At 43.3% G+C, this 144,179-nt stretch overlaps 3 protein-coding genes across 7 annotated transcripts; 2 read left to right on the top strand and 1 right to left on the bottom strand.

Moving 5' to 3' along the window:
- Positions 1-19,143: 19,143 nt before the first annotated feature.
- On the top strand, positions 19,144-20,632 carry LOC113197835 (N-acetyllactosaminide alpha-1,3-galactosyltransferase-like 1). The gene is made up of 3 exons (XM_026410336.1): positions 19,144-19,160; positions 19,271-19,408; positions 19,966-20,632. Exons 1-3 carry the CDS (start codon positions 19,144-19,146, stop codon positions 20,630-20,632), a joined length of 822 nt encoding a protein of 273 aa, XP_026266121.1.
- Positions 20,633-51,457: 30,825 nt separating this feature from the next.
- Stom (stomatin) lies at positions 51,458-81,033 on the top strand. Of its 2 annotated transcripts, XM_026410355.2 has the most exons (8): positions 51,458-51,593; positions 64,602-64,705; positions 65,858-65,930; positions 66,838-66,920; positions 71,248-71,451; positions 72,339-72,473; positions 78,512-78,727; positions 80,742-81,033. In XM_026410355.2, the coding sequence occupies exons 1-7, from the start codon at positions 51,533-51,535 to the stop codon at positions 78,704-78,706; spliced, it is 855 nt and encodes a 284-aa protein (XP_026266140.1). In that variant the 5' UTR covers positions 51,458-51,532; the 3' UTR covers positions 78,707-78,727; positions 80,742-81,033. The 2 variants fall into 2 exon arrangements, with proteins under 2 accessions (XP_026266140.1, XP_026266139.1); XM_026410354.2 differs by lacking the exon at positions 80,742-81,033 and having other exon boundaries at positions 78,512-80,660.
- Positions 81,034-86,460: 5,427 nt separating this feature from the next.
- Positions 86,461-139,817, bottom strand: Gsn (gelsolin). 4 transcript variants are annotated; one of them, XM_026410352.2, is made up of 18 exons: positions 139,741-139,817; positions 128,190-128,262; positions 110,753-110,957; positions 110,011-110,165; positions 103,094-103,255; positions 100,706-100,855; positions 99,578-99,667; positions 99,112-99,244; positions 97,822-97,910; positions 97,461-97,676; positions 95,889-96,022; positions 92,765-92,855; positions 91,175-91,345; positions 90,437-90,611; positions 89,538-89,662; positions 89,306-89,383; positions 87,697-87,757; positions 86,461-86,893 (listed from the first exon to the last, which is right to left on the bottom strand). In XM_026410352.2, the coding sequence occupies exons 3-18, from the start codon at positions 110,946-110,948 to the stop codon at positions 86,724-86,726; spliced, it is 2,196 nt and encodes a 731-aa protein (XP_026266137.2). In that variant the 5' UTR covers positions 110,949-110,957; positions 128,190-128,262; positions 139,741-139,817; the 3' UTR covers positions 86,461-86,723. The 4 variants fall into 4 exon arrangements, with proteins under 4 accessions (XP_026266137.2, XP_026266135.2, XP_026266134.2 ...); XM_026410350.2 differs by lacking the exons at positions 128,190-128,262; positions 139,741-139,817 and adding an exon at positions 124,531-124,610; XM_026410349.2 differs by lacking the exons at positions 128,190-128,262; positions 139,741-139,817 and adding an exon at positions 112,417-112,598.
- Positions 139,818-144,179: the final 4,362 nt, after the last annotated feature.

Here is a 144,179-nt window from a genome sequence, read left to right as displayed (position 1 = left end):
CCAATGATGTTCTTCATAGAAATAGAAAAAGCAGTCATAAAATTCATTTGGAAAAATAAGAGGCCCAGAATAGCCAAAGCAATCCTTAGCAAGGAAAGTGAAGCAGAAGGCATCACAATACAAGACCTTAAATTTTACTACAGAGCTATAGTAACAAAAACGGCATGGTATTGGCACAAAAATAGATATGAAGACCAATGGAACAGAATAGAAGTCACAGAGACATACCCATATAAACACAGTTATCCCATGTGGTCTTGATTACTACGTCTTCAAATCTAAAATTATGTCAAAATTAAAATAACTTTTAAAATGTAAACAAAGATTGAATAGAAAATTAACAGGTTATGAGCAGTTTAGAGAATATAATGGCTTTAAACAAGTGAGAAGATGCGCAATAATAGTAATAATAGGATAAATCAATACACTGATGTCAAAAGCTCATTATACAACCTCTATAGAAAGCAGTGTAATGATATTTACTTAAATTTTAAATGAGTTTAAGTTTTCCTTTAAATATATATTTTTAATTGTAGGTGGACACAATACCTTTATTTTATTTTTATGTGGTGCTGAGGATCAAACCCAGTGCCTCATGTATGCCAGGCAAACGCTCTACCACTGAGCCACAACCCCAGCCCTAAATGAGTTTAAGTTATGGCCCAGAAATTTCATTTGGAATTTATCTTGCAACATAAATACGAGGAACTTGTCCTTCACTATTTGTTCAACGAGTGCTTATAAAGAATGTTCAAGCACTTCACTGTGGAATTTCTTATAAGAGCAAAAATAGTAAACAATCTAAATGTCTAACAATATGGAAAACTTCTTAAATAAATGATACATTCATGTAACTAAAAACAGTTCACCAACAGAAAAAGAATGAGCTACATTTGTCTGAAGTATAATGGAATGATCTTCAAAATATTTTGTTGAGTGAGAAATTGAAAGTACTAAGAATATATTTAGTATGCTGTCATTTGCATTAAAAGGGAACTATATAAAAATATACATGTCTCTATTGGCACAGAATAATTATAGAATAAATCCCAAGAAATTGTGAAGAGTGGTCAATACTGGGGATGGGGCGACAAGAGGAGTCAGATGATGGGGTAGAAGATGACTCAATGTACACTATAACACTCTTTTTTTTCTTTTAGAATCTTTTATTGTGTATACACACACGCACATCTTTTTAAATAACAAATTTATTTATTTATTTATTTTTTATTGGTTGTTCAAAACATTACAAAGCTCTTGATATATCATATTTCATACATTAGATTCAAGTGGATTATGAACTCCCATTTTTACCCCAAATACAGATTGCAGAATCACATCGGTTACACATCCACATTTTTACATAATGCCATATTAGTAACTGTTGTATTCTGCTACCTTTCCTATCCTCTACTATCCCCCCTCCCCTTCCCTCCCATCTTCTCTCTCTACCCCATCTACTGTAATTCATTTCTATCCTTGTTTATTTTCCCATTTCCCTCACAACCTCTTATATGTAATTTTGTATAACAATCAGGGTCTCCTTCCATTTCCATGCAATTTCCCTTTTCTCTCCCTTTCCCTCCCACCTCATGTCTCTGTTTAATGTTAATCTTTTCTTCCTGCTCTTCCTCCCTGCTCTGTTCTTAGTTGCTCTCATTATATCAAAGAAGACATTTGGCATTTGTTTTTTGGGGATTGGCTAGCTTCACTTAGCATAATCTGCTCTAATGCCATCCATTTCCCTGCAAATTCCATGATTTTGTCATTTTTTAGTGTTGAGTAATACTCCATTGTGTACAAATGCCACATTTTTTTTATCCATTCATCTATTGAAGGGCATCTGGGTTGGTTCCACAGTCTAGCTATTGTGAATTGTGCTGCTATGAACATCGATGTGGCAATATCCCTGTAGTATGCTCTTTTAAGGTCTTCAGGGAATAGTCCGAGAAGGGCAATAGCTGGGTCAAATGGTGGTTCCATTCCCAGCTTTCCCAGGAATCTCCATACTGCTTTCCAAATTGGCTGCACCAATTTGCAGTCCCACCAAATATTTATTTAGTTGTAGATGAACACACAGTATCTTTATTTATTTTTATGTGGTGCTGAGGATCAAACCCAGTGCTTCACACATGCGAGGCAAGCACTTAACCACTGAACTACAGCCCAGCCCAACAAATTTAATTTTAAACGGGAAGGGAGAACAATGGTGCATATTAGGTTAAGCATGACTACGTCAGAATAGTGTGATTAAAAGTGATCATTTTTCCTTTGTGTTTTTATGTACTTGTATTTTATAACAGGAAAATGTATTATTTCTATAATCATAAAATAAATAATTTTAAAACACTCAAAGAAAAGATTTGGTCTGCCTAGAATAACTAGACAACATCTAAATGAGGATAAAAAAGAAAGACTGCTGCACTTTATCCCTGTCAAACACACACATATACACATAACACACCATTTGAATAAAGATCAGTCACAAAGCTAAGGAAGTACAACAAAGGTAACTAAAGGTAGAACATTTTAAAATCCTTTTAAGTTTTCAAATGAGACAAAGTTCTATTGTTTTGTAGCAATGATAGCGACTTGCCACCAGATGACTCATTATGACAGTGCCTTTCTAACACTTTCATCATCAAAAGAATCTGGTGACATCACCAGTAATAGAAGGCTCAAACAGTAGGAGAGTGGTATTGAATTCAATTTTCTGTTCTTCTATACACTTAAAAATATAATGCCTGGGAAACAATCTATCCTAGTACTTCTCTTTAGATCATCAAGACTGAAGGTAAAGTAGCTCTTAGGAAGTAACTATGTAAAATTTGGGGTAATTATGGCAAAATCATAGGTAGCGCTCATCCCCAAATCTTGGCCTTAAAAGCACACGGTATAGAATAATATGTAACTCATCAACATCACTGGACTTAAAAAAAAGTAACTGAGGTCATAATGACAGAAAATAATCTGGCTAGATGGGCCACAGTCTTGATATAGTGTTTCAAATGATCTTTAGTGTCATTGCTGAGACACTAAAGTTATACCCAAATGAAGCCTGCCCAATGTGATATTAGCTATAGAAATATAAAGCACATTTGTTACTTTAAGTATTCTGGAGCTATACTGAAAAATGGTAAGAAGAAACAGATTAAATTGCTTTTAATATTTTACTCACTATATCCAAAATTTTATTTCAGCAAGTAGTCAATATAAAAACTTATGAGGCATCTTAAATTCTTTTTCTCCTACTAAATCTTCTTATAAGGATATACCAGCCATATCTGACTAATGGCCATTGTATTATAAAGTACAGATTTAAAACATCTGCTCATTAAATGTGTTCAAAAATTAAATAGCAGAAGCCTCTATTTTACTCCAATACAAAATATGAAGGCAAAACCTACTGTTGGCGGATGCCTACCAAAAACCATCTTATGCTTGTGGACATCTAATACCTCCAGTATAAACAAGCTCAATGCAATGGCTGGAGCCAAAGATTCCACTTTAGAGCTTAATACCTTTAATTTAGACTTTTAATTACTGTTTACAAGGATATACCTGGGTGAGAGCTCAAATATTTTTAGGTTACTACTCTTATAGTCTTTGAATAAATTATTGGTCTTTTTATCTTTATTAAGAAAACATATAAAATCAACATTGGGACAGTGTAGATCCCAGGGCATGTCTATCAGGCGACAATGGCCAGCGTCTCATTAAGGGGTTCTTCTTCCTGCCCAGGATAATCCAAGCTACCATAAAATTTACAATCTCAAATAATTTGTAAATAACAAAGCACAAATACTCAGAAATATATTTACAGAAAGCAAAGCCCCTGACAGATCTAGTCCATATGGATTCTGGAACTAGGCAAAGGAAAAATGGCTATGGTGGTTTATTTAAGGGGTACATCAAAGGCAGGGATAAGGTTTCAAGGGAGGACTCTTGCTCCTGTTGTCTTGCAGTCAGCAGGTTGATTGACGTCTTGGAAGATCTCAGGTGCAGTGTGGACCACAGTAGAGTGGGATAGAGATTCTCATTGTCCCTGGGCAATTGGCCAGAGGAAATGTCCACTGGTCATTCCCAGACACCAGATGTGTCTATCCATGAGGCTTTCATGCACAGTGACCCACATGCAATCATGGACGGCTTCTGACATGTGTCTTCAAAATTACCTTTTTATTCTCAAAAAAGCATAAGTGAAATAGGAGGGTTTTATTGAACGTCCTTTATGCAATCAGGGTGAACTTTGATAAAGGAATGCAAAGGAAGTTCCATACACTTCATCCAAAAATCAACAGTTGACATCCTAAAAAATTTTTCAGGCACTTCAAGGAGAAGAGGTGGTTTCCCTTACTTAAGTATGCTTTCTTCCTGAGGCTGAGTTATCTAGAATCAGACACTGAGATTGGTGACCAAATTTCCATACATTAATATGTTAGAAGAGGGTGAAGAAGCAGTTTTACTTTCCTAAAAAAATTTTCTCTTCCTTTTCTAGAAAAGAATTAATTCTAAAATAAAAATACTGCTATTGATTTTATTTGCTTTATTGTTGACATGGATTGAGCATAATTTCAGGTAAATATAAAATATTGATGAATCTTTATCTTTAATGATTGATAGAACTGATCTAAAATAATGAGCTTTAGTCAAAAAATAAATTAATCAGAATTATCTCTTATTTGAGGAAACAATGCATTAATTATTTTCATATTTTTAACTCTGAATACATATTTATTGACCCCCTTCTTGGTGCTAGGACCTATTCTAGGTGGTGGAAAACAGCAATGACCCAAAGTAACTTCTCTTACGGAGCTTTACACTCTATGTGGAGAAGGAAAATAAGCAAAGAAGTATATAATATAATGTCATGGATATTATATTTTATATAATAATTCTAGGCAGAAAGAAATAAGGCAAGGAAAGAGGATAGTTTCAGACTGCTGTTTGGGGAAATTTTAAACTTAAAAGTTCTATCCAATGTGAACAGAACTAAAAGCAACTTGCTATAGAAACCTGGCTATACCAGAGAAAAAATTTGTTAACCTACTAAAATTCTCTCATAGAAAAATTCAAATTCAAATTCTGACCTCCTCCATGTTGTCCTTTTATGATCTTTTTCATAAGTAATGCAATATTACTGAATGCTGTTTTGAATCATAGCTATATTGTAAGAGCTATATAAGAGCTAATGACTTTTTAAATAAACCCTATTTCTTTGATATTATATTCTACACATTATTTACCCTCCAAGGGTATTGTACCTTAATGAAAACAGGCTGCTGGCCAGTTATATAATATTAATGTCACCTTTTTGAAGATAATAAAGGGCTTAGTAAAATAGAAATAACAGATCATCAGTTTATTGCAGGCCTGGATTTGTCATGTACTCCATAACTGTAGCATTATGCTTAACATTTAAAAAGTGTTTAGCTTGTTATGGCTAACAAAAGAGTGGGTGGATGAAATTGAAATCTAGATATTGTAATGTTATTCCAATAATAATAGGCATTTGTTTAAATTTAAAACTAATTTTTTTTGTTTATCTAAAGAATAAAGAATCACTTACAGAAGATGTATATCTGCTGGTAAGAATCTGTCCTATAAATACTCTACCAACTATTGAGGGCAAATTGGTTGCAATTAGATGGGTTCTAATAGTGATGGTGGAGAAAACAGAAAACTAGATTGAATTCCATAGAAGCAACCACTGATAAATTTCTTGGATAGCAGTTCAGAAATAGTCTATGCTCATGAGCATACCTGTATCTAAGAGTTTATATAAACTTGTGTATGTAAACACCTCCAAATTTTGCTCACTTAACACACTCCACTTACACTAGACAAGTTTTTGACATTTTCTGTAGTTCAGATGTCTCTATCCAGTAAGTACAACATTTTTCTTTAGATTATGATAGTCTCCCTTTAATCAACTGTGTTTTCTACCATTGATCATGGTGTAAGAACCCAAAAATAGTGAAACCAACCTTCAAAAGAATAAACTTTTAAAAAGTCCTATATTTGCCACTGTATATTTTTAATGTTTGCACTTTGAAAGATCAGCTTCCTGAGGAATCCCATAACAAAATATTTTTAGCTGAAGACACCTATGAAAATATAAAGAAAAGCATTCTTTAAGGTTTTTTCCTAAATTTATTTCAAAATAATGACAGATTCATAAGCAGTTTCAGAGACCATGTATACCTTTCATCCAGTTTCCCCCAATGTTACATCTCAAATCATCAAAATCAGGAAATTAACATTGAAGCAGGTGCATATATAGCTATATAATCTTATCATATGTGTAGATTCATGTAACTACCATGTCGATCAAGATACAAAAGCATCCCATTACCACAAAATGTCCCATTTGAACTCATGTATAACTCTCTCCTCCAGACCCTCCTTACCCTCTGGTATTACAACTAATTTATTTTCAAATGCTGAAATTTGGCACTTGGAGAGCATTTTATAAATGAGGTCATATAGTGTATGACTTATTGAGATGAGCTTTTTTCACTCAGCATAAGGCTGAAATTCGAAGCAGGTTGTTGTGTTTAACAATGCTTCCCTCTTTTTCATTGTTGGGTGAGATTCTACAAATAAATGCATCAAAGTTTGTTTCACCAGGGACATTTTGGTTGACAGTTACTTTCTTGGAGCACTATGCCACTTCCTTTTGGCCTCCATGGTTTCTGGTGAAACATCCACCCACAAGAGCATTGTAGAGATGGAGGCCACAGTATCTGGCTGGAGCAGAATAATCAGTCTCTAAAAGTTTTCTGTCCTGCTAGTTGCCCTTTTCCTGTTTTTTTATTCCAATCCAATTATTTCAACACATAGCAGAGTACCTACCACATAGTAAGCTACTAAAGATTAAAATGAATTAATTAAATCTATATTTCTATCTTTCTATCTATTATATCTATCTACTCTGTTCATTTTAAAAATATGTCTCCACCCACTCATCCCCACCCCCAAGAACCATGCTCCTCCTCATCTTTCTAAGTTTGGTCATGACTTCTAACACATTCCTCTTTCTTGGACTAGCCCTTATCCTTCCAGGCCCACTTTACCTACACCTTCTCTAAAGGGTTTTCCTTAACCTCAAATTCATGTTGGATGCCCCACTCATCCACCAGACTCTGCTTTTCATGTTGGATGCCCCACTCATCCTCCAGACTCTGATGCATCAACCAAACTCTGCTTTTCTCTATTAGCACTTTCTCCTCTGGCCCATAAGTATCTATCAGTACTCTTTCCTGCTCTTCTGTATGCTTCCTGTGCATAGTTGTGGGACCAGCACCAGAGTGTGCCTGTCATATTATAGAAACTCAACAAATATTTATTGAGAGAAAGGATTACTCAATTTGACTTTTCTCTTTGTACCTAGGAATGATCAAATAGAAGAACCTCAGCTCTCAAAATGGTTTAATTCTAAGTAAGAACAAAAAATTCTGCTCACAAAATTGTAACTCAATTTGAAGAAGGGGATTTTTTTCTATCAACAAATTGTACATAATGGAGGTACCATTAGGATTTTCTGCTTTTAAAGCTTTTTGCATATAAATATAGGGTCCATTTACCAAGAATCAAGCAGTTGAGAGTAGTAATGAGAAAGTTGTCATACTCTACCTTGTTTAACATTCCTGGTATTATTAGAGGAAAGAAATGTCTTTTAAAATAGCATGAAAATGCCATTAGTGGCTACTCTTGATTTTGGTATTAACACTCAAGGAAGAACCTTATTCTTTTTAATGGTTATTTAATATTCCATTTTATGGTCATATATCAATTTATTTCCCCAATTCCCTGTTAACTTTGTACTGTTTGCAATTTGGGGGCTATTGTAAGTAATATTCCAATAAATACCCTTGTATATTTATTATATCATTGTGTAAATTTATCTGTAGGATAAATTCCTAGGGTGTGTCATCAGTCAAAAGGATATAGATTGTAAAGTTGATTCAGGTTGCTCAACTACTCTTTAATAATTGTACCATTCATTTTCTAATCAGCAGTGGATAAATTTTATTAATATTTTATTTATTTTGTTATATTTATTCTTGGTACTAGACTAGTAATATCAAATATTTTATTATTAGCAAAACAGTTAAAAGATATTTCAATTTTATTCTCATTTCTCAAACTGAGTTTGAGCATCTTTTATAATTTATTTGTATCACCTCTTCTGTGAATTTTTTTCAAACTTATGTTTTTAACAGACTGCAGGTACACAAAATTAGATAAGCAACAATCCTTGGTTCATGGCATTTATTGTCATTGGCTCAAAAGAAGCCCATATACCATTTATTTGTTTGCTGTCATGCTTACTTATTTATTTGTTTATTTATTTATTTATTATTTAGGCAGTGCTGGGGATTGAACCCAGAACTTCCTGCATGCTAGGCAAGTGCTCTACCACTGACCCATATCCCTAGTCCCATCTTGCTTATTTATTTAATTTTTTGGCAGGGGGATACCAGGGATTGAACTCAGGGGCACTCAAACACTGAGCCATGTCTCCAGCCCTATTTTGTATTTTATTTAGAGACAGAGTCTCACTGAGTTGCTTAGTGCCTCACTTTTGCTGGGGTAGGCTTTGAACTCGTGATCCTCCTGCCTTAGCCTCCCAAGCTGCTGGGATTATAGGTGTGTGCTACCATGGAGGGCTTGCTTATTTATTTTTAATGAAAAAAATTACAGCCCTTAGTAACTTCAACATCTGCCTTTGTGCCTTTTCCTATCTTCCTCACTTGACCCTCTAAAATAGCTACTTTCCTGAAATTGGTTCATCATTCATGTGTATCTGTTTGTATGGAACCCAGAGTTCTCACATGCTAGGCAAGCACGCTACCACTGAGATACATCCCAGCCCTTTATTTTTTTAATTTTATTTTAAGAGAGGGTCTCATTAAGTTGCTCAGGCTGGCCTTGAACTTCTGATCCTCCTGTCTCAGCCTCCAGAGTTGTTAGAGTTAGAGGCAGTATCACCATGCCCAGCTTCTTTTTAAAAATATATATTTATATCCTTTATATGTGTTCTGGGAGAAAAGTCCATTTTAAAATTTTGGTTGTTTATAACTATTAAGAGGTTATCATGCTTCATGTAGTTTCCAGGGACTTATTTTTTTCCCCTTTATTCATCTGGAAATTATCACTAACATTCATGTTGATGGCTGTATAATAATTTACTGTGCAACTATCAATTTATCAATTTATTTATTTGCTGTCCTATTAATGGGCACTTGAATAATTTCTAGGTTTTTAATATTAAGATCAGTGTTGCTATAAATGTTTTTTTTTTTTTTTTTACCCCTCCTTTCCTCTTATATGTCATTTTGTATAACCCTGAGGATCGCCTTCCATTTCCATGCGATTCCCCTTCTCGTTTCCTTTCCCTCCCACCTCTCAACCCTGTTAATGAAAATCTTCGTCTCAAGCTCTTCGTCCCTACCCTGTCCTTGTTTCCTCCCCTTATATCAGAGGAGTCATTTGGTATTTGTTTTTTAAAGATTGACTAGCTTCACTTAGCATAATCTGCTCTAATGCCATCCATTTCCCTCCAAATTCTATGATTTTGTCATTTTTAAATGCAGAGTAATACTCCATTGTGTATAAATGCCACATTTTTTTAATCCATTCATCTATTGAAGGGCATCTAGGCTGATTCCACAATCTTGCTATCCTGAATTGAGCTGCTATGAACATCGATGTAGCAGTGTCCCTGTAGCATGCTCTTGTTAGGGCTTTAGGGAATAGACCGAGAAGGGGAATAGCTGGGTCAAATGGTGGTTCCATTCCCAGCTTTCCGAGAAATCTCCATACTGCTTTCCAAATTGGCTGCACCAATTTGCAGTCCCACCAGCAATGAACAAGAGTGCCCTTTTCCCCGCATCCTCTCCAGCACTTATTGTTGTTTGACTTCCTAATGGCTGCCAATCTTACTGGAGTGAGATGGTATCTTAGGGTAGTTTTGATTTGCATTTCTCTGACTGCTAGCGATGGTGAGCATTTTTTCATGTACTTATTGATTGATTGTATGTCCTCTTCTGAGAAGTGTCTGTTCAGGTCCTTTGCCCATTTATTGATTGGGTTACTTGTTGTCTTATTGTCTAATTTTTTGAGTTCTTTATATATTCTGGTTATTAGGGCTCTATCTGAAGTGTGTGGAGTAAAGATTTGTTCCCAGGATGTAGGCTCCCTGTTTATCTCTCTTATTGTTTCTTTTGCTGAGAAAAAACTTTTTAGTTTGAGTAAGTCCCATTTGTTGATTCTAGTTGTTAACTCTTGCGCTATGGGTGTCCTATTGAGGAATTTGGAGCCTGCTCCCACAGTATGTAGATCATAACCAACTTTTTCTTCTATCAGATGCCGTGTCTCTGATTTAATATCAAGCTCCTTGATCCATTTTGAGTTAACTTTTGTGCAAGGCGAGAGATAGGGATTCAGATTCATTTTGATGCAAATGGATTTCCAGTTTTCCCAGCACCATTTGTTGAAGATGCTATCCTTCCTCCATTGCATGCTTTTAGCCCCTTTATCAAATATAAGATAGTTGTAGTTTTGTGGATTGGTTACTGTGTCCTCTATTCTGTACCATGCTATAAATGTTTATATACATTTCTTCTTGAGTTGAAGTGTAATCTCTGAATGTGAATGTTGAACCTACGAGTGAGTGCCAATATTATTTTCCAAAGTGGGTGTACCAACTTAAATTCATCCACCAGCAATAAACAAGAGAGCCTGTGGGTTTGCATGCTCTCAGATACCCAGTATTGCCAACAGAATGAACATAAACTTTTTCTTTGTGGCCTTCTGCATTTCTCTGATCAATAAAGCAATGGAATATGTCTTTATGTGCTTCATCTTCAGTGAATGTGTTCATATATTTTCACCTGTTTCTGTCAAATTATTTGCATTCCGTTTGTTTATTTATAAAATGTTTTTGATACTAATTCTCTGTCAGTGATGTGCATCACAAGTGCTTTCCCTCAATTACATATAGATAAAACTGCTGCCTGACAACTATCTCTGGCCTCATCTTTACTACTGTCTCCCTCACTCGCTCCACTGCAGCACTCTGTCCTCTCTGCTATCCCTCACATAAGTGAAGCCTGCTCTCTTCCCAGGACTTTGCTTCTTTTGTTCCTTTAAATGGCCAAATGGCTCATTCTTGCACTTCTTTCAAGACTCCTCCCAAATTTTACTTCATCAGTGAAGGCTTCTCAACCACCCTGTATAAAATGACACACCCCAATAGTAACAAAAACAGCATGGTACTGGTACCAAAACAGGCGGGTGGACCAATGGTACAGAATAGAGGACACAGAGACTAATCCACAAAGTTACAAATATCTTATATTTGATAAAGGGGCTAAAAGTATGCAATGGAGGAAGGATAGCATCTTCAACAAATGGTGCTGGGAAAACTGGAAATCCATATGCAACAAAATGAAACTGAATCCCCTTCTCTCGCCATGCACAAAAGTTAACTCAAAATGGATCAAGGAGCTTGATATCAAATCAGAGACTCTGCATCTGATAGAAGAAAAAGTTGGCTCTGATCTACATATTGTGGGGTCGGGCTCCAAATTCCTTAATAGGACGCCCATAGCACAAGAGTTAATAACAAGAATCAACAAATGGGACTTACTTAAACTAAAAAAGTTTTTTCTCAGCAAGAGAAATAATAAGAGAGGTAAATAGGGAGCCTACATCATGGGAACAAATTTTTACTCCTCACACTTCAGATAGAGCCCTAATATCCAGAGTATACAAAGAACTCAAAAAAAATAAACAATAAGATAACAAATAACCCAATCAACAAATGGGCCAAGGACCTGAACAGACACTTCTCAGAGGAGGACATGCAATCAATCAACAAGTAATGAAAAAATGCTCACCATCTCTAGCAGTCAGAGAAATGCAAATCAAAACCACCCTAAGATACCATCTTACTCCAGTAAGATTGGCAGCCATTATGAAGTCAAACAACAACAAGTGCTGGCGAGGATGTGGGGAAAAAGGTACACTTGTACATTGCTGTGGGACTGCAAATTGGTTCGGCCAATTTGGAAAGCAGTATGGAGATTCCTGGGAAAGCTGGGAATGGAACCACCATTTGACCCAGCTATTGCCCTTCTCAGACTATTCCCTGAAGACCTTAAAAGAGCATACTATAGGGATACTGCTTGCTACATCAATGTTTATAGCAGCACAATTCACAATAGCTAGACGGTGGAACCAACCCAGATGCCCTTCAATAGATGAATGGATAAAAAAATGTGGCATTTATACACAATGGAGTATTACTCAGCACTAAAAAATGACAAAATCATGGAATTTGCAGGGAAATGGATGGCACTAGAGCAGTTTATGCTAAGTGAAGCTAGCCAATCCCTAAAAAAACAAATGCCAAATGTCATCTTTGATATAAGGAGAGCAACTAAGAACAGAATAGGGAGTAAGAGCATGAGAAGAAGATCACCATTAAACAGGGTCGAGAGGGGGGAGGGAAAGAGAGAGAAGGGAAATTGCATGGTAAAGGAAGAAGACCCTCATTGTTATACAAAATTACATATAAGAGGAAGTGAGGGGAAAGGGGAAAAAACAAGAGACAGAAATGAATTACAGTAGATGGGGTAGAGAGAGAAGATGGGAGGAGAGGGGAGGGAAGGGAAGGGGGGATAGTAGAGGATAGGAAGGGCAGCAGAATACAACAGACACTAGTATGGCAGTATGTAAAAATGTGGATGTGTAATCTGCAATATGTATACAGGGTAAAAATGGGAGTTCATAATCTGCTTGAATCAAATGTATGAAATATGATATGTCAAGAGCTTTGTAATGTTTTGAACAACTATTAATAAAAAAATAAATAAATAAATAAAACCAAGAATCGATAAGTAGAAAAAAAAATGACACACCCTCCGAGCTTTCTTCTTTCCATTGTATTTATGGACATAGCCTGGCATACCATGTATTTGCTTATTCATTTATTATCTGTCTCTCTTCACTAGAATGTACCTAGACATAGTAGAGGCTCAATATTTGTAGAATAAAGAAATGTATGAAACCTTCTGTCTAGTTGCAGTGACTAACTTCCTAAAACTGTAATAATGGTGAAGTCAGTGTTCTTTAATTGGAAGGCTTGGATTTTTTAAAATTAAGTATCACATTGGCTGTTATTTGAAGATATGTACTCAGAAAAGAAATGACTTCTTTAATGTGTGAGGTATCAGGGAAGACACACATTGTCAGATCTTTTAAAAAGAAAAAAAAAACCATAAGCTTTAACTAAAATGAAAGACAGATGTCTCAGAATAGCCAAGGAAAGGTAATAGAATTTTATGTTAACAAATATCAGAACATACTTTAACACCAATTTAAGTAAATCAACAAGAAATAGGTCAGAGGAATAGTGAACCTGGGATTAGACCACAGTGTACGTGAAAGTATAACAAAGATAGTGTTTTAAAAATCAGTGAGAAAAGGACGAATCATTAATGCTGGCACTACTGGCAATCCAAATGGAGAAAAAAGTGGACCCCATCAAACACCATCTTATTCCTGGTGAATTTATTTAAAGTTAATCAATTTTATTTACTTTATTAATAAAATCAATTTGCTTATTTTAAGATGAATGAAAAAATAAAAGAATAAAAATCTTGTTAGAAAATCTATAAGACACTAGGTACAGAGGCACATACCAGTAATCCCAGCAATTTGGGAGGCTAAGGCAGAAGGATCTCTAGTTCAAGGCCAGCCTTAACATCTTACTAAGACTCTGTCTCAAAGTAAAAAATAAAGGGCTGCGAATGTGTCCCTGGGTTCAATCTCTGAAACCAGAAAGAAAAAACAAAAGTCTACAAGACAACACACAAATCTAGTCAAGAAAGAGATCTTAACTAATGCTGGAAGACTAGTAGCTCTTTAAAAAGAAATGTCTGACCATACAAAAGTTTTTAAATTGTATTTGGGTAAAAAAAAAAAAATCTCAGTGGCTCAGGAGTCTGAGGCAGGAGGATTGCAAGTTCAAAGCCAGCCTCAGCAAAAGCAAGGTGCAAAGTAACTCAGTGAGATCCTGTCTCTAAATAAAATACAAAATAGGACTGGGGATGTAGCTCAGTGCCCCTGAGTTCAATCCCCAGTACCAAAAAAAAAAAAAAAAAAAAAAAAAAAAAAAAAAAAAAAACCTTCAAAATTAAGTAGATAAGAAAACCACTGGGGGAAAATTATTTGTAATACAAATGACAGTGTAATTATCTAAATATAAGAAACTCTTTTACTAAATCACTGAGAAAAAAGAGAGAAACATGAAACAGTACAGCAAATTGAGATGGCCAATAAGCTTATGAAAAAATGCTCAAATTCACTAGAAATCAGAAAAATGTAAAATGCAAGAATGAGCTATTATTTATACTTATCAAAGCAAAAATTTTAAAATCTAGAACCTAAACATGTAGGAAAAATACTGTTGGAAATGTGAAAAATTACAGTCTTTAAGAAGTAATTGGAATGGTTGGAGATGTAGCTCAGTGGTAAAATGTTTGCCTAGAATGTGAGGGGCCTTGGGTTGAATCCATAGTACCACAAAAATAAAACAAAATAAAGAGTAACTGGTGAGAACTATTTCAGAATACTTGGAGGGATTTCCAAAAGGTGGTACTGAGTGAAGAAAGCTAGATGCAGAAAAGTATGCATTATCTCTACCGTAAAATAAACAAAATTTAAAAGCCTGGATGGATATATGTATCTCTGTATATGTATATATTATACACATGTTATTTGTAAAATTACATAAGTATGAAGAAAGAAATTGAAAGGCACAAACTAGGCTACTAATATGACAATCCAGCCAGAAAGACAGGAAATGGAGAAACTGTACTAATGGAACAAGAGTAAATGTGGGTAACATACACCCTGAAAATGTTCTAGCACTATTCTATCAGTTTATAGTATATTTCTACTGTATCACTTCTGTTTCTCCTTTTAGATTTCAGTTTCCTGTCCCTAAATATAGGTCAATATAATGTTGACTTACAAGAGGAATTGCTACTATTTCTGTTCAAATATACTTTTTGAAAAAATTATACTCTCCCACACTATTATCATGTATCATATATTTTTTTAAAAATTTTTTCTTCATTTATTGCTTTCAATGTGTTGCTGAGTCCACCCCAGGGACAGATTTTTTTTTTAAATGTGGTGCTAGGAATTAGAACTCAGGGTTTTATGCATGCGAGGTAAAAAACTCTACCAACAGAACTATATCCATCCCCAGCCCATGTATCTATCATATCTTATCAAACTTTACTGATACCGTCTAGCATTGAAATTTCAAATTCATTTAAATACTTATTTTCTACTAGTAATGTGTCTGCTATCTTAGGATATATATATATATATATATATATATATATATATATATATATATATCATCCCTCCTTACTGCTATGCCTTTTCTTTATCACAGCTATGATACTCCATAATACTAGAAACTTTTAACATTTTATTTGTATACCTTCTTTCTGGAAATTTTCATTGCAAATATTATACTTTGTGGTTAGGTTACCTTTTGCCCTGGTGAACATCATCTGCTTAGGCCTTATTCAGTGCATTAAAACTGCCTCAGATACTAAATCTGTCAGGGTATAAGAGAAACTGAGATACAGAAACTTTAATGATGGGATTGTAGAGATTTTTAGAGACCCCAAAGGGACATAAGAAGCATCCAAAGGCTTGCAACAGCAGGAAGCTGTGACCACTCCCAGCTCTAAATGGGCAAGAGCAGAATGATGTTGACAGAGACTGGAGTTTGCTAGAACCATGAAAGAAGAGCATCCAAGTAGAAGCTGAAGGCAGAAGGACACAGCCACTTTCTAAGTCTCAACAAACCTGGAGGGAGAGAAAGAAATCAGATAGCCCTCTAACCTTATACTCGTGCTTCTCATTATCAGAACCCACTCCAGTGGGTTTAAACCCTATTTAAAGAGACTGTGGGTAACAAATCTGCACCCAGAGCATACAGCCAGGCAGAGAAGCAGTAAAAATGGATAAGGAGAAGGTAAATGGAGAATAACTAGCATAATCCAGGCCTTCTGCCACTCAGCAGAATTTCTCCACTTTCATTTGGATGAAGAAGCTTATGTCTCCCAAATAAGAGAAACACAAAGTCCTATCAGTACTCTATCATCAGGAGGTGATGACAATTCAGTCACATTCCTATCTGAATTTAAATTGTAACATTAGCCACCTCTAGTACTCTTCATACATGGTAATAGGGAAAAGGGAGAAAATAAAGAACATAATTACTGCTTCTGTAGCTGTTCAGGAGATTGACAATAAAAGGAGGTAGATGATAATCAGTTTCATGGTTTCCTTAACCATGCTAATATCTTTGATGGCCACAGTTCTGATATGCTGACCCAAACCTCCATTCCTGAAGATTAGGATCCCCTAGTGATCACACCTTATCAAGATGCCATAACTTCCCTTTATTAATACTCCTTTATTACTGGAAATGGGAGTACTAAGGGGCACCCCAGATAATTCTTTGGGTTCTATATGCATCCCTCCTTGCCATCACTATGTAAAAAGCAACTCAGTATCTCCTTGGGGATGAGAATCGGTTGCCACAGCCAGCACAGTAATGCTATGGCTGCCTATTGGCTCAATATCATGAGAAACCTCAAATGACTGTTATTAGCTTTATGGAACCATGACTTTATTCCCTAAAGGAGCTCTTCCTCCCCTGAGAACTAAGAACTCTGAACCCACAGAACACAAAGTCATAACAATGGTAACCAAACATTCCATAAGTGAGTTATTAGGTGTAACCATGAGCAAGAGCATTCCCAAATCCACCCTACTTTATGGACTACATATTGTAGCTTTGGAAGAAAAAGTATTTCATATCAGTTGTTGATTCAAAGTGTGGATGGCATCTTACAGACATTAAGTACTTCGACCTTTCAGAGAATTATCTCTCAACTAATACTGAAACGGAGATTTCTACTGATCATTCTACTTTTTACCAGGCCAGCTGCTTCTAAAAAGGAATGCACGTAAAAGACCAGAGAACATTATGGAAGTGAGCCAACTGCCACACTTTTCTTACCATAAAACATGGGTGAGGCAACTGTGTAATACCATGAAAATGAATAAGATATTCTGCAAGTCAATGAAGCTGGCAGATTTGTAGACAAAGCAAATCCATACCAGAAAATAAAAGTATTTTCCCAGAGAAAAAGGTGATATCCCCTTTGTGATGCCGTCTAATGTAGTCAAACAGCTATCAGATGGCTGGGTAGTTCCCCTGGGAAACAGAATCATTCTGTGGGCTCTGAGTCAGCCCTTGCTGTGGCAGATTGGGTGCTCAGCACTGGTTATAGCACAACCTTAGTAAGATGTCCATGTTATTGAGCCCATGTGTAATCTCCATTCCTGTAGCTGAGGCCAGTTTGTATAGAGGCTCATTGAACCAGCAATGAGGACATCTAGGGAAGATGCTGACAGGTTCAAAGAATAGTCGTCTTGTCACCAGACTACTGAGAGTCCTTTTTTGTACAGGATGCCCTCTGGCCAGCATTTACCTCCCAGGTGAAGGGCTTCATATCTAAATTACAAATATAATGACTCATGTTTCTTCTCCTACTTCCTCTTCTGTTTTGTCTTTAATTAAACAATTTATTAGCCCAGATTATTAATTGCCTCCTACTTTCAGAGATATTTTTTTTCATTCTGGCAGCAAACCTTAAATCTTATTTACACAATATTTAGAAAAAAGGAATAATCTTCAAAGTGTTTTAATCCTTTCAAATAGATATTTTTAATTTTTTTTCAAATTTATATTTTTATAAATTAGCATACTAATTTATAACTGCCATCATTTTGACAAGGATACAGCTGGATGGTTTTAGATAAAATTTTAGATTGTTGTTTAAGGAGAAATGTGTGCCTATAAGCTGTAAGTATAGAGGATTTTTTAAATTATTATATAAACTGGGCATGGTGTAACAGGAGGCAGCTGAGGCAGGAGGATCACAGATTCAAGGCCAACCTGGACTGAGTAAGACCCTGTCTCAAATTAAAAAATGAAAAAGACTGGAGTGGTGGGGTTGTAGCTCAGTGGCACAATGCATAAAAATAAAGGTATTTTGTACATTTACAACTAAAATTTAAAAAAAAAAAGACTGGAAATATAGCTCAGAATTATAGCACCCCTGGGCCCAATCCTAGTATTGCATATATATAAATATATAAATTAAAGAATCTCTAAAATAGTAAGAGAGGGAACTTTGAAGGATTTGTTATTACATATTATAATAACCATTATTAATAACTAGTAAGGGTTGCCAAACCTACCCTGTCTAGATCTATATTAGTAATTAAAGCTTGCATTCCCCAATATAAAAATGACTTTGTATTCAATTCCTTCCAAAATATATGTCTTAATTTGCTTTAATAGTTTAATACCCTCCTCCATTCAAATTATTTATTAGTACTGCTGTTTCTTCCATCATTTTGATATCATTAGAAGTAAACCTTGGGGTTGGGGATATAGCTCAGTTGGTAGAGTGCTTGCCTAGCATGCACAAGGCCCTGGGTTCAATCCCCAGCACCATTAAAAAAAAAAAAAAAAGTAAACCTCATGTTTTTCTCCCTTTTTGGACTAACCTCATTTTCTTCCAGGTTGCATATATGGGTCTAAAACATTAGGGAAAAGTTGAAAAGGGAGTATTCTAGATCTCCCAAGAAAAGAAGAGAGGAAAAAAAGAAAAAGGACAATGAAGAAAAAAACAAGAATACATAAGGAGGCATTGGTACTATTTACTTGAGGAAATAATCACAGAAATGTTCAGACACTGGACTTCCTAAAATTAAGATGTAGTTAGAGCTTGAAGAAAATAACCCTTGAGCTCAAAAGGCAGTATGGGAGAACAACCAAAGCACAGACTCTGAAGCTAGACTGGCTGGATCTCAAATACTGACCTTGACATTTATTAGCTGTTTGGTACTAAGCAAATTATTCAATTAATCTGTACCCATGTTTCCTCATATGAAAAATAACAATAATAAAAGCATTTAATAATAATAACAGGACATTGAAAGGATTCACTGTTATATAAGCACTTAAACATGGTGCGTGGCATTCAGTAAGTACTCCATAACTTCTAGCTATTACCACTTGGACAACTTCTACTCTCATTAAAAAAAAAAAAAAAAAAAGTGACGTTGCTTGATTTGTTTCTTCTCTGTTTCACAGAAAACGTTCTGATGTTATAACAATAACTGACTGGCATGCTCCAATCATATGGCAAGAAACTTACAATAGACAGGTCCTGGAAAAATATTACAAAAGGCTGAACATTACCATAGGCTTGGCTACACTTGCTACTAGAAAGTAGGTGATACTAATATTTGTCCTTTTTATTTTGGAAAAATATGGATGAACATGCATGGTCTTTCTATATGCAAAGAACTACTTATGATTAACCCTGATCATTATTTCTGGCTGTCTAACTGTATAGTGGTTATTTTCTCAAGCCTAATTGAGTCCTTAATGCTACTTCTAAATCTTTTCATTAATATCCATTTAACTCTCTTTCTTCACAATAAACTTATGGCTCTTCTCATGTTCCCATTCTTTTTTTAAAAAAGTAATTAATTTATTTCTTCTAATTTGTTATATATGACAGCAGAATGCATTTCAATTCATAGTATACATATAGAACATAATTTTTCATGTCTCTTATTATACACAAAGTAGAGCCACACCATTCGTGTCTTCACACATGTACTTGAGGTCTTTTTCACTAACAAATATAGTTGAAGTTGTAGACCCAGCCTCTCTTTACCCTTACCTTTGTTACCATCCTTGATGCAAACGTTAGCATGCTAAGTGACATATATTCTCCTGATGAATTGTAGCAAAACAATCCCTTTTTTCATGTTTCATAGATTTACAAATCTATACCTGGAACAGTTCCTAGAATCTGCTAATAAGCACTTTATGGTTGGCTACAATGTTATCTTCTACATCTTCACTGATAACACCAAAAGAATACCTCTAGTGGAGTTAGGTACTTTCAGAACGTATAAAATATTGCCTCTAATTGAAGAAGGATCATTGGCAGACAGTGACTTCATATACATGAAGACTTTGAGTGTGAATCTCATAGACAGCATCCAGCATGAAGTCAACTTTTTCTTCGTTATGACTATAAACCAGATCTTTAAGAGTGATTTTGGAGTAGAATCTCTGGGCAAATCAGTAGCTCAACTCCATGCATGGTGGTATTTTAAAAATACTAGAGAGTATCCTTATGAGAGAAGAAATAAATCAACAGCTTTCATTCCCTTCGGACAAGGAGATTTCTATTACCATCGTGCTATTTTTGGTGGAACACCACGTATGATTTTAAACTTCATTAGACAATATCTAAAAGGATTTGTGCAAGACACCACAAAAGAACTTAACTGCATGTATGAAAGCTACCTAAACAAATATTTTTTTGTCAATAAACCCACTAAACTGTTATCACCAGAATACAATTGGGATCCAAAATTTAAAACTCCTTCACAAATAAAACATGTTAAAATAGTATGGCAGTCAGAAATGACTTGATAGTTACATTAGGCTTCTGAATTAATAAAGGAATCACAACAATTCCTCAACTATATAACTTGTGAAATTTTTGAGTTTTTCAGAAACTCAGAAAAATGTACAAACTTCAAAAATAAATTACTTTTCTCCTTCCAATTTTGCATTGTTTAATTCTCCCTGGGCTGGATAAAGAATAAATAGAAGATATTTTCTTGTGAAATTATTACTTATATAATGTTATTATATGTGTATTACAAATAATGTGGAAATACCTTTGGAGGTATACAGTGATTTTTATGAAGAAACATAGGCCCTAGTTCAGGAGGAAATATGTATATTTATACATATACAACATCAAAATAAATGTGTAAGGAAAAAATTAATATTCAAAAACTTGTACATCAGATATTTACGATATTTTTCAGCATTGTGATATACATTGCTTGTGATTAATAACCTCAATCAGTATTCAGTCAGTCTAACATCTGACTGAATTTAGGCAAATTAAAGATATTTTTCTAGGATGGACTTGGTGGCAAACACCTATAATCCTAGCTACTCCAGAGGCTAAGGTCGGAAGATTGCAAGTTTAAGACCAGCCTGGACAACTTAGCAAGATTCTGTCTCAAAATAAAAAAATAAAATAAAAAGAATGGGGGCTGTAGCCCAGAGTTAGAGCACCCCTGGATCCAATCCCCTGTACCAGAAAAAGGAAAGAGCAAACAAAAACCGATATCCTTCCAAATAAATATCTTACTTTTATTGTTATAAAGAGAGATCTTGAGTTCATATTTCTTAATGCTACAGGAGTGTTATTGTTTAAGTAGACATTTACTGAACTCTAAGGTAAAAGTACTCTTCTGAGTGCAGTTAGGGATAGATAGGAAAATGTTTAAAAAAAATTTGTCCTCTGGGCGATAAGACTATTTATTAGTGTTTCTTTTGCAAGTTTAAAAGTGCTAAAAAAAATCACAGGAAGCTATAGATAGAATAGTGACTCAGGAAAGGAAGTGATTACTCTGTAAGAACATATAGTCATCACAATTATGTCATAAATAATTTCATAAGTTTAGTGAGACATAGGAGAGTTAGAAAAACTAGAAGCTGTAAAACCAAAGTAAGTCATTATTTTTGTCCCTTTTATGGGAGAAAAACTGAAGCTTAGTAAGTATCCTTTAAATAATAAGTATTATTAGCTATAAAACATTAAAATTGTAAAGAATATTGATGACGACTGTGGCAGGCAGATCTAAGAGGACCCCAAATGAGCCAGTTCTGGCATTCATCTTCTTGCATAATATGGCTGTCCTGCTCCTTACCTTTGAGAATGAGCTGAACATAGTGAATTGCGTCCACCCAATAAATTAAGAGATGTCTCTTTCATGACTGGGTTGGGTAAGATTGTGACTTCCATCTTACTAGCAGACTTTCTTGCTGCCCTGGAGGTAGTTAGTTTCCATGTTGAAAAGGCCCTCATATCAAGGAACTGAGGACAACCTCCAGCTGACAGCCAGAAAAAAACTGAGGTCCTCAGTCTAACAACCCTCAAAAAATTGACTACTACTAACAACCACATAAGTGAGCTTGAAAGCAAATCTTTTCCCAGTCAAGTCTTCAGATGAGACTTCATTGCCATCTAACACTTTGATTTCTGCCTTGTGAGAGAAGATCCAGTTAAGCCTTGTCCAGGTTCCTAACCTACACAGTGACCCATGCCCAATGTTTCTTAACCCTCCTCAGCCCAGGTGGATGCTTCACTTTCTGAGGGGCAACAGCAGAAACTGAGGAAAAAGCCATCAGCACCAGGTGACCTGGAGAGCAGGCCATGGGAAACACTCTCTGCTGTATAGGCCCAGCATCCTCTTCCTACCACCTAGCAGTACTGAAGAGCCCAGGAAAGCCCCTTCCACCCCTCAAGCAACACCAGCAGAAAACAAGCAGTCCAGAGGGCAGGCTCAGAGAAGCACTCGATGCCCCAAGGCCCAGAATGCTCCCACACCCCACCTAGCAGGAACAGGCCTGAAAACTGAAAGTAGGACCAGGAGGATCAAGCAGGAGTCTCAGCAGTACCAGGTGAACAGAGCAAACCAGAATCTCTCTGTATTGGTTCTGAAACTGTATTTCCATTGGAAACACACCCCAAAAAGTAAGCCAGGAACTAACTACTGTTTTAGTCAGTGTTCTGCAATAAAACAGACAACACAAAGGAAAAAATGTATATAAACACACATACACATATGTGTGTACACAGTTCTTCTTTATTCAATCTACTAATTAAAATGCTAATTTTCTCCAGAAACACCTTCACAGACATACCCCAAAATGATGTTTTAGCAGCTATCTGGGCATCTTTTAACCCACTCAAGTTGACACACAGAATTAACCATCACAATTTCATTTATATGACATTTGGGAAAGGCAAAACTGTAGAGAATAGACAGATCAGTGATTGCCAGGGGTTTGAGGAAGGGATAAATAAGTGAAGCACAAGGGATTTGGGGGGATAGTGAAATTATTCTGTGTGATGCTCTAATGATGGATCCATGTCATTGTGCATGTGTTCATAGCACTGAATAGACCTTCATGCACGTAATTTTCTTTGAAATCATATAAGTGGTCAGAAGATCCCAGGAACACTGATAAAAGAATCTAACTGTATTACAAATGTAGGAAATAACCTCACTGAACAGGTTGAATAGAAAACATGTTAACCTAACTTTGAAACTTTGGAAATAAGTGGAAACCATAAGTCTAAAGACAAAAGAACTACACATAAAAACTGGAGTCTAGTTGGTAAAATTGTTTTTCATGGGGGTATGGATCAATAATTCTCAGGTCATACCACACAGACATACCAAAATTGAACAATTAAGCAAATGGATGGTAGATGGTGGGAGCAAGATGTTTCCCTGTTAAAATGTAAAGTTACGGACAAGCAAGAGGAGCCCAGAATGATGTCCATGATTTCCATGAAAATTGAAGACATCATATGAACTCATGTTTAGCTTAATATAGATATGAATGCATCTTGTAGAAATACTCATAAATATGTGTTTGTACAGAAATTAGTAGAAACACACATATTTCCTTGTTATGTTAGCTGAGAGGGACTTAGAAACAATGACACTGCAGTAGCAACAAGTAGATGTCACACCTACATCTTGGTTTCTAATACTTTAATAAAAAGAATCAGGGGTTCCTTGGAGAAATGGCTGATTCCAGAGAACTCGTAGGGACTATACAAGATGAGCCTGAAATATGTTCTAGTGCCAGAAACTAAGAAAGAACAAAAAGAACACAATGATGGGAGCTGGGATGTGGCTCAAAAGTAGAACACTTACCTAGCATATGTGAGGCTCTGGGTTCAATCTCCAGGAAAGGAAAAAGAGAAAGAAGGAAGGAAAAAGAAAAGAAAAGGGAAAGAAAGGAATCACAATGATGGAAACATGTTCAAGGGACACAGAAGTCAATTGAAAGAGCTCCCAATTTGAACAATAAAATAATTTGAACAATAAAATAAATAATATAGTATTGGATTCTAACCCAAAGTCTTAAACAAATATACATGAGTCCATACATATCCGAAAAAAGTGAATAATTACAAAAGAATTCTGAGTAATTTATTCAGATAATCTGTCTTCAAGGAGATGGAGAATAGCTCCCCCAAATCAAGTCCAAAATCAATTAATTATGGGCTATCCATAGTGACTTCCTTCCAAAGATAAAAACAATAGAGAAGTGGAGAAAAAGAAAAGTAATTTTGCAGTGGAGAAATTTGATAAAAATCTAACTTGGCCAAATTATCAAGGTAAGTGTCAATAGTGATAAACCATGTTGATAGCGGATATCCTTCTTATGCTGTAATGATAATGGTACTGTTAGAGTTTAATTATGTCTCAAAAATATGTATTCAAGTCCTAAGCCTCAGTCTTATAATTGTGTCCTTATTTGGAAATAGGGTCTTTGCAGGTATTGTTAGTTAAGACAAGGTCATTAGGGTGGGCCTTAATCCAATATGGTTTATATCCTCAAAAGATGAGGCCAATTTTGACACAGACACACAAAGAAGATGGCCATATGAATACAGAGACAGAGATCAGAGTGATGTGTCTACAAGCCAAGGATTACTGACCATCACCAGAAGCTAGGGAGAGGTAATGAAACAGATTCTTCCTCTCAGACTTCCAAAGGAACTGATCCTGTTTACACCTTGATTTTGGACTTTCCAGAACTGTGAAGAACGATAAGTTCTTGTTGTTTCAAGTCACCCAGGTTGTAGTACTTTGTTGTGTATCACAGGCAACTTACCTCTGTGGTCTTCCTCCCCAAAAACCCACAATGTTGGTCTAATTGTGATGAGCTCATCAGACAAGTCCAATTAAGGGACATCTGCAGACAAGTAAAATTGTGCAGTAATTGATATTCCTAAAAACTGTCAAGGAAAGTTTGAGAAATTGTCACAGCTAAGAGGAGCCTAAAGAAACTAAATGTAATGTGATATACCAGAACAGAAAAGACATTACATAAAAGCTAAGGAAATGTAATTAAGTAGAGGCATTAGCTAATAATGTGTCAATGTTGGTTCAATTTGTGACAAACATACCATACATTCCCTGTACCATTTTTACAACTATTTTGCAAATCTACAACTATTTGAAAGCAAAAGTTTAAGATTTTTTTTTTTAAATTTAGTAGCTCATGGGCCCGGCCATGTGAAAAATGCACAGGCCCTAATTTGCCATTCTCTAGGTTAAGCAATAAGATACAATGGTTATCAACTGGGAACATAACAGAGTGAACAAGACAATGTAGAATTAATTCCCAGACCAGGATCCAAGAAGATGTAAGCTAAGGGAATGATTCTGTACATCCTTACATTTTTATCTTGTGGTCCTCCCCAAATCTCATTAAATGGCAGGAAAAAAATTAAGTATCTAAAAGAACAGAGGAAACATTAGATAAGTAAGGCCACCAAAATTTGGAAAATTTGCACTAGGCAACATGATGTAAGGCTGAGGACAATTACAAAGCTGGGGAAAGTGTTGGCTTTAAATTTGCATAAGAGATCTATGAAGAATTCCCCAGACAGGAGGGCCCAGAAATAAGGTGAGCCTGGCACTTGAGATGACTGTTCTCCTGGGTCATTTCCTACTCAAGAAAAGCCCATGAAGGGAATGAGTGGTGCTTTTGAAAATCTTGAGCAAGGTTCAGGGAACAAATAATGGAATCCTGGACTCTCTGATTATTGATATTGTATGTTAGGGTTTAGATCTAACTTTTTATTTTGTTTTCCCCCATTTTTATTTCTTCTGTTTCTTTTTTCTTGTTTTCCTGTGGATAAGTTGAACATATGTTTGAATTCCACTTTGATTTACTGAGCATTTTTTTAAATATGTTTCTCACAGGTTGTGTTTTAAAGAGGCTATTCTTGGTACTACAGTGTACTAACCCTTTATTATATTAAGGAACTTAATTTTTTCTTTTTTCATTCTTTCTGTTTGTTTCTTTGTTTTTCAGTGCTGGTGGTTGAACCCAGGAAATTACGCATGCTAAGCATGTGCTCTACCATCAAGCTAAATCCTCGGCCTGAATTTTTTTTTTACTCTAGCTTACTGAAAATTTTTATCATGAATATTTGATAAAGTTCATCAATTTTTTTGTGCCCATAGAGATGATCAAGTAATTTTCTCCACTATTTGTTAGAGTTAATTATGCTAGTTGATTTTCTAATCCAAATTAATCTTTCAATTCTGAAATAAATTCAAATTAGCCAAGTTCTATTGGAAAAGTATAATAAGAATTTTTAATGATACCATGTTCTGGGAGGATGCAGATAATATCTCTCTACTGCTAGTAAAGCTGTACAGCCACTTTGAAAAATATTTTTGGCAGTTTCTTTTAAAAACTAAAATGTACCACGAGTACCTCTATCCCCGAGAAATCTATGTCCATACCAAAACCATATGTCAATGTTCATGGCAGCTTTACTGGTAATAGCTGGAAACTGGAAACAACCGAAATGTACTTCAATGAGTGAATGGTTAAACTGTGGTATACCTACATCATGGAACACCACTCAGCAATAAAAAGGAACAAACTGCCAAGCACGGTGGTGTGTGCCTATAATCCCAGCAGCTCAGAAGGCTGAGTCAGGAGGTTCACAAGTTCAAGTCCAGCCTCAGCATTTTAGTGAGGCTCTAAGCTACTTAATGTGACTCTGTCTTAAAAAAATAAAAAATAAAAAGGGCTGGGATGTCACTCTGGTAAAATACCCCTATGTTAAATCCGTGGTACCAAAAAGAAAAGAAGGAACACATTACTGATGTAACAACTCAGATGGAACATAAAAGCATTACACTGAGTGGGGAAAAAAAGATGATTTCAAAAGTTACATGTGTGTGATTTCATCCATATAACATTTTTAACATTATAACAAAATTATAGAGATGGAGAACTAATTAATTGTTGCCAGATTTTAGGATGGTGGAATGAGGGGGAATGAATGACTGTGAAGATATTCTTGTGTTCAGAAACACGGGCATATCTTTGTGGTGATGGAATAGTTCTGTATCTTGGTTGTAGTATTGATTACAGGAGTTTGTTCACATGATAAAATGGCATGGTACTAAACACACACTATGTACCATTGCCTCTCTCTTGGTTTTGATAATGTACTATAGTTATACAAGTTACAACTTTGGGGAGGAACTGGGTGAAGGCTAGCTGTAACTCTCTGAACTATCTTTGTAAATTCTTGTAAATATATAATTATTTCAAAATAAAAAGTTAAAAAACATGGAACCTCAGTAACGTCTTGCATGCCTGGCATTTTAAAAATTGCATTCCAACCTATTTCCTTCCTATCCCTTTCTCTAATTATTTTCTTTCAAAAAATTTTTTTAGTTTTTTAGGTGGGCACAATATCTTTATTTTATTTTATGTGGTGCTGAGAATCGAACCCAGTGCCTCACGCATGCTAGGCGAGCACACTACCACTTGAGCCCCTTCTCTAATTATTTTCATCATAGCTCTTATCCCCATTTAAAGTACTAAATATTTATTATTTATTTATTTTTCCCTCACTAGAATGTAAGCTATGGGGGCAAGGAGGGCAGGACCAAGGTTGTGGGCTGTCTGGGGGCATAAGTATCCAGGGGTATCTTAACCAAACAGAAAGCCTTCTGGCTTCATTATTCTTTTTCCAAGATTGTCCTGGTTCTTCTTGATCTTTTCATTTCTATATCCTAGAAGGTATTCATATTCAATCAAATTTATCAAACAAGCAAATGAATGAATGAATGAATAAACGAACAAATGACAATTTTGGAAACAGTCCTGATTCTTAATTCATCTGCCTCTTTCAATCCTCTAACTAGGACACAAGAAGTACATAAGAATTGACACTAGATGGCACAACATAACAAAGAAAGTAACCCTAATCAACTCATGAATGAAATTGCTTCCGGAGAAGCCAGTTAACTGTGCCTTTGTTGTAACAGCTCAGTTTTCACTGATTAATGCCCCACATGCCCGGCTAGATATTATTCTGCTCTTCTAAGTATTTCCATTATCCCGTGTGCCAGTACAGGATACCAAGTTCTTCTTTCTCCCTCTTCCCCGTTTTCCCCATCCCTTGCAACCCTCCCAACCTATAGTCAACTGAACTCACCAGTATACTAAAGCCCTCAAGTTCCAGAGCTGTAGGTGATCAATGTTGAGAAAGAATCTATCCCCTCTGGGTTACAATCTGTTAGAGTGGGTTACAGATAAGTGAATCACCATATGATCATCTCGATAGATGCAGAAAAAGCATTCGACAAAGTACAGCATCCCTTTATGTTCAAAACATTAGAAAAACTAGGGATAACAGGAACTTACCTCGACATTGTAAAAGCTATCTATGCCAAGCCTCAGGCTAGCATCATTCTCAATGGAGAAAAATTGAAGGCATTCCCCCTAAAATCTGGAACAAGACAGGGATGCCCTCTATCACCACTTCTTTTGTATTTTACTTCTAATCTTCTCTCTCCCTGGAAACTCAGATTGAATACATTGGGGAATGGATTTAAATGGCAGCTACCACGCAGTAATGAAAATTACCACTCCCTTGCACCACTAAAAGTTCTTACTGGTCATTGGTATCCAAGGTTTCTTAGTGCTTATGTCAATAAGCTCCTGTCACTAATCTTCCCACCCATATTACTTTAGTGTGACCAACTTGTCCCAGTTTGCTAGGGACTTTCCCAGTTTCAGTACAGGAACTCTCATATCCCAAGAAACTCCTTACTCTGGAACAAACCAAAACAGCTGGTAGCTTTAAATTAGCTCCAGATCTGTCTGAATCTAACTCACTCAAACCAGGATTGTGCCACCCAGATATAAAATTCTTTGATCATATATATTAATTCTTGTCCTCTTCTCCCACACCACATGTAGTCACTTACCAAGTCCTTTAATCTCACCTCCTATGTGTCACTTAAATTCATTTTCTCCTCTAGATTCTCACTGCCCTACTTAGTTCAGGCCTCATCATGTTACCTCAGGATTACTAAGGAATCTTAAACAATGATCCCACACCCAGAGTTGCTCATCTCTGATTCTCCCTTCTTATTGTTACAGATTATCTTTCATACAAACTGGATTATACTATAACCCTACAAAAAATCATCAACTACATTCCTTGAGCCCCTAGAATATTGTTCATAATTTAGCATGATACATAAATCTCATTGCAGTATAGCCCTACCCAATCCTTCCAATTTTATCTCTCACCTCTCCACTCCTTATATGGAGTGCTACTTCCCCCCAAATGCTACTTCCTGCTCATACTGAACAAATTGCTGCTCCCAGAACCCACCATGCCTACAGACCTTTGCTTCTGTAGTTGTCATTTTCTAGAATGCCTTCTATCTGGTAACTTCTACTCATAGAAATATCTACTTAGGAAGGGAATTTTGCCTACAGTAGAGGGTGCTTTGTATATAAAGGGAAAGGAAGAAAAAGAAAAGGAAAAAAAAAGAAAAGTCCTCTCAATTCCACCCTTAGCTGGAAGGATGCACATGTACCCTTCTTCCTTCTTACCATCATATAAGTCCCAAAAAGCTGCTACCTAACAAAATGTGCTATGCTATGTACAACCACATATGAAGAGAAAGCAGACAGTTACATCTAGTGTGACCAACTTGTCTCAGTTTACTAGGGACAAGTAATATTATGAAATCCTTGTTTTCCAATAGCATGCCAGTCCTGAGCCTCTTTAGACATTGTAGGTACAAATGCACCACATTCAGGTGAATAGCTCTGACTTGTTTATACCCAGTAACTTCCATGGTTGCTACTTCTGGATAGTGCCTGGAACAGAAGGTGACTCTGGAGTAGGACAGGGCAGTGGTAAGAGCCACACTCTCACTACAGTCTATCCAATTATGCCCAAATTGTCAGTGATTAAGAACGCTGCATGGCTCCTCTGCAAGCCTCTACAGGAAAATTAAAGAATAAATATCTAGGGTTTTGAAAGAGAACCATGGCCTTCTTATGCTGGTAATTATTCTTCTTTAGAGAAGGAACTCATAGCTTACCACTATGCCCTGGCAGGAACTGAATGTTTAACGTGGAATTCAAAACCATTATATGACCTATACTGCCCATTATGAACAAGAGTTATCTGGGCAAGGCATTAAAAACAGTGCCAAGGCTGGGCATTTGCAGCAGCAATCTATCATCAAATGGAAATTGTATATATAAATTCAGGGTCAAGAAAGTTCAGAAGACACAGTAGAACATGAACAAGTAGGTAGCTCAGGCCCCCACAACCTACTCCTGCTGCCTTGTGGTCCCTTCCACCCCACATTTATGGTTTCATATGACCTGCTGAAGAAGGAAAAAAAAAAACATGGGCCTAATTCACAAAAGTGTGTCCACACTCTGCTGACACCAGCATACTCACTCAGGGATGCCACTGAAGGAGAACAGTGAAGGAAAATCCTCTCAGAGGGCAGAACTTCTGGCAGTTCATCTTGCAGTCTCCTTATCCAGGAGAGAGAAGTGACCTATGATATAGGCGTATACTCATTCAAAGACAATAATACTCTAGTAAATCAGGAACTTGAAGAAACAAGCCTAAAAGACTGATAACAAGGAAGTCTAAAGTAGAGATACATACATGATCTTTCAGAAATTAGCATAAAATATGAACACTGGCCAATAAGCAGCAACCACAGAGGAGGTCTCAATAATAGGGGTGAGCAAGACAGCTGGTCTTGTGGCTGTCCGTCATCATCCTTCCTTATACTATGTTTAAGAGGCCTGTGTACAAAGTATCTATAGTGGAAGAGATGGAAACGGACTCAGAAACACAGACTTTTCTGCATTTGAGCTAACCTGGCTATTGGCACTGTTGAGTGCCCAAATTACCAAGAGCAGAATCTAAACTGCCAGTACCCAATACAGCACCATTTCTCAAGGGGATAAGTCAACAATATGTTGATAGATTCATTACAGTGTACTTTTCCATCATGGAAGGGAAAGCCATCTGTACTGAATAGATGCCTATTCTGTTTATGGATATGCCTTGCTGCTCATTGTGTTTCTGCCGATACCACCACATGATCCCTCACTCACTGTCATAATATTCTACTCAACACAGCTTCTGACCAAGGAATCATTTCACAAGTGTGACTATGTTTTACAAATTATAGATTTCACTATTCTTTTTTTTTTTTAAAGAGAGTTTTTAATATTTATTTTTTTAGTTCTCGGCGGACACAACATCTTTGTTGGTATGTGGTGCTTGAGGATCGAACCCGGGTTGCACGCATGCCAGACAAGCGCGCTACCGCTTGAGCCACATCCCCAGCCCTTCACTATTCTTTTTAAAAAAATATTTTTTAGTTGAAGGTGGACACACAATATCTTTATTTCATTTTTATTTGGTGCTGAGGATCGAACCAGTGCCTCACACATGCTAAGCGAGCGCTCTACCACTCAGCCACAACCCCAGCCCCAGAAATCACTATTCTTACACACACCCCATCACCCTGAAAGCTGGCCTGATCCAATAATGGGGTGGCCTACTGAAGACTTGGAGCATTAGCCAAGAGACATTTTGTAAGGTTGAGATTCTATCTTAAAAGAACAATATATGTGGCCTAGGGTAAAAAGAAGAAAAGAGCTTGCCTAGCAAGTGTAAGGCCCTAGGTTTGATCCCCAGCACTGGGAAAAAAATACCCACATATGTGTTGAACTATCAAACAATATACGGTGCCATTTCTCCCATAGCCAGAATACATGGGTCCATGGTCTGGGAATGGAAGAGAAAGTAGCTTCTCTCACTGTTACACTTATTCACAAAATTTCTGTTTCTCATAACTTCACAACTTAAATTCTGTTGGTTTAGAAGTCTTAATTTCCAAAGGAGGAATGATTTCTTTGAATTTCTAACAGCTCCATGGCCATTTTGGACTCCTTATGCAACTGAACCAAGGAGCAAAGAATGACTGATACTGACTAATCACTAAAGAAAAATTGGATTGCTGCTACACAGTGACGCCAAGGGATGGAATATTATGTGGAACATTAATGACAATAAGAGATCATGTGGTAGTACTGGCAGAAACACAATGAGCAGGCAAGGCAAATCCATACCCAGAGTAAGCATCTATTCAGTACAAAGTATCTTGGGATGCTTTGGAGACCTCTTGATATTCTCACTGCTGATATTAAAATATGATGGAAAACTATAATTAAACAGAAAAAGACAGGACCACTGATGAGACAGATTAAAGGACTAATACCTAAATATAATTTTATTCATTGCTTAGTGTATATGTGTAAATGTGTATATTTATGTATTTTTGTTTACATTAACTTTACTTCTTTCCCACTGTAATTTTAAGAACTCATGGCAGTGGTTAACTTTATAATTTCATCTTTGGGACTTCAAGTGAATTGAGGAGTAATTAATATAACCTGGAGATTCATGTAATGACACTGGAATTTTCTTTTGGTGGGGGGAAGCGTGGGAGTGTATATTCTACAAAAGATAGTATATTCTTGAGGAAATTTGTTATTACTGCATGGGAAGTTCAAATATATGTAGAAGGTTGCATGAGGCTATTGAGTAGGCAAAGTAATTCACCGTCCCAGTTATTATGCCACTGTCTCTTGGCCCAAACTCACACTCTCAATATTTTTCTTGTGCTACTAGGGCCAGGAATATGAGAACAGAATTTCTACCTTGCTATTTGGCCTCTGAAAAGTTTTTCAAGGCAGTAGGGGAGGATATATTCCTTTCCTGACAAGTGGCTACCAACTATAATACCCAGCTTTTGTGTAGTGGGTGGGGTACCCCTAGGATTGGCATCATATAGCTAAGCAAAGATGCAGCCACATTTGGCAGTGGCCCCTCCTCAGAGGCTGAAGCTGCTTCTTCAGGTTTCCTCTTTTTTGGCAAAATTACTTTTTAGCCCTTCCAGCTCTAGGAGTGGTAATTTCCTCCTATAGATACTGTCTCTGTTGGTTTAGCATCATCATCATTGCGATGTTGTTTTTTTTTTTTGGGGGGGGTCAGTTCCCCAAAATGGCTTACCCAATTTCTTTTTTTTAAATTAGTTGCTCAAGAGAATTCAATGATCTTGACATATTATACATTTGATTCAAATGGGGTATGAATTCTCATTTTAGCACATGTACAGATTGCAGGATCACATTGGTTATACAGCCACGTATATACATACAGCAATACTAGTGTCTGTTGTATTCTGCTGCCCTCCCTATACCCCCCTCCCCTCCCCTCCCCTCCCATTACCATCAATCTCTCCACTAAAACACCAAATGTGATCTTTGTTGTTCTGAATGTTTCCTAATTGATACAGTCACACTACTAAGTTAAAAAAAAAAACAAAACTAATCACTTGGGTCCTAGTAACTGTAAAACCAAAGAAATTTGAAATAATAAGAAAAAGGTAACAAAAATCAATCATGACCTTCTGACTTTTTACAGAAACAAGCACTTATACTTGTTTTTGTTATGCATATATTAATTAATGACTTCTACTTTGTCTTCCTCCCCTTGGTGGTTATTTAATTAACAATTTAAGTCATAGGTCACCAGGCCACAGAAAGTCATATCTGGTCCTGATGGAGAGGAATGTGCATTACCGGTCCTGATCCTGAGCTGGTTATAACGATTGATGGGATTTTGAGTCTCTCTTCTTGTTTGTATGAGCATATTAAATATGGGTAGAAGGACAAAGTTGAACACTAAAGAGAAAAAGGGGCAGACCACAAGGGTTGTGAGTCCATTTGTGCTCAGATTCATCGCTTGCCCTTCCCCTTCTCTGCTGACTGCAATTCCCAGGCTCTTAGCTGGTGTTTATGGCTAGCTGTCTATCTCACCCTTTTATCTCAGGCACTTCTCTGGCAGTGATTGCATCTTCTCAGTGGCCCCAGCTCCTACCACACAGGTCAGTAGAGGCCCTAGCCTCCAACAAATGACCCACCCCCAGCTCTGGGACTTGGTGACTTGGCCTTCTAACTTGAGGCTTTTCAGGCTTCTAACTATGTTTTTTCCATTGCTACTAGTCTCTGTCACTTTTGCAGTTAGGTGTTCAGTTCCTCCATCACCTGGTAACCACTTTCTGCATTAAATTTTCTCCATTAAAAAGTAAAAAACAGGGGCTGGAGTTGTGGCTCAGTGGTATAGTACTCGCCTAGCATGTGCGAGGCCCTGGGTTCGATCCTCAGAACCACATAAAAATAAATAAATAAAATAAAGATATTGTGTCAACTACAACTAAAATTTTTTTAAAAAAGTAAAAAACAGGGCTGGGGATGTGGCTCAAGCGGTAGCGCGCTCGCCTGGCATGTGTGCGGCCCGGGTTCGATCCTCAGCACCACATACCAACAAAGATGTTGTGTCCGCCGAGAACTAAGAAAAAATAAATAAATGTTAAAATTCTCTCTCTCTCTCTCTCTCTCTCTCTGTCCCCCTCTCTCTCTCACTCTCTCTTTAAAAAAAAAAAAAAGTAAAAAACAAAAAATTTTAAATTTCCCAGGTATGGTGGCATACACCTGTAATCCCAGCAGATCTGGAAGCTGAGGCAGGAGGATCATGAGTTCAAAGCCAGTCTCAGCAAAATTGAGGTGCTAAGTATCTCAATGAGACTCTGTCTCTTAATAAAATACAAAATAGGGCTGGGGATGTGGCTCAGTGGTCGAGTGCCCCTGAGTTCCACCCCTGGTAACAACCCCCCCCAAAAAAAAAGAAAAAGAAAAAAATTTTAATTTAAAACAAGAAAACATTGAATAAAGTTTTCTGTATTATAAATGCTACATATGATTGCTATTTTCCTCATTGTCTCTAATAAAAGAGATTATAACTAATCCACTCTAGATACACCATAATACTAAGTCAATATTCTGCAACTCTCCCACATCTGGGAATTTTTATACAAATATACCTACACACCTAAAAATGAGGTTTGTATGAGGTTATTTGTGGCAGTATTGTTTGTAAAGAAAAAAAAAATGAGAAGCAAACCCAAGTCACTTGCTATAGGGAACTGGTTAAATAAATACTGATATACCCATAGGGCCATAAAAAAGAATAAGGAAACTCCCGACATACTAATACATATTATTCAATAAGGAAAGCAGAGTACAGAACAGTATAATCAGTATAATTAATGTAATTTTTGTGTAAGAAGGGTGAGAATAAGAATATGTTTGCATTTGCATAAAGAAATAACAAAAACACAAAGAAGAGACCAATAAACATATTTACAATAGGGGACAGAATAAGGGGGTAAAGAGGCAGTTAGGGACAACAACAAGAATTCTCAATACCTATTCTTTCACATTTTTCTGGTTCAAAAACCACACACATATACTCCCTATTAAGAAACTAATGAGCCAGGCCTATGGTGGTGCATACCTGTAAGCCCAGCCACTTGTAACACCAAGGCAGGATGTTCCCAAGTTCAAAGTCAGCCTGGATAACTTAGCAAGATCCTGTCTCAAAAATAAAAATAAAAAGAGCCAGATGTATAGCTCAGTAGTAGAGTATCCCTGGGTTCAATTCCCAGTAGAGAGAGAGGAAGAAAGAAAATAGAAATAGTTTATTAAAATATATAAAGAAGAAGAAGAAAACAACCTAAATCACTAAATGATAAAAACAACCAATATAAAAAGCCTTTGTAAAACTGTTGGAAAATGAAAGGTGAAAGAGAAGGGAGGGAGAAAGGAAAAGCCAATATACAGAGGACGACAGCCCTCATTCCTGTAGCCCGTCAAGATTCCACAGCAGATACTTGAATTCCTCTCCTATACCCATTCAAGTTTTGATGACCTTTGGTTAACTCAAGCCTGTTGAGGTTCTTGCTTGTCAAAATGATCCAAACTTTTATTCCTGAGGTGTCCAAACCTGCTTTCCTTTTTGTTAACTTTAACAACTGGGTGTGGTAGTATGAGGAAGACCCCTAAACTCCTTGCAAGTCCCACTTCATCATAGAAACCCTGGTTTACCTTCGTAAATCAGGGCCCGTCACATCAAACAGTTCTTAGCTGTAAACTGAGTTTCTGACTGATCTCAATGCTTCATAGACTACAACAATAGTACAAAACAAAAGCATTCAGTGATTCTATGGATTATATAGATGGCACAATTATGACAAACAGAAATGACAAATACAGACACAGATTAAATATCAGCTTTGTTGATTAGAAAGTGTTTACCCCAAAGCTTCTAGGTAAAGATGGCAGATTAAACATAACAATTCAATTTCACTCCTTCTGAAACCCCACTAAAATATAATAAAGGGATTATTAAAAGCCCATAAGCCTGTAAATACAGATAGAAAATGAGACAATAGGAACAAATTTTGGAAGCTGAACTACAGAAAAAAGGCTTAGGATATAGTAACGAAAGCCAAGAATTAAACTGACATATGCCATAGAATCTTCCAAAGACTCAAGAAGTATTAGAAGTGAGGTGAAGAAGGGTATCAAATAAGAACTGGTAGAATTAAAGTTTTAAATACATTCCCCATTCCTTGCATGTGGGCTGACTTGCTTCTAAACAACAGAAAATGAAAAGATAAAATAGTAAGTAGAAAACCTTGAGAGACCACCTTAAACAAGTGATCAAGATTAACAGCACGTTATAGCCATGTAGATATCAAGTTCCCTGCTATGATACAATAGAAAGGGAAGTTCACCTCTGTGGTATTCTCCCCCAAAACTTATATTCCCAATTTAATAAAAGAAAATTTAAATATCAAACAAACCTAAACTAGGAACATCCTTCAAAATATCTGACCAGAACTGTTCAAAACTACAAGATCAGGAAAGACCAAAAAGCTATCACAGATTGGAGATAAGGAGACATGATAATTAAAGGCAATGTGAGATTCAAAACAAAAAAAGGATCAGTAGGAAAGTGGTGAGATCCAAATGAGGTCTGTGGTTTAGTTAATAGCAAGGTACTCATATTAATTCTTAGTTTTTATAAGTGTACCATCATTGTATGAGATATGCACATTAGGAGAGGCTTAATGAGGGGTATTAGGAACTCTCTTTCCATTTTTAAGACCTTCTTATAAATCTAAAATTGTTTTAAAAATGCAAATTTTAAAAATGCACATCTCTCATTCTTAATAAAAGATGACTTCCCTGGCATGCTATGTGGTCTGTGGGTTGTGCACCTTTGATGCCAAAGATAAGACTGTGCTTCGGGCCATGGAAAAATTTGAACAGTAGAAGTACTTTGGTAAGGGAAAATACAAGTGAATTAGTTTGACAAATCCCTTCTCTCTGAGAGCAAAATAAAATAGACACTGGATATCAAATACTGAGAATATAAAATGTCCTTTTTTTGTTTTGTTTCTTTTTAGGTTTCAGGTGGTTCCAGTGTAGTCTCCAGTAATAATCACTACTTAGTATACTATTCAACACTGTTATACAAGGCAGCTGGGAAACTTTGTAATATTAAACAATTCATATCACTCTTAAATCTGTATGTGTATATCTAGATGCAATATACATAAAGCAAATTATTGGTATTTTGCACTGACAGATGAACATTGCTTCTAAAATTGTGATTCTTTTACTTTTATATAATCTTTAGCATTATTTAATTAAATTTTAAATGATAAATTAAAAGTTCCAGTTTTAAACATTTTATTTAAATTTTTATATTCCTTAATTATAACTTGTTCCTGCATTTTAACTTTAATAAATATTTAAAATGTTTTAAAAGAAAAATAAGTGAGGTCTAAAATGATCTAGGAAGAGTCTAATTTAGCCTTATTGTCAAAATGTATGTAAAGTCTCACTGTGATATTTTGCTAAAATTATGAAAAATTAGTTTTTTAAAAAATTTATTAGCTTTTAAAGCCTTTACTACTCATCTAAATATCATTTACCCAGACCTTTTAAATAAAATTAAACTCAAATGTCTGATAATTTCACAGACTTTCAGCCATATAAAAACCACAGTTCGGCATAAAATTTTCAATTTTGTTGTGAAGGTCTATATGGCAAGGCAGAAGAAAAGAGATTTTATTTAGTAGTTTGATCTATTGCTTTTTAAAATTTTTTTAGTTGGTAGTTGGACTCAATACCTTTATTTATTTTTATATGGTGCAGAGGATCTAATCCAGGGCCTCACATGTACTAGGCAAACACTCTACCCATGAGCCACAAGCCTAGCCCTGGTCTATAGCTTTTAAATATTATATAGGTAGTGTGTCATTAGTTTAGATATGAGTTGCTTATGTATTAAGCAATGCAGGAAGGTCTGGAGGGGACACGATTAGGTTATGAGAGCTTAACCTCATCAGTGGATTAATCCATTTGATAGACTAATAATTTGAATAGATTACTGGGTGGGGTGTAGCTGGAGGAGGTGGGTCACTAAGGGTTAAATTTCTTTCCTGGATCCTCCTCTCTCCGCTTCCCAGCTTCCATGAGCTGGGCATCTTTCCTCTCCCACACCCTTCTACCTCACCTGAGGCCCAGAGTAATGGGGTGAGCCAACTACAAACTGAATTTCTTAAACCAGGAGTCAAAATAAACTTTTCCTCCTTTAAGTTGTTCTTGTCAGGTATTTTAGTCACAGCAATGGAAATCTGATTAGTACAGGTGTGGACCTCCATTTGCATTTTTCTTGTGCCACATGAAACTGTATTGAAAGGCTATTTGAATCAACAAGTACAAGTAAAATAAGCAATTTTTTAAAGACTTTTTTTAGTTGTTGATGGACAACAATACCTTTGTTTTATTTATTTATGTGGTACTGAGGATCAAACCCAGTGCCCCACACATGTGAGACAAGCGTTCTACCACTGAGCCACAACCCCAGCCCATAAGCAGTTTTTTAATAAGCAATTCTTAACTTTAAAAAATCTCAAAAATTAAAAAAGATTATGATCATAATATATTAAAATGGTCAGCTATGAAAACATTTGCATGGGACACTGTAAATACTGTATAGTTACTTAACCAAAAATTATGCTAAGAAGATAGAGGAAACAGAGAAAATGACAGATAAAAGAAGAATCCTCAACTATAAGAAAGTTTGTCCTCTGTGAAGTCTAAAAATGTGGGTCTCTGGTCCCCAGAATAGAAGGGTTCTAATGTAATACATCTGCCAAAAGAGAGACGGACAGACCCTCTATAATGCTAAGTCAGGACTCAGAATTGGCTGCTGCTGCTGAGGACTGAATCCCCAGCAATGGTCATAACCAGACCAGAAGTGCATTTGCTGAAACCAGTGCTACAACCTTTGTCACTGACACATAGCTGCTTTGTTTACTGCCTACCAAGCAAGCACTGGGCTGCCTAGAAACAGTAGAGAATTAGCATCTTCAGAGAGAGACAACTTGAATGTCTCTTTGGCTGTGGGGAATTTCATGAAAGCAAGAGGGATTAGAAGAAAGGAATCAAGGGAGGGAACTTTATTCTGTTTGAATCTTTACCAATAAGAAACATTCATATATTGCTCCTATAACTAGAAATAAATTTTATAAAAACTACAAGTGAGGTGATATGTTAATTAGCTTTATTTAATCATTGGACAATGTCTACTTAAATCAAAATACTACATTGTATATGATAAATATATACAATTTTTGTTAATTATACCTTAATAAAGCTAGGGGGAAATAAAACTTTAATGATAGAACTTCCCAAGATTTGATTATCATACTTATCCTGCTGTCTATTTGATAACCATGCCCATTTCTGTCATAGGGTTTTGCCACCCCCACTGAGATTAGGACTCAAGTTCAAACATAATCTTTCTCATTGGCTTCTCAGTCTAGAAATGGTAGCCAGTAAGAAAAAAAAAATAGCACTTTCTAAAGATTCATATACTTCTTTCCTTAATCTGATCCTTTTGCCAAAGGTAAATAGTCTTTTGGACCATATCAGAGGACATATGAGGGTTGTATAGGAAAATTGCATGATAGATCTAACCTAGCAATCCTATTCCCTAACATTTTCTTATTCTTCCCATTACATTAGGCCAAATTCTTTCTAGCCTTTTAGACATTAGCCAGCTCAGTACACTGTTAGAACTATCACTGGCTACCCAAACAAGTTCATGGACTGCCAAACCTCTGGCACATGTGATCTAGTCAATAAATTCAGCTTAAACTAAAATCATACCGCCATTTTCATAGTCAGGCATTTTCAAATAACCATTCCCCATAGTTTCGTAATATAAATTAGAAAATTCTAATAATTTTGTGGATATAACATATAACCTTCCCTATTTTGATCCTACATTTTGCCTTCCCAAATAAGTTAAATATACATCCTAGCTACCAATAAGCAATAATGAGAAAAAGGGCAAAAGTTATGGTTTAGGTCTTACATGTTCCCCAAAGCCCCAGATGCTAAAGGTTTGTTGCCAGCCTGTGGCACTATTGAGAAATGGTGGAATCTTTAGGAGATAGTACCTTGTGGAAGGAAGTTAGGTTATAGGGTCGGGGGTCATGCCCTTGAAGGAGATATTGGAACCTGACTCTCTCTCCCTCCTCTCCTCCTCCCCCTCCCCTCCCCGTCAACGACCTCCTCCTCCTCCTCCTCCTCCTCCTCCTCCTCCTCCTCCTCCTCCTCCTCCTCCTCCTTCTTCTTCTTCTCTCTCTCTCTCTCTCTCTCTCTCTCTCTCTCTCACTGCCACCAGGGGAAGTTTCCTCTCCAGATGCTCATGATGTAACACCTTGCCATAGGCTCAAAGCAACATGGCCAATGAAACCTTTGAAACTATGAAAATAAACCTTTCCTTCTTTAAGATGATCATCTCAGTCATTTTGTCACAACAACAGAGATGACTAGCACAGGCATCTTAGTTTCTCTCTCTCTCTCTCTCTCTCTCTCTCTCTCTCTCTCTCTCTCTCTCTCTCTCTCTCTCTCTTGTTGTTTTTGTTTGGCACCAGGGATTAAACCCAGGGGCACTTAACCACCAAGCCACATCCCCAGTCCTTTTTATATTTTATTTACAGACAGGTTCTCTCTGAGATGCTTAGAGCCTCACTAAGTTTCTGCAGCTGGCTTTGAACTCTCGATCTTCCTGCCTCAGCCTTCTGAGCTGCTGGGATTACAGGTGTTTGCCACTGCACCTGACCTTAATTTTCTCTCACTGAGCCATAATTTCCTCAGGCAAGAATAATACAATAGGAAAATATTCTGGACCAAACCAGCATTTTTCAAACCAGAGGCAATTTCATCCCTCAACTCACCTGGTGAGACATTAGACCATATCTAGAGACACTTGATTGTCATGATTCAGGAATGGAATGCTACTGTCCTCTGGCAGGTGGGGATCTAAGATGTGGCTGAATATCTTACAATGCTGAGAGAAACTCCCCATTTAAAAAAAAATCCAGTCCAAAATATTACTAGTATCATAGTCAAGAATTCTGTTTCAGATTAATCTAGATGCTTGAGATTTTCTAAATTCTAATTTCTCCCATATATCTCTTCTATTTGTCAAGACCCCATACTTCACTAATCTGTCTTAACCTAAAATTTCTATAAAATAGTGCTACAAAGCCTATGCTATTAACTACTACTCTAAATTTCCCCCCCATGTGACTTTGACTAATTATTTGACCATGCAGAGGTTTTTAGGAAATTATAAAGTAGTTAATGTGATTTGTAGCACAAAGTATACATTTAAGTTATAGTGGCTATTATTTTATATTAGCTAATGTGTCACTCATTTACCTCTTCTATAAAAAGAAATTAGTCAATATGAAAAAAGTAAAACATGAATGTAACTTATAAAGGAACTTGTCAAGTCCTAAAGGAATTCAATACTATAAAACATAAGTAACAAAAATATAACAATCAAATTCTACATTATTCTGCTTGCATTGCTTAATAGCCAATATTAAAATGATGACTGCTGACTTCTCGGAACAAGTTTTAAAAAATAAAGATACAGTATATAAACAATCAGCACTCTTTAAAATTCCCAATTATATTGTAAGAAAACCTAGTCACTCCAAAGCCATTATGTCTGAAAGCCCAAGAAAAAAGAGTTTAAGGATAACAGGATATTTTATGCTCAGTTAGTCACAGATGATACACCAGAATTGATTTGCTTAAATAATCTTTTCTTCACATATTAATTCACAAACTACATGAGTCAACACCATATTAAATGTAAAACTATTTATTCTGAATCTTTTGTTTATTTAATTCCCTCCTGCATTTTGTTTCCTTATGGTATATATGTTTACAAGAAGCTTTTTGTCTGGCAGGATCATCAGTGTCAAATTCTAAATCTGTTTTTTCAAAATCAATTTAAAATTATGTAAAAAGGATGCCTGAGGTGAATTCATTCAAGAATGAAACATTGAAATCTGGGGTGGCTTACTGAAATCATATTTTTTAAAAATTAGTTTTACTGCGCATAGCAGTTTTAAGTTCACAGAAAAAATGAGTGGAAAATACTGGGAATTCCCATTTATCCCCTTCTTTCCCCCACTGCCTCCCCATTAACATATCCTATACTTGTTACACTCAATGACCTACTCTGACATATTATTATCACCGAAAGTCTGTACTTTACATTAGGGTTCACTTTTGCAGGTGGGTACCAGGGATTGAACTAAGAGGCACTCGACCACTGAGCCACATTACCAGCCCTATTTTGCATTTTATTTAAAGATAGGGTTTCACTGAGTAACTTCCACCTCACTTTTGCTGAGGCTGGCTTTAAACTCACGATCCTCCTGTCTCAGCCTCCAGAGCCTCTGGGATTTCAGGCATGCGCCACCGGGCCCAGCCTAGGGTTCACTTTTGATGATAGACATTCTTTGGGTTTTGATAAACATATAATGAATAGCACATTATAGTACCATCATTATAGTACCATACAGAGTATTTTCACTACTGTCCAAATCCTTTTGTGCTCTTCTTTTTTCATCCCTCCCTCTCCCTACAACTCCTCACAACCACTGATCTTTTTACTATCTTTATAGTTTTGTCTTTTCCAGAATGTTATATAGTTGGAATAACACAGCATATAGCCTTTTCATATTGGCTTAATAATATGCATTTAAAGTTCTTCTATGTCTTTTCATAGCTTGATAGTTCATTTTTTTCTGTCACTGAAAAATATTCCATTGGATGTACCAAAGTTTTTCTATTTACCTTTCTATTTGAAAGACTATTTGGTTACATCCAAGTTCTAGCAATTATGAATAAACCTGCTACAAATATCCATGTATAGGTTTTTGTGCAAACATAACTTTTCAAGTCAGTTGAGTAAATACTAAGAAGCATGATTACTGAATCATACAGTGAAAGTTTGTTTAGTTTTGTAAGAAATCATCCAACTGGCTATTGCAGACTGTACCATTTGCACTCTTACCAGCAATGAATGAGAGTGTCCCTATGTTCCACACGTCTCATTAGCATTTGGTGTTGTCAGTGTTTTGGATTTTGACCTTCTAATAGGTGTACAGAGACATCTCATTGTTGTTTTAATTTGTAAATCCCTAATGACATATAATGTTGAAAATCTTCAGATGCTTATTGGCCAACTGTTTGTCTTTTTTAGTAAAGTATCTGTTCAGATATTTTAGCCATTTTTTTTTTTTTTTTAAAGAGAGAGAGAGGCAGAGAGAGAGGGAGGGAGAAACTTTAACATTTATTTTTCAGTTATTGGCGGACACAACATCTTTGTTGGTATGTGGTGCTGAGGATCGAACCCGGGCCGCACGCATGCCAGGCGAGCGCGCTACCGCTTGAGCCACATCCCCAGCCCTATTTTAGCCATTTTTAAATCAGTTGTTTGTTTTCTTATCCCTAAGTTTTAAGAGTTCTTTGAATATTTTGGATAATAGTCCTTTATCAGATATGTCTTTCACAAATATTTGTTCCAGCATGTGTTCTGTTTTTCTCTTCTTTTGATGTTGTCTTTTACGGTGAGTTTTTAATTTAATGAAGTACAGCTCATCAATTTTTTTTTAAGAATTATACCTTTGGTGTTAGAATACAAAATTCAACACAAACCCAAGTTCTCCTATGTTATCATCTAGCATTTTTCATATAGGTCTATGATCCATTTTTAGCATTTTTCATATAGGTCTATGATCCATTTTGAGTTAATTTTGTTGCAGTAAATGTAAAGTCTGTATCTAGATTCACTTTTTTTGCATGTGAATACCAGTTGTTCAGCATGTTTTAATGAAAACCCTGCCTTTTCTTCATCATATTGCCTTTGCTTTTTTTTTTTTTTTTTTTTTTTTTTTTAATCAAAGATCAGTTCACCATATTTGTGTGGGTCTATATCTGGGCTCTACAATCTGTTCCACTGATCTGTCTTTTCTCCTGCAAATATCACACTGTATCTTTATGACAAATCTTGAAGTTGAATAGTTGTCAGACTTGCAACTTTGTTCTTCTCCTTCAATATTATTTCTTATACTGGGTCTTTTGAGTCTTCATATAAACTTAAGAATAAGTTGGTTGGTATCCAGAAAATTATTTGCTGGCATTTTGATTAGGATGGCATTAAATGTATAGATAAAGTTGGGAAGAACTGATATCTTGACAACGTCTTCCCATTCTTGAACATGGAATATCCTTCATTTATTTAGTTTTTAGTTAGTTTGTTTCATCAGAGTCTTGTAATTTTCCTCATAAAGGTCTTATATATTTTTGTTAGCATTATGTTTAAATATTTAGTTTTTGCAGTGTTAATGTAAATTACATTTTGTTTTTAACTTCAGTCTCTACTTGTTTATTGCTGGCATGTAGGAAAACAATTCACTTTTATATATTAACCTACTTCTGCCACTTTGCTATTGCTCATTAGTCCCGACAAGACTTCTGTTGGTTTCTTTCAGATTTTCTACATACAAAATCATGTCATCTGCAGACAGAGTTTTACTTTCTTCCTTCTTATGTGTATCCCTTTGACTTCTTATTATATTAGCTAAGACATCTAACATGATGTTGAAAAGAGGTGGTGAGAAGTAAAATCTTTGCCTTGCTCCTCATAGGAAACCTTCAATTTCTCACCATTAAGTATGATGGTAAGCTGTAGGATTTATATGCATATTCTTTTCCTTTTTTTTTTTGTACCAGGGATTGAACCTAGGAGTGCTTAATCATTGAGCCACATTTCCAGCCATATATATATATATATATATATATATATATATATATATATATATATGTATGTATTTAGAGACAGGGTCTTGCTGAATTGCTCAGGGCCTCCCTAAACTGCTGAGGATGGCTTTGAACTCATGATTCTCCTGTCTCCCAAGCTGCTGGGATTACAGGCCTGCGCCACCATGTCCAGGCTATATGCATATTCTTAATTGAGATGAAGAAATTCCCTATCTCCCTAGTTTGCTGAGAGTTTTTAATCATGAACCAGTGTTGGATTTTTTTCAAATGATTTTCTTTGTCTATTGATATGATCATGTGATTTTTTTCTTTAGCGTGTTTAAGTGGTGGATTACATTAGTTGATTTTCTTTTTCTTCTTTCATATTTATTTATTTTGTAGTGCTAGAATTGAACCCAGGTCTTTGTGCAGAATAGGCAAACATTCTACTACTGAGCTTCATTCCCATCCCACATTAATTTTCAAATATTGTTATCAATCTTGCAAATGTGGACTAAATCATACTTGGTCATGATGTATAATTGTTTTTATATACTGTTGGATTAAATTTGTTAATATTTTGTTGAGGAGTTTTGCATCTATATTCATGAAAGATAATGGTCTTTAGTTTTCTTTTCTTGTAATGTCTTTGTTTTATTTGCTTTTAGAATAATGCTGGCCTCATAGAATGATTTAGGAAGCATTTCTTCTGCTTCTGTCTTATAGACGAGATCATAGAGAATTGTTACAATTTCTTTCTTAAATATTTGGCATAATTTGCCAGAAAATGCATTTGGGCCCAGTGCTTTCTGTTTTACGTTATTATTTATTCAATTTCTTTACTAGCCATAGGCCTATTCAGAATAGCTGTAACACGATGTTTTGATAAGTCCAATATGTTCATTCCATGTTCTTGTTAAGATCTTTCAGCAGCTTCATAATTACCTTCTAAATTTGGCATATGCCTTTTAATCTATTATCCCTCACCACCACTCCTGACATGTAACTATTTACATTTCCCTCAAAATATCAAGCTCTAGCAAAGCCTTATGCATTTACAAGCTTTGCTGTATTTCTAAAACATCGTTTCCTAACTCAAATTTATCTACTAATTCTGCTTTCCTTAGAAACTTTTCCTGACAGCTTTAGGCAGTTAAGTTGTCCCATCCAACTTATAGAAGAGAAAACCAAAAACTAATCTTTAAAACTGCAAAGAGATACTCAAGGGGTTGAGGCAGGAGGAGGAAAGTTCAAGGCCAGTCTCAGCAACTTAGTGAGACACTGTCACAAAATAAATTTATAAATAGGTCTGGGGACATAGCTCAGTGGTACAGCACTATTAGGGTCAATCCCCAGTACTCCCCCCCCCCATAACTATAAACAAGAAACTGAAGAGAAAAATTTAAACTTGAACATTTATTTACATTTTTAAATTTAACTTGAGATATAAAGTGAAATAAACTATAAAATGCTGAGCTCACTTTGGATTATGTCCTGTCCTTTATAAATTAAATATCTAAGATGGACACATTTTGATACAGTATACCAACAGTGATACAAATACTGAAAAAACATTGCAATATAAGATAAAGGTTAAATACCTATTTAGATATATGCTTAGTGTGTTCATATCTCAGGAATGCATTCTGACAAGTTTATGTCGTTTTTGCTTCTTTTTATACATTCAGAATAACTAAGAGATCAAAGCCAGCAGATTTGAGGCACAGTATCTCCATCACTTTATAATCTCTGAGATCTTGGGCAAGTGACAAACCCCAGTTCCAGTCTCCTCATGCAATAAAAAACAAACAGCAGCTGGGTGTCGTTGTGCATGCCTACAATCCCAGCAGCTTGGGAGGCTGAGGCTGGAGTATCACAAATTTAAAGCCAGCCTCAGCAAAAGTGAGGTGCTAAGCAACTCAGTGAGATCCTGTCTCTAAATAAAATACAAAATAGGGCTGGGGATATGGTTCAGTGGCAGAGTGACCCTGAATTCAATCCCCACATCTCCAAAAAAATAAATAGCAACTGGTGGTAATGATAAATGATGATAATGATATTACCTGACTTTTTAAGAATAAATTATATAGGCCCCTCTTGCCACATACAGTATTTTAAACTATATATATTACCATAAATCCTTCTGCTTTGTGAATAATAACCTAACAGTTGAATAGAGAATCCCTTCTCCAACATGTTTCCCCTTAATTTGTTTTTATAACTAGTAAAAGTAGTAAAGAATATGATGGACACTAGATGGAGCAACATTCCAAGTAGAGTAATCCTTCCTAACCAAGACTTTTCTTTTTAATAGTTTAAAAATAAGCCATGTCTAGAAAAGAAATCATTCATAATTACAGGTTCCCAAAACATATTTTGCAGGTAAACATAAATGGCTGTGCATATTTCAAAAAAGAAAACAAGCCAGACAAAGATTTGGATATACTGTTGCCTTATGTGATATTTTGTGCTGTATTTTGTGCTAGAATTCTATCCCCAATACCTCAACATGTGACTATATTTGCAGACAGGATTTTTAAAGAAATAATTAAGTTAAAATGGGTCATTAGGATGACCCCTAACCCAATATGACTTGTGTCCTTATAAGAAGAGGAAACTTGGAAATAGTCACAGAGGGAAGATGTTATAAAGGCACAGGAAGAATTCAACCACTCACAAGTCAAAGAGAGAGACCTGAAATAGATTCCTTCCTTACAGCCCTTAGAAGAAACTGCCCTGACAACACATTGGTCTTGGACTTCTAGCCTTCAGAACCATAAGAAAGATAATCTTCTGTCATTTAAGTTCACTTACTCTGTGGTATTTTGTTATAGAAACATTGGCAAACTGGTACACATGGAAAGAAATACGATAATGTAAGATCCATGAGAATAGGATTCTTGTCTTTTTGTTCATTGATATATCCCAAACACCTAGTATGATACCTGGCACATAGCTGGTGTTTAATAAATATTTTCTGAGTGAACTCATAAATTAAAAAACATTTATAAGATTCTTCCCTTAGATAACTATTAAATACCACCAATGTTACAGTAATGCTTTCTATTTTCATAAGACATGAGGACCAGGACTCCTAGTATCTTACCAGGTAAAGTGATATAATCGATCTGCTTCCACACCCCAAATGTATAAAATCCTCTAGTGAAACTCTTGTGATGATTCAAGTCCTGAAGTAATTTCCTGAAGAAGAAATAAGACAATAACCTCACTATAATGCAATAAATGTAAATTAATCCATATAGAGAAACAGACCATATTTGTTAGTCCCATCCTGGGTAGAATGTCACAAACTGCTGGTATCGCTGTTGCCACAAAGTATCAGATTAGCTGACTTCATTAAAGGCATTGAGAACAGCCTGGATTAGAGGTTTCAAGGAAAAAATAAGTAAGGACTTTCATGTTGTTCTTATCGAAGCATTAGCACAGGAAAAAGACTAATTAAATTTCCTTCTGGTTTATTCAATTATGGATTCATGATACATCCTCACAACTCCATCTCTATGTCATAATTTCATCACTATCATCATCAATCAATACTTAATTTGGTACCTAAATATGGTAGACAAATAACAGCAAAATAAAATATAAAATTAACCTAGAGTATATGTTCTGATTTCAACTACATGTAAATATTCTTTAAATAAAAATTACAGGAAAAATTCACCAAAATTACAATAACACTTTTGAGGTGATAAGATTATAAGTAATTCTCCCTTCAATTTTTTTATAATTTTATGTGTTTTCATTTTTAAAATATAAGGTTTTGTTTTTTTTAAAAATTCTAACTTCAAGTCATTACTGGGAGAAAATTTAGGATTAAAAATCTAAAGGGCACTGTGGCTCGTGCCTGTAATCCCAGTGGCTCAGGAGTCTGAGACAGGAAGATCTTGAGTTCAAACCCAGCCTCAGCAAAAGTGAGGTGCTAAGCAACTCAGTAAGACCTTGTCTCTAAATAAAATACAAAATGGGGCTGGGGATGTGGCTCAGTGATCAAGTGCCCGTGAATTAAATCCCTGGTACCCCACTCCCCCAAAAAAATCTAAAGGAAGAGAGTTCTAATGTTTATTTTAAAAGTGCATTAAACACATATATTTACATAGAATACTTTGAGAAAGCCAAAATATACAAGTTTCATGGGCAAGTAGAAGTCAACATATTTAAATCAAAATTAGGAACATTCAACTACTCTGAAAGTAATTTGAAGATCAAGTCAAAACTTGTTCTTAGTTTGGGGCCTTGAATTAGCTCTAAAACTGATGCAATCTGAATCCAGCCAACAAGTGTTTACTAAAGTCTTTGTCCCAAAGGGAGAAGCTTCAGAAGTGACGCTGTTGGGATTGCCTTGAGACTTGAACTGGCGTAGGAGGGAGGCATATAGATATTGAATTCATTTTGAAATATCATTTTTCTTTCCAGCAAAAATGAAACCCAAATATTTTCTTTGCAATATGCAATTGTAATCAAGCCTTTCTCTACTGAAGGGTTTACTTGGTTTCTCCCATGTTTTCCTCCTTGTTCCTGGGAACCACAGCATAAACAGGAAGTTCATGCCTCTGGGGCTTATCCATGGCAGAATGGAAAAAAATGAAGCTGTGCACTTTATCAAGAATGATTAAGAGAAGAGGATCATTAAATTATTGTACTTCTCTCCTTATCTTCAGAAGGCTAACAGCAAAGTGACTGCATGAGTTATATAACATCTTCAGGAATATAAACAGTTCTTTGCCCCATTTGACTGGAAGTCAACTTGAAAGCTCTGAATCAGGCTTTTTATGAAACTACATCACCTTCATCCTCAAAGATCATTTTAACACCTCTCTGTTGATTGTGCATGTTCCAGTTTCCTTTCTGACAGCCTCAAGTCTCCAGAGCCATAAAATCAGAGAAAGTCTACCATTTCATGACCTAAGCACCACAAGGTGGCTGCTATGAGACAACTGAATATTGAACGCATTTTTTTAAATGCTTCTCATGAGGTAGATCTTTGTGGTGATGAAATAGTTCTGAATCTTGATTACCTTGGTAATCTACATATAATAAACTGACATATAACTATATTGTGCCACTGTACACTTCCTGGCCCTGAGACTATAGTTAAGAAATAAGTAACTACAGGGAAAATTGGGTACAGGGTACAGTATGACCTCTCTGTTGTCTTTATGACTTCCAGTAATTCTGTACTTGATTCAAAACAAATTGTTTTAAAGGTGCACCTTCTGGTGTACATTAGCATACCCTGAACAGTTTGCATTAGGACAAGTCATGGAGAATAAAACATAGTGTCCTTTTCAAATGTGATGTTTCAGTCACAACCCCCGACCGAGAAAGCCTGAGGCTGGGAATGTCCTTGCCTGTGCTTTTCCCTCTCTCTGGATTCCCCCTTTTCCCCTCCTGCACAGTCCGACCCCTTCCCGAGGTTGGCTTCTACTCATCTCAAGGCCACCTCCCTACAGAAGCCTTCCCTTATCCATCTAACCAGAGTAGGTTCCCGCTGTCACTCCCTTCCCAGCGCCCTTCGCCAGGTGTCCTGCTCCGTTTGCTTCTTGGTGACAGATCCGCCACCAGGTGAATTTAAACTCCACAAGGCGACGCGGGTCTCCCGGACCGGCATCCCCAGCAGCGCGCACACCACCGCCAAAGGACAGGGGCTCAAAAACGATTTTGTTTGAATACAGCCAAGTGCACCTCACTCGAATTCGTGCGTTTTGGCTAGAGGGTGGTCTCGTCGGGCCCTTCCCCTCTCACCACCCGCCCTCGCGGCTCAGGGGGCGCCTCAGCGCGCTCTCTTGGGCGTGTCGGTGACCCCCTCCAGTCGCCGGGGGGTGCCATTTTCTCTCCGCTAATTCCTCCGCTGGCGGAGGCGCCTTGTTCTAATAACTCTACCCAGTAGGGCTCCTTTCCCTATTTCTCACCTTTTCCTCAGGCCAGCCCGCCTGCCGCCTCCGCTACACCCAGAGCCTCCGCCCCTCCCTTCCCGCGCTGCCTCAGGGGCCGGCTCCACCTCAGGGGGCGCCACGCCGCTCAGGCCACGCCCCTCAGCCCGAATCTCCAGAGAAGCCAAGGCGGCGCTGCGCTGCGCAGCCCGGGGGAGGGAGAGAGCGGGGAGCAGGGGCGTGCCCTCCTCATTCTTGAGCTTCTATTGGCTGATTTTGGAGAGGGGCGTGCCCTAGGAGAGGGCGGGGCCGCAGCCTGGGTCTTGCGCCCCTCGAGGTGCTTGCTGCATTCCCGGAGGCTCAGGCTTGGGTGGTTGTGGATTCCAGCTCAGGCAGCATGTCTGATAAACGGCGCACCGAGGAAACCCAGGCCCGGCGGCTCCCAGACTCCTTCAAGGGTGAGTCCACGCCCCCGGAGAGGCCCGAGAGTCCCCCAACCCTTAACCTTCCTCTAGGGACCAAGCCCCTGCCTGCAGCGTGAGTTCCGAGGTCTGACAACCCAGCTCCAGGGCTGGTCTCCGCCGCTTTTGGATGCACGAACGCTTCTCAAAGCCCGGGTTTTCTCATACCTTGTTTTTCAGTCCGGGGGTCACGATTTCGACATGATGTGGGGGGAGGACAAAGGGCACATCCTGGCCCTCCACACGGTGGATGCGCCAAAGGCAGGGGGCGTTTCAATGCACAGACCGTGCAGAAGCGCTTGTTATTCTTAGGTCTCCAGATGCCAGCGCTTCCTTATCTTGTGCCATCCACGCGGTCGAGGAAACGCACTAGTAACTGGCAGCCAGAGACTGGTGGAGTGGGGACTCCCGTGTTATCACTCCTTGTCCATTCCCCTTTCTATCCCTCCCAACCCCTCGGAGGCCATCTCCTCCACTCAGCCTTCAACCGCCTCCAATGTGAGCCCCTCTGGACGTGATCAGAACCCCTGCACGCTACGTCCACTGCCCACTTCTAGAACCTGGCCTTTTTCATAGTAAGATGCAAAGCTCCAGCTCCCCACACTTAGTAGGCCTTCTTTGCAAAAGAAAGGAGTCTCTGGCTCTCTTCCCTCCCCTTCTAGCTCCACCCTCTGCCCCATTCTGCCCCACTCCACTTTACTCTTGGTATTAGGGAACTCTCCTTCAGGACCCTCACCAGGAGACTAGGGTCTTCCCTGTCTGGAAGGCAGGAACTGTGAGTGGCAATCTTGTTCCCCTGTGAAGAAATTAGTGCCTTTGATGAGAGAGCTTCCACCTTGTGCCTTTATTGGCTAACTCCTTAGGGTGGAGGGAAAGAGGTGATAACCCTCCCAGGAGTATTGCTATCCTCTTAGGAGCCCTTAGGAATTTCAAAGGAATTCTTTCTAAAGATGGAATTTCAAACAGGAGGATATAATGAAAGCAGTCTTAGGGGGCTGGGTGGCTTCTCCAGCACCCCACAAAGAACACTGTATTTGAATCATCTATTCTGCTTATTTTGGTAAAGCCAGCTTTGTCCACCTGCCTAATTTAAGTGCCATTTCCTTACCCAGGGATCCCTGGCTTTAATTCCTTCCTAGGAGTATGAAAAAAAAATTATAGAGGGCTGTGGTGTAGATCAGCCTTAGAAAGAAAAAAGAACGAATTAAAGAAATCTTCGTCAGTTCCTGTATCTACTATACACCTTGTAGAGATAGCTTCCCAAATGAACATTGAGAGTTAGAATAATAGCAAAAAATACAAATAAAAAAATTTTGAACATTAAATAGCTCAGGATCAGTGCCACATATTTTGTATACATTATTTTATTGAATGCTCACAACCAACATGGTAGGTACTATTCCTGTCACCACATTATATTCAAGGAAACTGATACTCAAAGAGGTTACATTACTTAAAGCCACACTATTGGAGTTAAGGTTAGTGGAGCCAAATTTTAAATTTTAATTTTAAGTTCAGATTTAAACATGGAAAAAAGAGTACAGGACCATCTCTTCCTTCATTGTCTTTTCCTAGATAAGAAGGTGGATAGGATCCTTTCCTCTGTACCCTGATCTCCTAATTAGGTAGGGAAAACAGTTTGGAGTTCTTTGGGAATAAACATGATCTTGTACTTAATGTTCATTTAGTTTTCTCATGGTCACATATCAGTTTTTTACTTCTAAGTTCTTTTTTTTTTTTTGATTCTTCACTTAACTTTTTTAAATTTTTAGATAGAAATCTTCTAAAAAACTGATGAAAACAAATGAATCCTCTTGGAAAAGTATACATACTTTTGCTCAGTCACTTTTTCTTGTTTTTTAAATGGTAAACCTCAAAAAGTGAGCACTGGTATGAAAACTATTACTAGAATGTATTAAATAGAATTTCTTGAATGTTGGTCATGTGCCAAACACAGCCTAAGTGGTTTACAAACATTTATCTCTTATAATTATGCAATAGGTGCAAAAGGAAAATGTCATTATTTGCCATTTTACCATAAGGAAACTGACAGTGATAAAATAAAACAGCTCATGTTTCAGAGGTGGGTTTCAAATCCAGTGTATCTGGTTTTCCAAACCATTTTCCCATTCTAGAACTCTCTAACATGAATACCAAAGTTCAGGGTCTTGTCTAACTTCAGAACTTCACTGAAAGTGAGAGAAAGTAAACAAAGAAAGCTCAGCTTCAGTCAAGACATCTTGGAGAAGGCAACTCCAGAGGACTGCTTCTGAGGGGAGCAGTGGAATTACATAAACCCAAACTCTATCTCCTGATGTTTTTGGGAATTAGTCCCAGGCAGGTAAATATAACCAAACCCAGGACAGGACTAGATTTTCCTAAAGCCAGTACATTCACTTTGTAATGAAATCATGCAGGTGTATTGCAAAGAAATATATCATTATAATTAAGAGCATGTCAACAGGATAAATCCTTTGGGAGAATCACTGAAAATAAGCAGAATCATGGGACTAATTTGTTTATTTCAGTTGTTATAGCTGATCAGATTGGGGAGAACTTCTTGACTTCTTCAATAATTAATCTGAGTTAAACTGATAATGATCAGAAATTAACTCAAATATCAGAGCCCAACACCACAAAAACTATCACTTATGTGTTTTTTTTTTAATGATTAAGTATGTTCTTGGTACCACCTAATAGTGTAAATTTTACATTATAAAAACCGACTGCCTAGTCAGCTTTGAAAAAAAATTTTTGAAGATGTTGATAAAGTGACATAGATGGAATACAAAAATCAGTTTTTTAAGCCCTAGAAGACAATTTCTTAAAAACTATTGTAACCATAAAAACCCGTACACTTCTATATCTGCCTAGAATCCTGTGTATACCTCTATCATGATATTTATTACATAGTGTTATAATTATCATTTGATTTATTCATTACCCCCTTATCATTACCCCCAAAAGCCATGAGATTTTTTGAAAATAGTCTATGTCCTTCTTTATTGTAATTGCTCCGAATCAAATACATATAGATGAGCACATTTGTTGAAAGAAAAAGGAAGCAAAAGGAGACTAAATCACATGGCTAAATGTTTGTTAAGTGTTTTATTGTTTCTTCTACCCAAAACTGTTGGTTTCAGGGTGTGACCATTACATTCCTTTTTACATATTGTTACTATAACTAGACTATTTGGGTTTGTGTTACTAACAGAGAAGGGACTGTAATTGTCAGGATAATATATCTAGTAAGGAACCTCATTTATGAAAACAAGGAAAAAAAGAAGTTAGAGATCCCAGTCAATAAAAAGGAGAAAGTATTAATTCTCTGTTGATGGACTTTTCTTCAATCTTTTTTGTATCTTTGTGCTCTGGGACTAGTTTAAGGAAAAAAAAAAAAAAAACTTGAACCCCTAGCATAGCATTTGCCTTGAGATTTCAGTAGATTGGCCTTGAAGGATACAACCAAGAAAATGCCTGTTTTCAAGTTAGACAATTAAATGATACCAAACTAGTCCACCGTTCTAAAACGAGCACTTACAAGAAGGTAGTGTAGTGTAGTGTGGGTGAAATTTAGAATGAAAAGATCTAGATTGAGAATCCAGTGTTTTTGCCTTCTGTCTGGGTCTCCCTGGACAAATCTCAACTTCCAGAGAGTCAGTTTCTCATCTATATCTTGGGCATGATCTTACTGCCCTATTTAATCTCCCAGGAATTTAGGTATCAAGTGTGAAAACATGTCCTTTTGAAATTTTTAAAATAAAAAATTTAAGACATTATTTAGTGGAGAAAACAAAAAATAAAAAACAATGACTTAGACCTACAACTTAAAGCAGTATATTTGGAGTGCTACTGAAAAAGCCTTGTTGTTTTCCAGTAAATTCAAATTTAGAGAAAGATTTGAAAGATTTGTAGGACAGGTGGCCTAATGAAGTTTGGAACTCTGACTTACCACCCTGAGCATGGTCTTTTCTCCTCCAGAGATAGAATCCCCAAGCAGATTGTTAAGTCTTGATATTTTGTCCATGGTGTATAGGTCCCAGAAGACAATTCACTTATAAACTGTATCAATAATGATCTTAAAGTTGTGGTAATAATAATACTTACCACACTTACTGGACACTTTGAAGTGTAAAGCACTTTACCTATTTTCTCATTTAATCTTCATAACACTATGTGAAATCATTACCACCATTTTCTCCTATTTTACTGCTGAAAAGATGTAGTGGCAGAATTAGAGTCTTATACCAAAACCTCACACTCTTACTGCTTAACCATGCATCTTCAGGAAAGAATCCAGAACCTTCTGATCTAGTTTCCTTAGGCTCGGATTTTCCATTTTTAAGTGAGAGTAATGTTACCCTCCAAAGACTTTTATGAGAATAACTTAATTATGGATGCTTCTAAGATATCCAAATAAAAGAGTTGGGAACAAAACAGCACTAGAATGTAGGAGGGTTTGGTCCCAGTGTTTCGGGCCTCCTCTAAATTTAATGAACTTAATACCCATTATGAAATTGTTTTTCTCTCCAATTTTTATGAACATAGATGTTTTGATGTTTCCAGACATAGGCTGTATTCAGCTTGTCTGTCTCCCTGCCTGAGTTTTTTACCCTTGTTGTTAGTTTGTCTTATGTGATAAGTAGTCTCTTTTTTTTCCCCAAAGAAACAGGTTTAATTCACCATTCAACAACTGTTTACTTAACAAAATATGTTTCGAGCATCCATTATGTATTAGGTGTCTTCCATATTAGCTCATTTCTTCATCACACTCACCCTCTGAGGAGGCTGTCTTGTTAACCCTGTTTTTAGATGAGTAGACTGAGGCACAGAAAGATAAGGTACTTTCCCATGAGGCCATTATGATGCTACATGTTTTAACAGGATCAATATCGTGAAGAGGACAGACATTGAATAAGATATTTATAAGTGTGGGTAAACATTGTTTAAGCAGAGTAGAATGATCTATAGCAGCTTAGAAAGATGTAGGCATCCAAATTTTATATTATTGGTATTCCTTTACCTATTTTTTCCCTACTGCTTTATGGTCTGAAACATTCGAATGAAAGAAAGTTGCAGAAAGTCTTCAAAATGTTTTGGAAATAGAATGTTTATGCTTATTTTATTTCCTTATTTTTAAGCCAAGCAAAGGGATTCCCTTTGTTTCAAATTTTGCTGAAAATCTTTTAAAAAAATAGTCCATTTCCTTGCCTTAAAATTTCATGGTAAACACATTTTTAAGCTTTGTAATTTAAACCATGTAGTGCATCGTCAAATCAGTTCTTCTGGACTAGCGTCATCAGTAGCTATAGATGGCTTATGATAGAGAGAAAGTGACAGTTTTCAGATGGCTCTTTGATAGCTTCTGGCTTGAAGTCATTCTGGGCCAGAGAATAATTTCTTCCTTGGAGATTTAAGAATAAGGGCTTTCTAATAACAACTGGGCCTAATGAAAATAATCATTTGAAAATCCAGTTATAGGGTAGGCTTGTTTGCTTTGAAATCCTCTGTCTAGATGAGTTGCAAGCTGTGATCTCCAAGTAGAGACCCTACCATGTGCTAACCTCTGCCCTCTCTCCCCTCTGTCTTTTTCATCTGTCTCTTTGTGGGATGCAGCCTTCATTTTTATTTTTTCTCCTCTTCTCCTGTTTCTCTTATTTTCCTTCTTTTCTGCTGTTTTCTTCCCTTCTTGGTCTTTCTCCTAAAATTCCATTTGAAAATGAACCTTTTGACTATTTTTTACCTTGAGATTTTATTTGTCAGGTCTTAGGAAGATTTGCTTCAAAACAAGCAAAGGAGAGAAACTGTGGCGCTGGAAAACATCCCTATTTGAATAGCAGGAAGAAAGATCAAGCGCACTGTTTAATTTATAAAAGCCTTCCTTCACAAATAAATAACGGTATGACATAGAACAAGAATAGGGGTCATAACAACCTGTGGAGCAAACCTGGATGGCTGGCTGTTTCTGTATGGCCCACAAGGTGTTATGAATAGCTTTTGTATTTTGAAATGGCTTTAAGAAACAAAAACAGAAAGAATAATGTTGCATTGCCTATGAAAGATTTCAGTGTCCATAAATTAAGTTTTATTGGAGCCCAGCCATGTTCGCTTATGTCTGTTTTGCCAGTGAGTGCTCACACGCTGTGGTAGCAGACTTGATGGTCTGCAAAGTCTAACATGTCTCTCTGGCTCTTTACAGGAGCCGGTTGCCCAATCCTGCTGTAGAATTTCTGATATGGAATAATAATGGCCCCAAAGAACTCATATCCTGAATATAATTGTTTTTAAGAAGAAAATTCAAAAACTGACTAGACCTTTTATTTTGACCTACTGTTACCCCTTATAGCATGTGTTTTGAGATAAAATTCCCAACCATCCTATCTTTCCCCGCCCAGCCACACTGTTGACAGTTTACAACACAGAGTGCTTCACACACTCTGGAAGGAGAAGGAAGATTGCCTTTAAATGTTGCAACTTAGGTTATTTCAATAACTCTTGAGCCCATCCAGTTCTTTTTGTGCAATAATGAATATGATTCTGGAGTCCAGTTTTTAGCCATGGTGAAAGGTGTGGTTCTGGCCTTTCTCAGCAGAGGAAATCCAGTGTGTTTTGAACTTCAGGGTAATTAAGTCCCAATGATTCATGGGATTTATTACTCCATATGACTTCCAGGCGTGACAAGTACAATATATCTTAGAGGAAATCTGCTGTTAAAGGATGGCTGACAACATACAGTGCTCTGAACATTGGCCTGGGTTATGATCTTAGAAAGAATGTGTCACTGCTTCTCCTTAAAAGCTGATCCAACACAAATTACTATACAACTTCTCTTTTTTCATCGGCTTTATGGTTTGGTTTGTTTTCTTCACAGATCTTTTGCTTTGTTATTTTAGGTATTCAGGAGGAATATTTTACAGATTTTTGTAAGCATTAGAAATAATGCTTAAGTGTATATGATGTAAGTGTATATGATGAGCTAACACATATTAGATATTCAAGAAATGGTAGTCATTTGGGCTGGGGCTCTGGCTCAGTGGTAGAGTGCTTGCCTGGTGTGTGCGAGGCCCTGGGTTCGATCTTCAGCACCACACTAAAATGAAGGTATTGTGTTCAGCTACAACTAAAAAATAGATATTTTTTTAAAAAAAGAAAAATAGTAGTTATTGCCAGGCATAGTGACCCCTGCAACTCAGAACTGAAGCAGGAGGATAGCAAGTTTGAGGCCAGCTTCAGCAACTTAATTAAACCCTGTGTCAAAATAAATAATTGTGGGGCTGGGACTTAGTGGTATAGTGCTTGCCTTGCACGTGTGAGGCACTGAATTCAATCCTCAGCACCACATAAAAATAAATATACAAAATAAAGATATTATGTCCATCTACAACTAAAATATGTATTTTTATTTTAAAAAGTTTTTTTTTAAAAATTAGACTGGGGTTATAGCTCACTGTGAAGTTACCTTGAATTCAATCCCCAGTACTAAAAAAAAAAGAAAAGAAAAAAGAAATGGTAGTTGCTGTTGGTAGTAATAAAAGATACCAGAATGAGAGGAACTTAATTGTATTATTTCATCTTTTCAGCAAAATTAATTTACATAATACATAAATAAGGATTTCAGAAATTTTACTAAAAGCATATTCAATGCAGCAGAGTTTCTAGTTGAGAAATTTGGACATAACCTAAACGTTCATCACATGCAACAATAGACTATTGTACAGCCACTAATAATGATAAAGATTATGTCCTGGAATGAAAAGATGTTCACAGTATGTGGGGTATAAACTTTAAATCATTCAGTATTCCATTATTCCACTTTTAGTGGGGGAAAGATACAAAAGGCTTAAATAATGTATCACCCCATCCAGAGATGAGAGTATACATAAGTTTTCATTGAGCTGTACTTTCTAATTGTTACAGTGACTATTTGGCTATTCATAAAAGTATTTTTTTTAAAAAAATACATATTATTTTCCTGGAGATAAGCTTAATTTGAATGCTCAGTACAAAAATTTAAATATCTAGGCTTATATCCAGACCCTGGCTTTGATTGGCTAAAAATTTATTCTGATGCAGCTTTCAGGAAAGATCTTGGCAGAAAAAAAAAATGCTCTAAACCTAGCAAAGTAGTATTTACAACCTAGCATCATCAGATACCTAATCTTTAAGATTATGGCACCTGGCTAACTATTGATAAGTATATCAACCAAAATATCTCAGGAATACTGATTGCCTGTTGTCATTTACCTGGTAAAGCTGTTACCAAGGATTCACTTCTGAAGTAGTGAGTGGGAAACCTGAAGGGCAGGAATTTCATGAAATGACTGAGAGTGGATCTTCCTCTCTGGGTGGGTAAGGAAGAATGGCAGGTGACTGAGGTTCACTTATCAGCCTTGCAGTGTCTAAGTCTCACCTCTTGGGAATGTGGTTTAAGCACCTTTTTTAGCTGTAACCAGTTTGGGAAGGATTGTGAGGGTTGTGAATGGGGTAGTTTTGTTGTGAAGGCATTAGGAGAATAAGAAAATGTCATTTCCCCAGCATGTGCACACTCTATAGAGTGTCTGCTGTGTGAAGAAGCAAGTCCAGTTTTCACAATATCCATGTCACTTCTTGTTCCTCTTGATTTGCAATCCCTTATGCTTTTTAAAAAAATATATTTTAGTTGTTGATATACCATTCTTTTTTATTTATTTATATGTGGTGCTGGGGATTGAACCCAGTGCCTCACACATGTGAGGCAAGTGCTCTGCCACTGAGCCAGTGTGACACATGTGACAATGAACACAGGGTGACAATGAACACAGCACAGAACAAATTTGCCTAATCTTTTGTCTTGTACCCTGTGGATCTCTTTGTAAATGTGCTTCTTGAGTATTTTTTCCAATTCTATGCTGGCTAGAAATGGCATAAAGCAAGGGGCAAATAAAGTCATTTAAGAAGTTTCATTAAAAAAAATAAAATAAAAAGTCAGCCAGGTGCAGTGGCGCCTCATGCTTGTAATCCCAGCTGTTCTGGAGGCTGACAAAGAGGGTTGTGAGTTCAAAGCCAGTGAGGCGCTAAACAATTCATGGAGACCCTGTCTCTAAATAAATACAAAACTGGGCTGAGGATGTGACTCAGTGACTGAGTGCCCCTGAGTTCAATCCCTGATACCAAATAATATATATCTCAAGTGTCCTGAGATCAGTGGTGCATGCGCTAATACTTCTAGCAACTCAGGAGGCTGAGGCAGGAAAATTGCAAATTCAAGGCCAGCCCAGGCAATTTAGGGAGTTTCTCTCTCAAAATAAAAAATGAAAAGGGTTTGAGATGTTGCTCAGTGGTAGAGCACTCTTAGGTTAAGTACTAACTCTTTTTCCATTTTTCATTATGGTGATTTAAACACTTGAGTCAAATGGAAGAATTACAGAAAACTATCATCTATATTTACTGAGGACTATCTCAATTCTATAAGGCCAGCCTAATAATCCTTTTTTTTTTTTTTTTTTTTTTTTACAGTTGAAGAAACTTAGGGCTCAAAGAAGTAAAGATCAGACAACTAAGAAGCTGCAGAATTGAAATTCAAACCTAGACACACTCCCTGTGCTCAGGAAAGCTCAGTCTAAGGAGGGGTATAAATACACAAGAAATTAAAGTATCAGCCAAAATTTAAGTGCCATAGAGAGATTTTTTTTAAAGTGTTGTCAGGATTTAGAGGAAAGAAAAAACACATCTAGCTGGAAAGCTGGGTAAGAAGTATTTTATTTTATACCCACTCTCTGCAGGACACTGCTAGACATTAGAAATACAGAAAGAGGCAAGAAGTGCTGGGTATAGCTCAGTGGTAGAGCTCATGCTTAGTACGCACAAGGCCCTGGGATGGATCCCCAGCACCAAAAAAGAAAGAAAAAAGAATAAGAACCATCTGTGCCCTCAGGGGTCTTCAGTGTAGTAATTCCGGGACACAGAGCTATGTACTTTGCCTAGAATATGGGAGACCTGAGGCAGTAGTTTGGAAAGCACCAAATGCTGTCAGATAAGTGTTTGTGGCCAATCTGTTGCTTGTTTGGAATCTGTTTCACTCAAAATCTAGACCAGAGCCTGGCACAGAGCCTTGAATCTGTCTTTTACTATAAATAGGCGCAGCTGGAATTAAAAGGGCTTCCTCCGAAGAAGATTAGATTTCATTCTCGAAACTCCTGCCGTGCCATCCCAGTTTGGACACTTTCTCAAGAAAGTGCTCCAAACTTGAAAACATTCAGTGGTGAAAGATCAAGATTTAGAACAGGAGCTTTGGAGTCAGTGACTTCTCTTTGAATCCCCAGTGCTCTGTTAGGTGACCTTGGGAAAGTGAGGTTGCTTCCTTACATCATTGGTTAAAATACTTAGCCTCACAGGGCTATTGTGAGAGTTAAATGATACACATGTCTCAAGTAACTTTACACAATGCCTAGGGTATAGAACATCCTTGCAATCCCCTCCTGTGTTATCAGTTGTGATAATGCCTGACAGGGCTTTCTCCACTAGAGCGCAGAGGCCCAACTTTGAATATTTGCCCACTGAATGTCTGTACCCCGGAAACTATAGCTTAATATCCAGGATTAATTTATGTCACTTTATGCATGAGGACACTAACCTCTCTCTGACACAGAATCAAAATTACAAATTCAGTATGACCAAGATTCTCAGTGTGTGTTTCTGTTTTGTTTTGTTTTTTAATCCTGTGTTCCAGAGCACTTGCCCTGGGAGCCAGCATGGGCCCCCTCTTCTCCCATGCTCCTGGCCTGCACCCCCTGCATATCTCTTGGTCTCCTGTTTTTCCAAAGCCTGTCTCACTGCTTTTTTGCACTTCCTTCTAAGTAGTACACATGGAGGCCTGCCTCTTCCCTTCTTGTCAAACTTGTGTCATCAAAACAGCTCCTGAAAAAATGGCAGAAAAGCCTTAAAAAATCAGTCTGGCCTTCTCAGTTCCTACAGTCTCCAAGAAAAGAAAAACAAACTGAAAATCAGGAAGACACTAGATGGAGAAAATAGAAAACCCAACACAAGAGGCAATGGTGAATTCCCAGAATGACGGCGCAGGGCAGTCACAGAATGATGCCTGTATAGACCTGATGAGGGGAGTCCGCACCAGGCTCCCAGAGTCTTCCTTCAGAAGACGATATCAGTAGACTACCTGACTGTTTCCGAAGGAGATTCAGACCAAGGATGAAGGGCTTGAGGTTGGACAGGGAAAAGTACATAGAAGACTAAGCAAGGGGAAAACCAAACATTACAAAAAGTAAAAATAAAAAGTTGTACAGGAAAAGAAAGGTAAGTATCAGGGACTGGGGTTGTGGCTCAGTGTCAGAGTGCTTGCCTAGGAAGCACATGTGAGGCACTGGGTTCCATCCTCAGCACCACATAAAAATAAATAAATAAAGGTATTAAAAAAAAAGAAAGCTGATTATCTATACTGTCTGAGTTAGGTTTGAATAGCATTTGCATATTCATGGTAATGTAACATTTTATATACATCTAACCAAAATGATGATGTACTTACAGAAGAGTGAGTATGTGCATGTGGGAGAGGGAGAAGGAAAAGAAATAAATGTTTCTCCATAGAGGAAAGTTAATAGATAATTCTTAAAACTGTAAAAGCAGGGGCGGGGGTTGTACTCAGCAGTAGAGCACTTGCCTAGTATATGTGAGTCACTGGGTTCGAACCTCAGCACCATATAAAAGTAAACAAATAAAATAAAGGTATTGTGTCCATCTACAACTAAAAAAATATTTTTAAAAAACTGAAAAAGCAAGAAGTACTAAAAAATACACACACACATTATTTAAAAGCATGAAGGTAAATCCCAAAATACTTAGCCAAAAGAGCAATTACTTTTGAGATGGAAGAAATGGGAAGAGGCAAACAGGGACAGCCCTTTTTTATTTATCTAATAGAATGTTTGACTTTTAAAATTTTGTGCAAGTGTAACTTTGATAAAGAATTAAAACAAAAACAGGAAAAGTACAAAACAGCTACAGAGACTAAAAAAGGAAGTAAAAGAACATAACAAAGGGAAAGAAAAGTAGCTTATAGATTTTATTTGATTTTAAAATATGGTTGTATGTACAAGGAAAAGGTTTAGAAGAATGCACCAGAGCATTTCTTATCTCTAGATTTTGAGTATCTTTTCTCACTATTATTTTTCTGAATTTTTTTGCAATAGGGTGTATGTTACTCTCTGGAACCAGACAGATACCCTCTTTCACATACAGAGAAGGGAAACAGTTTGAAATGTGGGCAGAAGGCTGTGTAGGAAAATGCTCATTACAGCCTTATTTTCAGTAGTTGGGAATCAGAAGCAACCTTTGTGAAGATCAGGATATGGATAATAAATGATGGTTCATAGACCCAGTGACATATTTTGCTGGTGTAATTTTTAAAAGGAAGCTCTGCACAATTTTTTTCATATGTAATGGTTTTCACCTTGAATCATGCTATACCCTGGACTCAAGTGCCCTTTTCCTTCCTTCCTTCCTTTTTTTCCATACTTTTCCTTTCTTCAGGAAGCCCTCAGACGGACAACATTTCCCATTGTCCCCACCATCCCACTCCACTGTCACCTGTATTGTGCGTGGCCCTGTTCTGTGTTTTCAAGATATTCCTAACAGATACTCTATACTTACTCCCTAGGATTATTATTAATTCTGTCTTTCTTCCCCACTGTACTTGAACCTTTTTGGGAGCTGGGACTGAGTTTTATTTATTGTTACTGCTTTAGTATCAAGCACAGGGCAGAGGAAATAGGAGGTGCTTAATAAATGTTTGCTGGAGAAAGTAACGAGTAATGTGGGGAAATACTGGTGGTAAGTAGACCAGGGAAGGTAATATACCTGCATTTCAGAGGTGAATGGGAATTGAGCCGGAAAGTTCGTGTGAAGCAGTGGGCAGAAGGCCAAGCACATGAGGTTCACGAATAGCAGGGACAAAGCTGGGGGTGATCAGGCTGATAACAGTGATAAGAGCTGCTCTGTTATTGTTTTCAACAGATAGCCCCAATACAGGCCTTGGACCTTGTGGATGGATTTTGGTGGCTGTCTCATTCCTGTTCACACTTATAACTTTTCCCATATCAATATGGATGTGCATAAAGGTAAAAGAACATTTCACTCATATCAGCAAAGGGGTTAAACTCCTACCTATGTAAGCCTGCTTTGTCTGTGTGGATCATCATTAAAAATTTTCTGGGCCAGAGCTTGGGATGTAGTTCCATGGTCAAGTGTTTGCCTGTCATGCAGGAGGCCCTGGGTGCCATCCCCAATGCCATGGCAGGGAGCAGGGGGTGGAATTCTGGGTCAGGGGTTTAAGGTGGCCTTTGAGAACAAGTTCTCCAGAGTTGGGGGGGCGGTGTTTGACTGCTGGCTCTGCTGTTTACCGTGTGAGGCACACATTGCCTTTTGTAATCAGAAACTGTTTCATATACAGGAAAGGGAATCATTTGGAAACATTTGCCATGTTTCTTCATTTGTAAAATGGGAGAAGTAACGGTATCTACTCTGCAGGTGTGACAATTAAATGAACTAGTGTGCCAAACTGTACTTACCGCAGAGCCTGGCACATGGTAAAGTGCTCTCATGCTGGGTTTTTTTTTTTTCCTACAAAGTTGTTAATTCTTGGATAAATGATTTTCATTTACATAATCCTAAAAATATAGCATAGGCTCCAAGCATTCTCAGATAAATGTATTATTATAATTAAAAGTATCAGAGTGTTGGGTTCAGTGACACAGCCCTATAATCCCAGACTGAGGCAAGAGGATTACAAGTTCAAGGCCACCCTCAGCAATTTAGGAATATCCTGCCTTAAGAAAAAAAATTTAAAAGCTACATTAATGTAGCTCAGTGGTAGGGCATCTGGGTTCAATCCCTAGCACTGGAAAAAAAATTAATTAATTAAAACAAAGGTATTGGAAGAAAAATAATAAGTTCTTTTTCTGAATAAATGAGTAATTGAATAATAATATTAATGACTGAAGAGTAAGGTAATGAATTTATTTCCATATGTTATTCTGTACTTTCCAAATTTATACAATGAGTGTCTATTGTTTTTATAATCAGTCAAAAATAGTAAATGAATATGCTTGGAGAGCATTGGACAACATCAAACATATATTTATAGACAACATCTGGATATAGAGGAAGAAATAATGAAGCCTCTAACCTTTTTAGAACAAAAATATATTTAAGAAGCTATGCATATAAATGTTTGCACTCATGTTAAATTATCATCCGTGTTTTTATTCCAGATTATAAAAGAGTATGAAAGGGCCATCATCTTTAGACTGGGTCGTATTTTACAAGGAGGAGCCAAAGGACCTGGTAAGTCCCGGGATTCTGAGTTGCTTTTCTGGAGACTGTAGTTCTTTTTACTGATGTGATTTCTCAGGGAGCAGAGCAGAAGTTGCCTTTCAGTAGCAGCGGTTCTAGAGCCAGTCTATTGTTCCCTATCCCACTGGAGCTGATAAGATTATGTTGAGCCAGAATAGCTATAGCTGTGGACGTCTGAGCAGAGAATTCTATCAGAAAAAGTCTTTTAGTTATTCCTTTGGCAGATGTTGATGGTGCTCCTGTGTATTCTAGGCTCTGGGAATTTAAGGGAGGCTAGAACATGGTCCCTCCCCTCAAGGATCTTATTATAGCAGTGGGACACCAAGAAGGAAACAGCTAGTACATTTTACGTGATAAGTACTATGATCAAGTAGCTACACAGAGCCCTGAGAAGACAGAAACTCAGAGGAGAGTGACTGCCCCAAACTAGGAATAGGTGACACCGTGCTTTCTGGGGGTGACAGCTTGGCTGAGTCTCGAGGCACATGAAGGTGTTGACTGTTCCCAGCAGAAATAGCAACAGGTGTGTAGCAGTGTAGGGAGGAAGTACTGCAGCTCAGTCCTGTCAGAATGCAGGAGATGAAGAGAAGGGACCTGGCTGAGCAGGTGAGCCCAAGCAGGTCATGCAGGAACACGGATGGGTCAAGGTTTGTATCCTAGGAAAGAGCGCTCTGCTTACAGCTTGGGAAATGGGTTGTAGGAGAGAAAGGTGGCTTTGGGAGCAATCACACTGATCCAAGTGAAGGAAGAGGTGCAGCAGCAGTGGTATAGAGCCCTAGTGGGGACAATCAGAGTGGGCAGTAAGCAAGAGGAGTCAGGCTTCTGGCTCATGCACTAAGATGGGCTGGTGGCTTCCATTGATGAGGTTGATTCTATGCTCTGTGCATCTTTCTTGCAGGTCTGTTTTTTATTCTTCCCTGCACGGACAGCTTCATCAAAGTGGACATGAGAACCATCTCCTTTGACATTCCTCCTCAGGAGGTGAGGCTGTCTTCTGTGTGGCTAAATGAGGGATCACGTGGGAACGTGCTTTCCACTGAGAGGCATGCTCTTTCAGTCCTGTCTTCCCCTTTTCCACCTCCATGACCTTGAGCAAGATCTTTAATTTCTGTGTCTCAGTTTCCTCATCTATAAAATGAAGGTTATAATAGTAGGGTCCACTTTATAGGGTTATGGTGAAAGCTAATGAGATAGTATATGTGAAGTGCTTAGGACAGCATCCAATAAAGAGCAAACACTATATGTTACTTGCTATTATTATTAAAAAACAGTGTAATAATAATGGAAGTGTAATGCTTAAAACCATCATTCTTGTCATGATTTTACTACCACAATTCTCTGTAGGTTTCAGGTAGAAAATCCTATTTAGTTCAATATTTTTTAAATTTTATTTTTAGTTGTTGATGGACCTTTATTTTATTCATTTATTTATATGCTGTACTGAGAGTCAAACCCAGTGCCTCATATATGCTAGGCAGGTGCTCTACCACTGAGCCATAATCCCAGTCCTAGTTCATCATTCTTTTGTGTGTGCATGTGTGTTACTGGAAATCAAACTCAGGACCTATGCATGCTAGGAAAATATTCTACCACTGAGCTATAACCCCAGCCCCAATATTTTTCCTTTTTAAGGTTCTTGACTTTATTCTAGATAAATTGGTTAGAAGCCAAACAATGAGAAGTATTCACTTGGCATTTTAGATATATTGGTAGTTATTTTGTGCTTTTTTTTTTTTTTTTTTACTACTTTCCAAATATTGTCACAGTTGACACAACAGAATCCCTAGAAAGTATATAGTTGCAGTGAGACAAAAGAATCCCTCAGAACAGAGGGCAGAATGAGGACTGAACTCCAGCCCTTCAGATTCCATGTCCAGGGTTAAATGCATTCTACATTAGCTCCACCTTGGCCTTGGGGAAGCGATGGCTGTCCTGGGACCCATGTCTCAGGAGGCACCGTCACCACTGCAGACAAAAAACCTGTGAACCTGGTGAAGAGAGGGATGGAATGGTACTGTCTATGTTTCCTGGCCACAGGCCAGATCCTTAGCATGATGACAGAGCCTGGCCACATTGCCTTCTCTTGTCACAAAAGGCAGAAACCCACTCAGGGACTCCCTTGTTGGTACTGATCCACATAGTTGGTGAGGTCAGACTTTTTAATCCACACATACTTCATGAAGCCAGAAATCATTTTTGCCTACATCTTATAAGAACAAGCCTGAGAACAACTCCACATTATTCTCTGCATTTTTTTTTTTTTTTTTTTTAGCCATCTTTCAAGAAAGGTTGACTCTCAGAAGGAGCCCCTTCTAGGGTTGCTGGGAATTCTGGCATTTTCCTCTGTAAACAGTGCAGGCATCTGGCTGGGTTGCTGGGAGCTTCTGCCTTCCAGCTGCTCTCCTCCCTGCAGGCTGCTGAGCCAGATCGGATTGGAACTTGGCAAGCTCTCCTTTTGCTGATCCCCTGTGAACTTACTGTGAAGGAAGATAAACACTCTGCCTGCCATAAACAGTCGAGAAGCTGCTGCTTTGAGAGCAGCTGTGGCAGCGTCACAGTGGCAGGAATCTGTTTAGGAGTGACACTCGTTTTCCCATCACATCATGGGAAATAATTTTGACACAAGATGGTAATATACTGAAATCCCTCATTTCTCTTCCAAGTTATAGGTATTTTTAGATTACAGAAAAAAAAAAAAGATGACTGCTTTGATGCTTGGCAGGGCCAAACAGCTACATAGCAACATGATTGTAATTACCTTCTATTTACACGGCTCTTTTGCAATTTCAAAAGGACTTTGTTCACAAATGTCTTTCTTTTTGATCTTTTTAAAAAATTTTTTTAAAATATTTTTTTAGTTGTAGATGGACACAATATATTTTTTAAAATATTTATTTTTTAGTTGGACACAATATCTTTATTTAGTTATTTTTATGTGGTGCTGAGGATCGAACCCAGGGCCTCGCATGTGCTAGGTGAGCACTCTACCACTGAGCCACAACCCCAGCCCCCACCCCCCCAACACAATATCTTTATTTTATTTATATTTTTATGTGGTGCTGAGGATCGAACCCAGCCTCACGCATGCCAATCAAGTGCTCCAAACCCAGCCCCTTATTTAATCTTAACAGAAATTTGGGTAGAATTGGGCAGTTACTATTAGCCCCACAGAGGGATGTCTAGGTCAGAGGCTTAAAGTACTGCTAATGGTCACCTGGGTGGGGGCAGGGGCGGATACACAGAACTGGAAGCACAGTCCAGGGCTTGGACTTCACACCTGTGCTTTTCACCCATCATTCTTCCGGAGACCACATTTCAATTTGGTTCATCTCCCACTTCCTGACCACCTGCCATGTATCAAGCGCTCTGCCAGTGCTGGAGATACAAAGAAAAACCTCCCCCAAGAAATGCACAGTCTACTATAGAAGTGGAGGGACCATTAAACAATGTTACTCCAGCACAGTGCAGCGGATGTGCAGGGGAGGGTGCTGACTCTGGCAGGTGGGGCTGGGAAGTTGCACAGAGAGGGACACTTGAATGATGACTAGAAACATGCCAGTCTCTTTTTGTGAGGGACAGAGCAGAGGACAGCCAAGCAGAGGACAGTACTAGCATAAAGGCCTTGGGACACAAACTTGGCATATGCAGGGAACCCACATGTGGCCTGATATGAAGTGTGCAGGAGCAGAGAGGTATAATAGGGCCAGATGTCAAAGGACTTTGTCTTGAAGGTGGTAGGGAGCCATTGAAGCATTTGTGTCAGAGAGAACTGAATTAGGGCCGAAGTTGCAAGACCATTTTTGCATAGATACAGGTGCTTCTTTACATGGCCCAGTTTTATCCCGATAAACAAGTTGAAAATATTGTGCGTTTAAGACATCCACCCTACTGAGCCACATAGTAACCCCTATGCTACAGGGAGTCATCAGGTGTTTTGCCTCATGGTCCTGGGCCAACTGAGAGCTGCAGCTCACTGCTGCTCCTCAGGGTCATAAGAGACTCACATGACACTGCATATCGCTGGACGGAATTCAAAATTTGAACTTCAGTTTCTACTAAACACCTATTGATTTTGAACCTCATAAATAAGCTGAACTATCTTAAGTCAACCTGCTGTATTGGGGATGAATTCCAGACAAATTGAAATGGCTTTTTTCCTCATTGTTTAACTTCTTACAGCTAACAAGGTCGGTGTTTTACCTAATTCAGTTAACATCATTATTTAAGAGGAAAAAAATAATAATAAAGATAGCTCTTGTCATGTGTCAGGCACTATTCTTAGCACGTAAATGGATTAACGCACTAATTCAAAGAATGGTCTTCGGAAGCAGGTACTGTTATTAGTCTTCACTATATAAGTGAGGAAACTGAATCCCAGAGAAGTTTTCCTGGTGCCTCTCACTCAGAAAACATTTTAGTTCAAAACAGAGTTCTGCCATGTTAAGCATTTTTATGTATCATGCTGTAAATCTAGACATATGTTTTGTTGTTTTTGATGTACTGGGGATTGAACCCAGGGGCACTCTGTACTTACCTGCACCCCCAGCTCTTTTTATTTTGAGACAGGGTCTCACTAAGTTGCTGAGGCTGGCCTTGAATTTGCAATCCTCCTGCCTCAGCCTCCCCAGTTGCTGGGATTACAGGCGTGCACCACCGTGCCTGGCTGTGAATATACTCTTTCCCTGACCTTGCCCTATAAACATTCCTCATGCACTTTTGCTCAAGTTATGCTGTGCTACTTGTGGTTCATGAGAACTTGGCTCCCTCCTGCCTCTGTGTCTTTTCACACATGATTCTCTCTGTGTTGAACCCTTGCTGCTCCACCCTCAGAACATTTTTAGTCATTCCATTTATTTATTCCTTCTGAAAGTCAATCTTCCTTGAAAGATGGCTTTTAAAAATGTAGAGAATAATGTGGAGTTCTCAGGCTTGTTCTTATAAGATATGGGTAAAAATGACTTCTGGCATCACAAAGTATGTGTGGATTCAGTTGAGTTTTCACCCCATCTCATCTCTTAAAGCCTCCTTGATTCCCCCACAGCCTTAAAAGTAGTGGCCAAGTTTTTTCATACCTTTATGCCTAATCTGGTTCCTGCTATTGAGTGGCATCTCAAAGTATGTTGACTGACTGAAGGAGTTAATGGACTTAATGAATAAATGAGTGTGTTTTATTAAGTTTCTGAAGATAACTTTCTGATACTTTATTAAAGAAAATCAGCTAGCATTCTACCATGCTCTGTAGATAACATTTCTTACAATTAGGAAATGGTTGGTTGACAGATGTAGAATTACTTCCCTCATCTTGCAGATCCTCACAAAGGATTCGGTGACCATCAGCGTGGATGGGGTGGTCTATTACCGCGTTCAGAATGCCACCCTGGCTGTGGCAAATATCACCAACGCAGACTCAGCCACCCGTCTTTTGGCACAAACTACTCTCAGGAATGTTCTGGGCACCAAGAACCTTTCTCAGATCCTCTCTGACAGAGAAGAAATTGCACACAACATGCAGGTAAGGAATGCACCCACTAGAGACTGGAAACCGAAGCAAAGCGCTGGTGGTTGTGTGAGAATCTGGCCTTTTTTTTTTTTTTTTTTTAACCTTCATAGTAAGGTTCCTCAGGCTTGATGGAAGGAGATGCTTTTCACACTTAGAGTTCATGGGTTCATAACACCCTGACACAAGTGTCCTTTTTATACATATACTTTTGTATTTCTTTTTTCCTGTATCAGTATTAATCTTTTTATTTAAGCATAATAGTTCAGAGGTTGTCCTGCAAGGCAGGCAGGTATTGAAGCTTTATTCTGTGTGTGAGTCCCAATCTTGCTTGAGTAGAAGATGTTAAGTAAAGAGTTAAAAGTCTGAATTCTTACTATTTGTGCAGACTTCATTGTGGGTCAAATCTCATTTGATACTCTCTACAACCTTATGAAATAATATGGTTTCATTTCTGCCTTTTTAAAGGAGGAAAGTGAAACACAAAGAAGTAATATGGTTTACACATGTGCTTAGGGTCATATGTATAGCCCCCAGCCTGGCCACCTGTTTCTGAAAGTAAAGTTTCATTGGAATACAGCCACGTGCATTCCCTTGTGTATTCCCATGGCTGCTATTGACCTGGAGCAGCGGGTTGAACAGTTGTGACCAGACTGCAAAGAAGCGAATCTTGTGCGGCCCTGCTAGAAGAGCATGCCAAGCCCTGCATTAGCTTATTAGCAGCCAAGTCAGGGTCAGTTCTCCAGTGACCCAGTCCCTCCCCAGCATATTCCTTCCACTGCAGGTTAACCCTTCCTCTGCCACTCTCCCCCAGCACCTTATCTGCTCCACATCCCAATGGGTGCAGCCATCTGGGCTGGGCTGGGCTGACCACATTTACTTGCCTTCTCTCCTCCTGACAGTGTACTCTGGATGATGCCACCGACGACTGGGGAATAAAGGTGGAGCGTGTGGAAATTAAGGATGTGAAGCTGCCCGTGCAGCTCCAGAGAGCTATGGCTGCCGAGGCAGAAGCGTCCCGGGAGGCTCGAGCCAAGGTAATGTTTTCTGGGTTGTTTTTCTTTTATTCATTATTTTATTTATTTATTTTAGTTTCTTTTTATTTATTTATTTATTTATTATGTATTATACATGACAGCAGAATGCATTTTCAACTCATAGTACACATATAGAGCACAATTTTTCATGTCTCTGGTTGTACACAAAGTAGTGTCACAACTTGTGTGTCTTCATACATGTACTTAGGGTAATTCCACGATCTTTCCTACCCCCATGCCCCCTCCCTTCCCCTCCCTCCCTTTTGCCCTTAGTTTGTTTTCTTACTGAAATTTTAAATTTCAAATACAGTAAAACACACTTGTTGTAAAACATCAAAACAGTTCCACAGTGTTTAGTGAAAGTGGAAGCACCCCTCATCACCCCAAATCCTGTTCCCCAGAGGCCACACTCTTGACATATCAGTGTACTGAGATGTTTTTTTGACTGGGTTGTTGCATTATTGGCTTGTTTGTTCTATGAAGTAGGGTCACAGGGTTCATAGTGCCCTGTACCTTGTTCTTTTCCCTTAATATCTAATGGACATATCATTCCATTAGAGTCAGCTCATTTTTTCATGACAGTGAGCCCCAACTTTATTCTTTATTCCAACTTTATTCAGCCCACTGTCAAGGGCAGATTGACAGTTTGAGAGCAGATGGGCATCACTTCAGTTTGTTGTCATCCATTCCTCACTTATTCTGTCTTCTCTTTCACTCTCTTTTCAGGACCTTCTTCCTTCTTCCTATTACCTCTTCCTCTTCTTTCCTTTTTCTGACATGTGCTCTTTCTCCTTTCTCTTTGTCACCATCCTTGCCTTTGAGACATTAATGTATAACAATATAGGAATATCTCACCAAACCCCAAGATAGGAAGTAGAGTCAGGCCTCACCAAAACCCGATGCAGGAACAAGAAGGCGTTAACACTAAAGGGAGCTGGTCATCCCATTTCTGAGCCCACATCGCTCTATAGCTGTGTGGGGAGGACATCTGACTCCAAGATTCACCTGCATTCACAGGTGACCAGTAAAGGAGGCCAACCAGTCCTGATTGCACATGTGCAGAAGAAAGATTCTCTTCAATCCAACTTTGGCCAAAGCCCACAGCCCCACTCTGCCACAGAACCCTGTCCTTCTCTTCTCTTAGGATGCCCTTTAAATGATAAATTGGTCACTATAATTTCTTAGTACCAAATAGAAAAGTACCCCATTTGACATGCTGCCTCCAGAATATTCTATTAATCATAATTTTTAGGTTTTCCTAATGTGATCATCAGTGTTCATGATAATAACCTGAAGATACTTAAGAATCCTCAAGTGTCTTCTTTCAAAATTGTCACTTCTAGCCAAGCTTGCTGGCAGCACACATCATGATCCTAGCTCCTTAGGAGACTGAGGCAGGGGCTCACAAATTTGAGGCTTGTCTGGGAAACTTAGTGAGATGCTGTCTCAAAAATAAAATGAAAATTTAAAAAGGCCTGGGGATGTAGCTAAGTGGTAGAGAGCTTGCCTAGCATGCACAAAGCCCTGGGTTCAATCCATACTTGTGCACGTGTGCACACACACCTGTCCCTTTTAAAAGACTAATTATATTTATGACAGTGTTAGCAAATGTTCCCTATTAGTGTCTAATTATTCTGAAAATCAGGAATTGCTTTTACTAGAATCTGTCATTAATCAAAAGCCCCTTTTCTAAACCATATTAAATAATATACTTTCCCACACAGACTACATAGACTGTCAGCACTTGAAGAATCCTCAGAAACTGTCTTCCAAAAGTGACACATACCTCACCCAGTTGTGCACACATACACACCCTTGTTCCTGTGCTAGTAATTAAGCACAGCACGTTTTCCACTAAGCTTGACCTCAGAATCCTTCTGTAGCACTCTAAGTAACAACCCTCAACTGCTAGGAGTTAGCCCTAAAAATGAAATTTGTTTACCATCATTGTCAAAACAAAAATAGAAGCCATGGGCATAAATTCATGTTCTCATGGAAAATAGGGGGTTATCATTTCTTCAACAAATAAATTTCAGAGGAACAGAAAGAGGGGTTAGGAGAACCTATAGATGAAAAGTCAGAGAAAATTTCCTGAAGTTAATTAGCCATCAGAGAAATGCAGATTCAAATGCAGATGCCACCCTAGATAGCCACCAGAATGGCTTGGGCGGGGGAGTAAGAAAGGGACCAAAAGTAGCAGGAGAAGAACTGGAAATTCACTGCTCAGGAGAGTGTCTGTTGGTCCAAGCAGTGTGGAAAAGAGTCTGGTAGCATCTATCCAAACTGAAAGTTTTCATACCACCCTGGTAAGTATGTATCTTATGGAAATGCTTTCATTCATTCTTTCGTTTCCCAAAAGGCAGGCACTGGGAGATTCACAGTAGCACTGCCTCTTCGACACAAACTAGAAACTACCCAAATGTCCCTTGCTAGGTGAAGAGATAAATTGTGGTTGAGTCACATGAATGAACATTATAGCAGAAGATGAATGTGTAACCGCTCGTGACATAATTTGAGGAGAAGCAGCCAGATACAAAAGAGGACCAATTTTCCACACATTGTACTGCACATTAGTCAAACCTCTTTTTAAAGGTTTTAGACCTATACTCAGAATGTAGCATCTATGGTGCTTCATGCTCCCTTCCTTCTTTTGATAGCTCTCAGAAAAAATGCCTGGCACGTGCTGTCCAGCTTGTATTTCTGAGGTTAGTGGTCTATTGAAAGAATGGAGGGCAAAACCACACAAGATCTTTTTTTCTCTTCCCTTCCCTCTGACCAGCCCACCTGGTCTCAGGAAGGTTACAGGCAATGCCAGTCTCACAGAATCTGAGGATTTTTCAAGTGCTGATAGTCTATGTAGTCTGTGTGGGAAAGTCTATTATATCCCATGTGAAAAGGTTACTATTTAAGACGTCAGATCTGTGTGGCTGGCAGTGGAGCTCAGTGGTAGAGTACTTGCCTAGCGTGCACAAGGCTCTGGGTTCCATCCCCAGCACCACAAAAACAAAGAAAGAAATAAAATGATGATCTATGAACATGGAGAGTTGATTGATGTGCAGTTACTGCACGCTTAGCAAAAGCCGCACACACCCACAAGGAGCTTGCTTTGCTGAACGGAGTGTACTCAGCCTGTATCTAGACAAAGCCTGCGGTGTTATGTTCACGTCTTTGGCAGCTTGCTTAGAGCAGCTTTTCAGCAAACAAAATGTGTGCCCATCCTGGTGGTCTGGCTTCCCCGCCAAGAGATTGTGTATTGATTGGTGGTGGGAAATGAGATATCTTTGCAGTTGGTCCATGTCCAGAGGAAAAAAAGTGCCTAATTGGACATATGAGATGAGATGGAAAAAAAATCAGAGCCTGCTGTTCCCATGCAGGCCTCTGTAAGGCTTGCCTTGGAGTACAGTTACATAGCTCTCTTTGAGTGTGTCTGGCATTCGCCCCTTCTCATAGAGCTAGCTAGGACACAATGGTTTGCCTTGATAAGGTTTTTATCCTGCAAATTGCGTCCCTTCTCTCACTAAGTACTATCCCTTGTCTTTCTGTTAATGGCACTTCCAGTGCAACCAAAACCTCAAAACTTGGGACTCAGCCCCTGTCCGCTCCCTCCCCATGCCCAGTCAGCCTCTAAGTTCTGTTGTTTCCCACTCCCATCACTCCCCAGTCCATCTTGTCCCCAGTCCCCAACACCAGTGAATCCCACTGACCCCTCTAAAGCAGTTCCACTAACGGCTCCCAATCTCTTCCTTTCTAAATTCAGCACCCCTCAGTGTTTTCCAGCTAGCACTGATGAGTTTACTCATCTACAGAACGGAGACCAAACACCTTGGCCTTCACTGCCCTGGGAGCCCTGGCCCTGTTCACCTCTTCCTCACAGTGTTCAACTTGTCACGGTTTTGTCAGCATTTATCACACTAGAAAGAAAAGGTCTGTCCCAGCTCTGTGTCCCCTACTTGACCAGAAGCTGTAGGAAGCCAGTGTTGCTGCCCTCCACCCCCAGCTCCTGCAGGGAGGGGCTCACTAATACCTAGAAGGCCCCCAAAGTTTTCTGCATAAGCAAATGAAATCTCATGGGGCACAAGAGCATTGCTGCCATTCTGATAATCACAAAATACTATGAAGCATGTATTTTGAGATCCCTGTGGGACAACATGGTGAAACTGCAATTTTAATCTTGATAATTATGGTATTTTTGTACCTTTTCCTCTTCTAGGACTTATGAATTGAAATTAGCAGCCTTGATTTAGATTCTAAATCTTGTGTGCATTAATTAAAGTATAGTTGGATTCCAAGATCAGGTCTTGGCTTGTCACTTGCCATTCTTTTGTAGCAATTTCCACTCATTCATGTAACCCTTTATATACCTTCTTTCTTCCTCACACTGGTCCTATGAATAAGTTGTGTCCTATTTTAAGAACAAGAAGCTGAGCCAGGTAAGGTGGCACATGCCTGTAATCCCAGCATCTCAGGAGGCTGAGGCAGGAGGATCCCAAGTTCAAAGCCAGTCTCAGCAACAGTGAGGCACTAACCCTGCCTCTAAATAAAATACAAAATAGGGCTGGGGATGTGGCTCAGTGGTTGAGTGCTCCTGGGTTGAATCCCCAATCCCAACCCCCACCAAAAAAAAAAAGAATAACAAGCTGAGATTCGGATGTAAAATAATCCCTGAGAACATATGACTAGGGCTGGGGATGTGGCTCAAGCGGTAGCGCTCTCGCCTGGCGTGCGTGCGGCCCGGGTTCGATCCTCAGCACCACATACCAACAAAGATGTTGTGTCTGCCGAGAACTAAAAAATAAATATTAAAAACTCACTCTCTCTCTCTCTCTCTCTCTCTCTCTCTCTCTCTCTCTCTCTCTCTCCTCTCTCACTCTCTCTTTAAAAAAAAAAAAGAACATATGACTAGTAAGTGTTACATTTGGAATTTTAGCTTAAATATCATTAGCTCCCTCCAAAACCCCTGTTCTCTCCACCATCCAGTGATCTGCAAATATTTTTGCCCATATAAACACTTAGAGAATTTTAAAGTTATATATTCTACTTCAAATTGGCATGTAAAAATTTTTATCTTCAATGTAGGTACTTGCCAAGCATCTAATTTCTGGCATGTTGTAAAAATTGACATTTTAAAGTGAAACTGTTAACATCATTCTTATAAATGTATCCTATGAAATTTAAGCAACATAATGACTCAATCCCCTATTTAAAAATATGTGGATACACCCTTTTTAACATCGGGTATATTGTGTCTTTTTCTTCTTGAGCTTATATTTCCATTCCACCTCCCCAGACATTCTTTCCCTAGTATATTTTACTACCGTATTGTGACACAATTAGTATATGTTAGAATTAATTTTAAAATTTTTCCTATGATTATAAATAAGATTGTAAAAATGTTTCAGAGTTTCTCCTAAATAAGAAACATTTTTTTTTACTAGAAATGGTTCTCTTAAATGCAACAAATGAGGAATTAAACCATAACTATGTGTGTGGCTATTATTGCTAGAATATGACAATTCAGCATCAATTTTATTTCCTTTTTTAGTTTTACAAACATAAGAACTAGGAAAACTTATGAGAAGTAAAGTTTTGTTTGAAGTAACATCATGAAATTCTTAGTGCATGGTAAAAAGTGTGGTAAAAAGTCATAGAGCAATCTTTCGTCAAAATATATTTTTATTTTTTAATGATCTATCAGTTTGCAGTTCAGTAAGATTCTCTTTTCTTTCTTGGGAAGCTGTCTGATTGCTAGAGGATTTGTATCCAGTCCTCACAGTCGCTCACTCTCTCAACCTCCACATAGTATTGTAACTTGTCCTTGGTAAAAGAGAGTGTCTTGAGCCAGGCATAGCCTCAGGCAAATTAGTTAGGAAACCAAATCTAGAAGCTGAGTATCTAGAAATCTAGGAGTTGATTTCCTTGGAACTATTCTGGCATACTCCTGGGCAGTTTTGGGTACCACCTAAGGTACCCCAGTTTGAAGATGGCTGCATGACGGCACCTGGGGTTTTCTAGGCTGACCTCTCCTCCCTCCTCCATAGGTTATTGCAGCTGAGGGAGAAATGAATGCGTCCAGAGCTCTGAAAGAAGCGTCCATAGTTATCACCGAGTCTCCTGCAGCCCTTCAGCTCCGGTACCTTCAGACACTGACCACCATTGCTGCGGAGAAAAACTCAACTATTGTCTTCCCTCTGCCCATAGATATGCTGCAAGGCATCATGGGGGCAAAACACTGAGCCACCTAGGTCAGTGCAGAGGTGAGCTCTGTGCTGCCAAGGATGAAGTAGGGGACCAAATTAGCCTTCAGCTCACAAAGAGTAGGGCAGGGAGCCTTGATTATCCTCCCTCTTTCCTTTTCTATATGTATGTGGATTATGGGGTTTTTAGAATGTATAGTGATCATAAAAGTAGATGAAAGAATTGATAGCTTATAAATACTGAGAAAGATTGGTGATTTATATGATAATCTACCGTTTTAAATATTTAAGAGTTTGCATTTGTAAGTTGGTCTGTAATAGGTTAAGTCCTTCTTCTTTCCACTTCTGTTGAGTAGTTCTGCACCCTCTCTCAACAGCCAGGCCAGAGTCGAGAGCATAGTTCAGGACTGCCACCTGATACCCTGGCGGATACGTGATTTGCAGAAAGTGATGTCCTTGTGCTATAACCAGCCCCTCTGGGCTGCATGTGCCTTACTTCTAGGGAATCTTTTAAGGACATTTTTCCTAATGTCCATTTACTTTCTGAACCCAGACTATATTTCAAAATGATGCTCATTGGATGGTAGGTATTTTCTTGTCTACAACTGCCAGAGTTTGAGGAAGTGGTCAAGATCAGTGAAAACGACTTTTTAAAGTCACTATTGGGCAGTCCCTTTGAAAATAGTAGATACATTTTTAACTTCTTTGAGCCTCCTTAATGAGTAAATGATTCCTCCGTGGTCTCCTTCAAGCCAGCTAAATAGTGATCATAAAAACAATATGATCATAAAAACAAATGTGTTTTTTCTCACTTTTGCCTATTTTCACATATCAGGTTTTGAATAGTTCTGATTTTTTTTTTTTTTTGAATTTTTAATATTTATTTCTTAGTTTTCGGCGGACACAACATCTTTGTTGGTATGTGGTGCTGAGGATCGAACCCGGGCCGCACGCATGCCAGGCGAGCGCACTACCGCTGAGCCACATCCCCAGCCCCTGATTTTTTAAATAAAAGTTTTTTCTAAGTTCTATGAACAATTGTTATATACGCATTTGAATCACCAAGGGCTAAGAGACTTTTTTATAAATGTCTTCAGAAAACTATTATATTTTCCAGTCTGCATGCTGTTAACTGTAGTACTCTGTGAAATATTCTGGTTACCAATCCCATTCATTTAGCTGTACAAGGAATTCACCATATATTGGGCATGTAATTCCCAATGATCTGGGGCAGACCCTGTTAAGCTTTGGATGTCAAGATAGATGTGAGATTTTCCTTTGCCTCGTTGTACTTTCTCAATCACATATGCCTATGCTGAAAGAGGAAGGGGTCAGCCCTTTTGGACCACCGTTTCTTAGTCTGTAACATCAGGAAGCTCCTTCCATTTTGCAAGTGCCTATAAATTTGAGCAACCTGGCCTGGACAGCTATCTGGTGACATTTGCGACACTTCCTCTCTGAGGCTCTAAATTCACCTACTGAAGTCTAAAAATAACAGTTTCCTTTCCCGGCACCACTCTTGATTCCTGCCCCTAGCTAAAAGCCCTCTGATGGTCCCAGCCTCTGGATGTCACTTCCCCTACACCCCATTTCCAATCTTATTTTTAAGAAAGCCTTGAATGCCGTATCCAGGTTCCCAGCTATATTAGAAGCCTAGGCAGCCTTTCAGCTCGGGACTCGAATTGCATTTATATTTTGAATTTTGAATGATGGCATTGTTTGTTTTGCGATGGGGCTCACCCTTGGCCACTGAGGACCAAGAAACCCCGAATCCTGATGAGACTGTCTTCTCAGATGAAGAGCAACAGTGCTCTTGGTTCCATGACTTTCCCTTTCTGCAGATACAAAATGACCTTCGCTTTTCATCTTTGTGTATTCCTAGCCCTTTAGGCTACGTGGCAGGGATGGGGAGCATATAGGTAGCTCTGGGATGAGAGCCCTGGTGCAAGGGATCTTTCCACGCGGCCTCCCCTCCCAAAAATGTACATAATAAAGTGTGTGCACTTGAACTCGTTTTCTCTGGGTGAGAGTCTATTTCCATGCCTACTTAGAATATGTGTATTTCATTTTTCAGAAGTGTCCCATCAGATCTCCCAGGAGCTGACTGTCTGCCTTGGCCACACTCTCCCTGGGGAGTTTGAGAACCACATAACCCCCCACAGAGCCTCGTCCAGCTTCATCTCCCCTTGCCTTCTTCCAACTGGGATAGGAACCCACTTCTTAACTGTCACTCAGATAATCACACAGACCTACTTCTACTTAAAATAATGACATAAACCAGGCACAGGCCTGTAATCCCAGCATCTTGGGAGGCTGAGTCACGAGGATCGTGAGTTCAAAGCCAGCCCCAGCAATGGTGAGGCACTTAGCAACTCAGTGAGACCCTGTCTCTGAATAAAATTACAAAAATAGGGTTGGGGATGTGGTTCGTGGTTGAGTGCCCCTGAGTTCAATCCCCAATACCAAAAATAATAATAATAATGACATAAAACCAATGGGTTTCACTTGCAACATCTGACCTTTGAAGAACTGTCGTGAGTGAATGGTGACCTCCATTTGTACAGCACCAAACACCAATCACCTGGCCTTGTCAAATATTTGTACATATGTTCTCAAAACAGTTTCATGAAATACTTTGTTATCCCCACTTTGTAGATGAGGACATTGAGGTTCAAAGGTAAAAACTTAGCCAAAGTCACATGGGTGGTAAGGAACAGAGCTGGCATTCAAACCAAGACACCTCCTAAGGTGTCTTAACATATCCTTGCTGCTTACCTCCATCCCTTTTACATGCATTACACCACTGGTTGTTTTTTATATAGATCACAAGTTTTTCAAAACTGTCATGCCTAAGCAAGCCTCAAACTTTACTTTGGGGTCATCTGATCTAGCCAAAGTTCAGTACAAATGAGGGTAGTTGAGTGGGTGTTTGTAACCAGAGTGTGTTAACAAATCACTGGCCTGAGCGGAAGGAAATCAGGGTTCTGTGGACTTTGAGCTTATGCAGCCCTTGGCAGTATATTATATCTTGTGATGCCCATGGCACCAGGTCCTCCTGAGGTCAGATAGTTAAGAATGAACTTGGAGTCCTTCCTACTCATCAATGGTTTTCAAACTTCTTAGCAGCAAGCCCCTTTTTTCAAAGGAAACTATATTCTAGCAAAAGATTTAAATTACCTTTTACCAGGTTAAATTCTTAAATGCACATTTATAACCCTGTAAAGTAAATCAGAGTTATGCAAGAGTTATAATCTTAAATCAGCCTCTGTACTCAACTCATTTCTCTGTTTTGCTTCTAAGTATCAGTGATTCTTATTACCACTTGAAAGATAAAATTTGAATCATATTTTTCAAATCGTGGAGACACCTCAGAATTCTGGCATGATTTATTAACTATCCAGTACAGCTTGCAATGTGACCCGAGAGGAGTCATCCCTTCTCGGCCTCATTTTCCTCACCTGTAAAAGGAGACTGCAGTCCACCTGTTTGGGACTCAGACCTTTAAACACTGTGTTGGACGGGCTGGGGACATAGCTCAGTTTGTAGACTGCTTGCCTTACATGCACAAGGCCATGGGTGGGTTCAATCCCCAGCACCACACACACACACACAAGAATCTGTTGAAAGTTGCAGAGCTTCATCTTTGGAAAGTGCATGCAGAGAATGCACATTCAAATTTGTACACTTAATGGGGAACACTGACCCCACTACCAATATCTACTCAAAGACTTTGGTACCACTGGACTAGATCATCTCTAAGGTCCTAACTTCAAATCTGTACAGCTAACTGAATTGCTCTTACTTCACCGAAACCAAGAAGGCTAAAGGAACCCTATGAATAGATTGCCAAGCTTTCTGCATGATCCCATTGGAGCGTGTTGACCAGGCCATGGGAAACCCCTGGATTCGCTGAGGTGATTTGTGACCATCTCATACAATGATGCTGATAACAGCAGGCCCACAGCAGATCCAGCCTCAGATCATGCTAAGAAAGGAATTGGACTTGTTAATAAAATTCAGCCCTTTTCAAACTACTCCACAGCCAGAAGAGAAGACACTGAAACCGCTGTTAAAACCGAGGTGTTGGGGGTGGGGACTTAGCTCAGTGTGGAATGCTTGCCCAGCATGCTTGAGGCCCCCGAGTTAGACCTCCAGCATCTTAAAAAGTTTTTTTTAGAAAGTTCTAGAGGTTTAGTAACCATAGTGGCTAGGAAGTTTCCCAAAACATTCCTAGAGAAAAAAAAATGGCTATAAATTAAGCCCCCTGAAAATTACAAGATGCCACGAGATTATAAGGATTCACTACCAATAATATTCTTTACTTTCAGCATCAGGATCCAAAATGTCTCCACTAAAATAGTTGTCTACCCAGCACTCATTTACCTCTTCCTCCTTCCTGGGAGCCACGACTTTTAGTTGTCCCCTCGCCCCCATAGAGCTCTTACCTCAGAAGAGGAGTCACCCCCAGCAGCTGGGATGATTTAGCCCATGGATAACTCCTCACTCCTGGCCTACAGTAGGCCATGTGACCCAATATGGAGTCTTGTGAATTTGGGAGGGGTTTCTTCTTCTTACCTTTCTTGGAAAAATTCTAGAAACATCCTTTCGCTTTTCCTCTGGGCATTGCCATGCATGTGTGCAGAGCCAGATATTTCACTACCAGACTGGGGAGGGCAGAGCCAGGAGAATCAACAGGATTCTTTAGTTTGAGTCAACCACAAAGGCCCCCTAAACCCTGGACTTCATATGTGTGAGCACTGCGGTGTGCTCAGGGTTTGATTTGGTTTGAGTTGGTTCCCATTGCTCTCAGCCTAATACATCCTATTTGGCCCACAGCACCCAGGGCCTTTCCCTCCATAAATGTACACCATGGACAACACTTTAAATTTTTCATTTTTGAGCACTTACTCTGGTCATATATTGTGTCAAGTGTTGCCTCCTGTATCTTTATAAAAATTCTCAGTGACTAGACACTGTTCTCATTCCCATTTTGCATCTAAGGAAACTGAAGAGCTTAAGACCGCATTGCTAAGAAGTGGTGGAGCTGGAATTGGAACCCTGATGCCAAGCCCAGCTATTGCCCAGGATAGTATATCGCCTCTCAGGAGGTGATAGATGAATACAATATTACCATTTTGCAAATGGAGAATTGGAAGTTCAGAAAAAAAAATTTTTTTGATGCTAAGGATTGAAACCTCATGCTGCTGAATATGAATCTATCACTGATCTACACCCCCAGCTCAGAGGAGAATTTTTAATTAATTTCTAATGTCTTGCACAAAATAAGTACAAAGTAAGTTATCTGTTGAACTGAATTGTCCAAGATCCCACCCAGGATCCTTCAAGATCCTGGCCTATCTCTAAGAGATGCCACTTTGGCATCTAGTTCTAGTTTCACTGTGGCTTCTCAGTTGTGGGACAGTCTAAAGTGATGGTGAAATCTCAGTTGTAGGACAGCTAAAATCTAAAAGTATTAGGAAGAGAAAATATATGGCTGAAGTGAAACTGTTACTGATTTCATTCTTTTGCCCTTGAAGGAAAACTAGGAAGTCAGAGCAATCCAGTGGCCCCAGGCAGTTTCCTCTCTCAGCGCATTGCACAGTTCTCCCTAGAAGTCACAGCCACATCCTGCACCACCGTGTAGACCCAAAGAACTGCCAGGAAGGTCCACCTCCAGTAACCTCCCATGAATTCCCAGGAAGTAAACTGGCTTTCTCCAACAGGTGTCCACCTGCCTCTAGGGAATCCCTACAAGCTTCAGCTGGTAATTGCTGATTGTGTTCCAAGTGTTAAGTTGATTGCTTGCTTTGACCACTTGAAAGCAACTTTTTGCGGGCAGCAGACATCATGGGATCAAGTCCAAACCCTTCCATGTGGCATTCAAGGGCCTTCCCCACAAGTTGCTCAGCTCCAAAGCCTGGCACCACCCAGCTTCTATCCAGCCACATCCGCTGTCTGCCCCTGAGCACACCATTCTCCTTCCTGGCTTCCTGCCGGTGTCCCTGCTGCACCCTCTGCCTGAGAGGACTTACCAATCCCCCATGTTTCACCCGGAAAATTCCTTCTCCACTACCCTCGTCATTTCTATGATGAATCAGAATCTCAGGAGGTAGGGCTCATGGGAACTCATGCTTTTAAAAAGCTCCCTGGATAATTTCAGGGCCCAACCGCTTTGGAAACAACAGTGTAAACACATTCTCTCTCTCTCTCTCTCTTCCCATCACATCACCCTCACACTGGTGTCTGTTCTTCTACAGTCCCACAAAAAAAAAAAAAAAAAAGCTTCACTCATAACTTGGATTGGGTCAGGGTGCAGGGAGTAGCATGGAACAAGAGGGGGAAACTTGGTGAGAAGAATCCAGATGAAGGAGGAGAGGGAATGGGCTCTGCCCTCCAGCAGGTTCCTTGGACTGGTTTGCAACGTCCACAGGGAAAAGATTTTGAAGCAGTTCATGAAAATGTTTAAGAGGGACTTCTGACACCCTGAGCATGAACAGAGATTCAAACCCAAGAGATCACACAGGGCACTGAGGAATCCCTCCCCCACGTCCCAAAGCCTGCAAACTTGGGCACAACCAGGGACAGCTCTTAGGATGGTAGCTGCAGCAGCAGAGATTTCTACAAACAGCTCTGGGACAGCAGAATGTACCTGTGGGAACCAGCAATAGAGAGAAAGATCCAGAAAGATGTCACAGGGTGTGACAGCTATGATGATGCACCTTGCCCAGTTTCTATGAGAGAATGTAACTAAGGGCCCCTCCCCCAACTGCTGGCTTTAGGCTACCCCACAGCTGCCTCAAGGCCATGCCCCTTGATGACAGAACTCAGTGGGGACATAAGACACACCTGCTTGTGAGAGACATGCAACTCCTTCCTTGACTGACTTTGACTCTGGCCCACAACACTTTGAATGAAACCGATATTTGTACACTTAGGTTCACAACAGCATTAACACAACAGCCAAAGTGTGGACGCAACCCAGGTGTCCGTTAGTGGATGTGTGAATAAACAAGATGTGGCGTATACATACAATGGAATATTATCCTGCCAGATAAAGGAATGAAATGCTGGTACATGCTCCAACACAGATAAATTTTGAAAATGCTATTCTAAATGAAACAAGTCCAACACAGACAACAGCTATCTCGACTCCACACAGAGTGGGCAACTTCAGAGACAATGTAGGACAGAGATTTCCTGGGGTTGCGGGGGTGGGGGGCAGATGAAGAATTATCATTTGATTAATGTGCAAGTTACATTACGTATATTGAGGATTATGAAAAAGATTTGGGTATGAAAAAGATAGTGTGATAGCTACTCTGAGTTACATAGTGGATAATATCACTGAATTGTACATTTAGAAATGGCTGAAGGGATGTATATTTTGCTACGTATAGTTAGCTACAACCAAAAACAACAAAAATAGGACTGTGGCTCAGGACTGCTTGAAAGCTTTGCTCAACCTTCCTGACGTCCAGAAGGATGCTTCTGCCAGCCTGCTCTCCTTCTCCACCTAGGTCATACTTGCATCCGGGTCTGATGGCCCTCCCAGTCTTCCTGCGTGGCATTTCCCCCAGTACAGTCTGAGCTCATCTCATCTCAGATCAGCATCTGCTTCTTGGAGGACCAGGATTAGCACCCAGGGTGCATGTAGCTCATCTACTGGTTCCCAAGCACAGGCAAGGTGCCTCTCTGTGCATTTCTCCAAATTACGAGGGACACAGGCAGGAAGACACTATTGCTATCAGGTGTGCAGGGCTGTTGCATGAGGAGAACAGGTAAGGCATGCTAAGTTAACACACTTCAAAAAGCTTTTATTGAATTTAATTTTCAAAGCGCAGATATTTGAGGAAATTCTGCAAGAACCCTGAGATTTTGCAGGGCTGTTTTTGTCTACTGTAAAAAAAAGAAAAAAAAAGAAAGAAAACAAAACAAAACAAAAAAACAAAACAAAAAACCCCACACTCACACACGTCTGGCTCGCCAGAAGATCACTTTGGGAGACAGACAGTTCTAAAAGGCACTGAATAGTGACCCCGGTGGGTCTTGTTGCTCCTCAGGCAGCCAGCTCAGCCAGGGCCCTGTCCAAGGGGTCCACAGACCAGTAGTCGTCATCCCAGCCGAGGAACCAGCCCACAAAGGAGGGGGGCTCGAAGCCTTGCTTCACAACAACGATGGGGGTCCGCCTGTCCCGATTAGCAGGGTCTGTCTCGATGTACCGCTTAGCTGCAGACACACATGTGGGAAAAAGAACCCACAAGAATTTTTAGTGCCTCCCCCACCAGGGAGAGGGTGGTTCAGGACATGAGCTGCCACAAAACTCTCAGCCCTTCCTTGGAGAGGTCCTTTGGAAGACATTAAAGAACTTGCATTTACGTTCCCAGTTCCGAAATCGGCTCCATGAAACTACTAGGGATTTGCCCTCCTACATCAGAACCCTGTTGAGTTCAGCTTTCAGACCTCCTGGACACTGGGTGCAGCTTCTCCTCTGGCCCTTCCTTCCCCTGAGGCTTCCTAAAGCAACCGACGTGGTTTTTTTCACTGCCTGCTATATAATAGGCTTCTGGATGCCCTCCACAAGCCTATGCAATGCCTGGTCCTAGCTGGGCACTATTGGAAGGAGTGGGTGGTCATGGGGCCTTTGGGGAGGTCTTCTGATCACTGGACTTGTGCCCTTGAAGAGGACAGTGGACTTTGCTGCCTCCTCTTTTTCTGAGTCACAACCTGAGGCGGATGGCTTTGCTCTACCACATGCTGCCTCGTCACAGGCCCAAAAGCCACAGGATTGACTGACAGTGGACTGAAACCTCCAAAACCGTGAGCCAAAATAAACCTTTTTCTCTTTATAAAATGATTGTCTCAGGTGTTTCTAATAGTAACAGAGAGCTGACTAATACACCACCCCAGGCAGGGATTACGAGGGACTGACTGTGAAGGAGGAAGTGCTCAACTCCTGATGCTAACTTCCGGACCAGGGCCCTAAGCTGTGCCCACAACCCCACAGCCAAAGATCACACAGACATCCTCACCAGATGACAAGGCTTCCGTCTTTTCCTCTTCTTGGGAATCCTTTCCAACCCAGACAAAGACCTGGAGGTATGAAATGAAAAGTACATGAGGGGCGCTGACCAAATTCCCTGCTGGAGGAGGAATGGGGAGGCGCCAGGTACTGGACAAGACAGAGCCCTCAGCCGACTAACAGAGCCCAGAGCTGGAAGGATGTGGAACAGAGGTCACAAAGTGGTCACCTACAAATGTGTTTGCCCACCCGCCATATGTAATATCTTCTTCCACAAATTCAGGAACCAATGATGACATAGAAGTTTAGATTTCCAACTTCTCTTAAGAAATTAGAGGATCCAGCCGCCCTGGGTGTCCACTCTCACTTGGATGAAGCTGGGCAGATGCAGTTTGCCTCAGGCTCCACCACTCCTCCCCATCTCCCCACCCCCGCCTGACCAGGTGCCATCAGATATGGAGTTGGAGACACCTCTCAAAAAGTTCATGAACAATCCATTTAAAGGGATTTATTTGTTGAACAAATGAGTAACACATTCTTATTCATTTATTCATCCAACACATATATATTGAAAGTCTCCTACGTGCCCATCTCTGTCTGGGTCAACATGGGTCTAAGACTTGGGATAAAAACAGTTCACCACCACTACCACCGCTTGAGCCTTACAAAAAGTTCTATTTCACATAAAAGTCTATTCAGCTTATTTTTATGTCATCTGTTTTTATGCATTTCTAACATTGCTTTCAAGAGCATCTGCCTTGAATGGCCCTGGACAATAAGATGCCCGACTCGATGGCTCTTTATTTATCAGTGTGTTGCCTCCTAAACTGGAAGCCCCTCCAAGGCAGGTACTGTATCTACTTGGCTCATCAGAGGATTCCCAGCACTCAGCATAGTGGTGCTGGCTGAGTGGACCAATAAACAGATGGACAAACTGATTAAGTAGCTCATGGATCAATCAATGACATGTTGGTGCTGATCTTCCAGCTAGGAACCCAAGAAGCAGCCCTGTTGCAGGGATGGGGAGGCTCATGCCCCAGTGGCCATCTATTCCACAACCCCGAGGACTCTGGGAGAAGGCAATCTGATGGGAGGGGTGACCCGACACCCACCCTGAGAATGAGCCCTGGGAGGACAAGGACTCCATTCATCCCTCTATTCCCACCATCCAAAACAGAGAGCACCAGGCACAAAGCAGGCACGCTCAATGGATTCTGGTTAAATGAATGAATGAACAGTACTTTCCCAACTGAGTCCAGCACAACAGTCCCCCTGTAAAAAGAAGCAGAGCCCAGAGCCCTCTGAAACAGAAAGAGGGGCACTTCCAATCCCGCCCCCCATCCCCAGGTGACACAGGAGCTCAGCCTTCTTTACCAACAGGTTTAGGTGAGCGCTCACTATCTGCACCGACATGGTGCACTGCGTCCCCAAGGTAGGAACCCTCACTCCCATTTATGGCAGATGAAGCAGAGGCTTGGAGGGGAAGCGGCCTGCCGCACTGGGGGACTTTCCTGAGAACACCTGGTGCTGCCTGTTTGCAGGTCACCTGGCCACTGCTCCTAGAGCTAGAGGTCCAGCCTCTCCCCCTCCCTCTGGCCTTCACCTTGCTTCTCACTCACCTGGTCCCAGGTGTCCAGGAGCATGACGTCATCGGTAGCCAGATCTTCCTGCATGAGTTCGCCGGGAACCTCTTCGATCTGGGGAAGACAGAAGGAGGTTCATGGTGGAAGGGCATCAGCACCCTTCCCTTCCCCTAGGAGGGAGCTGCAGGGCTGCCTCCCAGGCAGGGGATCCTTTCTCCTGCCCCTGAGGCCCACTGGCCCCCTGGGACCCATTTCTGCAGAGGCTCACCACGAAGCGGCCGATCTTGTTGGAGCAGGCAAAGAGGCGAGGAGGGTGGGCATCCATCTTCTTGTCCTTCAGCCGTGGGGACGTGCGGTAGGCAGCCTTTCCGCCCAAGGCCTCCCAGAAGCCGTCTATGAGGGGAGGCCACAGTAGTTGCTGAGGGATGCCACTGTCACACTAGACTGGGTGGCAAGCCCTACCAGAGCCCAACCAACTGCTCTGCACCCCAACTCCACCTTCAAATCCCAGGGGGCCAAGGGGAGGGGCCCTGGGGAGTCTGAAGATGATGAAAGGGAGGCCTACAGAGGGTACCCTTGGCAGAGGCACAGCCAGCACGACAGCACATGGGACGGGGATAATTGTCACCACTTATCAGTGAGGCAGTTGAGGCTCAGAGAGGTTAAGCAACTCAGCCAAGGCACAGAGCTGGTAATCAGTAAGCCAGGATGCAAATCCTTTCTGATCTCAATCTCCATATTCTTCCCACTACACCTGCTCTGTCTCTGCCCGTGCTGCCCACATGAGCATGCTGATGTTTAAACTCATTAAAATTAAATATAAACCAAAGTTTGGTTCCTCATTCCCAGAAAAGGGAAGATGCTCTTGATCTAAATTCAGCAAGAGAAGCAGCCTGATGGCGTGACTGCCCTCATGCCATCAGCCCTGGTGGCTTCCTGGCAAGTGACCACCTCCTCCAGCATCCTTCCCAGACTGCCCCTGCCTGTGTTGCACTCTCCTGTCCAACTCCTGGAGACCACCCTCTCCCTGACCACTGCCCCCATTTTAATCCAAACACTTCTCTTTAACACATGCTGGGGACAGGCACTGGGGACAGGTGGGAAGATGGAGCCCTGAGCAGAAGGAAGGAGGGAAAGCTGACAGCTGCAGAGCCTGCCGGCTCCTACCTGGCTCACTGCCTTCTGCCACCTGCACAGCCTGGGCCTGCAGCACCTTCAGCAGCTCCTGGGCCCCCGTCTTCTCAGCTTCACTGGCTCCTGAACCCACCCACAGGTAGGCAGCTGAGGGGGTTTTCAGGACAAAGGCATCGTTGGAGTTCAGCGCACCAGCCTTGGGCATTACCTGTGAGGAAAGCACTCACTTTGTCAGGAACCAGATACAAAGCCCCAGGCCCCTCCTCACAGCCCAGGAGACCCTGCATTGGGACCAGTGTCCAGGTGGGGACTTGGGAAAACACACCCTAGCATAGCTGAGTGCACAGACTTTGGAAGCTGAGGGGTGCAGCTGACTCCCATGAGTCTCTAATGCACAGCGATGAGCCAAGATGATTCTAGAATTCCAGGCTCCATTAACAGAGGTTCACCCTTCTTCTCCAGGACTCAGACCATCTTGGAGAATTATATCTGGGTCTGTGCCTCCCACCATGAAAGGCTTAGTGCAATTAGAATGGGATCAGGAACCATGTCCAGGTGGTGCAGGGAAGGAGCTGTGTTACGGAGGATGCGCTAAAGACCCTGGGCTTTCTTGAAACAGGGGGACGTCTAAGACAGTCCTGCTGCCAGTGTAGGAAGGTAGAACGTGCGCAGCCCCTCACCCGGCCCCACCCACTCCTGGGCCTGTGGATCTGCCCGTCAAGCCTGGCAGGTTCCAGGGAATCCCTCTGGGATCCAGGACCTGGGCATTACCTCAACAGCCCGAGTGGCTCCAGAGCTGCTGGACCGGACCTGGAAGAGGCGGGTACTGGCAGGGGCAGTCTGCCCACCTTCGCGGGAGGTACCGCCCTTGTAGATGATCATGGGCTTCCCGCCAAACAAGCTCATGAGATGAGCAGGCTCCTTGCCCTGGACCACACGGCTCTAGAGGGAGACAGGAGAGCAAGTCGGGAAAGAGGGGATGTTGATCAGTCCTTCTGTGTGGCACTGCACCCACCCACCCCCAAACAAGGCCATCACACAGTGTCTGAACGTGACCCTGCTGCACACAGGCGCTGCACAGGGAAACTGGGGTTCCAGGAAGGCTGGAAACAATGCTATTTCCTGAGGTCCTCTGGGCGCTGCCTTGGCTGCTCCCCCTCTCTACCCCCATGAGGACTTGCCTCACTGACCCTGAGTCTAGTCCAAGAACCAGGGAAGCCCATGTTTGCAGATATTCCCTTAAATGGAAGTTAAGGATTGGTGGTGGACATTCTTCCAGAATGGTGACGTCAGTTCCAGACACCAAGCCGGTGCAACAGAGGACTTCCAGATCTGGAGAGACCCCTCTTGCATGCGGGGCTCAGTGGTGGAGGGACAGGAGCAAGAGTTACACCAAGATGTGTCACATCCGCTTCTGCCTGAGCGCCTCCCTCACTTCCAGCCCAGGCGTGGTCTCTGCTCACTACATCGGGGCAGCCACCTGCCCTGGCTGGGCTGGAGCTCATGTCTCAGAGCCACCTGATGGGGGCACTTGGCCCCGCCTCAACCTCTCAGCTTCTTCCTCTCTGAGTGGGGCCCAGGGCTACTGCCAAGGCTGTTGTTGGGATGAATGAGCAAAGACAGTGACCCTCTCACTGTCTGGTTCCCAGACTGTCACAGTCATCAGGAAGGAAGCTGACCACTGATCCACATGCAGAGCCCCATCCGCCCTAAGGGCAGGATGGAGGTGGAACTCTTGTCTGCTTCCCCCACAATCCCCTGACAGCCTGGCTCTGCGGCCTTCCAGGGCTCAGTCAGCAGCCAGGGTGACCTTTTAACCAGAAATCCCTTCACCCAAGGTGAACTTCACCATTCAGCAACTCCCCACTGTTCTCTGGGTCAAGGTCAGCATCCATCACTGTGCCCTCCATGTGGTCCAGTCCCTCTGACCACCCCTCCAACCTCAAGTCATGTCACCCTCACACCAACTGCTGTCTCCATCTCAGGGCCTTTGCATATGCTCCTCCCTCCACCTGGAATGCACTTCCCTTCACTCCTGGCCTGGCCAACTCTGACTTGTCTGTTAGGCCCCACCTGAAGAGTTCCTTCCTGGGAGCAGAAGAATGGCTTCTCAAATCTAATTAGATCTTTGGGGGCATTTATGTCCTTATACTTACCACACATGTACACAGGAGGAGCCCTGCATGTCTGGCGTGATTGTAACTGCTTTACAAATGTTAACTCTTACTCCTCAACCAGAGGAATTCTGTGAGGTGGGTACCATTATCACCCCTATTTGGAGAACATAGAGGCACAGAGAGGCTAAGCGACCAGATGGACAAGGTTCAGGCCACAGCTCAGAGAGGCAGTGGGTTGGCTCACCTGGACAGGGGTTCCTCCCAGTTCCTCATCCAGCTGAGCAGAGAGGATAGCAGACGCAGCGACCTCATCCTGGGTAGACTGGGCGCCCTGCCTGGAAAAGGAAGTGAGACTCGGCACTGAGGTTTGCACAGAGTCCTGGGCCTGAGAAACCCACAGAGCTCCACGCTGCAAGTGATGGAACCGAGCTAGAGAAAGCAAGGGGCTCTCGAGAGAGAAACCAGAGCCAGGAGCCAAACCAACACGGCCAGCTCTTGGCTTAGCACTGGTCTTACACAGATCTGAGTACAACAGATTGGCTTCCCTCTCCTCAATGTGCCTGCCCCACGGGGGCTTGGCTGGGTCATCCTGTGCTGGACAGCCACAGGAGAGGGTGCTCTGAGACACAAATCTGAGATCCAGCAAAGTGGCCCAGGACATTTCTCTGTGTGGAAAGGCAGGTCGGAGAATAGCAAGCGGACTTGAGCCCAGTTGTGGGAAAAGACATCAGTGGATTTAGCCTCATGTGGACACAGGCAGAGAGGTCTGCACAGATCGGTGACTGTCCAGAGAGGGGACAGTTAGGGGTGGCTGGGCTTTCTATCCCACCCCTTCCTGTGCTGCCTAAATGACCCACTACCAACGTCTACTATCGGAATAAGCAAAATCTGACAAATCAGGGTGCTGCCACGGCCAATTATTTTAAAAGGGCTTTCTTAAGACTTTACACCATGTGCACGTAGTATCTCTATTTTTAAAAATTTTAAGCAGCTTTTAAAAAAGGGTGAAGTTGTCAAAAACTAAGATCCATTCTATAAGCTAACTGCCCGACACTCCTCAAAAACGTCAAGGTTATAAAAAGAAAAGGAAAGAGGGAGAAAGTGCCACAGGGTCTAGGAGTCTGAGACGAGGAGTAAATGCCATGTGGGTTCCCGGGTTAGATCTGGGTCCACGGGAAAGGACATGAGCGGGGAAAACTGGGGGAATTCCAGGAAAGCCCACAGACAACACGAGCCATTGTAACAATGACAGGTTCCTGAAGGTGTACAAGAACTGTCTAAGATTTTTTGCAACTTCCCTACAAGCCTAAAATTGTTTCAGAATAAGAAGTTTTAACAAGAAGAAATACAAAAGCCAATAATCAAATAAAAAGTCTGAGACCGTATACAAAGCAAAACACAATTTTTAAAAATCTTTCTTAGTATTGTTTCGCTTTTGTGTTTTAGGTTATTTGGGGAGTTTTGTTTTGTTTTTTGGTCCTGGGGATGGGGCCCAGGACCTTGCACATACCAGGCAAGTGCTCTACCCCTGAGCCACATCTCAGCCTCAAAACACAAATGTAAAGCACACTGAGACGTCAAGTTATAAACTATCAGGTTGATAAAACATCTAAAAGTCTAACAGCACAGTCCAGGGGTGTGGATACAGGGAAACAGGGCCTGTCACATGTTGCTGGTGGGAATACAAAATGTCACAAATACTCTTCAGGGAAATTGGCCGCCATTTATCAAAGTGACAGGTGCATTGGCTCTTTGGCCCAGAACCCCCTTTCTGGGAACTCGCTCTAGAGGGACTTCTCTACACATTCCACATGATGTTTGTTTAAGATTACTAATCTCAGAGATGCTTGTCATAGCTAACGACTGGAAGCAACCCAACTCTGTCTCAGCAGGAAGCAGGTTCAATCAGCCACAGCGCCGCCACCCCAAGAAGAGGAAGCTACGCAATGACGTTGACTCCTCTCCAGGAAGAACTGAGTCCAAAAAGCAAAGTGCAGAACAATATACACAGTATGCTCTGTGTGAGGAAGGAAATTAGGAATATAAAGTTATATTTGTTTACATTTGCATAAAAAATAACTGAAAGAATGTGCCAGAAATTACTGAAAGTGGTGACTCCTACAGGATGTGTTCTGGTGCATGGGGTAGAGAAGGTGTGAGTGAGATTTCTCAATAATACCTTTTTATCATTTTGATTTGGTAGCTGAATACAGAAGGGTGTGTGAAAATAGGATCCCTTAAGATAAACACCTGTCGAGGGAAATGAGACAGCAGGGCCAGCTCTGTCTTTGGGGTCTGACAGCCACAAGAGGAGTTAGCGGTGTGCCAGTCTGCAAGGCCAAGAGGGTGAGACACCTCACGGGGAGACAGTGGCCAGGAAAGGCAGCTCAGCCTCCTGAGACTGTGATCAGCAGAAACGCCAGCTCCAGCCAGCCAGGGCAGGGTCTGCACTATTCTGAAGATAACGACCTTGGAGACTTTCCCCAATGAGAAGGGCAACTCCAGGTGACCAGGGGCAAATGCAGGATGCGGCAGTCACCCAAGAAACCCACAGCTGCTTTCACCTTATTAGCAGAGTAGAAGGCCCATCCTGGGTGGAGACTCAAGATGGAAATGAGACACGGGACGCCTGAGGAGGCAGGAGGAAGGGCGCTGGTGCGGCTGATGACACCAAGAGACTGAGTGCCTGCCTACCCCAGAGGTGCCATGAAACGCGTCCCCTGTGCTCTCTGCGCTAGTCAGCCTGGGATCACTTTTCCCCATGTGCAGTCTCCCTTTTGCCTTGGGCAGAAGTTTCTGACCGTTTTTCCACTGATCTAGCCTGACACTCTCCCTATCAGTGCTGCGACTACCTGCTGGTTCCAGCCCAAGTCCCTCAACGCAGCCTGGGCTGCACTGCAGTTCTTTCTGGATTCAGCAATCCTCCTCCAACTCTGGGTCCAGGAACTGAGTTCAGTAACAGATCAACATGAGTGTGCCCTCTACTTTAAAATAATGGTTTAGATAGTTATTTTTAGTTGATATGTTTATAATAATTGTACGTATTTATGGGTATAGAAATGTATGGAAGGGTCAGCCAGAGTGTGCTCGGTGCTTGGCCTGGACTGTGGGAGAAGTAGGATTTGTTTGTTTCCACCTGTTAACCGCATTGCTGACAATGCCATCTTTTGATAAGAGTGAGTTAGATGTTGTTTGGAGAAATAGGTAGCACTGTGGGCTCTCCTAGCAGGGCATGGCTGTCCCACCTCAGGCCCACACACCCCAGACTTCCCTCCATCCTGCCCACTCTCCTCCTGTTGCTGCCACGCCCAAGGCCCAGCAAGTGTCCCCTACTCCCCCCAACACAGCAGATGGCCCCAGGCGCTCACCAGGTGTAGATGATCTGTCCCTGGCGGCCACCGTGGCGATAGTTGTACAGAATGATGTAGCTGTCACCTCCGTAGAACTGCCCGTACGTGGCAGGGTCCACAGGCACTTTGTTGGAGCCTTCGATTCTCCAGATCTGTCAGGGCAAAGCTGGGGTCAGACACCATGCAGCACCCCTACCCCAACGCAGGCCACCTGGAAACCACGGCATGGAGGACACAGGACAAGCTTTCCCCAGGTAACACGACTTGGACTCAGGATGAAGTTAAATAATTTGCCCAAAGCACAAGAGCCTCCAAGGGGCAGGGATGAGACTCTGGATCTTCAAACCACACCCCCAGCCCATCCTGGACCTCCCCCTGGGAAGGACCATCAGGGCAGCTCCTGTGGAATGTAGCTCAGTGGGGGTTAAGAGCCAGGCCCAGACCCAGGATCAGGCTCCACTCTTTACAGGTCCTGTGACTTTGGACAACTAGTAAACCTCTCTGAGTCTCAGTTTTCTCATCTGAAAAACGGGGATAATCACAGCAGCTTCTTGGAAGCATTGTGAAGTCCCAGAGTTTGTTCATAGAAGTCCAACAGGGTGCTAGCACCAGCTCACTGCTCTGTAGATGGCAGCTGCTCTTATGAATATAACTATTATTATATTACTAATGTTACTGTTCTCTGTATCATCATTGAATCTCCTGGATTTTACAGGTCACCTCCAGAGATAGGGCCATCACTAAGTGGCCTCAGAAAGACCCCTGCTGGCAGGTCTCTGCAGCACTTCTAAGTGGTCAGGAGGCCCTGCAGTGCCACCTGGTGGTACAGAGACACCAAGTTCTTCCAATTCCTGGGAAACTGCCCCACAGTCTCAGGATCTTGGAAATTCTTGAAAGTAATGGAGCAGGATTAACCCCATTTTACAGGCAAAAGTGAGGTTCCAAGAGGTTACATACCTTGGTCCAGGTCACAGCTAGGCTGCCAGGCTCCTTCTACACTGCCCTGCCCTGAATATATTTTCATTACATCCTCCCCAACCCAGTGCAGCAGTGAATGAATAACACCACCAACGAGAAAACAATCAAAAGAATCGTATATCAAAATGGACACCTTGCTATTCCTGCCATAGGAATGCAGCCCATGTTGCCCTGAAGTGGACTCTGCCTCACCCCCACCTCTCCATCCTCACCGTGACCTCCCGAGTCTCAAGGGCATCACCTTCTCTCCCCTAAATTCTTACAACGGCATCCCCACAGGCTCTCTATCTCCATTCACCCTCTTCCTAACCACTTGCGCAGTGAGTTTCTAGAGCACAGAACTGAGCATATCATAAGTCTGCTTTTGCAAAAAAGAAAATCCCGTCGGGTCCAGGATCAAGTCCAGCAGCCTGCCGTCACAGCACCTCCCACAGGCTACCGTCAGCCCTGGCCTCTCCAGAGCAGCCTTTTCCCCAAACAGGAAGTCCTGCGCGCAATGCCCACCACTCCGCCCCTTCTCTCCATGGCAAACTCCTACTCCTGCTCTGATACCAACCTAAGTGTCCTTATCCCTGTGCAGGCCACCCCAGCCGCCCCACCCCCCAACGGCACCTGTTTCTGGCCGGTGCCATCGTCATCCATGGCATGCTGGGCAGCCATGGCGGTGGAGGTGTGCAGTGTGGCAGCGTCGAAGGGTACACGCTCCACGTTGGCAATGTGGCTGGAGAGATAGGCCAAGCCTGGGCCATCGGTCTGGTCTGGGTCACGCCAGTTCTTGAAGAACTGCTTGAACAGCGGGGTCTCGCCACCTTCGGGAAGGACTGAAACCTGGGAAGGGAAGGGGGAGAAGGAGGATGTGGCTGGGTGCCCAGCAGGGGTCCTCAGATACCCAGTCCATACGGAGGGTGGGACATCGCCCCTCAGCACATATCCCCCAAACTGGACCCACCCCTCTCGGACCCCCAAGGCTCACCTGGGTCTGCTTGGGGTATTGCATCTTGGAGATGAAGTCAGAGGCCGTTTTCAGGGCAGCCTTCCTCTCCTCTGTGTTGGCCTGTTTGCCTGTTGGCAGCCAGAGAAGGCAATAGAGGGTTGGGGCCTGGGGTTCTGCTGCAGCCTAATGTCCAATGGTCCAGGGAAATGGAGCATTGGAGGCCAAACTCTTTTTAGTCTGTGGACAGCCAAGACCAGAGATACATCCCCCTCCCCGAGAGCTGACGGCACCCGGAGCTCCTGGGGGTCCAGCTGGGACCCTGGTCAATAGCAGCAACCATAAAAACACTGTGGGTCTGTTTACTGAGCACATATTTTGTGCTCCCAACTCTACATGGATTACTTCATTCAATCCAGACCACACTTCATGCAACCAATGTCATTATTGTTGCTGTTTACATATGAGAATATTAGGATCTTAGAGAGACTCCGTGATTTAGCCAAGACCACTCAGCAAGTGGGACTCCCATGACTCAGACTCCCTGCACTCCACACTCCAGCCTTCCTCTACAGCGAGGAATCTGTCCCACTCTCTGGTCTCAAGTTTTCAACTCTGAAAGCTCCTTGCCAGTTAGTGCCCAGACTTCCCATTGCCAAGGTCAAGACCAAGGTCAGCTAGCCCAGGCCCCAGGGCCCCAGAGAGTATTAACAATAACAGCCAAAAGCACTGTGGCTCTCTGTCCACCCACTGCCTTCCTCCCTTTGTCATCCTCACTGTGACTACCCTTAGAGAATGCGGGGAGAACCCAGAGGGATCCCCTCAAATCTCAGACCTCTCAGAATCATGTGAGCCAATGTTTTCCAAGAGCCTCCCATAAAATATTCCTCAAAGAGTTTTGCAGACTTCAAGCATGATGCTCCCCAAACAGAAACCAAGCACCTTCATGAGAGGCCAAATGTACACTAGCAAATTAAAAGTCTAACGTTTAACATCCAATTCACTGTGGTCCGAGAATGTACTGGACCACCGAGTTAGACATTTTTCACATCTTTTTACATGACACCAGTGAACCTCTCCGAGAACTGATGTTGTAATGTGCTTGGGAAACACTAATGTGAGCCCAAATAGGGAATCTGAGGCACAGAGAGGGTTAAATAAAGTACCCAAGATCACACAGCAAGTCAACTGCAAAGCCAAGATATTCAACAAGACTCCTGATTTGCAGAGCACCAGGGTGCCTCTAAAACTCTGCCTTCCCCCGGAGCTCCTGACAGTCACAGGAGACCAATTCCTGGAGATCAGGTGAGACCTTGGCCCTGCCCCCTGTACCTTTCCAGACAAAGATTTTCCCATCCCTGCCGTGGTCCAGGATGAAGCAGTCCTCTGACCTCAGGGCCCCCTGGGCGAAGGGGTTCTCATCAGCCACGAGGGAGACCGTCATGCTGCCTGCTCCGTTGGAGACCTGAGGGGACAGAGAGGTGAGCAGAGCATGTGAGCGTCAGCTAGAGGATGCCCAAGCCCACACACGGAGCATGGCTGATCAACACCCATTGCTTCTGCCCGCCACCTCTGAGCACAGTGGGTCTCCTTTTTCTTTTTCCTTTATTGCTCTGCCAGGTCTACTGACTGATGCTCGGGGACAACAGGGAAATACATGAGCATCCACCGGAAACACAGAAAGCAGAGCCCACTCCCTGCACCAGGGGCTCTGCCTTGCTTAAGGTCCTACAGCAGAGGAGCTGGGGACAGCCAGGTCTGCTGGCACCTGGTCCTGACGCCATGCCCAGGAGCTCACCTTGTAGAGCTTGGCCAGCTTGCGGTTGGCAGCATCCTCCTTGGCTGTGTCCTCAGTACCTCCGGGCAGAGCTGGCTTGGGGCCCAGCACCTACAGGAGATGGAGAGGAAGGGTGGCCATGAGGGAGGGATCCTGAGAGAGCTCCCCTGGCAGGCAGGTACCACACAGGCACCCACGGTGACCCTCCAGGTGGAGCCCATCTCCCTTAACATCCTGCATCTGTTCACAGGCCTCCTGCTGGATCTACTTGTCAAAAGCCCACCACACACACATACACACCGCCTGTCCCCCTTCTTCCAAGACAGCCCTTCAGACAGGTCATCTGCCTTCTCTTAGAGCTGGCTGCAGCTCTGAACACCTCCGAGCACAGGCTTTAAGAGACGGCATGCCAGGAGACACAGGGTATCACTCTCCGCTCACAGAAGGGGAAACTGAGGTCCAGAGAGATGAAGTCACTAGTCCACGCAGCTACGAGGTGGCTAAGTCAGAATTGGAACCTTGATCCCTGTTCACTTCAGAGCCTCTGTTCACTCCTCCATTCTGGGTGTGTCCAGTCTTAACAGCAACAGCTACTGTCCCTCCAAAACTATGGCTGATGTCCAAGCTCCCCTTCTCCATATAGTCAACCCTGTGCTCTTTCCAAAAACTGGAACTGGATGTTCCCAGGCAAGTAGGAGGCAAGTAGGGGGTGGTGAACTTTGCCTCTCTTGACAAGTCTCAAAACAATGACTGGTGATCCCATCTTGTTATGAACTAAACAAGACATAATCTATCAGGAACTGCCAAAGGAGGAAATTAGGGACTGGGTCTTGGTTGTCTCAGCTGACCCGGGGGGATGCTGGTAGACTTTCCTCCCCCACTCCTTTGGAGGACTTGGCCCTCTCACTGGAGGGTGTGGCTCACACTCCCAGCATGCACCACATCTGTGCAATTCTCAGGAGGTCTGGAAGTTGCCAGGGAAGCCGATCCTCCCCACTCCCTGAAGTGTTCTGGCCTGGTGGATAAACAAAGGCCTTAAGGAGGAGGCGTGGGGAACACGGTTTCCTCACATTCCCCTCCGATTGCCTAATGCATGAACCAGATCCAGAGCAGCCTACCCTGTCCACCCCACCCACTTCCCATGGGTACCTGGAGCATGGCCTCGGGCTCGGCACCTTCCTCGGATACATGTACTCGGGCACGGCCACTTCGCTCATTGTCACGGATACCCTTGGACACCTGTGTGGCCTTCAGCTTCTCATAGCGGTTGCTGTTGGAACCACACCACTGGTAGATGTTCTGTAAGAAAGAGATCCCAGGAAGTCAGCGCCCCAGACTTTATATAAGCCCTGCCTGGTGACACATCAAGGAGGAGGCTGTGCACAAGCCCATCTTGTTCTGCGCTTGCCCAGGCAAGGCTGGCAGAATGCACACATGTGCATTATCTAAGTGCAATCAGTGTGAAGCTTACACTCCAGGAGATGTGACTTCACAGATAGAACCACACCACAGTAATGCCATTATAGATTATGTACAAAAAATGTTTGCTTGCTGCTCCAGTTTAAATGCTTTGTCTCTAAAACTCATGCCACTGTGGCCGTATTGGGAAGAAGCCTTTAAGAGGCGACTAAGTCATTATAAGGGTTCATTTCTTTCTGTGGGAATGCATTCATTCTTTGGAAAGCAGCTTGTTTTAAAGCAAGGCCACCCCTCGTGTCTTGCCTCTTGTACATGCTCCTGCTTGCCCTTCCTGCTTCTGCCATGTTACAAAGCAGCACAAGGCCCTCACTGGATGCAGCCACCAGATCTTGGACTTCTCAGGCTCCAGCACTGTGAGTCAAAATTAACTTCTTTTTCTTTTTTTATAAATTTACCCAGATTCAGATATTCTGTTACAGCAACAAAAAATGAACTAAGACACTTGCTGATGGGAATACAAACTGGTACAGGCGCTTTGGAAAACCAGGTGGCCATAGCTACCAAAGCTCACTATACCTACACCCTATGAGCCAGCAAACCTCCTAGGAACATATCTGACAGAACTGTACCCACATGTCTACCAAAGGACATGGGAAAGGATGTTCAGAGTAGCTCAAACCAGAAACCACCCCAAATACCCATCAGCAACATAAAAAATAAGTAAATTGTGGGACGCCATGAAAGTGAATCTTATATAGCGAGAAGAATAACTGAATTACAAAATGCAACAGACAGGTGAATCTCAGAAATGCAATGTTAAGCCAAAGAATTAAGCCATAAAAGAGTGAGGTTTTAGGCATGTATAGTTCAGAAAAACAGGTGAAACTAATCTATGCTGTTAAGAGAGTTCTGGATGAGGATTATTTTTGAGGGGAAAAGGAACTGGAAGATGGCAAAAGAGGCCTTGAAGGCCCAGTGAGCTAGTTTCTTGATCTTGTGTTACGAGGGTGTGTTCATGCTGTGAAATCCACAGAGCTGGACACTGAGGACTCATATACTTTTCTGTGTGTCTACTCTCTTTGATTGAAAAGCCCACGCTAACTCAGGGAGGGGCTTTGACCATGGGCATATACACACATGAGTCTTGGGGTAGAATGTTCTGTGGGTCCATTTGCAGATTTGTGCTCATATGGATCTGTGAGATAAGTAGGTACAAATTTATATCATCCATTTATAGGGTCGTCTAGGGAAGTGCATTGTCATGTATGATGTACACGTGCAACCATGTGTATGACATATATGTGTGGGCCCAGGTCTACGCATGAGGGTATTTGTTGTGGTGCAGATGTCCACATCTGGTGGGCAAGAGCTGATAGTTTTTGTCCATGCTGGCCATGTACTTACAAGTGTGTGTCTCTGTGTAGAAAGGTACATAAGAGCCACTCAGGAAACTGAGGCAGGAGGATGGCAAGTTTAAGGTCAGCCCCAGTAACTTAGTGAGACCCTGTTCCAGAAGTGAAAATTTACAAGGATTGGAGATATAAATCAGAGCTAAAGAAACCCTGGGTTAGCCAGGCATGGTGAAACACACTTGGAATTCCAGGGACTTGGGAGGCTGAGGCAGCAGGAAGGATTTGCAAGTTCAAGGCCCGTCGCAGCAACTTAGCAAGGCCCGAACAACTTAGTGTGATCCTGACTCAAAATAAAAAATATAAAGGGGACATGGCTCAGTGATTAAGCACCTCTGGGTTCAATCCTCAGTACCAAAATAAATAAATAAATAAACCCTTGGGTTCACTCCCCAGTAGGTGTTGAGAGGAAGGTAAACAAGAGATATAAATGAAAGTGTCAGGGAATCTAGGCGTCAATCAAATCCCAAGTGTACCGTGCATACAAGGTGTACTCAGGTCTATGCACATGCACATGATGGGCTTGAGTCTACATGTGTAGGAATCTGTGCATGCTGGACACGTCTGTACGTGGGTCTCTGACTGGCCCACAGGGCACAGGGCCTGCTGGTTCCCTTGTTTTGCCCTGTCCAAGTCTATGCCCCTGTTTATGAGTGTATCCTCCTCCCTGGTGTCAGTAGCCCCTGGGGAAGGGTCGGGCAGAACTCACATTGCCCAGATCCAAGATGAAGCAGTCACCATTGTTGAAGCTGTCCCAGGACACAGGCACCTCGGTGGCACGGACCACACGCCGTCCTTTGACTTGGAAGAGTCTCTGCACCACCACTTCATTGGGTACCACATGCTTGAATCCTGATGCCACACCACCTTTCTGTTGGGTGAAGGAGGCAGTGTGAGTCCAGGGTCAGGGTTCAGGGAAGCCAGCAGCAAGGGCATAGAATCGCGGTGAAGGAAACTGTGCCTGTGACCAGTGGCCTTATAGCATCACAGTGACAACCACTCAATGCAGGACTTTCACATCCACTATCACTTGAGACTGGAACATTCTTATGCCCATTTCAGAGATGGAAACCAACTTTTAGAAAAAGGAACAAAATTTGTCCAAGGCCACACAGCTAGAAGTATGAAATTCCCTACACACTGTGTCCCACTGAATCTCACAGTCACTCCACTAAAAAGATCCCTGGAGCCACTTCCCTAAATCAAAATATTGAAAACATTCCTTTCTCAAAACCAGCATTTCCCAGGGAATGTTCTATGACACCCAACTCCCCCAGAATAGTCTGCAAGGAAAGGGTTCCATGATCAGAAAGTGTAGGGGATGATCCTTACTCCCCGCTGCTGACTGTTACCCGACACACATGAGCACAGATGAGGCTCTGGCAAATCCCGTGGGGGCACTGCTGGCCACCTCTTTAAACAGCATTCCCTGGCCTTACACACATTCCTCAAGAGCCACCTGTCTCTACCACATCTTGCCTCCAGCTCAAGTGCTCTGCAAAACCCACTTTGGGAAGGGCTAATGCACTATAAATCCTTCCCACCCTTCAAGGATTCCTGGGAAGTCTTTGGGACTGGCTGTACCCACACCATCTGCCTGTTCCCTCCTGGGGTAATACAGCAAGTGCCTCCAATTGAGCCTTAGGAGGCAGCTGTGGGTAAGAGACAATTACCCTGCCAGGACAGTGCTGGGCAGCTGGGGTAATCCTCAGGGTTTCACCCACCCTCTGCAGCCATCACCAAGTCCTGGAGCAGGGCCTTCAGGGGGCTTCCCTGCTCTAGTCCCTAATGCCCCTGGCTCAGTAGAAAGCCAAGAAAAACTGGCTGGGATTTCTTCCCATCAGCCACAGTTCTGAAGATCAGAGCTAGAAAGGTCCTAACCCAGTGTCCCATTTTATCCATGGTGAGCTGAAGCCCAGAAAAGTAGAGTGACTTACTTATAAGTGCTCAGCAAGCCTGTGGCAGTCAAGACTGGAAATTTTGCCTCCCACTCCCACTTTGATACTTCTCCCTACTCCACACTCCAGGAGGGTAGAAGCAGAAGGGCTTCCACCCTGGAAATGCTGGAAAAAGACTGGAGATGCAGCCACCCTAGCCAGGTCCCTCTCTGCCCACCTCTCTCTCCAGGGATGTGTGAAGTTTGATGCAAGCCGCATTTGCTCAGGGCAAAGAGGCAAAGGGAGCCATTTGAATCATGCCTCTGTTATGCCAATCACAGCAATCGACATACAATATTGTGACATGATAATGCCCACTGTGCCAAGCATTTTGCAGGCATCGTCTGTGAGGGAGGTATCATTATCCCCATCTCACAGAGACAGAAGCAGAGCCCACAAGTGAGGACTCGCCCCAGATCTCACAGCTGCAGATGGTAGAGCTGGGATTCAAACCCAGCATGTGACACCCACGTTCTTCCCCCAACATCAGGCTTCCTACAGCAAACAAAGGTCGCTAGAGTCACCCAGATGAGAGGGAGGAACAAGCCCCACTCAGAGTCATTTTTCAAGTAGAAAGTCTTTTCCTGGTGCCAGGAGCCAGAACGCCCCCTGGTGTCCATTCTTGGGATCAGCACAGAGCCTTTCCTTATTCCCTGGGTTCCGTGGAGCTGCCAAGCCTTTGGAGCCGACTCTGCCTTTGCACCCTCAAGGGAGCTGTGGGTGCCACTCTGTGAATGACTTGGGTGTGCAGCGCAGGGGAGGCTCAGAGCCTCCACTCTTGACTTTGCCACCCACAACTAAGTAGCAACCAACAACCAGTCACCTTCCCCGTTATCAGAAGAAACAAGACGGGGTTGCGGGATGCAGGCTGGGTCTAAGGGGTCTCAGGCACTGGGTGGCACTGATGCTTGGGATCTGTGAGCAGTACAGAGTGAGAAGGACATTGGTGGGGACTGATGGAGGGGAGGCAGTGGCAGGAAAGTTCTGAGAGCTGGCTGGGAGCAGGTGAGGAGAAGCCAGGGAGGAGGACACATGGCCCACACCTACTGTGCTCCACCCGGGCTGGGCCTGCCTTCCACACACGCGATGCAATCCTCACCACAGGCCCACGAGGTAGGGGCTTGTGTCACCCCGTGTCACCAGCAAAGAAAAGAAGGCTGTGGGAGATTCACGACCCAATGTGCCAGGGTTCCGGCTAGTTGGCAGCAGTGCTGGGTTTCACCTCCCTGTTCTCCCTTCCATGGACAGGGCCCATGATCTGTCCGCTCAGCCCTGACCTGCGGCTCCACTCAGCTGGTCATCAAGGGAGAGTGACTCTGAATGGCTTTTTCCAAAATGTACAAGAAGGACCCACCAACTGTTTCCACTGGTCCCTCAGAGACATGGATATGAGGAGACAAGAGCAAAGGAAACCCAGTCGCTTTTTAAAAAATACACCCCTAAAATTCTTAACTTGACTCAGCATGACTTTTTGTTTTTGTTATGAAAAAATAGAAAACACTAGTCAGGTACAGTGGCTCTTGCCTGTGATCCCAGCTACCTGGGAGGCTGAGGCAGGAGGATAGTAAGAAGTTTGGGGCCAGCCTCAGCAACTTAGCAAAACCCTGTATCAAAATAAAAAATAAAATAAAAAAAAGGATTGGGGATGTAGCTCAGTGGTAGAGTATCCCCGGGGGTTTGGGCAGGGAAGGGGGCTGTGGAGAAAAAAAAAAAAAAACAACTTTTTTTTTTTTTAAAAAAAGGAAAAAGGTTACTTTATATCATTAATCTCAATTCTGAGGACTTCTCTGTATAAAATTTATAAAATAAAACACTACTTGATTTCTCATGATTGTAGCCATGAGTTTCCTATTAACTCCTTTAATCTTACTGATCTAGGAAATTAGATTTGGCAAGATAAGTTAAAATAAATAAATACATAAATAAATGCTCTGAGAAAACATTAGTGGATTTCCAAATGCTGGAGGAAGGCAGGAATTTTTTGGAGATTGTTGCTATTTTTTTTACTATGATCTTTAGATTGCTTTCTATAGTCTAATCATTAGGTGGGAAGAGATTGGCATCAAATCATTTGAAATTCAATAGGATAAATTGTTTAAAAAGCCACTTTCCAAATTGAAGCAATGAAACAAATATGTTTCATGGAGAGAGAGCAAAGATTGAACCAGCACTTGGGATGTATCTACAAGGACAGACTCCTGGGGGACTTCTGCTGTCTAAAACCTAAGTACGTCTGTATCGTTTGATATTTTGCAGTAAACTTGCATTACTCTTATAATAAGAAGGGGGAAAGCAATAGACATTTACATGGAAAAAAAAAACACTGAACTGTTAAAACTAAAAAAATTTTTTGATCAGGGTTGGTCCCCTCTATCCTCTAAATTCAAAGTTCCTTTTACAATAAATGGGAGAAGAAAACGTTTCCAATGATTCTCTGAGTTTTCAATAGTGTTTCCTGGTCCAAGGGCTCTGAGGACTCTGCCAGGCCCAGGATGGGTTTGAACAAAGGGTTTCAAATAACTCAGCCCCAGGGGGGTCCCCCCTTCTGTCTGAAAACGGAAAGGCAGGGGCCAAGCAGGATGGAAAGGTGAGGGATTACCACCTTGCAGTGTGCAATGACTTTTAAGATCTGCAGGGGTCACAGAACAAGAGGGCCCCAGGCCAGCTACTCCTAGCAGGTCGTCTCTTACCTGCCCCTTCTCACACTAGGAGGTCAGAACTGACTCCCAGGAAGAGGCTGTCACAGGGACAAGTCTTGCGTAACAAGCCCTGCTCCTTGGGAATCTATAATTGATGAGAGCACCCTGCTGAGAACCTGGCTGGGCCTGTCAAGTGCGGGGGCGGGCGGCCTGGGGACTTGCACACGGTAGTAAACAGGACCGCCTGGACCTCACATTTCCATCAGGGACCAGAGCCTTTCAGGACTGAAAAACCAAATCTGAGCCCTGGTTGGGTCCTACTTTCTGGAACATGCCTCAAAACATGGTCAAGAACAACCCAGAAAATCATCTGGGGGTGAGGGAGGCTGGTTAAATATGCAGACTCTAGGCCCCGTCTGAGCTAAGATGGAAGATCAGGGAATCTTGAAATGTCTACTCTGAACCAGCTCTGAGCCCGCCCCTTCACACCTGGGTTTGAATCCCAGAGCCTGCAGTTTGACAAGTAGCTTAACATCTCCGTATCTTACTTTCATCATTTCCAAAATGGTGCTAATCCCAGTAACTGCCTCATAGGGTGAAATGAGTTAAATAAGTAGAGCGCTCAGAGGAGTCTCTGACACATAGTAAGCAACACAAGTTTCCCGTGATTAGAACCTACTAGCTGTAGGTGGGGGCAAATTAGTTTACTCCACTGAGCCTCAGTTTCATCATCTATGAAATGGCAATATTACCAACCACCCTGAAGGCTACAGTAAGAATTAAATGAGATCCTGTCGTAAACGCTCAATATATGGTTGTGGTTCTGATCATCCTTATTCATTTCTAAAAGAGAGTAAATAGGGTGTGGTGGCCCATGCCTGAAATTCCAGCCACTAGAGAGGCTGAGAAGGAAGGAGCACAAATCCAAGGATAGTCTCAGCAACTTAGCCAGACCCTGTCTCAGAATAAACAATAACAATAAAAAGGGCTGGGGATGTGGCTCAGTGGTAGAGTGCCCAGGGTTCAATCTCCAGTACAAAAAAAGAAAAGAAAAAAGAAAAGAAAACAAGGCAGGGGAATCCATGATCTGCGCTGTTTCGTCCTCGGTGCCTAAGGACTCTCATACATGTGGCTGTGTTGGACACTGAGCTGTCACCTGAGAAACAGGACGAGGCAAGACAGCTGGGCAGACACCTGAACACCCTGAAGAGGTGGCCACCCTCTGCCACCCACCCATGCACCATGGGCTCGCTCTTCCTGGGCCTTCCCTCCTGGGCCTGCCCATCTTCTCACCTCTTCCCCTGGCACCCCAGGGCTTGGCCCACAGCCTGCCAGAATTAGGGGATCACTGGCCTGGGTGTGAAGCTGGCTTCCACCACTTCCTGGTTTTGTGACCTCCCTGAGCCTCTGTAAAGTGGAGCTCTGTCTCCTAGGACAGCCGTGGAACCTAAGGCGGACAAAGGATGTTCCTGGTGCCGGGCCTGCCACACTCAGGCAACAATACACAGGCGCTGCTGTGACAGGGACTTCAGAACTGCGTGTTGAGGGAATGGCCGCTGGGAAGGGGGTGAGAACACTGGGGTATACACTTTGCCCGAAGTCTCACCCCAGTTTCATGGGGTGACCTGAAACTCAGTTTGATTCCTGGTCAAGTGATTGTCCCACTTCCAGCTCTAGGAGTTGCCAAAGATCTTCCCCAGCCCAGAGGCCTGGTCCCCACCCTTTCCCCCTCTCCTTCCTCAGGCACCAAAGCCCAGAAGCACTTCAGGAAGAAGGCACACTGGGCAGAAGCACACTGGCCAGGAAGCTGGAAGATGGGGCTGGGTGGACACCAGGAAATCCAGCCCAGCACCCTAGGCCTGGCTGCTGCTGCCAGCACTTGCCCTGCCCTTTGCTCCCTGAGTCTCACAGGCAGTCTCCATTATTCAATCCCTTGTGCCTGATTTCAGGAAGACAGGGTCACTGTCCCATGGACACAGAAGACCCTGCAGTCCAGAAAGGGACAGCAACTCTCTAAGGGCACACAGCTCATGGGTGGCACAGACAGGGCTTGAAGTCTAACCTACTAGCACCTTGGTCATGAGAGGGATGCTGGTTTGATGGGAAAATGCCAGCAGTCAGGAGATCTGGGTTCTGGTCTGAGCGCCCACATGGAGGTATACCAGTGTGACCCTGGGTGGGTTGCTATTCCTCTCTGTATTTCAGTCTCCTCTGCCCTCCATAAAGGGAGAGCTTTGCGCCCTGACATTAAGGCTCATCTAGCTAAGAAAGCCTGTGATGCCCTCCCCATCCTGACCAAGAGAGCCCTGCTTTGAAACCTAAATCTTTCCCCAGCCCTTCCAAGGAGCCAAGCCCCACGCAAAGTCATTTCTCAGCTTCCCTTTCACCAAATCCTCTCCCAGCCCTGCAGGGCAGGTACAACTGGCTCACCTGTAACCAGAGAGGAAAGGTAGGCTCTGGAAGTCAAGTGGCTAGATGGAGGTCACACAAAACATGAGGGTGCAGCCTCCTGGGGCTCCCAGCTTGGTTCTGCTCAGTCCCATCTGGCTAGGAGCTTAGGGAAAGAGCCGTCTTCAATGTCCTAAGAGTTCACCAATGTCCTAAGAGTTCAGGTTCAGGAGGGATTCTAGTGATTGGAAAGAGGGATGTGACCAAGAGTGCCTTACCAAATACCTTACTCAGGTCCTTTGCTGGCAAGGCCCAAGAATTACAGGGTACAGAAATAGGGTTTGCAAGAAGGGCTAGGTTTCCACCTCTGGCCCACTCCTCACTGCTGGGGCCAGGAACACAACACTATGAAGTTACAGGGAACTGTCCTCTCCTCATTCTAAAATAAGGAATCAAAGACTCAGAGAAAGAGCATGTGATCCGTCCAGGATCACACTGCTAGGAAGGGCCCAGGGTTCACAATCAGAGCTGCTTGACTCCAAAGTCTGACCTCTCACCTGTCTGCCCATCGCCCTATGAAGCTGACAGACAGGTGACCCCTCATGAGCCCTGCCATGAATGCATCTGTCTCAGCCATTCAAGCAAGATAAAGCCCAACTTACCTTGTACTTCAGGCCAGACTTGAAATAACCGAGGAAGGTAGCTGACTCAAAGCCCTGGACCTCTCGGTGCTGTACAGCCCGGCCATTCAGGTAGTCATCCAGCTGCACAGTGAAGATGGCGGCTGCCCCACTTTCGTCCTGGCTACACTCGTTGCCTAGCAGACATCAGAGCAGCATGAGCCTAGCTTCCCAAAAGTGGTTTCAGCACCCTGGGGGCAGGAGTGTGGTGCCTCCAGCATTACCCTGGCCTCACCACAGAATCTGGGCAAGCTTCTTCTTTCTGTGAGCCTCAGTGAGGCCACCTGTATAATGGAGCTCAGGACTTACACCATTGCAGAACAGATCTGCAGTGTTAGAGACCCCAGGCTCCTGTCTCTAAAGAACAAACTGCAGGAGGTTTGACCACAGCTGGGCCAGGGATGCTGGGGAGGGGTCCTCTGTGTCCAAGTTACTCACCGTAATTTATTGCACCCTCATGACCCTCCTTTGAGGTAGTACAGCTGTGTCACCATGTCCAAGCCACAGGGACATTGGTGTCTTGCCAAAGGGCAGATCACAGCTGAGGTCAGAACGTGCCCAGATTGGCTCTAGAGTCTGGGGACAGGTAACCACTAGCCAAGAGCCTGCACACACTTAGCTCTCAGTCTTCAGTGAGCCTCCTGGGTACCTCCTGGGACCACACCTCAGAGGTCGAGGCTATATGGGGTTGGGACCAGGCAGGTGATGAGCAGGGGCGCCTCACCCAGCCAGTAGTGGAGGTCATACTGCAGATTCCCATTCCTCAGCTGCACAGTCTTCAGGATGACATAGGCGTCGCCTGTGAAGAAGTCTCCGTAGAGGTTTGGGGGCACGGGCACCAGGTCAAACTTTTCCACGCGCCAGATCTGCAAGCCGGGCTCCTTCCCTGCCTTGAGGAACTCGGGGTGTTCCACCACCATGCTGCTGGGCTGGGGAGAGACAAGGCAGAGCCTGAGCAGGGGCACAAGTCTTGGCAGGGAGAGACCCCGGGCTCGAGGGAGGCTGTGTTCCAGCACCAAGAGCGTCTCACTTGAGCCTCCCCATGGCCAGGGTCAGTCGACCCCTTTCTATGAGTTGGCAAACAGGGCAAGAATTTAGGCTCCAAATCCTGTGCCTTGGTGAGCATCTGTCTCTCCAGCTCAGCTCCCCGATCTGCATTTTCTGGTGATGGGGAGGCAGAGGGCTCCACCTCCCTTCTCCCTCTGTTTTCATTGCCAATTGGCTGTGATGACTGAGGCACAGTGAAGTGAATTGATACTCAGCTAGGAAACAGTGGACAGGAACTGCCCCAAGCTACTCTGGGTAGACCCCCTCAGATGGTAGTGATACATCTAGGGGTCCCCAGGGGCTCAGCCTGCTCCCTTCCAGCACCATCATGGCTCTTAGAACTACAGGGTTCTCAGCTCATTGTCTACCCCCACTCTATAGATAGGAAAACTGAGGCCCACAAAGGGAAGGACTGGCCCAAGGTCACATGCCCTGTTTGCTTTTGCTTTTTGGAAGAGGTAAGCTTGCCCTTGTCCCATCCATCCCTCATCACACCCTCAAGAAGGATAGCTGAGCCCAAGTGGCCTCCTGAGCTGTCTGCCTCCTCCCTCTGCCCCCCAACACCCCCCCCCCCCAAATTTCATTTCTTGGAAAAGGCGGAGAGGACACAGCCTGGGTCTGCAGGAGCCTGTTGGAGAGGAGGAGGTCAAGGGGAGGGGGAAGGCTGTCAGACATGCGCTAGGGCTGGAGACAGCGAGCGGGAGGGTTAGGCTGGAGTCAGCGGGCAGAAATCAGCAGGCGCAGGTCTCCTCGGGCCGGAGGGGAGATCTGGTGGGAGTAAAAGTCAAATGGGAGAAGTCAGAGGGACCACGCTGCGCTTGGAGCTCAGGCAGAAGGGCGAGGGGTGGAAAAACACAAAATCAAAGGAGAGGAGGAGAAATCGGGGCAGAGGAGACAGCAGAAAGGGGAAAATGAATAATAGGAATGACGATAAGCAGATCGAGGTGAGATCACACTAGGAGAAAACTGGAGCGCGAGAGGGACATCTAATGGGGAGGAGTCAGAAATGTTAGAAGAAATCAAATGAGGCAAGGAGAGAAGTCAGGCAGAGAGGAGGAGAAATTAGACAGGCGGCAGCGATGGGTAAGAAATCAGAAGGCGACGAAGGAAAAGAGCTCCGGCCAAGGGGAGGGTTAGCCTGTAGGGAGGGAAACAGCCAGGGCCCCGAGGCACCCACCCTCACCCACGAGAGCCCTGGAAGCAGCAAGACATACTTACAAAGCAACAAAACAGTTTTTCCATTCTAGACCTGAATTACTCCCCTTTTCCTAGCGCTGAATCTGCAAGAACTTACAATAGAGAGTTACTCCGGGAGCCCCGGGGGGCCCCCCGGGCACTCACCCGTGCCTGGGACGCCCGCCCCTGGGGCGCCTGCGCCTGGGCCGCCCCCCGCGACGCGGTGGCCGCGCGGACCCGCGGTGACAGTGCGCACAGCGTCAAAAGCAGCGCGCGGAGCAGGGCTGGCGCGGAGCGGTGCGGAGCCATGGCGGCGACGGCGGCGGCAGAGCACCCAGTCGGCAGCCTAGCCCCGGGTCGCAGACTTTAAGTAGCCGACCGCCCATCCCGCCCAAGCAGGGGACCGCCCCTCAGGGAGGGCTCAGGGCAGGGCTGCGCCCCTGCGGGCCCGCGGGAGAGGCGGGGATCTGTCCCGGATCTCGGAGACATCTGGGTTCCCACCCGGACCAACCCCACTGGGCGCGGCCGGCCCTGAACATCTGCTTCCCCAAGAAAACCCAGAACAGGGCCTGCCATACAGCGGGTGCCAACTCAATGTGAGCCGCGGAGAGCCCATCTCAGTCTCATCTTCTTGTACAACCTCTACAAGCCTCTTTGTTCCTATCTCCAGTGATGATGATGATGATGATAATAATAATAATAATAATGCCAACAACAGGAACATTGCAAGCTTTCCACTGGTACATCAGAATGGGTACAAAGGACAGCCCATTTTAGGGAGGGAGAAACTGAGTGCAGAGTGATTAAACTACCTGCACACCGCTAACAAATGCTACCGTCAGGATCAGAACCCCCATCTCAGCAGCATGCATGCCACCAGTGAGGGGCAGGTGAAGCACGCCAGACTTAGACACCTGCCTGTAAATCTCCCAACTTCTGGGCTTGCTGGTTCTACTTTACTCAAAGCAGCCGTTCCCCCCATCTTTAAAAAACACTTTACTTCTCAAAGGTTTCATTTTGATCAAAACCTAGTCACATAGTTGTGCAAGGTTGCTCTCTTTTGACCCCATTTACCTCTTCCTGGGTACAATCACTTCTATCTACCTCCATTAGCTGGTGTCTCAGGGTTTGCCTTCATGTTTCCAAAAATACAGGCCCTTGTTGCTTCTTGAAGTTTCTCATCCATTTTGGACATTCCCTATCCATTCGTCCTGGGGAAGACAGGATCTGAGCCTTCTCCCAGTCCCAGGCTTGTAACTGGGACACGGGAGATCTGGGTTTGATTCTTGTAAGTTACTTTCTTTCTTTGATGCTTAAATCTTACATTTGCATGGGTACAGAAGTTGCTGAGGAGTAAATCATTTGGAAACAGCCTGGCCTGCACATGGGTAAATGGGAGTGTCCCTGCCTGTCCCCGTAGCTATAGTCAGCTCTTAGATGACTTCTATCTAATCAGGTTGAAGTTTGCCTTCTCCAGCCTACAATTTCCTCCTTCTTAAAAGGGAGTGGGGGAGAGAGCAGATCAAAGGCTAGGGGAACTCAGAAGGCAACTGAGACTAGAGGGGTTATAAGGAGGCTTGCTGGAGAAGGGGCCAGAATATCAGGGAGGGTGAAGATGGAAAAGAAAAGGCATTCCAGAGAGAGAATAGCATGCACAAAGGGCAGGCAAATATGGGCCACCTCTGGTGAAGACAAGGGTCCAGTCTGAAACACAGGGAACAAGAGGAAATGAGGCCAGAAGGAGTGGCAGGTGCCCAGAGGCCACACTGAAGAGTCTGCATTGTATCTAGGGTATCGGCCCCAGAGGGATGCCTGAGTTCTCAGAACTCCAAGACCTAGTAAGCTTACCCCTAGGTCTGCAGAGCCTGAAGTGGGCTGCCCTGGCCTAAATTCACAGAGTTCTTCCCTCTTCCAAGCCATCTGTAGGAGCATCAGAAACCCCACTGCTCACAGGTACTTGATGGAAGTGTAAACAAGTTTCATCTCTCTGGATAGCAATTTAATTACACAAATTCAAAATGCACAATACAACATTTCCTACAGAACTACAAACAGCAAAACATGTGCAAGGATGTTCACTGAAGCATTGTCTGAAGAAAACTGGAAAAGACCCAAATGTCCTGGTTAAATAAATGATGGAGCTGCTGTACAATGGACCACTATGCAGAAAAAAGAATGAACTAGATCAAATTGTGCCTGGCACATAGTAGGCACTCAATAAGCAGAGAGATCTCCAGGTGCAAAAAGCAAACTGTCTAACAATGACTAGAGTGTGTTCCTCTCCTCCTTGTGAGCTTTTTGTTGTAATTGTTCAACTGTTTCCTTTCTTTCTTTCTTCCCTCCTTCCTTCCTTTCTGTCTCTCATGCACCATTAAGAAACCAGTAAATGCTAACCTGTCAAGGCAGTTTGCTTGTAAGGAATGAAGGGGAGATTTCCTTCTTGGACATTGCCAGGGCTGCCTGTAGCTGCAGCAAGTGCCCAGATCCTCTACAGTTGGCAAATGGAACTCTTTAGGGTGATGAAAATGTTCTAATACTGAATTACGGTGATGAGTCCACAACTGATTAAACTAAAAATCTCTATGCGCACAGTGAGTGAACTGTTATATATATGAATTCTACCTCAAGATACTTACTGAAAAAATTGTAAAAGCAATGCTGGGGGTTTGAAATGTCACAAGTATATATATCCAATATAGGTTTGTTTGTTTGTTTTTTAGTGTATGAAGAACAATACCTTTTAAAATATATTTAAAGCAATACTTGCTCATTAGACAATTTGGAAAATCCAAACAAACAGGAAAGAAAAATGTCCTTGTTTTCCCAGCCCCCAGAGTGAACCCAAGCCAGCAGCTGGCCCAGTTGAGTAACCCCCTCTGGAGCAGTGTGGCCTGGACCTGCCCAGTTGGTGATTAACAGAGAGCTGCTGTGGCTTGGCCTAGATCCCAGGGGTCATGGACCACCAACCCAGGGCCACTTGCCCCAAGTTAATGATCACAAAGGCCCTATACTTTGCCTGCCATATAGCTGTGGGGTCTGGCTCTAAGCCCTAGATAGCTGGACACCAAGCCCCTGTCCCTGTTCCCTGGGACCCCAGAGCCCGGAAACCCTCACTATTGGGCATGGAGAAGTGGTGGCTTTGCTGGGGCAACACTGTCTTACTCTGCTTCCTGCCTGAATTCATGGAGTTTGTTAGGGCTAGCTCTGCCACTGACTTCCAGATGACTTTGGACAAGTCCTCTCTGGGCCTCAGCATCTCCATAAGCAAAGACAGGGTAGGTCCAATGTCCCCACTCTACACCTCTTTTCTAGCCACAACATTCATTCCCAGGTACTGGCTGTGCAGTCATACCCAGAGCCTGCATGTCTCTGAGCCTCTCTTACCTCCATCTTTAAGATGGGGACACTGGGCCAGGTTGCCTCTACAGGTCTTCTGAATCAGACAGTCTAGAGCCCCTGATTTGAGGGAGGAGGCATTCATAACTGCACACTGTTTTACCTCTGGGCCTAGCTGGGGCAACTGAGACTCAGGGAAGGATAGTCACTTGTCCAGAGTCACTCTGCTGGAAGGAGGCATTGCTGAGATTCACACACGTCTGACTTGCTCCAGAGCCCAGCTCTGTCTTGGGGGATGAAGCAGGAATTCCCTGGAACCACCTGACCCGAGCAGGGAGTGGCAGGGCTCTATGCAGAAAGGGTTGCAGTTGCTAAACAAGTCAAACCCAAGTCTAGCCCAATTCAAGCTGGCAACCAAGAGCATGTAGGGCCACTGCCTCTGCCATACCTCCCAGACCAGGACAGGAGGCACCAAGAAAGCCCTCTAGCTCTCCTGTCACAGTTTCAGTACCTGGGACAAAAGCATACCCAGAAAGATCCCCAGGCCTAGTCCCTGCTCTCTGCTTGGAGATCCCCTGACCTCTGATTTTGGCTGTTCCTGGGTCCTCCTCAGTGCCACACAAATAGCAGGTGGCTTTGCTATAGCATGGAGTGGTATAGCCATGTTCCTCTGGCAGGCCTTCCTTCCCCACAGCTGGACCCAGGACCCCCACCACCAGCTCCAAGCCCTTCTTCCCTCTACACCCTCAGGCCACTCTCTGTGTCTCTGTGGGCCTCTCAGGACAGCTCCCAGATACTAGAGGAGGTGCCTCACCCTCACCTCCACCCCTGGCCACAACGCACAAAAGGCCTTGGCCAGGCCTGGAAGACACCACCCTGTTCTTTTCTCTTCACCCCAAACGTGGTTGTTCTCGATTCCCCAGGCACACAGCCATTCATGGGAAGCCCTCTCTTGGAGCTCATTTGCTTTTGGCTCATCTCTCTGGACCTCCTGGGTGCACCCACCCCTCTGGCCTGGGATCTTGCTAACAAGGACATTGGTCAGTAAACAGAGAAGCCAGTTATGAAACCCGGTGAAACTGGACAGGGCCTCAACAAATTCTGGCGAGCCCTGTGGACTTGAAAGAACACAGGTTTTAGAATCTAGCAGACGAGGCCCCCTGTAGTTGAGGCCTCAGTTTCCCCAACGATAAAATGGGGAGAATGGTACTGAGCCCGTGCAGCAAGGAGAGTGCCCAAGGCCTGACACACAGCAGGAGTTCTCCCAGAGGCCTGAGTTCAGCCCATGTGCACTGAGGAGAGCAGCAGACTGGGGGAAGAGAAAGGTTACAGATTCCACAGCGGGACTTAGGCTGAGGTCTAGGCTGTGTGACCTGGAGCAAGTTCTTTCCCTCTGTGAGCCTCAGGTCACTCATCTGTAAATAGGGATAGTGCCTCAAGCTACAGGGCTGTCTGGGGAATGGGCACAGCCTGCTGGAGGGCACAGCACTGAGCAGGGCTTCTTAGCAAATATGGTCATAAGTCCCTCCTGTCTTTGTGGAAAATCATACCAAGAACAAGAGGATGATGTCCCAGAGCCAGAAAGCAAGAGCCTGGCAGAAATTTAGAACTCGGGTCTCTTTGACAACCAGGTCAGAGCCAAAGCCTGGCCTGCATGTGACAGGGCTCCCTAACAGGCCAGCTGGGTGTCTGCCTTGGCCAAGCTGTTCTGGGTGTGGACAGATATTGGGAAGATGGCCAGTGGGCTGGGCTGAAGCCTCCTCCGGGAGGGCAACTATCCCAGGGACTGAAGCCTCTGGCCCTTTCCCAGCTTCCGGATCCAACCCCACCTAGTGCTGAGAGCCAGGACAGGACATTTGGAAAGGGCCTGACCCAGACACTTCCTAACCTTGTGCCCTGTAAGCAGTCAGATTTGGCCATGGGTATGAGCCTGGCCCTCTTTTTTGCCAGGACCCATTTTGGCAGTCCATCTCCCCTGCTCTGGGGGAGGAGCTGACCCTGGGAGACTTGTCAGGCCAGCAGCAGGGGCTACAAATGGCTGCAAACAACTGTGTCCTAGGGGCTGGGGTGGTGGCTCAGTGGTAGAGCACTTGCCTAGCATGTGTGAGGCCCTGGGTTTAATTCACAGCGCCACATATAAATAAATGAATAAAATAAAGATCCATCAACAGCTATATATATATATATAGAAACTATATATATAACTGTGTCCTAGTCCACCACCACTGGCACAAAGACTAGCAGCAGGACAGAGAGGTCCAGAGGCGGATAGTGTGAGTGCAGAACCAGCAGAAGACAGGTGGTGGAGGAGACAACCTGTCCACAAATCTGCTGGAGAAGGCAGGGTCCAGGGTGCCCCACCAGAGCCAGAAGGAGCAGGAGAAGCCAGGGGAGGCAGCTACACAGGGAAAGGACTTTCAAAGAGGGAGAAAAACAAAGGGAGTAGCCTTGTGTTTGTGATTATGCTAACCCAGAAACACCTGGGTCTAAGTTCTGGTCTACCAGAGTGGCTCTGAGCAACTGAGTGGCTTTGAGAAGTCACTTTGGTTCTCTGACCTTCGATTTCCTCATCTGCAAATGCCCTCTTCCTAGGATTATTGTGAGAACTTAATAAGGTAAAATATGTTTGGGGCTTAGCACAGGGCTTGCTGCAGATTAAGCTTGTGTAAAGAAAGCTGCTATTATTGTTAGGCAGTGCACTTGGGTGAGTTTCTATCTCTCTGAAACTCGATTTTCTTATGTATAAAATATGAGTAAAAAAAATGCCTTTTTTGAATGATAGTTGGGAGGACAAAATGAGACCATAAATGTGAAAGAGCCTAGGACCATGCCTTTCATAAAATAGATGTTCAAAGATGCTGATTTCCAACAGCAAGGTCTCAAAGAGACCTGCATATCTGTGTTTATAGCAGGATCATTCACAAGAGCTCAAACATGGAAGCAAGTCAAGTGTCCACGGGTGAATGAATAAATAAGCAAAATACACCTCTCTACCACAGAATGTCACTCAGCCTTAACACGGAAGGGAATTCTGCCCAGTGAACAAACCTTGAGGACATTATGCTAAATGACAAAAGCCATTCACAAGAAGACAAATGCTTATATGAGGAACTCAGAGTAGCCAAAATTCAGGGGCAGAAAGTAGATTGATGGCTGTCAGAGGCTGCAGGAGTGGGACAGAGTTTCAGTTCCACAAGAGGAAGAGTTCTGAAGACGGATGGGGGTGATGGTTACACATGATCAATGTCTTCAATACCACCAAACCCTTCGCTTTAAAGTGATTAAGGTGATCAATTTTATGGTGTGTGTATTTTATCACAATTTTTTTTAAAAACTGGAAAAAATAATGATTCCCTTCTCTCTCCTCAGAAGTAATGAGATGCTAAATGGTGACCCAGCCAAGAGGACTCAAGTGACAAGCAAACCAGACCATCTCTAAGGACCTTGGGACCCTGAGATTCAAGGATGTTGAGAGAAAAAAGCAAAAAGCCAATAATATTGTACATGAAGCCCCCTGCCCTCAGTCCCCTCCTGCGTGTCTGGGGATCAAGTTCATCCTTCACTATGATCCACCAGGGCCAGTCGCCATGCTGATGGAAACAAGGGTGCCTGCCATCACGTGATGGTGCCACGTCCTCCTGTCATGGGCTCCAGATGAAGCCCTTCTCTGTCCTTGGGCCCCGAACAGCTCAGATTCCCTTAGTGCTTGGCTCTGGGAGGAAGGTCAAGCCCACTGTTTGGGTGTCACTTTGTACCTGCAAGCAGAACTCCCTGAGAAGAACAAAAGCCGGTAAATGGAGGGGAAAGGTGGGAGACCAGAATCCAGGAGCACATGCTGAGTCTCCTTGAGGTGGAGACACGAGAATGACCAAGAGCGTGAAGGCTGAATGATCTTCCCACCAAGGGAACACCAAGCCATGTCCAGGGATGAACTTGAAAAGAGCCCAAATCTACCACCAGCGGACGCAGGCAAGAGGCTCCTTCTGCAACACTTGTGTAAAAGGCATAATGATTCCTAGCCTGTGCGGTGTCTGGTACGATGGAAGGAGCCACTGACATTGTGCTTGGCATTCAGTAAGTTCTCGGTAACCCTGACATCCAAAGATGACCACCCTGCACCTCTCCAGACCCTGCAAGCCTCAGCTCTATTGTCCCCACACCTATCCTGGACCACCTGAGTCTGCCTCTAAAGCAGAGGAAGGCTGGGACGTTCCAACCCAGGACTGGAGAACTGGGGTTGGGCTGGTACCAGGGTTGGAAAATCGTTTCAGGAGAGGCAGCCTTGCCACTCATTCCCCTCCCCCTCCCCCTCCCTGTGTCTCCTTATGACACCCCTCCTCTCTGAACTTAGCCTTTCTGCTCCACCCAAGGATCCGAGCCCTAACAACCACGAGCTGGGCAAGGCACTCAACCTCTCTGAGCTTTTAGTGTCCTCAGGTAAAGCCTGGTCAGACAGAGCTGGTGATATAGCTCAGCTGGTAGAGTGCTTGCCTTGCATGTACAAGGCCCTGGGTTCAATCCCCAGCACACCACACACACACACACACACACACACACACACACACACACACACTCGGACTGGTCAGATCATCTAACAGGTTTAATGGTCCTTAATACCAGTAAAAATTGGTTACAGAAAGACTCCAATGAGACAAGGAAGCCCAGAGGATACAAAGTAGCAGATGTGTGGGATAAAGAAGTGTAGGAGCTAAGCACAGCAATCAAATTGAACTGTATTTGGGATCCTGGCTAAGTGAGATTTTAGCTGTCCTCATCACAAAATGGATACAAATAAAGGGTAAAGATGTGAAGCAATCGATTGTGCATTTGCTTCACTACTTACATACATCATATACCATTGTGTTATATTCTTTAAATATACACAGTAAAATTTATTTTTAAAGAAAAATACTGCAGCATCCAAACACTGTAGCATCATTAGAGACTGAAATTTATCTCAAACTTTGAGCTACAATATCAAACACTCAAAGATATTGTTATTGTTACTAATCCTTTTAATTCTAATAGGTTTATAAAAGTATTTTTCAAACTTTTAACTTAAACTGAGGCACAACACTGGAACGATGTCCCTCCTCTCAAAACACTACACAGAAAGAAAGGCTCCAGGAATGTGTGTTGCCTTCTCTCCCAGGTGCTCTGGGGCCTCACCTCCAACCAGGTACCTGCCAATCATCTATCATTCCACAGATGCCTGACCCTCTCCTTCTGTAGGCTTCTAAAATGCTCTGGGACACTTGGAAGCAGATCCCAACCAGGATCATCCCATGAGGACAGTATATAGGGCTGAGACAACAGCAGAGATACTCAACTGCACTCTCTGTCCCTCCCTGACACCCAGCCCCTAGACTCCCACACTAGCCACTATACAAGCTCAGTGTCCTGAGATCACTGTACCAGCTTCCTCACTGGCCTGAATTCTCTCCCCACTCAGCCCCTTGTCCCTACAAGTTGTGTTATTCCCTGCTCAAGAGGAGGAGTCAGGACTCCTAAGCTTGGCCCTTTATGATCTGGTGCCCACGTGCCCTTAAAACTTCATTGCCCACTGACAAACCACCAACATCCTCTGTGCCATCTAACCTGGTCTCTGTATGACCTCAGCTCCCTGCCTGCAGGCGCCCTGGGGGCTAGCCATGGCTCTGCCTCTCTGCATGAGCTTAGACAAGCTCTTTGCCTCTCTGAGCCTCAGTCTTCTCAGGCTAGTGGGGCTCTTGTGCAGATAAGACTCATTTTGGTCCTGAGTTCCAGGTGCTAGGAGGAATCAAGAAATGTGTGCCTTGGGCTGGGACTGTGGCTCAGCAGTAGTGCGCTTGCCTAGCATGTGTGAGGCCCTGGGTTCGATCCTCGGCACTGCATGTAAAAATAAATAAATAAAATAAATTATTGTGTTCATCTCAACTAAAATAAATGTTTTTAAAACAACAGCCTCCTCCCCTGCACTGCTACCACTTCCACAGCAGCTGTTAGCCATTTGCTTCCTGGATCTCAACAGCACGCTCTCCCCTAAGCTCTGGAATGCAGACAAGTTGTGAGCCAGCAGGGGCAGCTAGGAGGGGAGCAGGGCTTAGAGGAAAATTACCGGCTCCAACACCCAGCTCAGCCAATGCTGGCTGGCGGGCTCTGAGAGGGGATCTGGGGGCCTGGCAGGCGCTTCTTGAGTGTGGACTTGGCTCCACTCCCTGACCTCTCTCTGAGCTAGTGGGTACTCTGGTCCCACCACTCCTCTGGGACACTCCCACTCTTTGGCATCCAAAGAGACAGGGGGGGAGAAGGGAAGAAAACAGGCAGGCCTTTGTGAGGAGGAGAAAATTGGCTCCTGCCACCACCCTCAGGGGCCCCAGGAACTGACAAGATGGAGGATCCCAGATGAAAAAGGGTCCCACCGTTGCCTTGGAGCCTGCGTGGTTGCCCTATCTCAAGTCCTATACTCTTGTGACCCCTTCTCTGTATCATATACATTGTACTGGGCCCAGCGTCACATATTCCATGTGACTGTGCCACACACTAGGTCTGTGTCCCCCACACATCATCATCCTGGGTATCTACCTGGAGGCTGCAGCCCACAGCATGTAAGCCCCAATCATGTTTCATGCACCACGTCATGTCTGTTGTATGACATACCCTGCACTTGTACCATCTTTCCAATCCCATGCCCACATCCAGATCCTATCCCTTGGAGTATATGTCATCAATCTTGTCCTGAATCTATGCATTGAGGTCCTTGCTCCACAGTTCACATTCAAAGTTGGAGGAGAAGGGCAGGTAAGCAGTGTAGCAATTAAGTAGGACAGACTCTGGGATAGATTCCCAGCTGTCATCACCAACCTGACTTTGCAAAAGCTATTCCTCAGTGCCTCAGTTTCGTCAGCTATAAAATGGAAATGATATGAACACTCATCTAATAAGGATGTCCCAGGGATAAAATAGATAATGCATTTAAGGTGCTTAGCCCAGGCCTGACACAAAGTTAGTACTTTAAAATGTGGGCTCAGACTGTTAACAGATGTCCTGTGTGCTGAGCACCAGGCTCCCACGTGCCCAGTTCTTACTGAGCCTGAGACACTCTGTGCACATTGGTGACATTCAAGCAACCTCCTGCAAAGAGGGTGTGATTATCCCCTCTCTCGATGAGGAGAAATCCAAGGTTCAGAGCAGAGCAAAACTTTGCACAAAGTCAAAGAACCAGAAAGGGTGACACTGGGAGAGGACAAGGGGGCTGGGCATTCAAAGAGACAGAAAGCAGATTAGTGGTCAGCCCAGGGCCGGGTGGGGCGGACTGCAGGCAGGCACGAAGAGTATTTGGGGGATAATGAAAATGTTCTTAAACTTGATATGAAGATGGTTGTATAACTCTGTTAATGTACTCAAAATCATTGAATTCATGAAAATGGGTGGATTATATGCATGTAAATTTACTTCAATAAATTAGGTAAAGTATATATCAAGAATGCTTTAAAAAAAATAAAAGGAAAAATAAAAGCCATTGGCCTTCTGGTGTACCATTGTGCCCCAGCCCTTGGCAAGAGAAGTAAGCATCCGGTGAGATACCACTCGGAGGCACAGCTGGGAGCACCCTGCAGCATTACACCAGCCAGTGGATCCCAACACCTCTGCAGACCAGGGGAATCCCTAGGGAGCTCGGGAAGACTACAGATGCCCTGGCCCAGCCCTAGCCTCTGGGTCTGTAGATCTGGGCTGGGTCCCGGAATCTGGGGTTTCGCATACTTGGGGAAACCAAGGCCAGGAGAGAGGGAACCCAGCAGGCTCACATAATCAGGCAAAGAGAGAGCCAGAACTAGAACTGGGGCCCCTTCCTTTTCCCATTTCTCCTTTCCCTCCACCTCCCTCCCACGCCTCCCCCTGCCCTCATCCTCCAGTGACTCAGGGCTCTGAGTCATCTTGTGGCACCACAGAGGAAAGTTCTTAGGAAAAACAATCCCAAACAAAGCTTCCCTGATCTGGGGAACAGAATAGGCCCAAGGGGCCAAGAAAGGCGGGGAGAGAGAACACAGGGTGGAGTAGGAGGCCCAGACTTCCCAGACCTGATCTCTCCTCTTGGCCACTAACCCATGTGGGGCCCTGGATAAGGAGCTCCCCAACTTAGAGCCTGTTTTCCCACCTGGAAATAAGATCTCCTACCTCACACATAAGTTCATTATGGACCAGACGCCTCCATGATAATTCATTTGCATTGGTCAGGCTGAACCCTCCCCCAAACCCATGGTGACATCATCCCATTTTATAGATAGGAAAACTGAGGCTCAAAGAAGTTCAGCCAAAGGCAACAAAAAAGTGCAGAGCACAGCTTGCATCCAGGAACATCTGACTCTGAGCCTGACTCTTTCTCCTGCACACCTGTAAAAAGTGCCTCGTACGGAAGGGCATGCAGATCAGGTGCCATCAGACACACAAGGTGAGCAGCCATGACAGGTGCTCAGTCACAAAGACGTTCCTCCTTTCTTTCTTCCCCAGTGTCAGGCCTCATCTCAGGACTCCCAGGCCCCCTGGGGGGCACACACAGGAAGACAGGGAGCCACTCAAGTGGCTGTGGGCAGCAGGAGCACAAAGAAGGGAACCCACACCAGCTGGAGCCACGAAAAGGAAACACTTAGGTAGAGCCTTGAAGGATGCACCGCCAGGGGACCCGGCCAGCCAGGTGGGAGGAACAGCAGAAGCAAAGGCCTGGCGGTGTGGCCGCACAGGGCATGCTCAGTGTGGAGGTGTAGCTGGAGCCAGGGGGCCCGAGGGCCTGGCTGCTGCAGTTGGGCTTTAGGTGTGAGACGGTGGGGACTTTGAAAGCAGAGCAAGAACAGGATGGGAACAGGTTTCATCCTTGCTGGTGGCTGAACCAGAAATCAAGAGTGTGGCTCCCCACCGGCTCCCAGGAGACCCTCCTCTGAGCACTTCAGATCACTTGCTACTTACCCATGGGTCACAATTGTCCCTGAGGGTTTCCTCCTCAGTCATGGCGGGGCTGGGCAGAGGGAAGCCGGCCTTCTGACAGGGCCAACTTATTCACACTGGACTATAAATAGGATCCCAGGGCTTAGTCGGAAATAGCTGTGCCAAGCCGGACTCCACAGACCTCACGGGCATGCAGTTCCCAAAACAGCCTTTCTCCTCCACACAGTGAAAAACCAAAACTTCCTCGGGAAACCATTGTTCACGCTGCAGTTCACTTTCTTAAGCCTGAGGCAATGCGAAGAGCCCCAAAAGCCTACTGTACACCACTGAGCTCTGCCTCGGCCTTCCCCGACCCCCACCCTGGCTGCCAGTCACTACCTCTCCCTGGGCTTGGCATCCCCACAGGTGAACTAGGGAGGCTGGATGTAATGCCCTCTGGTCCTTCTATCCAGGATGCTCCCTGGAACTGTTTGGGGACAACCCCTGCCCCTCAGATGCCTGTTTTATTTTCTCCCCTAGTTGATCTGGGAATATTTAAATATTTGAAAAATTGGAATTGCAATAAATGATCAGATTTGAGGCCTCCACGGAAGTGACCTTGGATGTGCCACTGTCCCTCTCTGGACCCCAGATTCCTCAGCCATAAGATGAAGATGCCATCCCATGCACTGAGCACTGCGAAGGACCCCCTTTTCCCCATTACTTAGATCTCAACGACCTCATTGCCCCATTGAACGGATGAGGAAATTGAGTCTGAGAGGGGCTCGGAAAGTGTTAAGGGACACATGGCAAGCCCTGGTCATGCTCAGACCTGTTTGCCCCTGAGTCCAGCTGCAGTGGCCTAGCTCTGGGCAGCTCAGGCAGGACAATGGGGGGCAAACCCCATCAAGGGCAAGGAACAGAAAGGGGAATGGAGGATCTTTCTGTGTGTGTAGTGAAGGCGGGTGACAACGTTCCCCCAGTGACACTGTTCTTGCCAACCGGCTTCCTGCACCATCCTCGCCAATCCACCCTCCCCTCCGCCTGCGGTGATTGACTGCTCTGAAACCCACTGATCAGGTCGGTCCATGGCTCCCTGGTGCCCTGAGGGTCAGGGCCAAACATCCAAGGCCTCTCCCAGCCTTGCTTTCCATGTCCCCTTTTGCCACTTCCCACCTCAACCCCCAAATGCTGGTCACTAGTCCCCAAGCACAGGGCTCCTCCAGGTGGCAAACACAACCCTCTTCCCAGAGTGCCCAACTCCCCTCTTTAGCCCATTCCTTATTTCAAGAGGAGGAGAAGCCCTTGCTGGTTCCCTGGGCCCCTTGGCAGCCGAAATGCACTCTGGGCATTAGCCACCACTGTCTCCCCCTGGGACGAGAGCGGCTCTCCAGGGCAAGGGAATGGTGACTCAGCTCCCCGTCCAAGTCGGTGAAGTTTGGCCTCTGTGTGAAAAAACAGAAGAGCCAAGACAATCCTGGAAAAGTGCTCACTCCCAGGACTGCCCAAGGCCAAGCCTCATATCATGGTGTAGCATCAGGACACCCCAGTGTGGAAGAACCCAAAATTACACCCCCAGGGCTTCGGAGGGTCCTCCTAGTGTGTCTTTCAGGGGTTCTATTAATGAGATTCAGGCAAGTCACTGCCTCCCTTAAAAACTTCCAGCGGTTCCCGGTGCCTAGCATAAAACCCAGACTCCAGGGCCCACATGACGTGGTTGTTCCAGGTCCCTGGCTCCTCTCCCACCATGGCCCCGTCCCTGGCAGACCTCCCTCCCTTCTTTTAGTTCCTGAGTATTCCCAGGCTCCCTCCTGTCTCTGCTCTGAGCCTCCCCAGCCGTTTGCTCTGCCAGAGGAATCCTTCCATCATCTATGCTCACCCCATCGCCTCCTGCTCCCTCCTCAGGGGTGGGGTTTTCCACGGGAGGCTTCCTGACCCACCAAGACAAGACCCCACCCTTTCCCCCATCATTTTCTTCATAGCTGAAGAGAGAACAAATCTGTGGTATCAACACCCAGCTAAGGCCCTAAATATCTGTCAGGTTCAGAAATAAATAAATAAGTGAATGAATGCATGAATGGATCTACTTATGCAACTCGAGACAAGAAGTGGTCAGAATCCTGGGGAACATCTGAGGCAGTAAAACAGGACCCCGACTAAGATCAGAGAAATTGGGGGAAAAAATAATAGCACAGCATCCCAGCAGCAAAGAGGAAGGAGTTCTAGAAGGAGGAATTAGACATGCACCAGAGATGCAGAAAAGGAGACCTAAGGGTTTGACCAGCAGGTCACTGGGGTCTCCTAGTTGAACCAACCTTCCTGGAGACTGTGAGGTGGGTACACTGCAGGGGACAGAGGACTGACAGGGTGAACAGGCAAAGCTCTCAGGTGACAGGCTGGGCCTTCTGGGGCAGGCAGAAGACATCATTACCAAAAGCATGCGCAGACTAGAACACTCTTTATCAGCAGACGACTTTGAGGCAGTTCAGCTTTTGGGGGTGTCAAAGCAGGAGCATCAGAACTGAGACTTGGTCCTTGGGCACCTGAAGTAGGACACGGCCCCTTTCTGGGCCCACGGGTCCCTCTAGGAATCCCTGGCTTTGAGGTCAAAGAACCCTGGAGACCATCAAAAGGCATTTTCAGCCCAGCGTGGGGGCGCATGCGGCCTTCCAGCAGCTTGGGAGGCTGAGGCAGGAGGATCGCAGGTTCAAAGCCAGCCTCAGGAACTTGGCAAGGCCCTAAGTAATTTAGTGAGATCCTATTTCTAAATAAAACATAAAAAGGGCTGGGGACCTAGGCTCTGGGAGAGAAAGAGTGGCTGCAGGGACAAGCAAGCCATCTGCACTCATCCCTGCCTCCTTCTGGCCACCGAGAGTGACAGCATGATCTGGCGGGTGCTCCAGGCGCTCCCCACAACTGCTAAGCAGAATTCCTTCTCTTCCGTTGCCAGAAGCAGAAGGTTGTGGCCCCGGAAATGTTGCTTCCTCTTTCACACCTTGCAAAGCCCTCTGGCATCTTGGAGCTTATTTTGTCCTCAGGACAATCTTGATAGGTGGTGGGGAGGGGGAGCGGATGTGCTCAACTCGTGGGCAGAGAAACTGAGGCCCACGCTGGGAAGGGAACCCGAACTCCCGGCATCCAGCCTGGGACTCCGCCCTCACCTCTGCGCCCCACCCATCTCAGCTCACCTGGGAATCTGATAGTCAGGTGGCCCCACCCTGCCAGCCACCTGTGGGAATGACTCATCCACACCCTTGACTCATTCTCAGGTGCTGCTCCTAAGGTCAACCAGCCAGGGACCTGGGGCCACTCCCCAGGCCTCTCCAAAATCTCGGGGCAGAATTCCCGTCCCTCTTCCTCACAGGGAATTGACCTTCCACAGAAGAGCTCTCTGAGCCTTGAGAAGGAAAGTCACTTCACGCTGCCAGGGAGCAGCATAGTCAGGGGGGAGCCAGGCCTAGGGACACCCAGCCGGGTCCTTGCCTCTTCCCTGCAGGGTCACCTGACCTCCTCTCGAGGACCAGGAGGAGCAAAGGAGGTAACCCAGAGGCGTACTCTGAGCCTTAGGAGGAAAACCTGGGACTCTCTTTGGATCCACTATGGCCACCAGAGGCTGCTTCCCCCTGGAAACCCTCCAGACTCCCCTGGGCAGCCAGGGCTGGGCTCAGGAGGACGATGGGCGTCTGCCATGCTGCACCTACCTTCCAGGCTGTGCAGGGAGAAGAGCTGCTCCTAGGGCAGAGTGAAGCACGGGACCAGGGGAGTCAGCAGCACCTGAAAACAAAGGGCCGAGAACCTCAGCACACACTTCACTTCCAGCAGCCACCGGGCACTCAGTTCCCGTCAAGGCTGCCAACAAAAAGAATTGTCCCTAGGATGCACTAAAACCCCTCATAACTTGCACCTGCTGGCCTGGCCACAGTGCTACCTTCTGGGGTCACCCAGAACTCTTCCGTCCCCCTGGTTCCCAATGGCTCCTTGGTCACTTGAAAATAGTGATTCTTGACCCCCAAGTCAAGTTGCGTATCCTCTTTCCTTTAGCTCTTCCCAACACAAGGGTACCCAGTTCCCTCACTCCATTTCCCAACATGCTCCAGATGAACCCCATCCCTACTGACAGCACAAGACCTAGAATTAGACATTCAGACATACAGGGTGGACAGGACTCTCGCCTCCATCACCCGAGATACATGATTCTATTCATCCAGCCTAAAATCCCTTGAGCATTTAAGGCAGCCCTATTGTGTGTCTGGATTCAGCCAACCTAAGGACTGTATAACTCTAGAGTTACACCAACTGGCCCCTCACCTATGTAACCAAGCAAGCCACATCACTTCTCTGAGTCTCTGTTCAAGGGGGATTTTATATATACACACACACACACACACATTACTGGGGATTGAACTCAGGGGTACTCGACCACTGAGCCCCACAAGCAGGATAATATTAAAACCTACCTCATGAAGACATCCTGAGGATTAAACAACACACACACAAAAAAAGTCAAGGGTTTTGCATATATTTACTCTTTACTTATTAGTCATTTAATTCCTAAATCTTTTTCCTATGAATTGTGTCTTTTTCATCCTGGATGTGAGCAGTTTGGGGACCCAATCTGTTACACATGACATTTCCACCTACAGAATGCTCTATTATTGTTCTGCTGCTCCACGACTGTGCAAGACTGCACCGTCACCATGTGGTGATGGCCTTCATCTCCCCAGGCCACCAGCTCCTGGAGGCAAGGGCTCTGTCTGCTGCACCGCTGAGGCTTGAGCCCAGCACAGGAACTGGCGCACAGTAGGACCAGGGGGTACAACTTGGAGTTTTGCCTTTCCTCACTACCCAGAGTTCTCATGTATGTGTATGTGTGTGTGTGTGTGTGTGTGTGTGTGTGCACACGCACAGACACGCGCCTCTACCACTGAGCTATGTCCCCAATCCTTTTCCAAAAATTGTTTTTTTATTTTGAGACAGAGTCTCACTAAGTTGCCCAGGCTGGCCTGGAATTTACAATCCTCCTGCCTCAGCCTCTAGAGTGGCTGGGATTATAGGCGTGCACCATTATGCCTAGCACCCAGAGTCATCTATCTACATAAGGGGAGCAGGTGAGCAAGCCCATCCTGCCCACACTGGAAGAATTCTCTGCCCAAACCAGCTTCTCCAAGCCAAAGGGAGAGTCCAAGATCCCAAATGAGCAGGGCCCTGCAAGTGCCTGGGATTAGGACACAATAAGCCCTGTTCTCAGGCTGATGGTAAATGGCCCAGGCATTGCTGACAGTCTCTGCATTTTTAATGACACAAGTGGACAGCAGTGGACCTGGAATCAAGGTACCCAAAACCTAGGGGGCCAGAGATCAGATGTTTATCTGGGCCCTGGACCTGGGGTTAAATGGCCTTTCTCAGAGAGTCCTGGAGAAACTTCCCGGTTCCAAGGCATAGGTTAAAGCAAAGTTGGGTTTGGTCATTCCTGCAGAGAGACGAATGACCTTTCACACTCTGTCAACTCTGGGTGAGACAGAACTTTTCAAATCCAGCCCCCTTCTCTGCTACACACCCCAAATCCCATGCTCATGCTCACCCAAGGTGCTGCCTATGCTCCCACGGGCAACCTGCTCTGTGCCACCTCTCCCCCAGAGTCGCCCTCTCAGCAAACAGCACCACCATCCATCAAACACACAGGGACCAGGCCAGATGCCAGGGATCGCCCTCCTCCACCTGCTGCTCTCACTGTCCCCTCCACCCTGACACCAGCATCTTGGTCCATCCACCATCTCCTCTCACTTGGATGGCTGCAGTCACCCCAACTGGTCCTCCTGCCTCCTCTATCTCCCCAACAATGCAACCTCTTCAAAGCAGGCCCAGGCCAAGTTGCTTCTCTGCACAGACTCTGCCGTGGCTCCTGTAAGGCCCCCGGACAAAGGGCAAGACCCTTAACATACTTTTCAATCACCTTTCATGAACTGCCCCTGCCCACCCCTCCAGCCTCAGCTCTCACCGGTTCCTGTCTTCCACCTGCACCCCGCCAGGCTCCAGCCAGACACCACTGCACTCTGTCCCTTGACTCCTTCACACAACCCTTAGACAGACTGTTTCCTCTGAGTCCCCACCGCCCCCAGGTCTTCCCTGTCACACTGCACTGGAATGGTATTTCCACGTCAGCCGCTCATATATCCCAGAGCCTGGCCTTGGGCCAAGGCTACCACAGCTCCAGATTCACTAAAGGAAGAAAACAGAAAATCATATGCTAGCACACACGCATAACACGTGTGTCCACACGCACTCCCACAGAGCCTGCTGAGAGTACAGATGCTGCCATCTATGGGCAAGAAAAGCACCTCATTCTCCCCAAGATCAGGACAGCAGGAGGCCTGGTTTTCAAACTTGGCTGGGTTTACAATGAGCCCAGCTAACCAACTCTAAGTGGGTCTGTTTTCCATTTTGGACCTTGAGGCTACAGCAACTTAAAAACCAGGTCCACAAACCATTGACTCTAGTCCACCGCCCACAAGCTCCCACCAGGGCCAGAAAAGACAGAGGTTTCTTTTCAGTACTTATAACCCCAGTGGGTGCTCACTCAGTGCCTATTGGCTGAATTATAACTCCCAGCACAAGGTGAGGGGCATATTCTGCGTCAGAGCCATCCACCAGTGTGAAGGCCAGCCCAGGGGACAGAGTGCACCCCTAGCATTACCAGCAGCCTTGCCTAGGGACCCTGCCCAGATCCCAGAAATGAGCAAAGATGGAAAAATGAATAGTGAACTTTATGCAGTTTGACCAAACTGGGGAGACTCAGCTAGGTCGCCTGTCCCTAGTCCCATAAAGAAGTTATAAATTGTAGAAATGAAAGTCAGGTGACACACATGTGCAGACTCAGTTGGCCAAAGAGGGACAAAAGGCAGGAAATGCACATAGGAAGATTTAGCTGGCCCACTCGGGACAGACAGTGGGCAGGCGATCTGTGCTCCCAGGGTTGGGGGTGCAACCCACACTTCCATTCTCAGCATGAGGAAGTTGCTCCTAAATTTAGAGCCCGCCCCCCCGCCCTCAATTCAGTCTGCTTCATTAGTCAAAATGTGCAAGCTGCTGCAGAACTTTGGGTGGCTAAAGGGTGGAGTAGGAAGCTGAGGTGGAGTGGGGGAGGCTGGGACAGAGCCTTTTTCCATCCTAAGGGACCACCCCCAATTCATTGGGAGGACTTTCAAGTGTCCGATGTCCAGTAACACCAAAAGGATTCAAACTACCACCCCCGACAAGCAGTTATCACTTTCTGTACACCAAGTGTTAAACTCCATAGTCGCCATGATTCAGCCTCCCGATAACTCTACCAGGTAGATAATATTGTTCTCCTTTGGCAAAGCAAATACAAAGACTTAGAGTCACACAGCTAAGATGTTTGGACAGTTCCCACCAAACCAGGCTGCCTCCCCTATCCTTGGTCTTACTAAATGTCAACTGTAAGGCTAGGCCTCTTGCTTAGAAAAACACAAAGTTCTGGTTGCTCTAGATGCGGGGTGGCGAACCTCCTCTGCAGAGGGCTAGGCATACTTCTTAAGTCTTTGCACACCTACTTAACCTGTGCTGCATATTCTTCCCCGTTTCTTTTTTGTTTTTTAAAAATAGCTCTTTTAAAATATAAAAATCATTCTTAGCTCAGGGACAAAAACAGACTCGGGCCTCTCCAGGAGCTAGAGTTTGCATTCACAGATACACAGAGAATAATGTTTATGATCTTAAGCACAAAACCTTCTGGTGGAAACATTTATCTAAGCCAAACACTAAGCCCTCTGGCAAATTCTCCCCCTTCAGATGGCTTCCTACTGAGTCACTCTCTGCTAAAGAGGGCCCTGCCTCACTTTGCAACTAGGCAGTAAACTATTTCAAGGATTGTCCAGATTCTAGAAACTCATAGTTATGGGTTAATTAGTCTGAGGGGAGAAGGGACCTGAGACATTTTTCATGTCCTCGTGTTAGGTCACTGATCTCACACCCACACTAGGAGGCACGAAAGCTCCAATCAGACCCTAGACAGGTGGAGAAGCAGACCCCGGTAGAACAAGAGAAGGTGCCATTCCCAGTTCATGGATTGGAAGGTGGGGGACAGGTCAGAGAGGGAAATGACTTACCCAAGACCACACAGCCCAGACAAACTAGGGGCATGACCATGGCCAAGTTCCTTGATCCTCCCAGGGCTTAAGTCTGGTAATAACTGATAGCATTTTGGTTTAGGCGAGTATTTTTGAAATCTCACAAGTGGCAGAACAGCAGTCAGACAGCTTGCTGCGGGCTTTGGAAAACACACTTGCTGTCTTGGGGGCATGAACATCGGGTCCATGAGGTCCATGAGATGCAGCCAGGCAATTCCTGATTCCTAAGAGCCAGCTATAAAAGTGGAGTCTGGAAAGAATCTGTTTTGAGTCAGGAGAAGTGTCCTCTGCCCAGAGTGGCCACAGATATACCGAAGTCTCTGGAGTTGGGGATACAAAGTCCAGTCCTTCAGTTATAAGTGTGGAGGCAGAGGAGTGACCTGGCCTGAGCACTGGCAGGGATGCTTAGGATGTGGTCCATTTTAGAGACGAGGAAACTAAGGCCTTGAGAGAGGCCTGGGCCTCTTACCAAAGAATTTTTCCCTTCAGCTGACAATGTGCAAGGACCCTCTATTTAAAAAGCCTAAGGGCTGGGGATACAGCTCAGGGATAGAGTGTTTGCCTAGCACATGAAAGGCCCTGGGCCCAATCCCAGCACTGCAAAACCCACTACAAAACAAAAACAGAAAAACAAATACAATGCAGATGTGTACAAATGATTGATTTGGGAATGATCAGTCTCCTTACAAATAGGGCATTCTCTTTTACAAATGCATTCATTACCAAAAAACTCCCCCCTGGACTTTGATGGCGGGGGCCCTGGTGAAATGTTTCTCACACTTGAATTTGCCCATGAATCCCATGGGGATCTTGTGAAAATGCAGATTTGAACTCAGTAGGCCCAGAATAGATGGGGTTGCCAGATAAAATACAGGATGCCCACTTAAAGTTGAATTTTGGATACACAGTGAAAAGTTTCTGGTAGAAGTATGTCCTGAATATTGCAGGAAGGATACTGTGCTTAAACAATTATTCATTTTTATCTGAAATTCTAATTTAGCATCCTGTGTGTGTTTAACTTGCTAAATACGGCAACTCTGAGGCAGAGCCTGAGATCCCACATTTCTGCAAAGCTCTCAGATGAAGCCCCTAATGCTGAACTGTATACAGCCATGAATGCTATGGTCTTTTTAAACACTGCTAAAAAAGCTGGGCTGATAGATCCTACTTCTGAAAGAATATTCTAGAAAGAAGGCAGTCATTGGAACTGGAATATGCTTTGTAAGAGAAACAGAGATACCCTGGGGAAGGGTGGCGTGGGGCTAGGGCCACAGGGTAGCCCACAAAAGTCTACCTCTTAAATAGCACTCTTCAACCCAACGGAACTCAGGAAGCCAAGAACACATGAGCAGATCCATAGAAGGGAATGACCTACCCCTCCCTGCCCCTTGCCAAGGCAGTTCTGAATCAAATGAGAGAATAGAAACTCCTAGTACCTGAAGGACTGCACTTGTCAAGCACCATGTTAAGCATTTTTTAAATTCCTATGAACTCAGTGTTGAAATCCTACCTCTACAGATGAGGAAACCAAAGCACAGAGACGTGACTTGCTCAAGGTCTTATTGCAAGTGCAAAGCAGAAATTGGAAGCAGAACAAAGTTCTCTCTGCTCTCAGCCTGGAATCTTAACTCTTTTGCCTTTCCTGCCACTGGACTGTGCAGATACCTTTATGCAGATACAAAAACTTATGCCCCAGGGTGTTCATTACACTAGTGTTTGTAAACAGCCTAAATATTTAATAATAGAGGATTATCAAGTAAACATGGCATATGCACATCAAAGATGGCATGTTAGAGAGTGATGAAAAGTCTTATGCACATGAATCACTTTCATAATTTAAAACAGTAAGGATGGGATGGAGTTTAGCAGTTGCCCAGCCTGCTTGATGGCCTGGGTTTGATTCTAAGCACTGTCAAAAAAAAAAATTTTTAATAAAATGCATCGTTTCATTTTAATCCCCTCATCTATTCAGAGTGAAATAAACTAAATATGCATTGATACTACTTAAATATAGTAGACTTTTAAAACCCCAAAAAGCCAGGATAGAAAATTATAAAAGCAGTATGACCACAATTTTACATGGCATCAAAACAAAGGCACTGAAAATATCAGGAAGAAAATGTACCCAAATGTCAGCAGTGATTGCTTCTGCTTGGTAGAATTACAGTCAGGTCTTATTTTTTTAAATATTTTTTCCTCTAAATTTTCCATCAAAAGCATTTATTATAAGGGGGATAAAGGTTCATGGAGAAGGAAAGAGAAAAATACATATGCCACCAATGTCACTAAGCCACTCCCCAAATTTAACTAGTATTTACAGAGTGCCAACGAGAGCCCAGCCCAGCCACAGCCACTGAAGCCGGGCCCAGCCCCACCCTGAAGGCTCACATATACGGAATATATATATATACCTTGTTTGACAAATAAGCCTGGCCCAGATGATATATTTATTGAAATTAGAAAGTAAAAAAAAAAAAAAACTATTTGTTTAATTAGCTCAGAAGAATAAATGAAGCCACTCCCACTGGCCTGGTCCTGGTCCACATGGCTCCATGGCTCCAATTCTTTCTGAATCCCTCTAGGACGAATGGGTTTCAGGGATACTTCACAGCCCAGGAAAAAACTGTTCTTATTCCTTAATCCAAGTACTGAATACAAGAGAGGCAGAGGTGCCCTGTGATGCAGAAAAAGCCAAGCCAGCACAAGGGGAGGCAGGAGGGCCTGGGAAGGAACCTCTCTGTCCAGGTGACCCCTGGGCAAGGGAGCTCACAGCTCTGGGCCTCAGTTCTCCTCATCAGCAAAATATATCACCTCATGACAACCTCAGGGATACTGTGAAGCTCAAAGAAAAAAAAGAAAGTTGTTTCATTTCTCTAGGCAGAGCCTCAGTTTTCTCATCTATAAAGTGGAGTCCTCTTCCTTCACAAGACAGCTGGGTGCGGTGGTGCATGTCTGTAATCCAAGTGGCTTGGGAGGCTGAGGCAGGAGGATCATGAGTTCAAAGCCAGTCTCCGCAACAGCGAGGCACTAAACATCTCATGAGACCCTGTCTCTAAATAAAATACAAAATAGGGCTGGGGATGTGGCTCAGTGGTGGAGCATCCCCGAGTTTAATCTCTGGTACCAAAAACAAACAAAAAAACAGTAAAAGCAAAAAGTAACACACACAGCTAACATCTCTGTACAGTGGCATCATTATCATTGCTTGTTATTAAAACAAGGGTATGCAAATGAATCCTAAAACAAGGGTATGCAAATGAATTTCCTGTCTGCAAAATGAGGGCCCTCAATTGAACCCCAAAAGGCCAAACTCAAGAGCAGCTGAACTTAGGTGCATGACTTCTGTGAGCTCATTTTGTGCTCTCAGACATGTAGATGTCATGCTCCTGCGCTGAACACAAAGCCTTTTGACTTGAAGGCCATCAGCACTGAAAACCTGACATCATGCTGTCCAGCCATAGTGTGGAATGGAGTCTGGGGCCCAGAGAAAGGCACACAACAGTTCAAGTCACCAAGCACTGTCAGTGGCAAAGCCAGGACCCAAGCCCAGGCCTCCAGCAGCTTAGCCTTGCCCACCACGCCCATTGCTATTCTCTGCCCTCCCTTAATTGCTGATGTGGTCCTGGACAGGGCAGGGGCGAGCAGGCCTATAGAGGGGACGGGGGAGGGGAAGCTGGTCAGCAGCAAGAACTGAGCTTCCTGTGGTCTCCAACTTCACAAACCACATCAAGCTGAAATATGACACACACTCGCTCACTGAAAGGCAGGAGATATTTTTACTTAACATCCCTCAGCTGCCTAAACACTGCTCTCTTTCTTTCCCTCCCCACAAAATCGCCTAACTCCTGGGACCTGCTTTTCTCTGCGTTAGCCCACACTTCCTCAGGGAATAACCAGGGTGCACAAGGGGACCCCACTTTCCCTGGCTTCTTTAGATAGATTTCAACAACATGGGCTCAAATAGTGAAAAGAGGGGACCAGTCTATGCTGGGCTCCCATTTCACCAAATGACCTTGTCCGTCAAAGTCTGTGTCTAGGAGCCTCGATTTCCTGAAATATGCAAGAGACTGCCTAAACTCAGGGGCCCTGTTGATGGTAAAGAAAAGGAGGAGTTGTTAATAAGAGGGCCCCTCCAGGCCTCTCCCCTATGGTGCTGAGCCACCAAGTCTATCCCTCCTAGCAGACACCCCCCCACACACACTCCACACCTCTTACAGTGCCCAGACTAGACAGAACCTGTGGGAGAACATTTAGTGCAGTAATTAAGAGCTACAGCTCTGTAGTCAGACTTCTGGAATCCTGATACCATCTCCTTAAATAGCCACACAACTGAGGCACATTATATAACCTCTGGAAACCTCAGTTTCCTCATCTGTAAAACGGAATCATTCTATCTGCCCCAGAGGAACAGTTATGAGGAATTCGTGAAATAACCAATATTCCACTGTGTGGTATATTAAAAGGTAACTTTTGATGACAATAATGATCATGATCATGCAGACCAAAGCCTTCTATTTTACAGATGAGGAACCCAAGGTCACGCAGAAGAACTAAGACTGCAGCTGTACTCCTAAGCCAGTGCTTCTAACTTCCCTCAAGCAGGTGGTCTCTAGTAAGCAAATCCACACTCAGAAACTGCAGACACAGGTTGTAAAAACAGAGTGTCTCAAGAAGCCATCTCTATGACCTGGACACAAGTCATGAAGGACCCAAACTGCCCTCATGGAGTGGCCCTGCATGGCTAAGAAGCTTCAAGACCTCTGCTCCTGCTTGTAACAGTTCGGTGAAGCGCACACACCACTGTTAACCAGTGGCCACCTCTGGGGAAGAAGAGGGTTTGGAGGGACAAAATTGCGTGTGAACTCTTCTCTATTTTTAAATCTTAAAAAAAAAATTTTCTTGTTTTAAAAGTAACAAAGAGGAACAAAGCAGCCGTACTGAAAATAATGTAGCAGCTTTACCTGGTTTGCTTTCTCCAGTTGCTATCTTTTCTTGTGGCAGCTTCTGAGACCTTCAGCTGGGCTTCCAGAATCTGCCACTCTGCTCAATCCCACAGCTCGGCTCTTGTTCAGACCTGCCTGCCCTTTCACCTGGACCAGGGATAGCCTCCTGTAGGTCTCCCTGCCACCCATTCAGCACCTTCCACTGCACCCCATATCAGCCACCAGATTAATGACAGTATTTATCACTGCTCTCTTTGAAACCTTTCTCAGTTCCTCACTGTCTTCAGAATTAAGTCCAAGTCCTTAGTTTATAATTCAGCTCCATCTTCATTTACAATCCCAATTCCACCACTCCGCCATTCCTCCCACCCGCCATTATAGCCATGAGGATTGTTCAGAAAAACCTCAGTGCCTTTGCATAAACTGTCCCTGCTTCTTAGAATAGCTTTCCCCAGGATCCATTTTTTTTTTTTTCCTGGTAAATAACTACTCACTTCTGAGATCTGGTTCCCCCAGAATTAGTCACCCCTCTCACAAGCTAAAACTGATCTCAGTATGGCACAGCTGTGCCAACCACTGTAGATGGGAAGTACCTTGAGGATGGTTCCTGGGCCCTAGAAGGGTACTACAATGGGGTAGGAGAAAAGGAAGGAAATGCCATGACAGGCTAATCGTCCTGCTCCCCTGGGGTTCATATTAGTCCATAATAACAAGACTATGGAAAATTCTGGAGTAAAGTTCCCTTTCCTGGTTCACATGGACACCTTTGCTGCTATGTAACTCACCCAGGTGCCAAACCAAGCTCCCCCAGCTGCTTACAATTTTCCTAGGCATTTATAAATGGGGGGGGGGGGGCTCCAGGAAAGGAAAATGCAGCTTCAAAGAAACTGGATACCAAATGTGCCTCTTCCCATCCTTCCTCCTCTGTCCCAAGCCACTTACCCTTAATATCCCCCAAGAAATATCAGCCAGCACCCCAAGGGTATGTCAGGAGTGGACTGGGTCCTTCAGTGAATGGAATACCAGAGAAAGTCGAAAGTCCCACCAGCCAGGAGTCGGCACAGGGCAGGTAGGAACTGGGTCCTGGCCTGGCTGTCTCACTATGTGACTAAGAGCCCCATGAACTCGGCCCTAAAGTTTCCTCACTGTGGAATGGGGATGGGGCTGAGTCTCCAAGGAGCTATGGTCAGTATAAAGGGCAAAGGGCAAAAGGTCCTCGTGCCCTGGTCAGAAATGTGGTCCTGGGAGAACAGGACATACAGGATTAATAAGTCTTTGAAAAGTACTAAAAGCCAAACAAAAGCGAGAGAGGCACCTCCCCTGAGGCCCCGCCTTCCACGTAGCTCAATCGTGGGGACAGCCAGGGATGAGGGCTGGGAGTTTTAAAGATGCCCTCTCTGCTCTGCAGAGGGTGCGAGGGCAGCATAGGGAATGGATGTCTGAGCAGAGCCCACGTCTCCGCACCCACACCCCAGTCCCTGGGCCCTGCCTAGGGCAGCTAGCTAGCATGCACAGGACAGGGGGAAGGTGGGCCTGAGAAGAGACGGGAGCTCTGCGAGAAGGGGGTTCCAATCACTGTCTTCAACTCTGAAAGGAGTTCGCGCGTGCGTCGGGCAAGGTAACGCACCCTGCAGAGCCCGGGAGGAGACAGTGCCTACAGGTGACAGACGCATGCAGACTTCAGCCCCATACAAGGAAGAACTTTCTAACAGTCCAGGTCCCAGAAAGAAGGAGGAGGTGGAGGCTCCCCATCGCCCGGGAGAGCAGACAAAGGTGTTACCCAGGAGTGGAGAAACCGCTGCGCAGACACCTCTGCGAAGCCACCGCCCAGACCGCCGGCGGGCACTCACCTGCCTCCTCGGTCCAACACCCCAAGTGCGAGGGCGACCCCGGCCCAGTCCCCACCCCCGGGGGGTGAGGCAAGGTTAGCAGCGCAGCGGAGCCTGTGGGTGGAGGCCTGCCACCCCCAACCCCCCGCTCCTGCCCAGCCCCGGGACTACATTCCCGGTCCCCTGGAAGACCCCCGAAGGGGGCAAGGAAGCCCTCTCCAGCGATGCCCGGCGGCCGGGTCGAGCTGCAGGCGCGCGCAAGCTGGGAGCTGGAGAGGAGGGAGAGGAGAGAGATCATCCCGCCGCCTCCGACGCCCCGGCGGTCACCCCTACCTGCTACAGAGGAGCTGGCGACGGCGGCTGCTGGGTCCAGCTGTGCTCAGCTGGTTCCGGGCGGCTGGGCGGGGGCGCTGCGGCGTGAGCGGCGGGTGGGCAGGGCGCGGGCGGGAGCCGCCCTCGGGGCGGGGCGGCCGGGCCGGCAGCGGTGGGGGGAGGAGCACCAGCCCCGCCCGTGGGCAGCAGGGAGGTTGGAGACACTGGATCCAGGCGAGCGTTCGTCCATCGCGCTGTTTCACTTTATGAAACCCCCTCACTGTGCCCCTCTTGAAGGCAGCAAGCTCCCTGCTTGGGAGGAAACTGAGGCCAGGAACTTATGGCGGGGGTCTGAAGGAGCCTAGGGGTTGGGTGGACAGACAGCTGCTCTGGACCTGGGCTGCGGCCCAAGAGCTCAGTAGGGTGAGCCGGGTGCAATGCTCAGCTAGGACCAGTGGCGGCAGATTTCAGCCCAGGGCCGACTTGGGTGAAATGGGCTCCCCACAAAAGTAGAGGGCACGTGACAAAAGCAGATAGACCCACGGAAGGGAATAAAGGAGAGTCGTTCCCAGCTTCATCCAGAATGAAGAACCCAGAAACGCCAAGTGCGTCTCTGGCCTAAAATGAGAACAGTCAGCTGGGGCTTTGGAGTCAGAAGTTCAGAGTTGGAACCCTTGGCATCTGCCCGTCCTGGAACTCTGGACAACTGACTTAACATACTTAAGTCTTAGTTTACTCATTTGCGTAATGGGCACCATTACTTGCCTCTTCATGGAGCAGTGGAAAGACTCAGTGGGAGAAAGACTGAGCACCGTGTTCTCCATAAATGGATGTGCTCAGTAGTGTGATGGTGCCTACTATCTTAGGTCAATTGAGAAAATCCACACTGGACAGAGAGATGAGTGCAAGTTCACTTTTAAACAAACAGAAGATCTTATTTATCACAACAGTATCAAACATGCATTTGAGAAACAGCCATATATAATGGAGCAGGGCATAGGACACTCTCTCAAAAGTCCTGGTACAAACATGAGTTCCCTGGTCTCTTGCAGGTGCTACATGACTTCAATTTGGGATAACTCATGTACCAAACAGAGGACTGGACCAGATGGCAAGGTGTCCATTCCCAGTCTAGTTGCTGGCAGCAGCCCCATGTTTGACCAGAGTAAAACTCCCTGTGATGCAAGACAAAATGCACCAGAGTCAGTAACTGCTGGGTGCCAGAGATCAGAGCAGGAAAGGCTGGTGGTGTTCAAATGGCAGAGAAAGAACAAGTGCAGAACTCCCTTCCTGGTTTTTCCATTGAGAAGCAGCCAGGGAAGCCGCAGGGCCTGGGGAATCCCTTCTGGCTCTTCCTCCTGCACAACTCTCTTTGTACAACAGCAGAGATCACAGCCACCACTTCTCTGATGCTTCACATCAGGCTCCAGGCTTCCTGCTCCTTATCAACTGTCATTCTCCCCACCCCTGCCTGCCTCGCAGGGTTTGTGTTACCACGTGCATTTTTCAGATGATGAGGCCAAGCCACAGTGGGTTAAGTAGCTCTCTGGATACTGTGCAATCTGGTCCTCTGTGCAAGAATCCTTGATCCGGCTCCTTTGCTCAATGTCCTACGTCACACTCTGCCATCCTTGATGGCTTGAGCAACTACCCAGTTCTACTTTCTCTGAGTACTGAAGCAGGGTGTCCACCCCCAGGGAGGCTCACACCCTCCCTGCCACTCTGATTTTTCCAGAGGCTCTCTGTGGCTCACTTGGAGTCGTGGAGGAGGAAGGCAGAAACACAGGCTGCTTGGCTCTGAGCTCTTTGATCACAAGCTCCGCCACACACATACCCTGGAATTATCTAACATGGCGTTTCCAAACCCAGAAACTTCTCTGAGCCTATGGGAGGTGGACCTCTGAATCTGTACTTTTGTAGAGCTGGAAAATATCAAATCAGGAGAAAAAATTGTGGAGTATCTGATCTGACCTCTCATTTTAGAGATGGGGAAATTGAAACCAAGAGAGAAGAGGAACTTACACACCCATAACCCTGTGATTTCTCCATTTGGTGGCTGGAAAGGCACCTAGGCACAGGCTATCACCAAGGGATGACAATGGTGATGATAACCTCTACTCATTTAGGAGGGCCAAGCAGGTTCCCAGTGCTTTGCTTTGTGCATTAACACACATGTTTCATGGCCAGTCAGGATATATCCCGGCCTGTTCCTTCTGGGTCACGCCTGCCTCGTGTGGGTGCCTAGAAGTCCCCTTTGTCTGGGTGCCGTGTCCTTATTCTTTTCTAGACTCCTTGGGTATAGACATCGGTCAGGCCTATTTGTCTGTATCCTCACCTCAGAGTGAATGTCTTGCTGATATGAATCTCCTCTGATAAAGAACTTGGATATATTCTTTTGCCAGAAGACCACCTCCTCCCTGCAGTGAGGATGGGAGAAATGAAGACCTCAGGCAAGTCTTGCAAGAAACACCTGGGGTGCCTGTCCCTCCTTGAGAACACCTCTTGCCACACCCAGGGAAGGCTCTGACTGGGCACCCATGTTTGTACAATTACCTTCATCCCGTGCAACACAGCTGACAGCATTAGTAGTGGACACCTGAACCAAACTGGATTGTCAGAATTTGTAATTGGAACTCGGACATGACAATTGGGGTTCATTGGGCCTGTGAAGACTGGTCATCTCTCAAGGCCAAGGATGCCCTTCTGAGGCTGGCCATTTTCCATCATGTTCACAGAGAAAGGCAGCAAGAGTCTTGTGAAGTGACTCACAGAAGGCTAGATGGGCCAGGGAGGACTTCTGGGTCACTGGGGCTCTTTTGGTTGTCGATTTCTCTAAGAGCTAACTAAAAAATAAGTTATGAGGGGCTGGGGATGTGGCTCGAGCGGTAGCGCGCTCGCCTGGCATGCGTGCGGCTTGGGTTCGATCCTCAGCACCACATACAAAGAAAGATGTTGTGTCTACCGAAAACTAAAAAAAAATAAATATTAAAAAATTCTCTCTCTCTCTCTCTCTTAAAAAAATAAATTATGAAAGGATGTGTTTTCTGATCATTCAGTGGCTTATAGCAGATTCCTAGAAGCAGAGCCAAGACAGGGATTTTTTTAATTAAATCATTTATTTATTTTATAGCATAATGCATTTTGACATATAGTACACAAACGGAGCCCAACTTCTCATTCCTCTGGTTGTCCATGGTTCAGAGTCACTCCACTAGTGAAATCATACATGTATATAGAGTAATAATGTCTGTCTCTTTCTACCGTCCTTCCCATCCCTGCAACCCCACCCCTTCCCTCACTCACCTCTACACAAACCAAATTTCCTTAATCTCCCCCATCAACTGCTTATCAGAGAAAAGATTCAGCTTTTGGTTTTTTTGGAATTGGCTTATTTCACTTAGTATGACATTCTCTAGTTCCATCCATTTACTTGCAAATGCCATAATTTCATTCCTCTTGAAGGCTGAGTAATATTCCATTTGTATATATGTATCACATTTTCTTCATCCATTCATGTGTTGAAGGGCATCTAGGTTGGTTCCATAGTTTAGCTATTGTGAATTGAGCTGGTATAAACATTGATGTGGCTGTGCAAGACAGGGATCTTATCAAGGATGATTTAAAGGTGTGCTCTCAGGAGGTCAGGAACACCCCATGGAATGCAGAGCAGGGATGCAGCTGGGCTTCCGGGTTAGACCACAGTAGGGCCTGGGTACTAAAGAGAACTCAGAACTTACCCTCACCCCATCTTCCCTCTCTGCCCACCACTTCATTCCTCTCCTCATGTCTCACAAACGTTTCTGCTTTTCATAAATGAGTATTTACCAGCAGCAAGATGCAATCGTTTTTTGTGGTCCTCATTCTAACCTGGGTTAGATGGCTATTCTTTATTTCAATTAAAGTCAGCCAGAGTGACAGGGTCATACCATCCAAACCTGGCTACTCCTGCTGCTGTGGATGGAGGGGTGCAATTCCCATAGAAAAGTTTGGGAAAACCTGGAAATGATTGCACCAGGCAGAAGTCTCAGCCACCTTTAAAGGATGGAAGGGTAAGAATGGAGGTGAGGAAGGAGACAAACTTTTCTGCTAAGGCACAGAATAAGCAAGGGTGTGGAGGCTGGAGCACACTGGGGAGAAGGACTGGGGAGAGGGAGACTACGTTTTGTTCCACCCTGGACCTGCTTCATTGGTGTACTAGAGCCAGCTCGTGCTAGGTCACAAGAGCCTATTATTAAATCTCCAGGAATTTTTACAGCCAGCTGTTACTCATAGCCTCCCATAACAATTCATATAAACTTATCATTAAATAAATTATAACGGTAATTCTCAAAGCATAGCTTCCCAATGATTTTACTATACTTCACAGCTGTCTATGCTCTTAAGGTTATTTTAGCTATTTATGTAGATGGTAGAAATACTATATTTGTGTCCTATGGCACACTGCTTCCCAACTCCAATAA

The sequence above is a fragment of the Urocitellus parryii genome, chromosome 4 (genome assembly GCF_045843805.1).
Source record: "Urocitellus parryii isolate mUroPar1 chromosome 4, mUroPar1.hap1, whole genome shotgun sequence".
Lineage (NCBI taxonomy): Eukaryota > Metazoa > Chordata > Mammalia > Rodentia > Sciuridae > Urocitellus > Urocitellus parryii.
This window is presented reverse-complemented; position numbering and strand designations above follow the sequence as displayed.

What these genes read in the sequence shown, in the direction of transcription:
- LOC113197835 (XM_026410336.1), top strand. An exon ending in GCTACACTTGCTACTAGAAA is followed by an intron (nt 19,409 to 19,965) that starts GTAGGTGATACT and finishes CATGTTTCATAG; the next exon opens with ATTTACAAATCTATACCTGG.
- Stom (XM_026410355.2), top strand. Translation starts at nt 51,533, where the DNA reads ATGTCTGATAAACGGCGCACCGAGGAAACCCAGGCCCGGCGGCTCCCA. An exon ending in AGGAGGAGCCAAAGGACCTG is followed by an intron (nt 65,931 to 66,837) that starts GTAAGTCCCGGG and finishes TCTTTCTTGCAG; the next exon opens with GTCTGTTTTTTATTCTTCCC. An exon ending in CCCGGGAGGCTCGAGCCAAG is followed by an intron (nt 72,474 to 78,511) that starts GTAATGTTTTCT and finishes CCTCCTCCATAG; the next exon opens with GTTATTGCAGCTGAGGGAGA.
- Gsn (XM_026410349.2), bottom strand. Translation starts at nt 112,560, where the DNA reads ATGGCTCCGCACCGCTCCGCGCCAGCCCTGCTCCGCGCGCTGCTTTTG. An exon ending in TCATCTTGGATCTGGGCAAT is followed by an intron (nt 100,856 to 103,093) that starts GTGAGTTCTGCC and finishes TCTTTCTTACAG; the next exon opens with AACATCTACCAGTGGTGTGG. An exon ending in GGCAGAAGGCAGTGAGCCAG is followed by an intron (nt 89,663 to 90,436) that starts GTAGGAGCCGGC and finishes CTCCCCTCATAG; the next exon opens with ACGGCTTCTGGGAGGCCTTG.